At 39.4% G+C, this 144,179-nt stretch overlaps 1 protein-coding gene and 1 long non-coding RNA gene across 3 annotated transcripts in view; one reads left to right on the top strand and one right to left on the bottom strand.

Moving 5' to 3' along the window:
- Positions 1-44,980, top strand: part of DKK2 (dickkopf WNT signaling pathway inhibitor 2) — a 53,516-nt gene extending 8,536 nt beyond the window's left edge. Inside the window, exons 2-5 of the mRNA XM_069012102.1 lie at positions 6,697-6,905; positions 41,028-41,178; positions 41,849-41,998; positions 42,474-44,980. Coding sequence (XP_068868203.1) covers positions 6,697-6,905; positions 41,028-41,178; positions 41,849-41,998; positions 42,474-42,724 — 761 coding nt within the window. The 3' untranslated portion in view covers positions 42,725-44,980. The remainder of the gene's footprint in view (positions 1-6,696; positions 6,906-41,027; positions 41,179-41,848; positions 41,999-42,473) is intronic.
- A 5,080-nt stretch (positions 44,981-50,060) lies between these two features.
- Positions 50,061-125,730, bottom strand: LOC138108998 (uncharacterized). 2 transcript variants are annotated; one of them, XR_011150193.1, is made up of 5 exons: positions 118,440-118,847; positions 73,367-73,415; positions 72,034-72,126; positions 52,374-52,587; positions 50,061-50,511 (listed from the first exon to the last, which is right to left on the bottom strand). It is a non-coding gene; the product is annotated as an uncharacterized lncRNA (long non-coding RNA). The 2 variants fall into 2 exon arrangements; XR_011150194.1 differs by lacking the exons at positions 73,367-73,415; positions 118,440-118,847 and adding an exon at positions 125,550-125,730.
- Between the last annotated feature and the right edge of the window lie 18,449 nt (positions 125,731-144,179).

The following is a 144,179-nucleotide window of genomic DNA, read 5'->3' as shown; positions in this document are numbered from 1 at the left end:
TCGTGACTCAGCCGGGTCAGGCGGCAATTACACCAGTGGCTGTGCTTGCTGACAGTTTTGGGGCGAGGGGAACCTTTGGAGAGGAAGAGGTGAGCTGGGACTGCTTGATGTGGCCAGGCACGACGTCAGCGGGGGGATGCTCTGCAGCCGGCACCAAGCCCCTGCCAGGAGCGTTGTGGTGGCAGCGCAGAGCGCTGGCTGGCCTGCCCTGCATGCTGGGAGTGCCACCGCTGCCAGCACCTCCCTGCGCCACCCCTGCAGGGCACCGGCAGCGTGTCCCACCACAGAGTCGTAGGGGATGAAGGCGGAGGAGGAGTTTTACTTGTCTGGCAGTCTGTCCCAGCACCTGCAGCAGGGTCTCCACGGCACTCTTGGGTCACACCGTCAAGAGGGAAGGAGAAGGAGGAGCAGGGGGACAGTTCCTGGGGCAGGAGTCCCACCTGTGGGCTTCAGTGCAACAAGGCATGAGCGCTAAGGAGGGGTTTGCTGATGGTAATATAGAAATATTACCTGTGGAGGAGGGATTTGTGGAGGCCACGGGCTGCATTACCAGGATTCCTGGATACCTGTGTCAGGCCCCAGCTTGTGCTCTGAGTGCTTTGCTGGGGCCACAGTCCAGGCACGAGACATTCGGTGTCAATGCTGGAGTGAGGGCATCCCCTTGTCCTTGGTCCCCATCCTACCACCAGTGTCTGCACACTCTTGCCCTTCTACTGCAAAGCCTTTCCTGTTGGGAGCGTTTGGTTGTGAAATAAATATAAAAATGGCAAAAAGAGGGCATCAGTGAACCCAAAAGTCATCCCCAGGGAGAGAGGGACGACAGAGGTGAAAGGAGGGGATCCTTAAATGTACTTTTTAAAAAAAAATATATTGTTGAGCTGATTGTAGCCTCAGCAAAAACTAAGTTATTGTTTGATGGTCCTGATTGAATTTTTTTATTTAGAAATTAAATAAAATGGCCCCAGGAGCAATGCTAAGAGAGATTTGGCCATATCCAAATTGTTAAAGTTTATGTGAGGGGCAATGGAAATTCAGTGCAGCTGGTAAACCCAAAAAATAATAACAAAAAACAATACACCTCTGTGTATTAGAATGCCTTTCATATGACAAGTATTCCTAAATGCTTTATATAGAATTAAAAACAGATTTAATTTGAAGAACAGGTAATTTTGTTTGTTTAAGGAAAAGAAAAACATAGGACATTAGACTGAACTAAAGCTGGTGTAAATCAAAAAGTGTTCAACTAAAGTCACGTGGCTTAAAATATAGATACTGTAAAATACACAGGATTGTAATGTGGCCCATAGTATTTTACATTTACAGTGTGTAATTTTGGCCCTTTGGAGTAGGTCAGGTAAAGGATCTCCTCACTACATCCTATTTCCCTTTTGTCTTTAAATTGAATATATTCATTTCTTGTGTTCCTTCATTTCTTGCTTTTGTCTCGACTTCTGCTAAATTCTGCCCTTTCCAATTATTTCCTCTTTTAAAACTTTCATAGTCAAAGGAGGGGGAAGCAAGAGGAAAAAAATTTACTTGTCTCTTCCATGTCTTTCCTGACACTCTTCCCCCCCCCCCGCCAAATCCTATTCTCCTCCCAAGAAAAATGAAAAAAGGCCTCCAATTAATTTAATGGAACTCCCTGGCAAAGAAAAATAAAGAGACAGTAGAAAAGGAATTAAAATATTGATATTTTTCAAGGAAAATACCCCAAATTTAAATAAATTTTATGCATTTTTTGTCAAGAATAAATTGTAGAACTGGAAAAATTCTATAAAACCTTTGTTCGTTTAAGGCCACTCAATTTTCTCATTAAATTTATAAACAAATTTAATTAAAAGAAACACCAAAGCATTTGTGAAATAGAAGAGTGTGTTTGAGCCATTTAAACCTCCGACATTTGCTCAGGGTATGAATACCTGGTTTAGAAATTAAGAGAATCTCTGTGGTGTGTCTTCTCTGCATTGGTGCAAATGAGACAAATGGAAAAAAACCCTATGTTTCTTACAGAAAGCGTGCTAATTTAGCTCCAAAGAGATACAAATGCACATTTCTGTATTGAAATAAATATGGCTTTTATCGTGAAAGGAGAACTGACCACTTGTGGCCCACTGATGTAGTTCTCAGTGTTTGCACTGGAGGTCTCACTAGCGTTTAATGAGCATGGCTCTCTCGGCTGTCAAGCTTCTGTGCCCGGGTTGTAACCAGCACAGCCCCTCCTTCTGCCTACTGGAATTCTTCAGGAAGAAATAGCAGTTAATGTGGAACATATCCTGAGTTGAGGGATAAGTCCCACCTCTGTAGGATCCCAGGAAAACTTGTGGTTATGTATGCAGTGTTGAGGAGCAGGTTCAGTCCCTGCAGGATGGTACTTGGTGAGAGATTTCTCATGACCTTCCCACATGTGATGTAGCACATTGACTGTGGTTTTTTTGGAGTAGTGCTGCTTCCATTATTCTCTATGGTTATCTGCAAAGTGTCCTTTTGGGCACAGTGTACTGTATTGCTCTGGGATGTTCGACTAAACACACACAAAGTATGTGGGCCTTAGCTTTTCCAGGACAGGCATACAAACTTAGTGGAGAGCTTAGAGGTAAACTGTGTTTCTGTGTGGTCTGTAGTGTGACAACCTCTGCTTAGTGCACTCCATGCACTTGGCCACAGTTTTTTGTGGCTGGTTCTCTGGTAGGGGAGCCCCATGGAGAAACAGGATGTGCATTTTAATATTTTAGAAGTTCTTGATGTTTCTCAAAACCTTGACTGTAATGTCACAGTCATAATGAAAAGCAGAGATGCTTCTTGATTTTTTTGCCTCCATACTGTCTATTTAAGTGGATATTGTGAAACAGACTCTCAGGTACATCAGGGTTTGCTGCAATGAGGACCATAGGAAATTTACATCTCTATTTGGAAGTCTGTATTTGACCAGTTTGAGGTAGAAAAGGCATGGGTTGAATGCTAGTTAAAAGTTGGGGACGGGGGGGAAATAAAACAAAAAACCTCCTATCAAACTACCTAATAGCTTGTTTCTCTACAAGTATACCTATGTATCATGCTTTTGTTAAAGGGAGAAAAATAAAAGCTCCTCCTCAACACAGATTTAGTGTCCTGCCCATCTACTTCTGCTTTCTGTGGTCTTGAGTATCCTGTTGGTGTGACAGCAGCTGCCCTGCAGTGAAGTGGGTTGTTGCTTCCTCTGGAGGGAAATGTCTCTCAAGGTAATAAAGCAAAACCTGTTTCCATTTCCCCAGAGATGCTGTGAAATATCTTCCCTTCAGAGCAATGACTCACAAGATAGGGCTTGCCCTGTTGGAAAGTTACCCATTTCTATTTCCACTATTTTAAAATTAATGCCTGGAAACTTAGTTGAATACAACTGACTGAAGAACTTCATACTTCACTGGATCTGGACTGATTGACAAAATGAGTTTGGGGTACCTCTTCTGAGATAGCTGAAAAGTTTTGATCGTTCCTCCCCAGTTTTCTTCAAATTTCTAGATGTTATGAATATACAGGATCTTTTTTATTTACATCTAAGGACTGGTAATGTGGCTTGCATTTTACATTTATTACCATAAGTAAAAATTCTAATAAGGTATTAATAGACATACATATAATTAATTTAGAGTCTTCTTACTATCTGATCCTTTAAGTGCTGTATGCCTCTTTTAGTACCACACATGTCCATTTATTTCAAGAAGAGCTGTATGATATTTGCATGAGGTCATTGTATTGTGTTTTTATTGTCATGAATTTTCTTTGCATGTCTCATCAAATTATTTTGTTCGCTTTGTCATCTTCCCTTATTCCAAGAAACTCTGGTGGATAATACTCTACCACTGACCTAAAAACTTGTGTTCCTTCCTGGGTAAGAGAAACACAGGTGAGATAACAACTTTCCATGACATTACCTATTAGAGGTTTTCCTGTGAGCATTGATAGCTGTTTGCTTTTGGGTTTAGCAGGGCTGAGGCACCATGAGGGCTGGGTGTCAAAAGCCAAGTCAAAAACAATCAAAAAACACTGGCTTAAATCTCTTTCCTGTGAAATTGCAAATTGCTTTCTGATTTTTTGGAAACATTTCCATAAAAATGTCTTCAAGCATTACCAAGGATGAAGTCAGAAAGGTAATTTTAGTTTATTTAAGGCTGCACAAAAATAGAAAAAAAAGGAAATGCTGTGAAGAAGGCAAACTTGAGGATTTTTTTTCATTCTTTGCTCTTTGCCAAGCTGAGTACAGAAAAAAAATTAAATTTTAATTCTGAACCTAAGTTTTTGAAATTGAGTGCAATAAAATTTCTTCCAGTTTCAAACCCAGTAAACATGAACTCATCTGAAGCCTGAGTCAGAACAAGTGCCATTCTCTTTAGCAAAGAGTTTAAAAGTCCATCTTGGGGCTGACATGTCATTTCCGTTGTTACTTAAGAAAAAAAATAGTAATGATCCCCTAAAGTAAGAGATCATTTGATAAGGAAGATAAAAAAACCAAAAACTGCCACAGGAGATGGGTTTAAATCCTCTCAAACAATTCTAAGGTTTGAGCTGTGGAAAAAGATACAAATGACTCCACTCTTCACAACATGCTCTGTTTGATATAATACAACCCATAACGTTATGACACATTGCTAGCAGTCACATAACACTAGCTAGACAACATTTGAAAAACCTTATCCAAGGTGGTGTGGTTCCTGGAGCATTCCTGCAGAGAGCTCCCAAGTCCTCAGGAGGGCTTCCGCTCACTGCGCGGGAGCAGCAACACGGGAGGCCAGAACAGTGCCTGGCTCCTTCCTGGTTTTTCTTGCCTTGGCAGCTGCCGTTTGCACGGCAATTGATTTAGAATAAATGACATTTCAAGTGCACATTTCTTCTTCCACCCCTTCTAGTGTGCAAGAGGGGTAGAGTAACAGGAAATGATTGATAGATTAGAGGAAGGACCCTTCAGAAGAGGGGAAAAGCATGAAAATTCTCTTCACTGTTCCCAGACAAAGTAATATTCATACAAGAGCACGTGGGACAGCAAGAACGCTGTTCCCCTCACCATCTTTTGTTCCCTCCACCCCACTTCACATGTCCAGGGGAAAGACAAGGGCTTGTAGCTTCTTCACTGCAGTAACCAAGAGCCTCATGGTGATGTTCTCTGCTTTGTTCTAGATCTTTTGCAGGGAAAAGTTAAGAGCTGTACAGTTCTGTTAATTTATGCTCTGTGTCCCTGTTTACCTTCCTTTTTCTGAAACGCACTGTTTTGGTGCTGCAGCAAAGGTGATGCCTTGGCTGGTGTGCGTGTAGTTCGTAGCACTTGGGGGTTTTGTGACAATCGGAGTGTGCTTATGCCAAAGAAAGAAGGCGGAGACAAAGTAAATGTCTTGCGTTGACGGTGTCTCTGTGGCACTGAAAAGGGTCAGGTGTGGGAGCAGTGCAGCACAGCCTTCTAGGCTGGACATGCCCTTAATTCGGGCAGCGGACTCCGCTGGCTCCGGCACCAGGTTTGGCAGGATTCACCTGCCGGCCCCATGCCCTCCCAGCTCTGCGGGAATGACAGGTTTTGCGCGTCCTGGCGTTTCGGGGAGCTGGAGCACCCCGACACACGTCCCAGTGTGGCAGCCCGGTGCCGGGGACGGGGCACGGCGGGGCTGAGCCCCCGAGCGGGGCTGGGCAAGGCAGGAGCCGCAGCCGGGAGCGGGGCACGCCCGGCCCGGGCTGACCCCGCCGGAGAGAGGGGGAACCCGCCAGGCGGGGGGGAAAGGGGGACGGAGGGGACGGAAGTCGCTGTGCGGCGTGTCCCGCCCGGGGATGGGGGGTGCACCCGCTGCTGTAATAATAAGGGGGCCAGCGGGAGACTGCGAGACCACCGAGTGCGAGGGGCAGCAGCGCAGGAAGCCCGAAAGGGGCTCTGCCTCCCCTGCCGGGTCCCGGCGCTCTCGCCGCGGGTGGGGCCGGTCCCGGGGCTCTCCCGCCGCCGGATGCCCAGAACCCCTCGCCCCGCACCGGCCGGGCTGCAGGAGGAGGAGGAGAGGAGGAGGAGGAGGAAGAGTAGGAGGAGACGGGGCGCTTTCACTCCTGCTGACTGCAGAGGCTGAGGCAAAAGACAGAAAAAGGAGGAGGGGAATAAAAAGTAAAGAGGGGGGAGAGAGAGTGAAAGAAAACTAAGCCCAGCTTTTGCCGGTGCTGCTTGGATTGGATCTGGTTTGAGTTTCCTCTCTGCTGGCTTGAGGAGCAAGAGAAGGAGGAGTGGGGGGAAGTAACTCTCTCACTCTTCCTCTGAAGCTTTAGTAAACGTGCTGGTGCCTGCGCTGGCGGGGAGCTGCCCGGGTGCAGTTTCCTCGCAGCTTATTGCTCTCAGTTTCTAAAGAACTGCCTGGACTTCTCGAGGACCTGGAGGAAAAAGACATCACAGACCTGACTGTTGCTCAGTGCCTATAGACTTGACACTTTTTTTTTTTCTTTTCCTAGGGGATTCTTTTTAAAAATTATTTTTCTCCCGTGTCTCTCAAAACAGCAGTGCCTTGAGTGGCTTTGAAATCCGTTGCTTCCGTAACAACTTCAGGAGATATTTTGAAAAACTTCCCCCCCACCCCCCGTTTTCATTGCCAAAAAAAAAAAAAAAAAAAAAAAGGAGAAAAAAAGATAATCCTTTTGGGGGAGGGGAGATGATCGTGCTGATGTGGAATAAGTGCTCCTGCTGTCTCCTCTTACTAGCCGCGGTCCTGATCGTGGAGAGCTCCCAGCTAGACAGCTCCAGCTCCAAGGTGAACTCCATCAAGTCCACCCTGATGGGGGAGGCTCCAACTCAGGCAACCAACAGATCTACAGGCATCCACCAGGGACTGATGCTTGCTAGCAGTAAGAAGGGCAAAATGCTAGAGCAGATGGGAAAACCTCCCAAGCACTATCACCGGCAAGGAGAGGTAGGACATCACTTCATTGCTCGAGTGTCTGTCCATCTGTGTGCTGTATGTAAATAATTGCTAGTCTTTCCCCCACATTGTTTCCAGAGCTTTAATGTGCTAAATTAATTAATTTACTTAATTGGGCTCGCCCAGGACAATATCATCTCATAACTGGTGTTAAGAACTGTGCAAGTGGGAGTTGGGAGGTTTAAACCATTCATTTTTCTCTAATGGTTAATAACTGATGGAAGAAAGAGCAATCTAAAAAACTATCATCTTCAGCATTTCTTTGTTTGACTCCTTCAAAAGGCTGCCAGAAGCAAAGGAAGAAATTTCTTGCTGACCCTCAAGACAATAAATGAGTTGAATTTGAATAGGTGAGGAAAATTTGAACGTGAATTAAAACTTCACAGCAGTGAAACAAACTTGGTTTTAGAAATCACACCTGGCTAGTTGGTCTTTGGTATCTTGATCCTTGGTGAGAATAAAAAAGCATGCTATGCCAGTGGTATAGTTTAAGGTATAGTCATTTGTTTCATAAGACAGAAAACAAATTCTAGGTTTCTTGTACACAATATGCTTGTCCACAATATAGTGGTTTTATTTGGTTATGAGAGTTTGAATGTAAAGAAGAGAGAAAAGGTTATAGAAAAAAAAAGGTTATGGGGAAAAAAAAAAAAGACCCTGACTTGCTTGTGCAGTCTTCTTTCCTCTCTATACTGCCTGGAAACATGAAAGTCGGGTAGAAAATAGTCTTCATTCAACTATCTTTGTGCTAAGGTATAAAGCAGCATTTTAAGCCATCAGTCCTGTGCTTCCCTCTCAAGTCTTAACTTGGATGGTATGAATGTTGCAGGCTGTGATGTTGAAGGAGGTAGACTTCTTCAGAAAATATAGATTTTATTGGGTCTTATTAGTATCTCTAAATGCAGCTGCTTTTCATAAGCAAGAGTGTAGCAGCAACAGAGCTGCCAACATTCAGCACTAAAAAGGCAAAATGCTCAATGCCTGAAGGGTCTGTACTTGCTTAAATTTTCCTTATAGCAGCAGAGAAGCTGAAAATTCAAGTAATCCACTGAACTTGCTAAAGTGTTTCACATTAGCTTCCTAATAATTGAATGTTATCATTTGGTTTTGTGTGCAGGCTTAATAACAGTAGAGGTAGTTTTATTTTTTTGCGTGTGAGAAATTTGTTTTTAAACTCCTCCAAGCTTTCTTTCCCTAGCCACTCAACTGTTTTATAATTTACCCAGAATTTGGTTGCCTCTCCTTACCTCTAAGCAAAGTTTAGCAAGAGATGCTGTAATGATGTTTCGTATTACTAAAGTACTGTGCTCTTTTCTAGTTCACATTGTACTAATTACTCTGTTGAATCACCTTGAGGAGATATATGTTATATGTTCTCCTTGGATTTTCTTTTGTTTTCAATGTGTTCACAAAATGTCAAAATACAGGTCCTATTTTCCCACTGAGTGTTACCAGTCTCATGAGTTTTGTGAGTCTGTGCTGCACAACCTTTGCCTTTTGGGGAGGTCTTGCCACCTTCCGCTGTGTACCGCATCCTCAGTGCTTCACTGTGTATTCAGTGCAATGTTGAGAGGAATTGATTGTAATTCACCCAGTTCCTGAAAAACAATTTGTGCCGCCCACTGGTTGTATTTGCAAGATTTGCCCCTAACTTGCCAGCCTGGATTGGGATTTTCTGGGCACTTTTCGTTACTGGCTTGAACTCACAAGGCACACTTCAAGTGAAAGGCAGCACTGTAAGTATCTGTAGTGGTAGAAGAGTCGTCATGCATGTTAAGATTTCATGTTTGTAGCATAAGCAAAGACCCCCAGAGAATTGGTGGCTGTGACTCCCAGGGAGCGAAACCTGACCTCCCATCAAGGGCTGTCAGCACTGAATTTACCCTCTCTCCCTGAGATTCTGTCCCCAGATCCTATGTGGCCTCACACAGATGTATGTGAAAATGACACAGATTTGCTCCCAATAATTCTAGATGCTACTTTTGGCCATCTGCCTGAAGCAACGCAGTTAACTCAGAATTGCAATAAAAAGAAGAAAAGAATGGAAAAAACAAGGAAAACAAAATGAAAGAGAGGAAAAGAGAGGAAAATAAAAGAGAGGAGAAAAAAGAGAAGAAAGGAAAAGAGAGGGAAGAGAGGAGAAGAAAAGAAAAGGAAAGAAAAGAGAGGGAAGAAAGAGAAGGAAAGAAAAGAAAATGAAAGAAAAGAGAAAAGAAAAGGAAAAGAAAAAAGAAAAGAAAAGAGAAAAGAGAAAATAAAAGAGAAAAAGGAGTATCTTTTGTGAAAATGTTTTCTCTTTGGTGATACTTCCAGCTGTAGGGCTGGTAAGCCGCTGCGTTTTTTAACAGTGGTGTCACGCATATCAACCAATTGACATGACATTTTCATAATCTTTTTTAAAGTACTTTCTTATTATGTTAGTGCTTGATTTGTTTAGATTATGGGACTTTGCACTGAGGTTTACCATGCCACTTGCGAAAGAGCAGGCCTATGCTTTTCTTTCTAAAACAATCTGTTGAATTAGTGGAATTTGTAATGTCTCAAAAGTAAGTGTCTTTTGAACCGTGGCAACATTAGATGGTGAGTTGAGTGTCTTGTTTACCACTAGGAAATAGTTTTAGTAAGGACCAAGGATGTGCAAGTTAAAGAAAAATTAATAGAATTTTGCTGTTGTGATGGCTCTGAGCTGTGCTTTCAGCTCTGCACATACACGTGGTGGAAATCACCAAAACTGATGAAAGGACCATCAGCCTACAACCTATTTGCTTTCCAATTATGTTAATTCTCAGGACTAGGAACAACTTGGAAGTGTTTAATCAGCAATAAATCAACTGATACAATAGTTCATGGCTTATCTGAAGTGTTGATGTTTTTCAGCTGGTAGTTACAGTGCTTCTGCCCAGAAAGGGAAGATCCAGCGCTCTCTTGTCAGGCAAAGTTCCAGTTCAAATTAATGAAAATACTCAGATGAGCAAAGCAAGCTGATCCAGCTTGCAGAGAGACTGGTGGGGCAAATGTGGACTTTAGTAAGACTTAACATTTTTATGTCTTTCTGAGGAATATTATTTATTTTCTGTTCTTATTCCCTTTACTGCCTTGGATCAGCAGAGAATGAGAAGCACTGATGTGCTAAATCAGTGAGATTTCATTCTCTTCACTGTTCTTTACTGTCACTCCTCCTTTTCCTTTTCTGTAAACTGTTAATGTTTCCCCAATTTCCCAGAGAATCAGAAAGTATCTACAGCATTTGCACAAGGGAAAAATATGCTCAGAAATAGTACTGTACAGTGCATGTTAATCTAGGTTACTTTGGGAGGGTCAGGATTATATACTGTCAACTATTTATTTTCTTTCAAAACTTGATTTAGAGAAATGCTTCTAGGGACATCAGTTCTGTGACCTCTCTGTGAGAGTGTTCTGGATATAGTCCCTCTCTAGATAAATATGATACAGTGAATAGGGTCATAATTGACAGCGAAGATAGATTAATTTTTCTGTGTGTTAGCTATAGCTTCCACTGTGTTTGGGCAAACTTTCCCATGTGAGGGCTTTAGCTCAACTTCAGAGATGCAACTGGAAAGGAAAAATAGAACATATTGTATGGTGATTGGAAAGCGTAGCCATTCCACAGATTCCCGGTTGATGACTTTGTAGCCTCTTTAATTCACTTCACCATCTTTCTTGCCTCTGGGTTGTAGTGCCCTCTCTCCTCTGAGACTTGTCCCCTCCATCAGTGCTGGGGTTTGCATGCCTTCACACTCAACCACCTTTAAAGATCTGGTGGGCTGTGACTTTATTTCCTGCTGTTTTCCTTCTTTAATCCATGGGTGCTATTATCTTCTCCCCTTCTCACCTCCTGGCCACAAGCTGTTTTTTCAGCTCATTCCCCAGCAAGATGTGTCTCTCATTCCCTTTGTCTCTTTGCTGGTCCATAGCTGTTTGGGTTTGTGCTTCCCATTGAGACAGTTCCTTCCCCATGCACATGCTGGGAGCAGTGGCAATGAGGGGAGGAACTGGGACATCCAGGAGAGGGAACTGGAACATCCATGGGGCTGACTAAGACATAATGATGTCTGGAAAAGGGAGAGAGAAGTGAAAATCTGGGACAAGTTTTAGTGCAGCAGAGACACAACAGACAGCTATCAGATAAGTATTCCAAACGCACTTGGTTTAATGTTAAAGACGTGTTTATTTTTTTTAAACTCTATTGCAGCTTGAACTAAGAAGTTTGAGACCACAGAAACCAAACCAAAGAGGCATTTATTCAAATGACTAATTTGATACTGATCTCATACCTATTAACACATGGACATACATGCGTTTCTTGGACAGGACATAGTTACCCACAAGGACTTGCTAGAAAATGTTTGGATGATGCTTTGTAGCGAGTAAAACAGCATGAGATGTAGTAATTGAATGCAGCGCCCTGACAATGCTACAATAAAATGTACCAAAGACACCAAAAATGTAACCACAATATCTTAAATAGCTGGCAACCAAGACAGTAAAAAATTATTTCTTCATGGGATTAAAAATAAATTAATTAAAATAACTAGAAATTACATCCAGCAATAGCTGCCTTTTGTTCTTTTTTTAAATTTTAAAAAAATACAGAATTGCTAAATCTGCAGAGGTCACCAGAGAACTAATTCTTTGCTGTAGCCGTTTGGTGTTAGAAATCTGGGTGACATACTGGTTTACTGGCAGCAGTCTTGCTAAATAACCTACTGGCTTCTCTCTTAATTGCAAAAAATGGGATGCAGAGTATTATCTCCTTCCTGGGTCATCCTTGGTGTCCCCTTCAAATTGTTATTATTAACTGACTTCATAATATAGAGCAAAAGCTCCTATAAAGTAGCTTTACTACAAGTATTTCCTATTAGCTTTGCAACAATGCCTAGAAAATTTCTAGAACTTCATATGCTGCTGGGTGTGCAAGTACTTGGAAAGAGTCAGTTTCTGTGTGGAAAGTCTGTCAGAGCTTAATGACACCACGGAAGATGATGAAGCATGATTAAATTTTCCCCTCAGAAAAGTAAGTCTGATTAACTCATTATGTTTGATTAACTGATGCTTTGCAGATGCAAATATAGCACAAGTTTAATTTTGATCTTAATTACCTCAACACCAGATGTATCTTGCAAGCACTTCGTATCTCATGGCTTGTCAGTAGAGCCTTTGGTCCTTTTACACTTGTACTTACAAATGCCTCACCCTGGAAATGTAGTTCAGGAGGAATTTAACTCTGCAAAGGAGGAGCACCATGAAGCTTCTGCTTCTGTTTGTTTTTCCAGCACTGCTTTCCTCTCCAGGTTTTGTACCTCTGCTAATTTTTTTAAGTATATCTAAACAAGTTTTGTACATATGTAAAAATGTTAATTTGGAGAACACCTTCAAAGCAGAGAGCTTTCCCTCCTGCATGTGCTCGCCAAAGTCCCTACCGAGTTCATGCTCCTGCCCGCGTGCACGCACTGGTTGTGGCCGGCAGGAATCAGGGTGGGGTGGAACACACTTGGAGCCAGCAGCCCCTGCTTGGCCCATCATTGCCACGGGGCTTGTCACCATGTCCTGTCCTGATGCTGTGGAGCTTTGTGTTGGTTTTGGCACTGCAGTCATGAAACATTTATGATGGGTTTGAGGAGCTGAAGTTTGCGTGACACCACAGACGTGGTGGAGAAAGCTAGAAGCCACCATTCTGCTTTTCCTGCATTGGTAAAACTCCAAGTGTATTAAGAATTTTATATTTACTCTTTTTTTTAAGTGAAATGACGATGATTCTTTTTAAACCTCTGTCTTTTACTGCTGTGTTCTGGCTGTGTTTCTGGTACTTTTAGGTTGAAACCTATAGGAAGCTTCTATGATCTTCATATCCATGGATATGAAAGGCAATACAAAAGCCAAGAAGATCAGAAGGTTTGTTTTCCTACTCTTTTAAAATTAAGTTTGCCTGCAAAAGTTTTTATTTTCATTAGAGACCATGAACCTTCATCTCTTCTCTATTCATCAAGTATAGGATGTGCAATGGCAGTGTGTGTCCCCAAACCATCACTTTTCTTTAGTGTAATTTTTTTTCCTTTTTTGATTGAAGGTCAGATTTATTCTAAAGGAAATTTTAGTGAACATCAAGCTATTTTCAAATTGTAATGAAATGTGAAAATAGATGGATTTATGATACTTCCAAGCTAATTGCAGAATCCTTTGCTCTAGAATGGGCTACAGAAATTAGTGTTAGAGAGAGAGAGAGAGACATGGCTTAAAAGGATACATATGTTCATACTAAAGGACAGCATAATACTAAATCACAGCAATCTTCAAATAAAATAATGAGGTTTGTTCATCTTAGTTACAGTTTTCTTGGGATCAGCCTTAAATCCATCTATGATTTATACATTTGTGTCCACACAAACAGAACTTGAGTTATGAAAATAAATGGATACAAACACACAATGGGAACATGGAGTTCACTCATTCAGCAGCTATGTTGTTCTTTCTAACGGAAAGAGCAGAGCAATGCTATGAAAAAAAAAATGCTTAAAAGTTGTTGGGTTTTCCCCCCTCAAAGCACATAAGCACACAGTTCAGCCCCTTGGGACTTTCCTAAAGCTAAGCTTTGATATGATTGAATTTTCATATGCATAGTAATGAATCTTTGAGACATGCATGTTGCACATGTGTAGTACAAATGGCACTGGTTTAGCATTTTTAGCAGTAAGCAAAGGCAGACTGCTCTGCACATGCTTGGGAATGAGGTGTTGCTTCACTCTGCAAGCCCTCTGCCTCATTCTCTGTGCATCATGTAAGTGTGAACCAGGCTGTGCATGCTTTTAAAAGCATATTTATCGGTCCAGTGAATGAGAGGACAGGGTTCAGTTCTACGTGTTTTGGCAGCTTGCCTTGAGTAAAGCAGTGACTTGCTGTCAGCATGATCTCCTCTCTGCAATCTGAAATTACTATATTGGAGATCTCTTAAAGGAACTGTGAACACAATACATTTATGTTGCAGCAGGAAACTTCTATTCTTGGAATCTCATTCTTAACTAGAATGACATTAGGGAAAGTAATGCATCTGGTGGGGGAAGATCTCCTTTATTTTTCCTTTTGCACAGAGCAAGGTAGCTTCCAGAATTGTTTGGTTGTTGGTTTGGTTTTTGTTTTTTTTGCTATATGTTCCAACACAAAATGGTGCACCTCTTCTTGACAGTCTGAAAAGATACTAAACTGGACATTCTGCTGTGGCCTGACTTGTCAGGGTTATATATACTGCAGGGTACTTGCCATATTTCCTTGTTTATTTTCTTTTGGCTTGAAAATGAGAGTGCAGAGCCCTCCCACCCAGTTTGTTGTGGACACATGATGCTGTTTTCTACCTTAAAAAATAAAAGTTTGTGCTTCTCTCTATCTTTTTGGGTTTTAGGTTGCCCACACAGAGACTGAGCTATGATTCTTTTACTCTCCCTTTGGTAGGACTACTGGGTGGGTCCTTTCTTTTTCAAACATCATCTCCCCATCATTCTTCAGGAGGGCAGGAAGGAGACAGGAGATAGCAAATGGTCATGTTTTACCAGACCTGCCATTCTTAAATTTCAGTTTATCATCCACTCAGGTAGCAATAATGGTGACTCACATAACCAACCACTGTGTGTGAGCTGAACACTATGGGGTTGCCCAGGGAGACTGAAAGTTGTTCCTTCAGACCTGTTCAGTTGCTGTTACTCCCAACAAAATTAAATTTCCATTTGTATATTATTCACAACCAATTCCTGTGGTAGGGGGGGAGAGTGGGTATAGGGCAGAAATGAAGAATGGAAATTTTGAGAACCAAGCAAGGACCATGAAAACAGAAGGTTGCCATCCTCTCTCCACACTTTCTCCATGTGGAGCCAAATGTTGATGGTGCCTTGTGTCATCTTACAGGTAGAGAGGAAAACTGCCTAGGCTTAAAATTCTGCTTTATAGTTTGGTGGTAGTACTAAACTGCTTAGCTGCAAAAAGTGTTTTTTTAATTGTTTGAATAAATACAGAGGTTTTAAAATGCTCTTTAGGAATGCTTGTAAACTTCTGTGCTTGGATTTGTCCCCATTGCTATCTTCCAGACATCCCACTCCTCGCCAGGAAAACGGCTTTTTAACAAGAAGAATCCTCTGGAAATTACTTTCTGAGGGGGTCCTGGCCACAGCAGCTGCAACAAATTGCCACTGAACTTCAGTCCCAATTGTTTTTTATTGCTAAAAGAATAAGTGACCAAGTGAATACTTGTATTATAGCTTCACGACAGTTTATTAAGTATCAAATTGTAGTGTGTGATGTTGTCTAACCAGAAGATTAAGGTTTTCTCTGTGGAGAAAATTTTCTCTCAGACTTTGTACCAATGCTTAAGCTGCAAGAGGGTGGGAAAGTCTTGCCAATCCCAAACTGTTCTGTGGTTAGGCTGGCTTAGGATTTTCCTCTGCTGGGGCTGGTCAGTGATGTCAGCACAAGCAGAGCTATAACAGCACGAGGCAGTCGAGAAGTCATGGCACTGCAATCCATTGCATGTTGATCCACCCCCTGCTGAGGAAACAAGTCCACGGGGGGCATTTCCTGAGCAAGAGGATTTTGAGTAGCAGCACAGCTTTGGCATAGCTCAGATTATGCTAACTGGGAAGCATTTTTGGCACAATTTTCCAAATAAGCAACACAGAGCCCAGGAACGTCAATAAAGGATGGAGCAAAACCTTGAGATGGTATAGGAGGTGTGCTTATGTCTTTGAGCAGGATTTGCCACCTGGAAAGGTGGTGCAGGTCTGCTTGCCTTCCTCTCAGCCTCTCTGCTCTAACTTTGAGGATCCTTCCTTCCCCAGACATGCTGGCCTCACTCTCACTGCTGTAGGTTTGGAACTTGAGTTTGGTTTTGGCCATTACATTTGCAAGGATGAAGCCTTTTCTTAAACACTATCCTCTTAAGTTATCAGTGAAGAATAGATAAGAGAATCTTTATTTCAGGCACACATGTGCACTGCAGGTGTGAAGGGAACTCTTAAACTGTTTATGAGTGCACAAAGCCCCATGAACAAAGAGGGCAGAAAAGAACGTTGTCATTTTAAGGAAAAATATGTTTTAAGGCCCTGTTAAAAAATAAAGCCAAAACAGAGCAGCAAATGGGCTGCAGATTGTCTGTAAGAGGGATTAGCACTCTGAAAATCGCTGATTTTTCTGAACAGGCTTGTGCCACAGGCCAAGTTAGCCAAGATGCCATTCAACAATGGAGGGGGTATCCACTGTCAGGCTCTTGTCTCAGAGAGTTACCCACAAAGTCCTCTTCCAATAGGAACACACAGGCGAGTAGGATAGCACTGCCTTAACTCTGTTTTAAAGGTTTTAGATGACTACAAGTCAATGCATACATTGTAAAAACAGGTGTGATAGTGGGGCGTGCATTCCAGATCTGGGGTGCCCTTGTCCCTTTTAAGTTTGGTGGGATTGAAGTCTATTTTACAGTTAAAGGATCAGAAGAGAAGGGCAAGGATGGCTGAAATGAGAGAAAACACTAGTTTCTTTAACAGCCATGTGATGATATCTTTATTTGTTTGGAACAGCTTTCAGGTACACTGAGGGTAACTTCCATAATGGTGGTGACAATACAGTACCCAAACAAAAGTGATGTAACTCACTCCCCTCCAGTACTGTTTTCCAGCAGATGCATCTGATAAACTTGGCCACAGACACAAGTTCATGCTGCCCAGAAATACTACACTTCAGCTCCTTGCTCTGCAAAACGTGCTACTTTATTGCCCTTCTTATCTAAGAGGTGCCACACAGTTCTGCACAGAAAGCCATCTCAGAGGTTTGGCCTTTTTTATAGATAGGATGAACCTGAAATGTATTTATGTTCCTAATTCCCTGAATGTTTCCAGTGGGAATTATATTTTTCATGCCTTTGGGTGGTGGGGTCATGGTCTTTTCCATTCACAAGAGAAATTCAGAGGAAATAGTCTGTCTGAGGCTCAGTGCAATGAATGTTCAGGGACAAGGACCACTCTTCTCTTTCATCACCTATATAAGGTAGTCCAAATTTGGTCATCAGAATAATTTGCTACAATTATTATTACAGAAAGGTTAAATCAGAGTAATTTATGCTGTTCCCTCAATGATGAAGTAATTATATAAAAGATCAGTGATAGATCTGATCTAATGTAGCAGACACAGTTACTCTCGCCCTTCTCTCTGGATTCCAGTCTTCATCCAGAGTAACTTTTTTCTTAAACCAGCATCTTTTCTTTTTTCTCTGTAAAACTGGACAAGGATGCAGAGATGTTGCAAGGAGAGCTGTAGAGCTTGTCTTTAATGAGCCTCTTCCTGACCCACCCTATGTAAAGCAGTTGACACATCATGTGTTGTGCAGCTGGGACGGCTACCCTGGCACACGTCTCTGATATATGAACGTATTGACTTTGGCCTTTTGGAAGCCCCGGTCCCATGCTGTTCTCCAGAGTCATGTTTAAGTCATTTCCCAGATACTGTGGATATAGGGGCGGTAGGAGCAAAAGCTGAAGTGGAATTCATGAGTTCAGATTTAGCTGATTCTGTGAAAACAGATTGCACAACGCAGACTGACAGTTTCTGGATTGGGTTTTCTCTCTTTCCTTGGTTTGACCTCCAGTGCTCCTTCTGTCAGCTGGTCAGTATTTGGTTCTGAAGTTGTAGAGTTTGTGTGTTTGTGTGTGTGAGTGGTTTTTTTGTTCGAGCTTTTTGGGGGGTAGTCTTTGTGCTTGTACACTTTGACCGTTTGTTAGTAAAATGGTCACTGCTTTAACTTTTGATCCCCTTCTGTCCTAAATGACCCTATTGTCAGGACATTAATTTAAAGAGTAGCTACTACAGGACATTTTGTGAACATTTGCTTCTTCTAAAGCTAATTTTAACAATGTTTCACCTGAATATTTTTCAGAACAAAAAAGTCTCTAAGGCTCTTCTGTCCTGACAACATGTGTAAGGCTGAGGCTTCCTTCTTCCTCCCAGCCTACCTCACAAAACCCTCTCTCAATACACAACCTTAATCATATCTGTAAGTACAATCTCAAAGTTCATCTTTCAAAACAGCATTTTTTTACCAGACTAATAAGACATCAAAATCAAATTACACCATTTTTTCTCTTCAAATATTTGTGCCAATGGAGGTATAGCTCAAGTACAAAAACTTCAAAGAATCTGAATTGCCAAGGGATAACCCATTTCGTAACTGATTAGAATAACTGATAATTGATCAAAAATAAGCAGGACTAAACTGCTACATTTCACTATACAGGGAGGCTATAAACAAAGCTTCACATAAACCTTTCAGGACTGATGCTGTTCAACTTATTGACAAATGTTCTGGAAAATGGGGAACTAATGAGGCACAGTAATTTTTACAAGATTTATTCACAATAGTAAGAACTTAAGTGGACCGCAAAGAGTTGCAGTAAGTGCCAGTATACTGACCACCTGAGAGATAAATCCCATGGGTAAAATTCCATTTCTAATAGTGTAAAGCAATATATATGGCATAATGTGATGGCATTTAAGCACGTACAGTGATAACTTGTAATTTAGAGTCAATTTAGCTATCTTTATTGTTGAAGCAACAGCAGAGAGACAAAAATTAAATACTAAAAAAATATGAAAAGATGATCCAAGTGGAATATCAGGAAGTGAAAAAACAAAACCAGGGTATTTTTAAACTGGTTCAGATTTCATGGTGCTGGATAACTGTTAAAAGATATAAAAGCAGTCAGGATTAAACGGAGAAGGAGGATGGCAGGGATCATGATAACAGCAGAACTGCTTAAACACAGGAGACACTAAATAAAATGCAAAGACCCAGTTTGGAAAAGGAATGCCCATGGGAGAACAGGACGGAGAGAGATAAAGTAATGAAGAGTCAAGAGAAGGTGAGTGGGGAGCAATCACTCAGTGTTTGCTGTAGAAGAGCCAAGACCAGACTGTGTGAAATTATCAGACAGCCAGGAACTACTTTTTCATGTTGTGGAGCTCATTGCCACATGATGCTGTAGGGGGCCATATGGAACTGCTCAAACGGAGAGGAGACAGACACAGAGATGAGAGATTGCACTGGTAGGTACTGAACTTTGAGCTTCAAATCTGTCTTAGTGACTGTTGGCTAGAGCTGGAAGAATGCATCTGGGAGAAGTCCTTCTGGACTTGCCTAGGATCTTATTCCTTTGAGTATTTGCATCTAGCCTGACCACTTTGCTCTGATACATTACAGCAACTTTTATTTACTTATGCAGTTAATAATTTTTATCAACATAAATATCAATAAAAATTTGTATTTTATCAGTATCATAAGTAGCCCAGCTTGTTACCTCATTTTATCAGGAAACTTAAGCATATCTGGTTCAATGTAAGCATTTGTGTTGCTTAATGTAGTTCTGTTAAGATGTGCATATACATATATTAGGCAAAAACTTCACTACTGAGCTGAACCTGATCCTTGGGTCTATGACAGTGGGCACTGATTTTCATATCGTCTCCAATGCCCATGGACATCAGTGCTAATACTCCCATGAATCCCAGTGTGGCTTTGTTATCCACATTTTTAGTCAAAATGTTAAATAGTCCAAAGAGATTGCTGCAGCAAATGGAAAACATGACTACCATGAAAAAAATGGAAAAAAGAAGAGGCAAAGAGGTTTAGAACAGATTTACAAGGAATGTAGCATACACAAGTCATGGGAGACTTTTCAAAGATTTTTGCTGCAATTTAGTCAGCTACAGAAGTAAATACTTTCCAAAAAGGGTAAGATTTTCAAGTCACTTTTTACTCAGAATGAAGACTTTTGGGTTTGGGGAGAACCTTTTTGCTTTTCTTTCTAATTTCCATAAGAATTTTACTAATGGGTATATTTTTCCCTTGCGAAATATCATTGTACACAGGGCTGAATATCTTCAAACTTTTCAAAAGTCAAGGTTTCCAAAGTTGTTACAGTTTTGATGGAAACTACTCTGAAGCTGGGGAAATACAGGGTTGGTTGGCTCTGTCTACAAATAGGTACAAAAAGCTGAGGACAAAGAGCAACTCAGGATTACAGTCAAACAACCCAGTAATCTCCTATTTTATCTTTGAAGTCAATTTGACCAGAGATTTTAGGAACCTAAATAGAAGTCACAGTGTTATAAGTGCTGGTATGTGTCTGTGTGTCTGTCTTTCCCTGCTTTCACCAGATCCTTCTCTGCATCAGGCAAAAGTTGGAGTTCACAAAATATTGTGTTCGCTCTGCTGTTTTGCCCTTGCAGCAGTCTCTGATTACCATCTCTGACTTAATGAGTATTGAGAGATTTAAAAAAAAAATTTAAAACCCTCCTTTGATCTCCTCTTCCACCTGCAAACTTCAAAACTGCTAAAAGTCGTGGTTAACACACGTTTAAATACTTTGGCATTCAGACTTCGATTCCAACCATCCAGGTCCAGTAAAAAACTTGGCAGAGCTGCTGCCTCTCCACTGTGCTTGAGAGCAAGATGTGACATCTTGTGACCAGTTGATTGATGTGAAGGCACTTGTCACATTTATGGCTAATGCAGTACATGATTCTTGGTAGAATCAACCGAGTCCAGTCTGCTCTGCTCCCTTCTCTAAAGCAGATGCGGAAAGGAGCTTGCTATCCTGAACTTGTCTGCTTGCTAAAATCTCTGATACCTTTTCTGCTGGTGGAAAAAATCCCAGCTAATGGTGTGTATTTGTTCATTCTGCTGTTTTTGTGCATATAGCATATTAGCTAGCTGAGCACAGTGTTTTTAATGGCTGTGTGAAACAGTATTTACAAGGGCCACAAATGCTTTGTTGGTTGGACTTCAAGCATAAGGTTTGGTTGGCTCAGTCATCAGTTATGCTAAATTTCTATGGCATTGATTCCAAAAGCCTGTCATTGTATGCCATCTGAATTTCCCCATCATGTAAAATGCTCCTCTTCGAAACAAATATATGATATTTTAAAGAACTCAAAACATTTGGAAGATTGTAACATAAATGACCAATCCAAACATTTACACAATGGGGAGTATTTTTAGAGAAGGGAAACACAGAAGAAATTAAATGTCATAAAGTTTAATAGGAAGTGCACAGGTTGAAGATGATCGTGCTTAAATCAATATGCCTTTAAACAGTATTTTCTAAACTTGCCTTGGAATATTTTTTTTTAAAGGTGCATACCTAACATATTTTCTACTTTTGGATCTACATTTTTTGACAAAATATTCTGCTTCCAAAACACCTGGTAGCATCAGAACTTAGAGAGTCCTTTTAGTGCTTAAGAGAAAACAGACAAAATTTTAATGGAAACTTCATAACTTCATTGAGACTGTTCCATTTTCACATTAAAATTCTTGGAATAAAAGCTGTTTTTTTCTTTTTAATTGTTCAATGTAATAAAAAGGTGTCATTTTCACAATTGGTACAGGTTCAAAGCAGAACAATACCCTAATATATTGCAGATAGGAAGAATATTTGTTTTGGGAACCTGCATTTGCTCTTGAATGAGCAGGTTACTGCTGTGTTCATTTTCTGTACTTCTCAGCTTTCATGCTCTCTCATCCATCTCTTTCTGATATTATATTAAACTCTTGAGTGTATAGAAATTTAGGTTCCCAGGACTCTGAATGAGACTAGAACTCAATGTGACAGACTTTTGAAACTGGGTCTGTAATTCCCAGTTCATTTAGATACTTAATGATCATTTAATCTTCTGTCTGTATTTCTACTTGCTCACTCACTTTTTACGCAGTAGAAGTCAGTCAATCTTCAGATCAGAAGCATATGGTACCCCTCCAGCAGAAAAACATTTTCCACCAACATTTTGAAGAGAAATCTAAATAAATAACCCCCAAGGCTGAAAGCAGCCTATTCACCAAACAGTAATTCCACAGGAAAAAGAAATGTTCAGCAAAGTGATCTTTCATTTGAAAATTGGATCCAGACTCTACGAACCGAGAAGGGTGAGCAACTGTGTCATATGCAGTCCAATGCAGTTTGTCTGCAAAGGGTGCTGCCATGGGGTACTAATGTTCTGCTTATGGGGAAGTGCAATCTGGGCAAAAGTTAAACAATTTGTTTGTCAGCAAACTGTTGAAATCATGGTGCCATGAACGTTATGCCTCATGAATTATAAACAGTTAATGCATATGGACCATCCACCAGCTAGTTCAGAATGATGCAATTCAGGACAGATTCATCTTTCAACACTTTGTTTTGAAAAGGTAGATTTCTGTTATTTGAAGAAAGATGGTAAAACCATTATGTCTGGAAAGAAACAAAAATAGTTTTTTAGAAAGGTCAGGCACACAGTTCCATGTTTATATTTTGGTCTAATATTGTAGTTTCTTGGTAAATTAATCATTGCTGCCTTTTTTTTCACAAGGATAAGAATTCACTTCTTCCATGGAGCTAAGTTTAGTAGTAGTAGTATCTTACTGAGGATGGAGGGAGGAAAAGTAGTGTAAGGACTTAATGGCCAGTTGTCCTGTCAAAATGCAGTGTTATAACTCTGCTGCCTCTTCAAGCAGCCATGTGTATTTCAAATCCAAGGGTTCTTTTCTGAAAAGAAAAACCACCATAAGCTATTAAAAATTTGAAAATCTCATTTTTCCTGAGTTGCACTGATTTTTTCCACCTGCACAAGTGCTCTGAATTGAAAGAAAATTTCAGCAGTAAAATAGCTGTAAGTTTGTGATATTTGTGTAAGAGCTACATCCATTATGATTGTGCTCCAGTCTCAGGTGAATTTGTGCTTAAAAAATCCCTCAGAAGGGGATTCTAAGGTGGCAACTAAAGCATTTCTACCTTTAAAACACTTTCAGAATTTTAGCCAAGGACGTAATTTTGGGGTGGTATAGTAAAGAGCATGTCTATTGTTCCCCTACTGTAATACCACATCCTAATTTGATATTTTTAAAATTATATATGACTTATATATCTGTACATATGTGCATATATATACTAAGACCATTTATGATATGTGGATAAGCAGGAAGTTTATAATTTATTTTCTGTTTTGTTTTTTTTTTTACCAATACTCTTGTTGTTAGAACTGCTTTTGCAATCTCTAGTATCAGGAATAGGGAAAACATCATAAAAGAAGTTCAAGAAGTTTTCGTAAATACCCAAACCCTTCAGTTCTTGTTAGGGGGAAAAAAATACCCTTAAAGAAATTAGGTCTCTTGAAAACTAAATTATTTATGATTTTAAATTTAATTATTCAGTTTTATTCACTGCTCAAAGAATAGCAAATTTCCTTTTCTAAATAGTTTTGAAGGTAAGGTTGGAGTTTGGAATTAAAGTAAAATTATTATAAAAGAGGTTGCTTTAAAAATGGCATAATGTGCTTTAATGTGTATTGTTTTCCAAAGTTTAAATTTAGTCAGTTCACAAACAGGATGAGAATTACGCTATCTCTTGGAGATTAAACCTTTCCTGGGATCAGGCTGTGCACTTTTTCTGATTCACTCATTACTAATAATAATAATAATAATAATAATAATAATAATAATAATAATAATAATAATAATAATAATAATAATAATTTTGTGATTGCCTTTTGGTCAAGAACTTTGCTGTTGATGCACATGCTAGAGGAGATTACAATTATTTATCTGGATTAAGTTTAATAGGTGTGATAAATGAGGGGAAGCGTTTACTGTGTTAAGAAAATGTAGAAAACAGCTAATTTTAGATGAATCTGATGGCACCATTTAACATATTCCTTACTTCAGCAACCTGATTTTGGGTGGAAAGACTAGTTAAGGCATTTGTAGCACAAAACTAATGTTTCTTTGATTAAAGAAGCATTGTTGAAGCATAAACTAATCTCAACTTGAAGGGACTGCTTTGACTCAGGTCCCCCCCCCCAAAAATAACCACAGTAATAATAAATGTAACATTGATCTCATATAGTTGTAAAAGAAATCTGAATGGTTAAGTACAATCTGACTAATTGGTACTGCTTGTCATGTTCCTGTGGAAATTAGTGGGAAATTACCAATTTCTACCAATAGCAAAGCTGGCCTTGCAAATAACTTTATATATTTTTACTTCCTATCACTTCAAACTACAGTGGCACAAAACAAACCTGCATTAATTCTTTCCTCTTATAAGTGTGCATCTTGGCATATCTGACATCTAGAAGTAGTTAGGAATTCCAGCCAGCCTTCTGTGTCTGTTCTTGTAAAATTGTATGTCAGTTGAGACTGCCTTACAAATGTATGTTGTCTTTGTCTTACTCCTCAGCTTCAGTCACAATTTAAAACATGGCTATAATGCTTGTTTGCTTGTATAGAAAGATCTGTTAGCTGGCGTTTCTGTCTCGTGTTTATCATGAAAACTCACTGGAAAACTCAGTTGGTTACATAGAATTATTTCTAAACCACTTCCTACTTGGTAAGGTAAGGATGGGATTGATAAAACAAAGAAATGTTCATTTGATGTGTGGTTTTGTGACTCACTGGGTAAAACTGTTTATGCTGTGTGACTCCAGTAAGTTTTCAAACAACATCAAGGAGATATTTATTGGCACCGCTGTTTTTGTGGCACTGAGAGAAGAATAAATAAGTGTAAAGGAACAGCTGTTTGAAGTTCTTCTAGGAGAATTTCAATCCCATATTGTCCAACAATGTGAATGAGTCTGCATTTGAATGCTAAACCAGAAAGGTTTATAGTGCATATGGTACCTATTTGAATTTTTTAAACGTCTAATTTCTGCTGTGGAAATGAAGGCCAGCTTGAGTTATTTATTGTGGGATGCAGAAGGAAATCACGACCCTTTGCAGGGACATGTTAGAATCCCTGCACCATTCAGCCAGTTTTCTCCTGTCACACCTACTTAAATTTTCAAAGAGAAGCTTTAACGTATTGAGTGTGCTCTGGATCTTACTAGTTCCGAGCACTTATGACAGCTTTCAGAGATTGCTGGTGGCTCCCAGTAGATTGTAATTCTAGAAACAGGAGCCTGATACTAAGCATCACCACCTGTTCTCCATTATTTTCCTTCAGAAGAAAACAATGCAAGTATAAGATTACATACTAATGGAACCCATTTTCACTAAATAGGTACATTTGGTCACATGTTATTTGGTGGCCCATAAAAGAAAAGGAGGAAAATAGTAAGCTGTTTTCAAAAGGGAGAAGCAAATAAAACTTAAATTACGAGTTTCCTAACCAGGATAGCTAAACTGAATTCTTCCACAGCAGGTATACCAATATGCAATATGTAAGTACATACAGATTGCTTGTTGGAATGGCTGTGTTTTCAATTTGATTTGTTGACATATCCTAAAAAGCTTTGGACTTCATTCATCTCTTTGTAAATCCACTATAGAACTAGATTTGAACCTTTTTGGCATTTGCACTGAATTCCTATTGCTACTTTGCTTAAAACAATGCAGGTCTCATCTCTAACCAAGGTTTCCCTACTGCCCCTCAGTAGAAAAAAATGTAAGCAGATATAGCATGGTTATAATGATACTTGCAAATTATGTAGTATTTGTTATATTCTGTTATCATCTTCCATGGCCATACACCAGCATGGTCCCATGTTATATCTCTGCTATATGCTCCTGAGACATATATTTAGATAAGTGAAGGAATGTTTAAAACAAACTCATCACTGCTTTTATTACAGGTGTTAGCATGTGCATGTAGGCGGTACATTTTTCAAGCATGGAAGCATGTGTATGTCTCCCTCCCTTGGAATCCTGAGCACACCAGCATTCACATAGAACCTGTGGTGGCCTGGCCTGCTCAGGGTACTCACCAGCCCTGGACTGAGGTGCAGACCAGCCTCTAAATTGTACCTATATATCTACTTCTTGGCACTTCTTGTTGCTGTTTCTCCTTTTGCTAATACCTTATTCCCAAGACCATTTTTAAAAAAGCAGCTCTTTTTTTTTTAAAGAAGTTTTTTCCTGCTTGTGACACTTGGTGATTCTTCTCCAAGAGTCCATGTCAGACTGTTGGTAGCCTTTAAGTAGTTCTGCTTCTTGTAAACTCTTCAGTAAAAAGTGGTGGGTTTTTTGAGATGACATGCTTTTTGAGGCATTTTAGTTCCTGATTTTTCAAAACAAGGTTCAGCAGTTAACTGAATGGCAGCAAATGAAGGGTGACTTTACCCACTTCTTGCACCTTTGGAGAGGTGAGGTGTTATTAGCAGTGTTTCTTTGCCGTGATCATGCCTGGGAGACAAACCCCTCAGTCAGTAACACCATCAGAATGAATGGGGTCATGTGTGTAGGACGCTTTATAGCTACTTGAAGTCATTTTCTGGAGTCGGTTTGGTGGCTGTATGAGGCAACCTAAATGGAAGGACTGTCTCAGCTCTAATTACCAATGGAGAAAGACTTAGGATCAAGCCTTTGATCTGGTTGATTCTCTCAGATGTGTTTACCCTGTAGTATTGGACTGGAGTCTTAACTGAAACGGAGGTTTTGCTCAGAGGAAGCAGAAGTAGATTTATGGAGTGCTCTACGGCTGCTTTTTCTGAATGAAGTACTGGTCTAATGTCATATTTTCATGGACTTGATTTGTCTGCAAATCAGATTATTTAAGCTTTGTAAGAGTTTCATTTCAGATGTACAAAATGGGTTTTGGTGGACATTGTCAGACCATGACATTACTCAGTACACAGATGAGTGGATGTGGTGTTTCAGAAAAAACGACAGACATGGTCTTGGCTTTTCTGTGCTCAAAACAAAGCATTTCTATGCCTCTTTTCAAAAGTTTGTCCAAGTTGTTCTAAGTAACTGGAAGTGAGTGCTTCCAACTAACACAAAATCTACATTTCATAATTTTTCTCCTGGCATGTATTGATGACTTGCTCTTCAAATCTTTTCTCATGAGCTAAGTCTGTAATGAGTAAATCTATTGTGAAGCTTAGTAAAACCATGGGATCACTGTGAGGACTACTCACGTTAGGGAGAGATTGCAAGATCATGGCTTTTTAGCCTTTAGATTTACCAAATAACTTTAAACCTTCATTCTTATTTTGGCTGGGAAAGCCCCTTTGTTGGCCAGACACAAAATTTTCATTTTTTACATCAGGTTTTTTTCTCACAGAGCAGATAACAGCAGTTATGGATTCAACATCTAAAAGGTCTCTGGCAGGATGGGAGCCTGCACCCAGCCTGGTGAGCGCTGTACAAATAGCTTTGCTGTTACTCATGTAGCTTGCTAATAAAAACAGTGATCTGGGAGACTCATGGACAGAGTTCTGCCTAATGGAGTCTCATTTAAGCTGCGGTTTGCTGCTTTTCTTTTGAACTTCTCAAAAGTCTTTCTTGAGTTACACTTGATAGGAATGATAAGGATACTACTGCAAGTTCCTCAGCAAATCTGTAACACACAGGGCGTTTTTCCATTTAGATGTGTGTGTATTTACATGAAAGTTGAGTCTAAGATGGAGTCTCATTTCCAGACCAGATGTACTTTGACTTGAAGACCTAAGATCATAAACTTTGATTTTTGGTGTATTGTAAACAACTGTGGCTTAGCCATCAGTAAAAAACATCTGACACTGAAAAGAAACGAGGAAAGAAGGTCAGCAAATGTTTGTATAAATAGCTGAAAGTGGTGCTGGGGAGGATCCAGGCATTTGTATTTTGCTCTTAGCATGCACTCTGTACTGGCCATCACTCTACAAATGGCTGGGTCTTAGTGGTGTGACAGATTGTTTCACTGCTGCTAGTGCTGATATTTGTCAGTGCCTTCCATCTCCCTTCACTGTTTTATAATGAAGACTTAAAACTACAGCAGAGAAATAGGTCAGTGATTGCAAAGGTGTGTGTGTAGATCTTTGTCCTCTGTTTAAAGAAAAATGGGCTAACTGCACTAAGATGTGCTTCTTCCTTTATTTTGCCCGGTCTCATGATTAAGCATGGTAAGTCTTGTTAATACAAGATAAGGAAAAATAAGAAAATATTTGGAAAGGGATGTTTTGGAGCAGAATGGTTATGTTCTCTCAGAATGTGTTAGAAAAATATCAAAATAGCAATGTAGTTGTATTTTATGTTCAAGAAATATTATGACTTGTACATAGGCCTAACTGATGGACAGTACACTTAGGACATGTTTTACTGAGGGATTTCTCAGTATCTGTGCTTATGCTCTTTCACACAGTCAGTCTGTAGGCTTCAGCATGATTGCATGAATCTAACTGAGGAAAATATATTTTTGAATTGATTAAACCTGGCTAAATATACTTACATTAGATAATATCTATGTAAGTACACTATGTGCTATCTAAAGCTTGAGCTAAGTATTGAGTAATTCATACACCCTATTGTTGCAGCTGAAGATAGCCTGACACCCTCAAACCAAGAATTTTGACTGATCATTTATTTATAGCGATGTAAACGTATGTTTTTCCTTTATGACATAGTTTACCTCTCTAAAATATGTTATCTCCTGGGTTTTAACCCTTTAAGATAAGCAATGTCTTGCCTTCGGGCCAAGTCCTGAAAGGGACGTGTTTAAGGGAGGTTCTGTTGATTAAAATGATAACAGTGCACCAAAACAACCAGTTCTGGGTTTTCAGGCAGCAAGGAGCAGCAAGACTGTGCCCCAGGGCCTCAGTTTAGAGAGCTCCTCCTAGTAGCCAAAGTGCTGATTGCTCCTATCTCATATGAACCTTTGAATTGGTTTCAATGAAAATCCACCAGATTTAGAAAACACTCTAACTTTTAAAGACTGATACTTAGTTACTTTATGATTTTCCTACTTGGGAAAAACTTCTTAGGACAATGGGAATTGTGCCTGTTTTGAGAATGAGTGGTCTGTGGGAAAGTGGTCATTTTCTGTTTGGATTTTCTCCCTGTGTTTTCTCACAAAACATGCAAACACTCAGGTGAATTTAGTCACTTGGGTATGCAAAGAGCTGCCCAGTGGGTTTTGCAGCTCTTTCAGCAGAGCAGGTGTGTAACCACCACTGATGTAAGAGTTGGTTCAGTGCAGGTGGAGAGAGATCCTCAAGGCCAAGTGCTCATCAGAGCTAAAGACATGGCCCAAAGGGCACCTTGCCAAGCAAATGTGTTGTCTAGTTGTTTTAATTCCAATATATTCAGAGCAGTCCTGTCTCCTGGAGAATTAGAGGAACAGGAAACTGAAAGGGAATTGCTTGACTTGGGAAATACCCTTCTCATGACTAAGGAAAACCACCCAGTGTTCATTACTGTTCTGTGATGAAGTACTTTTAATTCATGTCAGTGTAGTCTGCTTTTCTGCCTCCTTGACATGTAATAGGAAAATAATCTGTTGCCCAAGAGATGAATCATGCTTTGTGTACAGTAAACTATTACAAATGTTCTTATATTATCAGAAGCATAAACATGTAAATAACGTCAAGAATCTGACTAACTTCACTACTGCTAGTAAACTACGCAAGACTTAGCTACAAATATTTTTATCTGTCTAATTAAAATTCTTTTTTTTTTTCCTCTGGAGTGTCATGTAAAGTATAGGAAAACAATAAATCCTATCTCCATATCTTCTAGGAAACACTCTAGCAGGAAACCTTCCTTTGTGATAATCACATAGCCATGGTCAATATTTGGTTTCAGCATGAAGTTTAGGGAGAACTCTGAACATAGCCATGCTCTAAAAGATTTTTGCCAGTTGTTAAATAGACTAAGTTTGTCTGTAAAATCTGCTTTTCAAAATCAAGATGTTTCTGTAAAGTATGCTTCCATGGCTATCACTCAAAAGTAGGACACTTTTTTTCCTACTTGGCTGGTAAATGTGGCCATCTTGATTTGTGTCTCTTTATAAAGGAGATAATTGTTACAGTCACTATCACTTATATTTAGCATGTCTGAAAGGAAGGGTACAAATTCAGAAAAAAAGAAATAATCATGCAGTTAAATTAATTATTTCTGTACTGTGCACTTCTTATGTGGCCTTGGCACAAGCCATTTAAACCCCCACTACCTTGGGCCCATCTGCTTGAAAGAAAGAAGAAAGAAAATAGAAAAGGCAGACAAAACCAATGAAGTAAAACACTTAAATCTTCTCTGCCCTTGTTGGTTTTGCTATGTAGGCTATCTAGCAGGTAAAGAACTGATCATGTAGAATTTTAAGGAAGCACAGGACCTAGACACTGCCTCTGGGCAAGGTTACAATGCCATCAAGAGGAATTCATATATAGGATGACTTTGTGTTTGCACTCCAGGGCACTTAAATGTCAAAAATGCCTGCTAACGAAGCGCACAGTACCCTGGGAAATGCAGCTCATGCAGAATAGAAGTTGTCAAGAAGGTGGTGCAATATTACCATGGTTGCTGCTTCTTTGCCTTTCCTAACAAGAATCAGATATACACTGAAGTTTTCACTACAATAAAGATGCAAGAACTAAAAAGTAGTATCAGGTTGCTGCATCTGGCTTAGCTTTAGAAGTGGAAGTGTAGTAATGGTAATGGGATAAACGAAAGGGCCACCCACTATAAAGTGTGGGTGACCAGTATAAGGAAAAAGCACCCCTCCCCCCTTTAATGCATATTTATTCCAAAGGCTGTTACAAAGAAGTTGTTCTCAGTCTGATGTAGTGCCAAACATAGGGGATTAAACTTTTTAATGACTTTTTGTTGACCAACATCCAAGACATCTAGGAACAAAGCAGAGATTCTGTAACTCCACATAAAGAATATTATTTTCAGACAAGAAGAGAGTGCATGAAAACATAAGTTCAGAAAATAGGGTAAAAGGTAGCAGGGAAGATGATAAATACAAGTCTCAGTGGCAGAATCATTTATTTTGAGGGCAGAGAACAGATTTATAGCTAATTCCATGTTAAATGCCAGAATTCTAGGTAATTGCATGCTGACAACGACTAGAATAGGACAGTGTCCATTTTGGCTTGATTCAGAAATTGTGTAGGATTCTTCTTCTTTCTTTCTTTCCCCTCTCTTTTTTCTTCCATTTCTATCAGATTAAGTCGGGATTTTTTCCTACAAATTAGGTGTTTTCTGAACTCCTACCATTCTGTCTCTCTTGTGTCATGGTCCCTAGCACTGAAGGAAGTCTTGCTTGAAAATGCAAAGGGGCCCATACGATCGAGAAGAGGGTGTAGTCAGAGTACAGCGTCTGGAATGAAAGATGGTCCCCCAATGACTATTCCAGACTGATACCAAGAGCAGTCTCCACTAACTCAGGGACTGCAGACATAAATGTAGTCTGAAGCCACCCTGTTCTTGCCTCTTGGACTACATGTGCTCATTCTCTCTTCTGAGAATTGGGGGTCTGGGTTTGTTTGAATTAATAGTGAAGTCATTACACTATGTAAATATGTTAGTCTTCATCTGGTTTTACTCACAAGTTATTCTTGCCTTGCTGTGCTGTTCCTGTTTTCTTGTTTGTGCAAAATTAACCAGGAGCATTTTAAAAGGGGGAAAAGGGTGAATAGTGTTGAAACCTTGATTGCTATGTTATTTACCACAGGCTGAAGTTTGGTAGGCAGTTCCAACTTAATCATATAATAAGAGTACAATAGCATTTTTAATGAAGCTTTTAGGGATCCTTTCTCTTTCTCATCTTTGGCCCTCTTTGAGTAAACTGTGATAATTTGCCTTAATAGCCTAGTAGTGCAATTTTTCATTTTGCTCTTGCTGAGGAGTCAGCTGAGCAGCAATATGAGTCTAAGCACTTCAGGGAGGTTGCCTGTGCCCTCAGGGGGCTGTGACCAAGCATTTTCCCAGGACAGCTGATTATTTGCAGGTAGTCCCATTGCATAAGCACTGCTGGCTCCTCATCCAAGCACAACTGCTCCTAGAATGAGTCAGAATGAGGAGCTGCACTCTCATATTGCAATTCTTCCTGTTGCTATGAAAATGAAAGCCGCAAGCTGCATTATTGACTTGTCCTGTTTCTCAGTCTCACTCATGCAGACCAATTGTAAAAACTGAAGAAATATTAACTTTTTTGGTTTTTTTTATTTTTCCTTAAAACTCGTGGACTTCTGTGGCAATGCCTCTGAATCATCTGTGGTACCAGAGACTGGAAAGTGGGAGGTGGTGCATGTCCCCCAAAGTTGTTTGTTTGTTCTGACATTAAAGCTGGACTGATGGATTTTTGATGTCTGATTTCATTCTCTGCAGATGCTTTGGTGTTCTCAGTTCCCCTCGCAGTGGAGCAGTCACAGCCATCACATTGCAGAGGGGCTCACGTAGAACAGGAAAAGAGGGAAGGTGTTTGGAATATCAGATGACAATGGTGGTTTCTGATGCATAGAGAAAGAATTGGGGATTGAAAGAGGCATATGAGCCAGGTGTTCTCACATAAATGACCATAAGGGAAGGAGACAATAATACTGACATTTGGTAATGATGTTAGGTTGTGGTCAGCAGTCTTCTGCTGAGGTGGAGACTGCAGTTCATCCTTCTCAGACATATGGCATCTGGCTGTCTCTCCAGCTGCCACAAAATCATGTTTGCAGGGCTGTCCTTTTAAATATGAGAACCAGAGAAAGTGCATTTTGAAAAATGGTGTCTTAAATGCTTTGTATTCTGCAATGCAAAGTGTATTCTGTAAGGAATACCAAAAAGTCATTTCCAGGGTGAGGATTGCAGATGCTGAACAAATGTTTATAACCTGAAAACACTCTCCAGGCAGTGTAGCAAAGAAGAGTTTCTGCACTGACTTCAGTAAGACAGGTTTTCCCCCTCGTTTTTCTAGATTTTGTGAATGTTTGAAAGCAAAGGCAGTTTACTCACTTAGCAGGAATACTGGAGAAGGTAAAGCTGTCATCTCATTTTTCTTGCTTTGTATATATGCTTGCAGAGATGGCTCCAAATTAAAGCTCCACCTTGAAAGTGTGCCATGATTTGTGGATGTTCAGACCCAGGTGTTAAACTGTAACTTGCTGCCAGTTCCCAGCAGTGTTATTCTACACCCAACCACATCATCTGTTTATTTCCCTTTCGTTTAGTGCCATAGGGTCTGCTAGCTGTTTTTATCTGGGTAGTATTCTTAGTATTCCAACTGCTCATCCATCACAGTAAACATATTTATCAAAAAGCTAGAAGAGTCTCATGCTGAAATGGATGATAAATAGCCAGTTAGAGACAAAACTAAAAAGCAAAACCATCAGAAAAGGGGTGGGGAAAAGGCAGAGATAAAAGAACAAGAACAGTCTGTTGGAAAGACTGGACATAGAACAAAGGACATGTTAACAAACCTTCATTTTTTGAGCAGCCTTTGGTGGTGCATTTGAAAATGACGTAAAATCAAGACCTGGAGGTTTCCTGTCACACTGATTTAGTACTACACTGTTGACTTCAAAGATTACCTAACATTGTTTTGATGCTCTGTTGTGATGCTGCTGCTGGTAGTTCACCAGACAATATGAATCATACACATTGTGAGACAGAGTCTGTAACATTTGGGGTCAAACTGACTGTTCCCCAAATTTTTGTACCTTCTTTAGCCATGTCTTCTGTAAGGTCCCAGTTCTACAGAGCAGGAAGGTGCCTTCAAAATCAAGTAGAATAGATGGCTCACTATTTAGCTGATGCATTTGTAGTCTTTCAGATTACCTTCCTCCATATGTCCTTCTGAAGCCAAGGCCCACTTTAAACAGACACTACGCCCTCTCAGTAGGACACAAAATGTAGGTAGTTCTGTAACAGGTGTAGAATAATAGGTTGGAATGATCTAGATAGTCTAGACCTAAAATGCTTGTTGAAATCCATGATGTGGGCTGGGAGATCCATAGGGTGACAGTGTGAGTGAGATCTCATTCCGGAAAAATCTTTGGAGGTTTTTTTTTCTGTCTGCACTGGGAGAGTCACCGCTCACACTGACTAGTGCTGTGTGAAATAGGGCAACACAGCTCCCCTGTTCATTTGGAGGTGTTTGACTCTCTGTCCACCAGATGCAGCTACACACTCCCCCTAAGCACAGCTCCCTGCAGAACTGTCTAGGGCTTGCAGAACAGGATGTTGTTTTCCATGGCATTATTGTTTGGACAAGGAAAACTTACGAGCAGGCCCCTGTGAGTCCTGCCTGTTGGTTCAGAGGGACCTCAGTGAGGTTTGTTTTCTGGTTGTTAAGATCGGAGTTTTCTTTGGCTCTAGCAAATCATGAGATCTGAACTACTGCATGCTGTAGAAATGTTCTTCCCCTGGTGGTCTAGCAGTGGATTGAGAATTCCTTTGAAACATGAATATTTATTGTTTAATAATGCAGGCTTCTGGGACCATTATCCACACAGTTTGAAGGAATGATCTTTGGAAGCTGCAGTACATGTATCCATGATGTAGCACTCTGTGAATCAGACCTCATGTTAGAGCAGTGTTGTGTTAAATTGAAGAGTTAAAAATAAATTATCTCTAGAAGAAAGTGCCTATGATTATTCTAGAGGCTGAAGATGGTGCTTTTCTCTTTAGGTCCGGCAGAGAAATGGGTCAGAGATATATTATTTTAACGAGAAGGAGGTTTGGTGAGAAAAATTGAATCATTAAACTTGCTATGGCAACTGAAAGAAGTAAATCTGTTTCATTGCAACTACTGTAAGTTTTTCTTTCAGGAACGGTCTGTGCCGCAGCAGTCACTGAGAATTGAGTTTCTGGTTTCTCAGTCTGAGACAGGATCCATGTCTGGAGCTGTCTGAGAGCACAGCATGATTTCCTCTGTGGGATAAATTAACCATGGCTTTGTGCTTGCACACTGTGAGATCCCTCACTATCATCTATGCCTATGTTGAGCTAAGAATAGAAAAAAGCAACATCAGCAGTGCTGTGGGAAAACTACATCACTCCAGATGGCTTCTGATAAACTCTTTTCTTGTTTGGGATTAATAATAAAATAGTAGTAAATAATGGTAATTTCTCATCCACATCTTAACCTACACATCTGCTTAGCAGCTAGGAGAAAGTTAGGCTGAAGTCTGTCAGAGATGGATTTTTCTGGATACACCTGAGAAGCCATCAGTAAGTAGTTTAATTGCCTTGCAGGGAAAAAAAAGACAACCCACAAGGAGCAGGGAGTTTGCTTTGTTTGTTGGTTACTAAAAAGATTTGAATTCCCCTCTTATCCCCTCCATTCTGCTTTATCACATTCATGTGGTTGTGAATAAAGAGCTCTTATTTCCATTGTTACTAAGGTTTGTATCCTGTGAGATCATGTTAGGATTTCTCTCAGACTTCATAGAGAGGATCTTCACTCTGTGTCCAAAGAGGCGAGTGGGACAAATCCCACATGTGATGTATTCATTTAGCTCTATAGGCCACATGTTGCATACAACTGTCCCATCAATGCTGGTCTGTTAAAAGCCAAAACAAATCTGAGATCCCAACTCAGAATCAGGCCCAACTGGGGAGCCAAACAATGACTTGCATTCTTTGTAGTTAGTCTTGACAGCAGGCTATTTGGTTAAAGCATATGTTTGCATTTCCTAATTTATTGGCATGCTTTTAATTTGGACTACTAATTCTTCAGAGAAAGAGAAAAGAAAAAGAAAACATGGCACCCCTGTGGCTATTTCATATGTTTGCTCCATGGGGATCAAGTCCTTGCTCTGAAAGATAGTTCTGTCCTGTCCAAAGAAGGATGGGAAGGAGAGACTCTCACCATGATTGAGCCAGTTAGTTGCTTCATTGTGCCTGATGGCTTTGGAATATTAAGCAATATACCCAAGATTAAAGGGCAAACAAGCTCTTTTGTTCATCTCTCAAGTGGAGGTTGGAAACTGTCCTCTTGCCTATAGTTCAGGACAGTTTTGATCATCTAGCCAGCATACTGGCTGCAGAGAGGTCAGCTTCCATGTCCTTCACAGTCATTATTTTAAAATTTACAGAAATATGATTAATTGAAATAGAGAAAATAACCTTTTTTCCTTAAGTAACAAGTGAGTAATAGAGTGAGTTGCAGTACCAATTCATTTGTGGTAAGCTGTCTCACAGGCACTGTGTGAATATAAAAGATTGTGTAGATGTGATGTAGAAGAGATTTTGGCAGCAGCAGAAGACATGTCTGCAGTATGTGGTAGCATAGCCTAGTGGCACAGGTACTTGCACAGGATATGAATAAATATGGATAGTATGTACAAGACCAAGTGAGAGCCTAAATTTGTTTTCTAACATACAGGTACCTAGGAAGCAAGGCCATTCCTGGGATAATGTACGTGTCCATTTCCTTGAGTCTCTTGTCTCACCTTTGCAGTATAGCTACTGCCTCTTGGCCAAGTGAGAGAGGATGACAAAGGGCTGACCTGGTAGCTCTGGAGAGCTCTCACTTTCTGGCTGTACAACTGGTCGAGGCTTTTCTCCTCTTCTTCAGTCCCCACTATCATCAGGGGATGATTGTGTGGACCAAATCTGGCAGAGTGTCCAGTACAGTAAGTGCAGTGATAGTGTCATTTTTGTGATGCATGAGACTTCATCTGTCTTACTAAGTGCTGCTTGGCATCTGCAGTGAAAGGCTAATGGACAACCTCCATGCTGTTTCTTCTGCTGGGAGTGGTAGTAGCCGTGGTTTTCTGCCAGGACTGACTCTGCACTTGGACTTTATGATGTGTTTAAAAAAAAAAGTTAACTGCTTCTGGGGAATCACTACTGCTATCTGTTCCATCAGAACACATATTTAAGCACAGCTCCTCTCAGCATTGAAGGTGGGTGTGAAGCCAGCGGTGTCTAGGACTGCTTGTGCTGGATAAGTGATGACACAGCCTAGGTAAAAATGCCAGTGGCTCTTCCTGCCTTCACTGACATAGTTAGCTAGTATGACGTGGAGTACTTCAGCATGAAAACAAATGAGACCTCATAATACGAACAAATGAGAGCCTGGTGACCAAGACCTGGCTGGGAATATTGTCTTCAACTATTTGCTGGAAGCCATGCTGCAATTCAAGACCTCATCTCCCAAAGCTCAGTGAAGTATATTTGCCATCAGTCTCCCCACCCTTCAGCACATTACAGCATCTGTCTTACTCTTCCCCTGGAGTGTTTCTCCATTACTTTTTATAGTGCCAGACAGAAAGACTCAAACTATTTGACTTCTTAGCACAACAGTCTCACCACTTAGTATTGCTACAGCTTGCAGTGAAACTCTGTGGTGCCTATAAAATATGTGTGATAGCAAATGACTCCAGAAAAATATCAATAAAATGTCATTGCACTGAGAAGAGGGGCTAAGAGGTCCTCTGTCAAAAGGGAAGACGAAGGTAAACACAAACCTCACTGCTCCATGGTTCTCCAATCATGGGAACGACATTACCCACTTAGTCACAAAATCTAGACAGTCAGTTCCTTACTCAGCCTTCCTGGGAAGTCAATAAAAAAAGGAAGATCTTCAGTAGTCTGGAAGGACTTGTTCAACTATAAAAATCCCCAACTTTTCTCCTCTATTGTCTGCATAATTTCCCTTGAGTGCTTCTATCATGCACTCATGGAATTTTGAATATAAATTCAGGAAGGGAAGGAATATTCTCTCTCTTCAGGAGAAAAGTTTTCTGTGTTGATTTCTGTGTTGATTTCTGTGTTGTTGTGACCTTACTGGTAAAGGTTAGTCTTGGTGGACTGATACAGGTGACATTTTGGCACAGCACAAGCAACACCCATTTCAATATCTAGCCTGAATCCTCCAACATTGCAAAAATCCCTTTGCTGTAAATTTTTGGACAAGCAATCAACAGTGTCTTTTATACAAGGATACAAAAATAATTGGAATGGCTGAGGAAAAAACACGTCAGTAAACAATGCTCCTAATCAGACAACACATTCTGAAAATGTGACTCATGATCACAGGCAAATCTAGTTTATGTCATGCTATGGGTGACTTGATTGCCTGTAACTGGGATAAAAAAATAAGATTGTTTAAATGCAGCTTCAGGGAGTGCTACATATTTTATCTCAGTTTCATCTGGTTTCCCATGATATCAAAGCTGTGTTTAGTGGATAGAGATTTACAACCAGAAAATGATATGTATAGCTGAAGAATGTGAAGGGATGATGTGCCTTATAGAATTAGTTATCATTGCTGGGGAAGTAGAGCTGGTTTACAGCTTGCTTCTTCCCTCTGCATCTGGGACTGATCTGTGTCTTTGTGTCGTATATAGGAAATGTTCTCCACAATTCTCTGAACGTAAAGACTCTGTACCAGGCACTGTGGTGTAGGAGATTTTGAAAACCTTGACTTATGCATAGACAATAGTTAACATACACATTTTTACAAGTGTGTTTTCTTTACCCTGTATTTTAAGAAAGAAATATGCCTAGATTGACTCAGCGGACAACAAAATTATGGATGCATTTCCCTCCTGCTAGCAAAGGCTATGTACACAATATATCATTTTATTTTTCTCTTTTAATAATGAATGCTACTCAGCAATAGAAATTACTTTCCTGAGAGCAAGAATTATTCCAATGAATGTCTAGTGACTAGGAAACAGACACAAGGCTATATAGGCATTTTTGTTTCAAGGTCCCTGTGATTGATAGCCAGGCTATAAATGCGTGGTGGTTTTGGCAGATCAAAACAGTTGATGGCATCAGGCATTTGCAAGATGGTTTTATATATGACTGGTTCAATGGACTTGCTAGGTTTTCTCTGAGCTACATGTAACAATTATTTTTTATGTGCTGCATTCATTTGCCTCAGGTAGGTCAGTTTTGGCTTATTGTAATTCAAAAGTATCATTTTTATTTAGGAATGGACTCTAGATTAGGAAGAGAGGCTGGGTTGTGTTGATTTCCCTAGCAGTTTTTGAAGCTGTCTTTTATTACTTTTACCATTCTCAAGGACAGAGCTTAGAACTGACAATTAGATGCATATCTTGAAATATCTTTTCCACATCACTCAGCTTAAAAGCCAAAAGTAAAGCAATCACTAGATAGGGTATGTGAGAGCATTCATTAGCACCATTCAGGATCAGGGAACTCTTTTTTTTTGAAAAGCTATTTGAGGAACCAAAATAAAACTGCAAGTAGGCTTCTTGCTGACAAGTTGCAGGTGTATACCACATGCCCATACTGGAAAAAAGATGCGGTTATGAAGGTCTTGATGACAGACAAGGGTCTAAAATGCCTTCATCTCCAGGTTTTAGCCAGTCCATCTGTTTTTTATTTGCATTTTCTCCAGCTAGCAGAGTTAATATTATCTAAACCCAGTATAACCATGCACAAGTCTATATAAAATCACTTTTTTTTTGCATTGTAAGATCCTTAGGTTAGTAAGGTATCATTTAAATCAGGGATGTCTTACTTTTATGGTTACTGTATAATAAATTTTAAGTCAGTTTTATTTATTTATTTGTGGAAAAATGAGGGAAAGGAGTGATGAGATTGAGGGAAAAGCACTTTAGCTCTGCTTTGCAAGAATAAGTAGAATCTGCTTATACCTTAAGAGTACCAAAAAGGTGAGTGTTTGCATTTTTCTGTTATTAGTACTCCTAGCTTACAAGATCTGGCCTTCTTTGATGTTCATCCTCTTGAGGAGGTGTTCGTTCTTAAGGCTAAAAGACTTCCACATCCTTCAGATTACTCCAAACAGCTGCACCCTGGAAAAATTCTCAAAGACCCATATTCAGAGGGCAGAAGTAATGAGACAAGAGCACTTGGGAAATATCCAGCCAGCACTTCTGGTGCCGTGAAGCAAATTTTGACAAAGAAATCAACTCATGAAGTAACATGAAAAATGGCATAGTTTCCCCTCCGACTACTGACATTAGAGAAATTTGTTTGGTTTATTAGAAGACCTCTTGTTTCTTATGTGATTCTCAACAGAATGGCATGAAGATAGATAAACAAGAGTTTCTCCATATAAAGGAACAATTTTCAAAGTGAATTGTCAAAGGCCTTGCAGTTTTTCTTTTCTGAGAGCAATATAGTTGTCTTGATTTAAAATATGATTACAGAAAAGTAATCATTCTACACTGCAATGATGATGTTGGTCTTTTTGTTTGGGGTGAACAATTAATTGCAAAATCATTTTGAAAAGCAGTAGTTTTATTTTTTGAAATACTGGAGAAAATTAATTGAGGAAGTGTACACATAATTTTCCAGGAAGTGTACAGAATTTATTGTCATCTATTTTATCTAAACAAATTCTTCAAGTACAATTTTGAGGAATGGGAAATAAAAATCTGTAATTGATTTAGTAGGCAGTAAAATTAGATTCAGAAAGATAGCAGAGTTGTAGCTGTGTGGGAGTCAGCAGAAAGCATCCTGGAATGTGGCAGTATGTGTTATTATGTCTCCTTCAAGCAGCTTGTCTTTTCCTTTTGTAGGAACAAACTTTATCGGAGAATGCAGTGCTTTTGCATCCTTTTTTAAAAAGGCTGTTTTCCTGTGAGTTAATGCTGGTTCTGATGAATATAGAAGAATTGTATACCCATGTATCTGCTTGCAGGGAATTATATGTGCAAGATATTTTGTGCTCTATAATATATTCCATGCTGCATACCATAGGGTGTAGTTTAGCAGGTGGCAAGTTTAAGGAGTATTCTAAGACAAAAAGTGAACTAAAGGTTATCAAAGTGAAATGGTGACCAGTGATACTTGTTCACATCCAAGGAGTCCCACTGGTGTGGGCCAGGGACGAGTGGTGCAGTTGCAAAGACATTTGAATGAGTGCAATGCAGATAGTCACTGTGATGACACTGAGCTCATTATCAACCAGTGTGTTTGACAACTGTCAAAGGAAAAATGTCTCCTCAGAGTTTCAAATGAAATGTTACCTATTGGAGGGTGTGTTTCAGTATTTTTACGGCTTTCATGACCCTGTTGATTCTTCATTGTGGAGTTTTAAGCTCTTGTCTATGAATCCGATCCCTGAATCCACAAAAATATGAGATCTCTTGTGCCCACATACATTTGAGATAAGGAAAGATTAAATTATGAGTGAGCAGGCTGTCTGTCTTATTCTTTAAGCAATGGCCAGCAGTTGTGTGAGCTTAAAAATTGCTCTAATGGCTGCAGTGGAGCATCCTTAGATGCATCTCCTAGCCCCATGAATTGTTACCTCAGCTATCATTTTATTTTGGAGGCTTTGGTGATAATTTGTTTTCTTGGTTTTTGTTTGCTTGTTTTGCTGGTTTTTTTTTTAATGGGCTGCATCCATTCCTTGTACAAAAGAGTGCCTCACTGTAAACCTTTCTGTGCCCCACCAGGCCTATCCTTGTACTAACGACAAGGAATGCGAGGTTGGGCGGTACTGCCACAGCCCTCACCAAGCCACGTCTGCGTGCATGATGTGCCGGAGAAAGAAGAAGCGCTGCCACCGGGATGGGATGTGCTGTCCCGGGAACCGCTGCAACAACGGTATGGCTGCCAGCTCTGGGCTTTTCTGCAGAAAATCAGCCTTTTGACATCATCTATTTCTCTGTGTGTGCCCAGCAACAGTGTTTTTTCCTGGGTGATGGTACTTCTATTTCTAAATCAAGAAAATTGAATCGTCTACTTCATGCCAATCTGCCTAATTTTCTTGAATAGTATTTCTGTGTTTAGGGCTCAGGTACTACCAGTCTTTTTTTATATTTTGTGGTGGGAAAACACAAAAATGCTGCTGCTGCGGCCTAAAATTACAGCTCTATATTCAATGTGGTTTGATTCACTGGAAGACTGCATAGAAGTCATATTTTAAGGAAGCAAAGTAGACTTCATGAATCCTGAATCTACTCTGGCTGGGGAGGGTTATAACTATACTGTTTGCATTCCCATACTTTCCTCTGGAGGCTGGAGAGACATGTCTGTAAGGAGGTCTCCAGGGGCTCAGACCAGAAAGCCAGAGTGATAGAGAGAGCGTCTGACAGTGAGTGAAGCAGAGCTGTTGTGAAGCTAAGTGCCAGGAACCAGAAGTGAACGTGTGATTGGAGCTGAGCATCACTGAGGCCAAACCCCAGTGCTTTCATCATCCTGACCTGGTCAGTGCGTGTCTCTCAGCTGCTTTTCCTCTTATGCAGATCTTTGAGTGGCTGTCTTTTCCTTGCAGGTATTTGCATTCCAGTAACTGAAAGCATCCTTACTCCTCACATCCCTGCTCTAGAAGGGCCACGCAACAAGAAGAATGGTCACTATGCAAGCAAGGATTTGGGATGGCACAACCTGGGGAGGCCCCGATCCAAGCTGTCACACATAAAAGGTAAGATCACACTTGGACTGGACTGCTCTGTTCCTTCGTGTCATGAATCATGTTATTGCTGTTCAGATACAGTGGTGGAAACCAGAAATAGGCAGTAATTTCACAGGGAGTGAATGTCTATTGTGAGAGTTCACAGCATGACTCAGAAAGTGATGTAATGTCAACCGACATTCCTGTGATTGAAACAGCATCTGCTTTCTTCTCTGTATCAGATGTGGACTGACAATCATGTTATCAGTTGTGCAAGGCTGAAGACATCCTCCTCTTGTAATAGCCATGTAATGGAACACTTGTAATTGTGCTTACAATCCTGTAGCAGAATTTCTCCTTACTAAGTCTTGTGTTTACATCCTTCAAATAGCCACAGGTGGAAATATCACCTCTCCTTTTTCTGAGTTTCATTTGCATAAGTCTGCACTGAATCTGTACTTTCATGTTTTCCCATGAGATAAAATAATTTGGTTGCTCTTTTTAGGACATGAAGGCGATCCCTGCCTACGGTCATCAGACTGTATTGAGGGACACTGCTGTGCTCGCCATTTCTGGACCAAAATTTGCAAGCCTGTGTTGCACCAGGGGGAGGTGTGCACCAAACAGCGCAAGAAAGGGTCCCATGGACTGGAGATTTTCCAACGATGTGACTGTGCCAAGGGTTTGTCTTGCAAAGTATGGAAAGATGCAACCTCCTCTTCTAAATCAAGACTTCATGTGTGCCAGAAAATCTGAACGAGGATTGGGAAGATAGTAAAAGTGACTGTGGCTTTGTGTGTTTAATGCATTATGGCATGGTGGAAAAAGGGGACTGCAAATGAAAGTGGAATGGCTAAAGTAACAATTAGAGTAGGAGTAGAAGTCACACCAAATGCATTTCTTTTTGAGCTGGTGGTAAACACAAGTGTAGCTGGGGTTCACCTACCGCCCAGTTCTCCTGTAAATAATTCTACAGTTTGTGGGAAATGCTAGTATGCAAGCAAGTAGAGTGGAAATGAATGTCACCTTACCTTGCTGTGTTGTCCCATGATGTTTCAGGGGTTCAGTGTTAGGGCTACAGTGGGTCTCCAGCGTGGTAAGGATTTGCCACAGAAATTGTATACATTGTACTCCTATAGGAAGCAGTGCATACCAGGAAGATTCATCTGTCAACACCTTATTGGCCACATTGCAGGTGTAAGAAATGAAATAAAGTTACTGTGAATGTCCACATGCCCTTGTTATTCAGGGCTGACACTTCAGCAAAGAAAGCACTCCTGCAGGACAAGAGTGCTATGTTTTGCAGGCCCTTATGAAGAAAGTGAAAACTGGCCATCTCAAAATTTCAAAAGAGCAGCAGTTTATCTAAGAGGAGGCATTTAAAGAGGTTTTGTTTCCTATACATGGGTAAATTGAAATGCTTTATGTAGTTCAATGTCATAGTAAGGCCCTTAATCACTTGTATTTGCCTCAGTTTACTGCTAATATACATTGGGTAGAACAGATGAAGCAAGTATGTGTGCATGCTGAATCCAGAATTATATACAGGCAGTTCCTCATTAGTCCTAAATATACTCTCCTTGCCTAAGCATTCTTGCATTATAGACATTTCCAAAAGAAATGGCAGAGTGTTGAAGTGCTTAATATGAAAAGCTTTGAAGTTGCTTCTCTGTTGCTGTAATAATAGAGGATATAGACATTTGTTGAGGTGTTTCGAGCATACTGCTACAAGCTCAAATTTTTACATTTTATGGCACTCTGCAGCAGTATAATGGATTTGTTCTCAAGACAGCAAAGAAAAAGGAGTTGGATCTTGTGAGCACCTCATCTCCTGCAGAAGAGGATGTAAGAAGATGGTATGATCACAAATGACTTGTTAAACATCATGTGATGTCACAGCATACCAGCCTCCAGCACATATTCAGCCTGAAATTGAAGTCCTCTCACTCTGGAGTGTTCTGCCAGCAATGATGGAAATACACAGACTGTGGAAACAGCTGCCAACCCTGCATTGTTTGTGTCCTGGTTAAAAAAAGGACAACCTCTGTCCCCTGACTTGTCTTCCAGGTCTTTTCAAACTTCTAAAATTTTACTTATTTGCAAATATTCTTTTGTATAAACTTTGGTAAAGAGACTGATATTACTTTAAAGAAGTCTGATTCTATAACTGACCTACTGCTAAGTTGTAATTACCCATTTATAATTACCCATTTTCATGTTCTGTAATACAAGAGACTTTTCTGTTTATTCCATTCTGAGCAACATGGGCAGACCAGTATGTAGTTTAACTCTGAAGACCATGTCACCATTGCCTGACACCTTTTTCCACCAATGGGATGCTTTAAAGCTTTAGCTTAGCTACACCACTTGCCTCAGCCTTCCTGATTAGAACACAGACCTCAGCTACATTGCCCTTAACGTTTTGCAATAGTCTGAAGAGAAGAGATAGAGTATTTCACACACCTCTTTCCCTACTGGAGTTAGTTTTTATTGACCTAGAGGGACTGCTCAGAGACAGGAGCTTCTGTTTTGTAATAGCCTGAGTCAGAGTTCTATCTTGGAGTCCTATCATCACAACTCTGCTTACTCCAGTGTTTGGATTCCAAAGTCACTGGAACAGGAATAAGGCTCAGAAATTTCAAGATACTAAAAAAGTCCAGCAACCAATTTTGCAAGTTTTATTTACACTGACACAGCACATGCTCAGCAGAGGAACTCAAGTGGTCTCATTGTCACTACATATAAAAGAAATTGATACCCAGCATGAGGAGGGGGGTTGGAGAAATGGGGTCTCAGCAATTTTTAGCTCTTCTTATCATTGGCCTACCCGCCATTTTGCTCTTGCAAAACACAGTTATTTGGGATAATTTATTTACAGGAAATGTTTAATGAGATGTATTTTCTTATAGAGATATTTCTTACACAAAGCTTTGTAGCAAAATATATTTGCAGCCTGTTGACTTTAATGTAGAAAAATGTATAATAAGATTAAATATATTAAATTTCCTTTCACATTTCTCCCCAAATATTTTATCCATATTCTTTTCCTTACCACCTGCTGCTTAAGAAGAATAGTTTTTTTTTCCAGAAAGCCATGCAAATCAATTGAAAAAAAATTGTGTATCTTAGCTATGCAAGTAAATACATCTGATTCTACTTGCATCTCTTTGTAGGCTGACTTTTGGTAAAAAAACATGAAAGTCATCTTAAAATCCCCATACATCATTCTAAAAGCTGCTTTAATTGACAACTACCTGTATGCTTCTCTTGGGTTGGTTTACACCTAAACACTCAATAATACATTTTGAAAATAATGCACTTGATTATGTAATGTAAGATCAGCCAGGTTAAATAGGAAAGGTGTCCAGACACATTTCCTGGGCAGTGATACATACTAGAGGGACATACCAGATGGATAAAGGTGATATTCAAATTACACAGCATTTTGTGAGAGGCTACAGCATGCAAATACACTCCTGCAAAATCTATAACTAGCAGTTCTGAAATGGCAAGTTACAGCATTCAGCTCTAATAACATGAAACAATCCATGTGACACAACTGAGAATACTGTTAATAAAACCAGCCAAGTTTTGATCCCAGGAAAACTCCTGCAGAGCACAATAAATATTGCAAAATTATGGCTGTGGTTATTGAGCAATGGTCTTGATATCCCTGTTACTTGTTTCTGGTAACCCTTTGCTCCAACAGATGTATATTTGGAGGACGGAATGGTCTCCAAGTCACACGAGTGATGGTATAAAATGAAAAGGTTTAGCTACTGTCATTTGCAATATTTGGTCGGTGGGCCTTTGAAAATTCTGACACTTTTAACATCAACATAATAAAGTTGTGAGCTTTTTGAGAGCCCAGTGACTTCAGCAGAGACTGCCAAAGCCTTCAGAGATTTAATCTGGGAACAGAAACAATAGGCACAGGCAGTTCCTTGAACACCACAAATACTGAGCCACATAGCTGAACCGAGTAGCATGCAAGCAGTTTCGTAAGACTGAACTTTGGTTGTTTAGAAGCCAGTCAGTCAATGTTTTGTGGAAATATACATCAGTTTGAGAATAAAAGAACAGCTAAATCTGGGGATAATTGCTCTCACTCACTGTGTCACTCATCACGGGAATTAAGAATGACTTTGGTTCAGTAACATTTCAGAAATCTGCTGTCATGACACAAGTACACAAGATGTTATTGCTGAACAATTCAAATAATTTTCCTATTAGCCTAGAATAGCCTCAGCAGTGCTTTGGAAATACTTATTAACTTTCCTAAAACTAATGGATTTTTACTCTATAACAGCTTATATTTGATTTACAGTATAAATGTGGGTGTATATCTATTACTGTATTATTTGCTTTGTCTCATGCTGTTTGCCACCTATAGTATTTATGATTTTAAACATTTTTTAATGAAAACAATTAAAATAGATTTATCTGCTTACTTCTATAACAACACTTTCAGCAACATACATCCAGCACCTGACACCTAAGCCAGAATTCACCAGAATTTAAGCCATCTTTTGCATATTCTGACTTTCCAGCTCATTGTCTTAGCAACAGCAAAAAAAAGCCCTCACCAAACACCATAAAATATCTTAGACAGAGGCTGAGAAGAGGCATTCCTAAACTATTCCTTGTCACCAGCCTTCTCTGCTTTCACTTTAGAGCTCTGCATCATCACCTCCACTAGCAAAAGTAAGATCTATCAAAGAAAATTTATGTTTTTCACCCCTTCCAGTTTCCTTTCCTTCTAGGAAAGCCATTTAAGAAAGAGATCCTGAAGGCCAAAACCAGCGGAAACTCACATAAAAGAGGCTCTAAGATCAGGCTTTTAGGAGTTTTGAGATCTATCCTCTAATTTTCAAATACTTAATTATGTAACATTGAGACCACATTTACAAAAAATAAAGAAACCTCGTTCTTTGGATTGTCAGTCGTGTTCTGAAAATAGCTGCCCACAGTGGGGGAGAAAAAACAAACTCTTCCTCCTCATCCAGGCAACCTTACCTGTAGTCCCTGACAAAGGGAAAGCAGTTGTTTTGGATTTCTTTTGCTCTGGGCACAGTGCACACAAAGGCATCATTAATTTTGTTTTTAAATCACACTAATAATAAAGTTTTGGTTTCTTACCTTGCTCACCAGTCTGATGTATGGTCTCTCTCCTTTGCTGCATGAGACAGGAGCAAAGAAACAGAGTTAGCTTCTGTGCTCCCTCATGTAAATCCTAATATTTCACTGAGATAAACAGAGACTTTCAGCTCAAGTGCCTTATCAGCAATACAGTTTTTCAGATGCTCACCACTACCAAAGAGTGTTTACAGTACAACACAGACCCTGTAACCATTCATACCATTTTTTTAGGTTAAACTTTACATGGCTTCTATCAGTTACTGAAAAGCCCCAGATGTCTGCTGCAGCCCCCCCCTACTGTTCTGCCAGCTTTACACAGCCCTGCTTGTGGCAGCAACGCAGGAGGTAAGGGGAAAGCACAGAAAAAGCTGGAGGTGGCAAGGCTGGGAGCCAGCCCAAAGCTTGAAACAGTGGGTACAGGGCACAAGCTGCCTCAAAATGTAGTTAAAAGCTATTGCAAACACCGTGACCATTAATGGTATCCCACACAGTAATTAAGAGCAGGGGAAGGGCAAAAGCACTCTGTTTGTTCCTGAGCCACGACCCCACGATACTGGCCCAAAGAGGGGAGGCATGTTTTAGTGACTCAGGTCCCTCAAAAGCTGAAGTGTTGAGCCTATTTCCCCTGGAAGTAGTGTGCCTCTCACCTTGGTCCTCTGTGTATCCAAATCCTGGTTATTCCAGAGGTTTTGGATTCAGGTGTATTCTTTGGATAACATTGCTATAGCTCAGAGCCTGCCCGTGCCTAGGGATCCCACTGAAAGTCTGTGCAGAAGGAAGCAAGAGGCAAAAGCAGGAGATGGCTGCTCTTTACAGAACTCCAGCTGGTCCTGGAGCTGTTATTTTGACCACCACTGATGGGACTGACCCTGATGGATATATAGCACTGGATAGAGCTCGTTGCAAATTTGTTTATTCTGGCAGCTCCCTGGTTTTTTTTGGAATTGCTTATTGTTATAGCATGAGTGTCAATTACTTATTTACAAATGTCTGGTACCAATAAACTCTGCTTTTTACAGTACCGGCTTGCAGCTTGATTTAGAAGTGGTTTGCTGCCTGCCAACTTCCTGCAGCAGAGGAAATAATCTTTTAGAGGAAACTAAGATTTTAATAAGCACAGGGGTGGGTTTTATTTAATTTTTTTTTCTTTCTTTTTTAGGAAAAAAATATTTAGAAAAAGAGAAGAAAATACCATTAACACACAAAGACTTCTTGACACAAATTGTTGTTTAGGGACCTTGGCAAAGCTTGTACTGTAATTCTCCACTGCTGTTATCAAAGTTGGCCGAAGAGTAGTTAACAAATCAGAAATGTATACCAGTGTGGTTGCTATGGTATGGTTGTTCCCACTTTCTTTTCCTCATAAGCTATTTATTTCTGAGAGTAACTTATTCAGCAATATTCACTCCAACTTGCAAACTTTTTTTTATATCAAGTATTAAGAATTTAATAATTCAGTACAATTTTAATTCTAGGGCTCACAAGTATTGTTTCTTTCCTTAGTGACAGTAATTTTCAATGGAGCCATTGAAGTATATAGATAGATTGAAAGTAATGAATGATACAGTTCTGGAAGAAATTTGCCAGGAATTTTGGAATGCAGCACACTAATGAATCCAATGACCACCAAAAGCTTTAGAACAATCCACCTTGAAGTTATTGGGGCAATGTCTTTTTCTCAATATCTGAGAAGAGGGTGAAAACTGCCCTTGCCAATGCAGCACACTGCTAGCTGGTAATATTATAAGTTTGGAGACCTATTGGATTAAGTTATAAAAACTTTTTAATTACTTGAAAGCTAGTGCTCTTTATCCTGGAGTTTCCTTCCAACCTGTGTGGAGATCAATGATTATGGAGGGAACAGTCTGCAGGTTGTAGATGGTCTCCAATAGAAATTCATCAGGATAGCTGTAAATAACTCTGAAGCAAGAGGCTTTCCCTCTGCTACCACACCTTCCAGTGAGAACTCAAAATGTGTCAAAACCTATGAATTCATCAGATTAATTTTCATTTCTTCGCATCTCTGGATTTTTAGTTTTGGCAGACTCAGATGTAAGAATGCCAAAATACAGTTCTCATACTCTCTTCAGCCTGACAACAATTAGAATCTCACAATAGTAAGTGCCATTGCAGAACTGGTTTCCATGAAATTTGCAACTCAAAACATAAGTCCAAAATGTCCAGAAGTTTTGAAGCAGAATACAGAATTCCTTATGTTTGTTCAAGTACCAGCTCTGAAACATGTTGAAATTCCCATGTTGAAAGCTCTAGTAGAAATGTATCCTAATATGATTGCAATTGGATGTCATATTGTGCAATGCACAAAGTACATACTCAAAAAGCAGAAAAACTCAAATGAAGAAATTTTCTTTCCAAAGTTTGATGCTGAAAACTAAGAGTCATCCAGGACAGAGTGCAATCATTTAGCACTCAGCTTATATTGTACAGGGACTATATTAATGATCCAAACTATAAATAGGGAAGTGTGTTAGTACAACTCACCTGAATGCTGGAGCGACACTGAGACTGCAATATTGTCATCACAGCAGGCATTGCACTGCTGTACACCTTTCAGCATTTACAGCAACAGGATTTCACCATGTGAAAATTACTTATTGAATACTTGGTTGTAAACAGGCAATTCCCATCATGGTGCCATAAACCTGTCCATACAATTTGTGCATTGACAGTCATTACCATTAGTGACAGTCTCTCTAATTAGGCAAATGGGAAGACACTTGTATGAAGAAATGTTGCTTTGCATGCATTCATTTTAACCAAAGAGGGAATTGCTTTTGTGTCTTACCTATAAAAAGGGTCAACTTCCCTAGTGTTGCCTTTCCCATCTGGACAAAGAGGTTCATTTGTACATGACCAAACACAGCTCCTCAGTTGTGTTATCAGAGTAATTTTACATGTCGTAGAAAAAACACAGGAAATTAGTTTTCATCTATGAGTTCAAATCTAGTTTTATTTTTTGATTATTGATTCACATATCTGAATTTTTTAAAAATATAAACTCTAATAATTTCCAGACTGTTTCAGGGTTATTTCACCTCTAACCCAATTTCAGAATGTAAATCAAAGTAATGGCATGGAATGTAGAAGAAAGCAGAACTGAATGATCATTTCTAATTTCTACTGCGCACTAAAAAAATCAAGTAGACAAACTGTCAGGGAAATGTGAGATGAAGCCTGCAACAGCTTGAAATAATTCCTGTTTATTTCAGTACATTCTAGGTGTTTCCTTAAATACATCTCTGATATACAAATACTTTGAGTATATAGAGACTGATTTAGCAACGATCCAATAGGCAGAAAGTCCTACAGAAGCCAGTTGCAGCAGCTGAGGTGCAGCACTTCGGCAATGTTTTCAAGTGTCCTTGTGTCACAGGTCACCTTGCCTGAAAAATAAAAGCAAACCCAGCAAAAACAATGCAGAACTGAAAAGACTTCAGAGATCAGTGTAACAACATTACAGGAACAGAAAACAGTTGCAGGAAAAGATTCATGGAGGGGAATAAGGAGGTTTGGTTCAAGGGTTGAGGGTTTATTGACTGTCTTAGAAAGAAAATTACTATGAAGATGATGATGGAGTGCTGTAAAGTAATGAGAGGTTGAGAGAAGGTAACCTGATGCAATAATTAAAAATTCTTCATGTTAGAAAGAAGCAGTAGGTCATCAGAATACTCCTGTGCATAATGAGCTACTGTATTTTACCTACTTAGCCCATTTAAACAGTCAAAACCACTGTCCTAAAGCACAGCTCACACATGGTATCAAATAATATATCCCTCAAAGTCATTTCACTTTGAAATCACTGAGATAGAAGGTGGCTTGTTTCATATTTAAATACATTTGTTTTTACTGTCTGGATGAAGAAGGCACCTCTAGCCACTCATATTTCAATGAGGCTTTTACATCTAGGAAAATGGGTGAGACTGTTTGAGACATGCACAGAAACTGCTAAGCTGATCAACAGCTCAAATCAGCTTCACTGACACTTAAATTAGTAACTGTGGGGACACTCAAACGCCATAGTTTAAAGCTCATCAGAACTAGAGCTGGTGGCAAAATCTATGGAAAAAATTTCATTTGCTTTTTTACTGCTTCCATTTGAGGATAGAAAGCAGGTTTTTTTATCAGGGATTTTTATTTTTGGACAGCTCTAGATAAAAATTCCTTTTGAGTACTCTGTCCAGCTCTGGGGCCTCAACATTAGAAGCACATGGACCTGTTGGAGCAAGTCCAGAGGAGGCCATGAAGATGCTCAGAGAGTTGGGACACCTCTTCTCTGCAGACAGGCTGGGAGAGCTGGAATTGTTTAGCCTGAAAAAGAGAAGGCTCTGGGGAGACCTTACAGCAACTTCCAGTACCTAAAGGGGCCTACAAGAAAGCTGGAGTGGGGTTTTTCTCGGCATGTAGTGATAGGACAAGGGAGAATGGCTTTGAACTGAAAGAGGGCAGGTTTAGTTTAGATATTAGGAAGAAAGTCCTTATTATGAGGGTGCTGAGGCACTGGAACAGGTTGCCCAGAGAAGCTGTGGATGTGCCATTCCTGGAGGTGTTCAAGACCAGGTTGGAGGGAGCTTTGAGCAACCTGGATTCATGGAAGTATCCCTGCCTGTGGCAGGGGATTTGGAACAAGATTATCTTTAAAGTCCTTTCCAAGCCAAAGAATTCTTTTATTTAAACTTAACCAAGTGTTCAATATTGGTTTTGCATTTTTTTTTGCAAAAAAAAACCCAAAACAACCCAACACTACAACATTGACACTTAGCAAATTTCCTTAGGTGATAGCAAGAAATTTAGACGCCATCCTTCCCTGTGTAAGCCACAGGAGTGGTTTCCAGTTCTTAGCAGGGAAATATTGGCAATGAGAAATGGATTATAGCTTCCTTTCTGTGTGATATAAGGATTGGAAAACACATTTTCTCTAGAAAAAGTAGCTTTGATTATTCCTGGGAACTTTACTGAAAAAGTTTACTAGAAAACTTTTGTATTATGTATTAACATAACAATAACAACAATAACAACAACAACAATAATAATAACAATAACAATAATTTGTTTCTAGTTTCCTAGAAAAGTTTACTACATTTTAAAATCTGTTATTTTTAAGGCTTAAAAAATGTATAGGACTTAATAAGGGATTTAGTCAAAGAGAAGACCTGGGACAGGATTCCTTTAAGCAAATTTTAACTGTCTGAAGGTTAAGAGGCATGGCAAGATTACATAGACAAGAGACACTGAAAAAATAATTCACCTGCCCCATGTCAGAGAGGCTGCTCCTGTAGATGACTGTCTGCTGCTTGCCTGTTTCTCCACCGAGTAGAGGGAGAGCTTCAACACTGAGTTCATACCAGACCTGTAGCTTTCAGATGAGTAAGTGTCTTGGGGTGACTTTATGATGTGTATCCCCTATCGCTCCTCCATGCCCAGAAATTAATTTTGTGCCTTTCTGTGCCTTTAAACTGAGCCTGAGAGCGGGGAGAGGAAAAAAAACGAGTGAACTTTTCAAAGCAGTTGTTCAAGGACACAGATAATACACTCTGCTTCTGCAGCAGCAAGAGTGAAGGAAGCACCCTGCTTGCTTTTCAGCCAGCTTTCGGCTCCTTTTCTCGGGAGGGAGACAGAGAGTTGTACTTTGTTTTTCTGGGACTTCGGTTTTTCCCTTCTTCTCTTCTGGACTGTTTCAACATCAGAATGCATCGGGAGAATTTTCCACTGAGGCCCCAGAGGTGGGTCCACGACCTAGTTCCGAGGAGAAGGAGAGAGACCACACTTACAGAAGGACTCTAAAATCTTCCCAGGTTTCTCTCCACAGTGAGAGGTTTTATTATTTAGTATTATTATCCTTTTCTTGTGTGTTTATTAAATAAATAGTTTTTATCTCTTTCACTTTCCTCCAAGGATAATGTCTTTTTCCCCCAAACCTGGTGAGGGAGGGGTGGTTGTAACCTGCCTTCTATCAGAGGGTATTTTCCTCCAAATTCATCCAAACTTGCTGACTTCGGCGGGGGAAAACATGCAGACAGTCAATGTGATTGATAAAGCAAGCTTCGTTTATTGGCAATACAGAGGCACTTATATAGTGTGAAAGTACATGCTTATCAGTTCTTTAATTAGTTTAAACTTAAGAAAGCACATTCTTACTTCTACATAATTGGGTTAGATAACAGGCTACATTTGGCAAGCTTCTATTATTTATGTTTTGACTTGAGAGATCAAAGATCTTCCTCCCTTCTCATGGTCAGTACATCTTATCAGCACAGGACTGTACCTCCTTAAAACTCCCTTTTGGTTCTCAGGCCTGTTTCTCACACAGGCATTTTCTCATGGAGGCACTTTCTTGTGCAGGCTTTTGCTTGTACATTTCTGTTATTGATTTGTACCCTTTATCAATGATCCATGTCCCTGATCCTCTAACCATTCTCCAACACAAACTGGCACAGTAAGGAACAGAGGCTATGAGTTGTACCCTTGGTGCACAGTAGGGAGAGGTTTAAGCAGTGTATGCACAGCAGGAAGAGTGGGTCAAGTACTGCCTAAGATCAATATTTGAAGATCTATCACTATCTATACTTTAACCTTCCCATATCTCATGCTGGCATGGTGCAGTTTCTGCACCCACCTAATGAACATTTTATAAACTGCCTCTCATTGCATCTGGTTCTTGTTCTGTTTCTTCAAACCTCTAACAGAGTACAGTGCTGCCTTGACCCTTGAGGGACATCTATCATGCCTTCCTGAGCATCCCTCCCTCCTTCTGGCTCTAGTAGCCTGCCTGATGATGCCCCTCTCATTAACTAATCATTACGTTTTCAGCCAGAGTTTTGAGTCTCATTAACCCTTTGTTTCTGGAAGAGATTCCCTGTAGACAACCAGGACACCCACAAGCATCTTTGACAGCAGCTGAACCACTGGCATGGCCCTGTTGTTTTGTTTTACATATTCCCCCACCAGTCTGCAGCCACCTCTCTGAAGTCTAAACCCTTTGGTGCTGGGACTGAATTTTTCTTCTGTATTTGTACAGCACTTAGCACAAGAGCATCCAAATTCACAGCTAAAGGTCTATTATAATTCCTATTTTTACTATCATGTATGATTGGAAACACAAATTTCAGATGGGATTATTCTGTTAACAATTCCTAAAGTCAAATGAATACACAGCATTGTCCTGCCTCACACTACAACAGTTTTCAAGTTGTGGTCTATGAAACCCCCATGTTCAGAGACCTTAAACTGGGAAGTATGCCTGTTATCAGTAAGCTGGAAAAAAATTAGGAGTTTTCAAATCAAAAAAGGCTAGAACAGTACTGTTTAAAAAAAAAAAGAAAAGGAAAGGAAAACCTCCTGCTCTGCATAAAGTGAGCCTGCTACAGGCTCTTGGAAGCTGTTCCACCTCTTCAGTGAGAATGTGAATCAAGTTGGGGGTATCCTGGAAGACACACTGCAAACACAAGCCAGCTGACAGCAGTTCCTCAGTGTCTTCTCCCAGGGAGGTAGAACGGCTGGTTCTGCATCTGAACATTTCCATCCACAACAAAAATACTTCAATGTATCTTGCTATCACACTTGGTATCATGCTAACTACAGAAACTCTTACTATCTGCTGTTCCCATCCCATGAAAAACATGACTTCACTATACTGGGATTACAAACTACTCCTAAAACAATGTGGTAATTTAAATTCCATTTCCCATATGGACAAGGCAAACAAGCTGTAGATGGACCTTCCAGCTATTCTTTCTTTTTAATAACTGATGCATGATGGTCATATGCTAAACTCATTCGTCAATCTTGGTTTTTTATCTTTTGCCTGGAAAATACAGCAACTTAACCCTGGATGGAAGGGAGACTTCAGGGCTGTGAATTAAAAACAGCCTGCTTGGAGAAGTGAGGATAGGTGCTGGCTTTGGCCAGCTAAGCAGGTGGAGGAATTGACTGAGAGAAGGAAGGGTCCAGACAGAGCCACTAATTAGGAGGGTGATAAGAACAGGGCACTTTGTGGAGCCAATTTCAAACCCCGTAACCTTTCACCAGAAGCACCCTGGTCCAAGTCCAGCCCTGACCAAGGGACTCCACCTTGTCCTGATGATGTGCTGATAAAAGGCTCTGCACACCCAGTGCTCGGTGGTCTTGGACCTATTCCCAGAGAAGTCAAGTTCTCAGCTTTGGTCCAACTGGCAGTCTCAGTTTTGCTATAACGAGACCCAAGGTGGCAATAAGCTGGAGAGGTGCATTCCTTCTTCCCTCCTGACAAGCGCCTCTCAAAGGAGCTGCTCGCATGCTGGGTACGGCCGTGTGAGCTGAGCCATCAGCTCGAGCCACGCCGGGCTGAGAAGGGTGACACAATCCAGCCATCACAGAGCACATGAGGAGGGGTCTCCTCAGGAAAGGAAGAGGCCATGTGCACCTGCAGTTTTATAAAAAAAAAGCCTTAAGGACCACTATATATATATATATTCTCTATAATTCAAAAAAAAGTTCAACCTCTTTTAAATATTTTCAAACACTGACATCATGTTTCTAAGAAAAAAAAGTATAGCTCTACTTGTATTAGTTTTGTCCCTCAGAGAGCTTTTTGTTGTATTTCAAACACATCTGAGCTAGGAAAACAAAGCATGAATTTAAAAAATCTGTATTTAGAGACACAAATCGGGAAATAATATTTTGGAAATGGTTTTGATTGGTGAAAGGAAAGACAGCCACTCTAACACAATATGTAAAAATGGTTTTTAAATATACTAGACAATAAACAGGGTGAAGAAAGATATTTACACTACTTAGCTGTTCTAAAGGAAGGCATGCTCTTAGCCAGAGTTTAAAAATACAGATCCAACTGTCTAATATATGCATTTTGAGCTTAATAAAAAAGGCTTAAGTTTTTAAATTATTTTAATCTTATATAACAAATTTCAAGGGCTAGATTTCTACTGTGTTTTTTCCTGTATATGCAGTAAGTTGAAGTAATCTTCTGTCTTTGAATGAAATCACATTTAAAATGGTTATAAGGATTTAATTGAATGTACAATTCTAGAAAAACAAACAAAAAAAAATTTCCAGTATTTGTTTCTACAAGGTAAGTGTTCTACAAGGCAGAGACAAAACACTTAATTTAGGGATATGTATTCGTAAGTCCTAAGATACCAGTCATGAAATGGGGGACATTTTTGATTTGTCATTTGTCTAAGATATCTGATGATGTTGAATTAAGTGCAACTTTCAGAAACATTAACCACTTAGTAATTCTGCTGGCTTTTAAGTTGAATTTTTCAATAATTTTCATTAAATATTTTTTTTTTATGACTGCTGTAATGGTTACATTGCTCTTGCAACCCTTGCACCTGTCATATCATTAGCAGACATACCTTCAGAATTACAACTTAAATTTAAATCCTATTGATAAACTTCTAATAACCTGGATATAAAATAGTCTGCTTAATTTTGTTACACTTATAAACCCTGTATACCATGCCACCCTTCTTACTCAAGTGCAAGACACACTCTGCATGCTTAAAAGCCTTTCTGACTCAGGTTGGGAGAGCAGCTTCTCAAGGGCTCAGTCTAGAGGCAAGGTGGGAGTCCTGGTGCCCCACCTGTGCCCCACCTGTTCCCCACTCCACAGTCACTGTGCCAGGGGCTTGGACACCCCCTGTCAAGGGCAATGTGTTCCCCACAGATGGGACCTCCTCTGACTCAAGCCACAGAAGCTTTGCAAGAGAAAACTGTGTGGAGTCAACAACCAGGCACTGCCACCAGCAGAGAAGCCGTAGAAAAAGCTAAAGCAGGAACTGAAAATATTCTCTCTACTCTGACTCGACTCAAGCTGTCCTTGATAACAGATGCTTGATCCAAGCTTGCTCCAATCTCTGCAGTGCTCCCCAGCCACCCTTATCTTCTCTTTCCCTATTGTTTACTACAAATTTCCCCTTTTCCTAGTCTTTCTAATCCCTAAACAACATTCTTCTGCCAAAAAGTGAGAATTAACATGCCATTTATCATCACAACATTAATAGCTGTGCATTACCACTCTCCCTTCCCATTTTGTCTATTCCTATACTACTCTTCAAGGCAGGAAGATTGCCTCTTACCCTACCCTTTGTATAGTGTCCAGCAAACTGTGCCTGGCTTTGGTTGGTTCCTCATAAGTAATGCAATCAGGAAAACCTCTGCATGAAGAAAAGCAAGGAAACTTCCTCACCTGGATTTTTGACAGTGATATTTTCTCAAACTGTACTCTGGCAGAAAGTACCATGGTCTCACTAAGTAAAAAATTACATTTTTTAGTCATTTGACTTAAATGGGAGAGTTGTCTCTACTCACAGCACAGGCTATAATTCTTCACTCATGGCCCAATAAAATGCTTCGGTTTCTGAAGTTTACCACCTTTTCTCTTTGAATTTCTCTTTGCTACTCTGATACTTTGTTTCCTGAAAACCTAAAAATTAAAACACAACCCAGACTTCATTTGTCCTGAACTCCTGCATGTTGTTTTTCTTGAATGTTTTTAAACAGAATAATTACACCAAGACCCAGATAATCTATGTAACATAATGAGAAATCAGACAGTATGACAAGAGTGCAGCATTCAGGAAACCTGTGAAACTTGTTTCAACAAAGCTATAAAATAAACTGCCAGCAGTGTTTGCCAGGTTTTCTAATGTTCTTACCCATCAGCTTTCTCAACAGGCACTTACGGCTCTTCGGAGCTTCCTTGTGCTCCCACCATCATTCCTGTGCACGGTCCTGCGCAGCGGTGACTGAGACACCCCTGTGGGCACGTCTCAGTGCAGATCCATTGCTCAGCCACTCTGCTTTCCCTAAGCCATGACTGAAATGTGCAGCAGAGATCATCTGACTCCTCAGCCTTCTGCCTTCTTGGCTTGCCCTTCCCTGAACCATCTCTCTTACCCTCCTATGGACACTGTCCCTTTGTTATTACCTGCAATAGCCACAAGCCCTGTGGGTTTTATGCTCTTGGCCAGGCTTCAAGTTCCAACACTTCCCTTGCTTCTCACCCTCTACACACTAATCAGGGGTTCCCTAGTGGGGTCTGGGATGTAGATGCCTGTTTAACTTCTGTCCTCAGCATTTCAAAACCATTAGTCAGGGCCTGGACTGTGGCCATCAGAATACGAGTACTGTAAGGTAAACAGTAACTCCCATATTTTCCTCACCCCCTGCATCTGGAAGACAAATAATGAGTCCCAAAGTGTATTGTTTATTCTCATCCCATATTAATTTTAGTTATAATGGTCAGCTAATAGCCATTTCCTGGATATTAGGTGGAGCACAACAAGGTACCAGAAAGCAAGGAGATGGATACCCCGAGATGGGAGGATGGCTGACTTGCACCTTCTCACATTTCACCATATTCTGAACTTTATCTCCAATTAGCAATCCTAGTCATTGTCAGTCTAATGAGTTACCTGTGACAGTCTGTACTACCTGCAAAACAAATGCTCGATCCAGACCAACCTGTGGTCAGAGCAAGCTTCTCTGAGTTAAACCCCATGAAATCCCCAGGTGATCATGCCTCTAGCTGCATTGCTATAAATAACATCCACGCTGTGAAGTAGCCCAACTGTTAAAGTCATCTGCAAGCATCGTGCCTTCAGCTCCTCACTGTTAATTCGTTCAGGCTCCCCTCTTCTTCATTTTAGGTAATGTCAGGTTGCTTCTCCCTTGGGTGAGATAATACTTTGCTTACTAATTCCCAGCTTGTGGGAAGGACAGAAGACAATGGGAGCTTTTAGAAGACAGAGACAGAGAAAACTTGAAGACAATCTGCAGTTCTCCTGTCAGTCTCAGGCTTGAGACAATTGGGGTCTATTGGTTTGCTTAAATTTTCTTTTGGCAACAGCCCTTTCCTAAAATGTTCTTCATATTTCTCTGATCATTTACCATATCACTTCACTTCTACATGTGCAAGTCACAATGTTTTTCTTCATTTTCACTTGTCCCTTTGATTACCAGTATTAACTGTTCAGCTTTTTAAATGTGCTCACATTTGTACTATATAAATTGCATAAAACATACTATATTTTAATAAACTATGTTAAAATATAGACTATTCAAATTACGTAATTCTTAATAAATATCCAAAACAAAGTTTTATGGTCTCTTGTACTCACATCTGTTCACCTAACAGACTCACCCACTGTCTTTATCATAGTAATAAACCCTAGTCCTCAACAAGTGCCAGTGAGACTTACGTGCATGCAAATTAATTGGTTTTCATCAATATAATACCTAATCAAGTCCTGCTACACATTAATGGTGGTCTTCATCACAAAAAAAAAAAAAAAAAAAAAATCAGTGAACATGTGAAAATGGAAACAGATGTTTTCCTAACTACCATAATCAAGAAGACCAATTTACAGAGTAGAAATAATTATTTGTGTGATCAACAATGATGTAACAGATCGTGTATCTTCTGCTGTATGTTATAAACAAATGCCTCATTTTTTGCCTTAGGTTAAAGGATAAGACTCGTACCCAAATGGGTTGGGGAAAGAGCGGTGAAGGAATTGTACAAAAGCATTCTTTTTTTTAGTTTTATGCTTAGGTTGTTTACAATACTGCAGTCTTTGCCATTTACTGGTAAAGGAAAAAAAAGAAAGAAAAACGTTATAAAGGATGAAATGGTATTTTTGACACAATCTATTGCTATTAAAAGGGTTATAAATCGTAAAAGCCCTGGATCTTGATTTGTGCCCATACAACATGCAAAAAATTGGCTTTGAATGCAATGGAAATCAATCTTTTCTTGGAATAATATTTCTTTATATTCTATGTGTTCATTTGAATCATGATTTGATACTTGAGGGTATCAAATTTTTATGGAAAAATCAAAGAAACAAAAATTAATAGCAGCAGATAACTGTAACTATAGCTAATATTTCAACAAGAGGGAAGATAAAGATTTATGCCTCAAGACTCTACAGTCTAAACTACGGTCACCTCTCACTCACTAGATAAAACATGCAATCTCTTCCTGTTCCCAAAGAAGTAGGAACATAAGACCACAGACAAAAACAGTTTCACTGGGAAAGGTTTGCACAGAAAAAAGTTGTTCCAAAGAGAGGGTGGAATGACACAAAGAGAGATCCTCGGTGCTTGACAAATGGAAAGTGGGATGGTGTAGTAAAGATGTTAAGCTATGGCAGAGAGAAAATAATAAAATCAGAAAGAAGTTACTGGCAGTCATCAGGGAGGAGTGAGTAAGTGCTCTCTCTGGGGATGTGCACCCCAAGCCCCTAGAAGTTAACAGGAGATTAAATCCATCTTTGTGTAACTGAAGTATAGACTGAAGTCAAATAATTTTGCCCTTGGCTTCAGCGCTGTCAGGATTTCCACTTACTTCAATGCATCATAAGCATAAGAATACGTTTAGCCTTGGTGCTAAACTGCTGAGTCCACACGAGGAAATGTCATCCAGAATCAAACCTGATACTAAGCTACACTGATTTATGACATGTGTAGATCCACAGGTTTCAGAAACAAACCTTCAGCTCAGAAATAGCGAGGAATGTGTAATTCCTGTAAAGCATCTAAATCAAGCACTTACACGAGGAAGCCGGGCTCCTGACAGCACTGGGGGGAGGCTAAGTCCTTAATTGAGGTGGTCTGAATCATCACCTGGCAGATCCCCTCCACTCTGCAGGAAGCACCAGCATTGAGGCTTGGCAGCCCCTCTGCCATGTCCTTGGAATGCCCTTTGTCCAGATACGGACGTAGCAGAGCATTGCACAGATCCTCAGGTTTTACTGAATGCTTTACTTTTCCTCTGAAGATTACTTTCTCACTCTCACACCATAAAGTTTAAACATATTAATGAAGAAACCTCCATAAGTTAATATGAACAGAATTGCAGTCAGCTCTCAATTATACAGTTCGAGTGTTACATAGATTGTGCACGGAGCACAGAGCAGCTCTGGCACGAGCGTTTCACTGGATTTGCTTCCCTAAGGAGCAGATTCACTCTCTCTCTCTACTCCCCACAAACGGATGTAGTAATGAAATAAACTATCCCAGGCCAGAAAATGCAGATGTGCTGCTCTGCGTGCTATTGACACCCAGCGCCGCGTCCAGTGAGAATGAAGCCAGAAATGTCCACCACACCCAAGCCATCTCTGAAGAATCAGACACGTATGCCCTTCCTCCACCAGATAAAAAAAACTAAGAATCACAGGTTTTATTAACTGCTTCCCCTTTTTTTTTTTCTTTCTTCTCTGAACGAAGACCCCACTGAACATTGTTTCTAACAAAAAACTTCTTCTCAGAGATACTTTACATTTTTTCCAAGAAACACACTTGGGCTACTGCATGGTCCATCTTCTGTTTTGCACACTGCTCATCTTAGAGTAAAGCAAAAAACAATAACAATTGTGGGGAAAAGAATGTTAGGACAATAATAGGGGAAGAAGTGATTTTCAAAGAGTAAAAGAAACAATTTCTCAAAGTACAAGTCTTGCTGCTCCTCTTTGCTCCCTCTCCCTCCCTACCTGCTTCTATCTCATGCACAAATACTGTACTTTGGATAAGTTACAAAGTTTTGCACAGAATAAAGAGCAGTTATTCTTACTGACAGTACTATATGAAGCCAGTAACTAGGAGTAACTGGGGCCATGTCTTATGGGAAAAAGGTCAGCAGAATTCCAAGGTATTTTTTCTGTCAGCACTAAGCAATCTGTAGGGAGTCAAAATTTATCATTATACTGGACTCATGCTTGAACCTATCAACTTTTTCTTCCAGGAACTTTGGTCCATATATAAATATAGACTAAATATATTCTTACATGCTGAAATGCTTGGCTTTTGTTTTTGCCACAGGCATTCAAATATAGTTATAAAACAATGAACATGAGGAAGTATATATGGACAAATCAGAAAGAGTACATAAGACATAAATCTATGGTCTAAGGAAAGAATTTTCTTTTTTAACCATGTGTAACAGATTATGAACCTGATTTTACTGAGAAATTGTATTTACACGTTTGACATTTGCATGCAGTATTATAAAATTAACCTAAGTTTCTTTATAAAATAAATATAATCTTTTAACCGTATGATTCAATGAAAACAGATTTTATGGAGACAGATGGGATAAAAAATAATCAAAATTCAGTGTATAATTGCACGTGGTCAAAAGCCTACAAATTACATACAAGGCTTCACTGCTAATAAAATAATGTTACAATAATGCTAGCCTGTGCTCCCCTCCCCACAGAGGAGCAGCAGAAAAGACAAATCCGAACTTTCACCAAAACACCCAGAACACCACCTCAACAACCCTGTGCTGGGCTAGAGTTAATTTTCTTCACAGTGACTGGTATGGGGCTGCGTTTTGGATTTGTGCTGAACACAGCACAACATAAAGATGTTTTTGTCATTGCTGAGCAGGGCTTACTCAGAGCCAAGGCCTTTTTGTACTGCCACGCTGGCAAGGGGACTGGGGGTGCATGGGAGGCTGGGAGGAGATACAGCCAGGACACATGACCCAGACTGACCAAAGGGATATTTCAGACCACGGGACATCATGCTCAGAATATTACATGGGCGGAAGAAATAGAAAGGGAGGGGCCTTTGGAATGATGGCGTTTGTCTTCCCAAGTAATCGCTGCAAGGGATGGGGCCCTGCTCTCCTGGAGGTGGCTGAACACCTGCCTGCCCATGGGAAGCACTGAATTAATTCCTTATTTTGCTTTGCTTGTGTGTGTGGCTTTTGATTTCCCTATGAAACTGTCTTTATCTCAGCCCACAAGTTTATGACCTTTTACCCTTCCAATTCTCTCCTGATCCCACTGGTGGGGGGTGAGTGAGCGGCTGTGTGGGGCTTGGCTGCTGGCTGGGGTTAAACCACAACAAACCCATACATTCCCATGGCATAAGGTAACCAGCTCCCCTGTGTACAACTTCCCCTCAAATTTACTCCCTAATTCCATTTTCCCCCAAAATGATAAAACTTCAGCCCAGAGAAGAGGAGACTGAGGGGAGACCTAATTTTGGTTTTTAATGTCCTCACAAGGGGAGACAGGCATTGATATCCTCACTATTGTGACCAGTGATAGAACATGAGGGAATGGCCTGAAGCTGAGTCAAGGGAGGTTTAGTTTGGATATCTGGAAAAGTTCTTCACCCAGAGGGTGGATGGGCACTGGAAGAGGCTCCCCAGGGAAGAGGTCACAGCACTGAGCCTGTCTGAGTTCAAGAAGTTTGGACAATGCTCTCAAGCACAAGGTGTGACTCCTGGGGTGTCCTGTGCAGGGCCAGGAGTTGGACTTGATGATCTTCATGGGTGACTTCCAGCTCAGCATATTCTGTGTTTCTATGACTGAGTGAAAACATGGAAACTCACAGATAGCTAATACATCCTCTTCCATTTTAAAACCAAGTCAATAGCCACAAACTTTCTCAAGTTCTCAAACACTCGTTCTAAGCCACGGGCCAGTCATGTACTTTTAGTTCGGCATCAGTCCAGAAAAGCACTTAGGCTTGCACTTAACTTTAAGCACATGAGCAGTCCCGTGGATTTCAGTGGGACTTCTCAGAGGTTTGATGTTAAGCAAGGGCAAAAGTGACTTACCTGGACCAGTGCCATAACCTGGAAAGCCCATATTGCTGAGACAATAATTTCATGCATGAAGAGCTTCTCCCATTTTATGGGAATGGATACTTAAAGATAATGCTAATAATCACAAGAACCTCTTCTATTTCAGGTACAGGAGGGAATGGAAGATTTTGTTGGACAGAAGAGAAAACAAGCATCTATCCAAACTGGTACAACGACCACTACCAGGTGTTGTGTCTGTGTTTCCTAGGACAACGAAAATAATATTATTGTGTTTCCACAGCAACACAAATGTATATGCCATGATGCAAAATACATTCACAGTATGCAAAGGAAAAAAATGTCTTATATATAGTAACATAACAGATGAAAGATCCCTATCCAGCTCAAGTACAGTTTTTCCTCCCAGTAACCTGCATAAAATAAAATTAATCTAGAATTTACATTTTTCTGTTCCTGTGCTGTGCACTGACACAGATCTACTTCGCATCCACGAAGCAACCCACATTTTTTTTCAGTTTTGAGCCCACTAGGTGCTTTACAATTTATAGTTAATCGTGGGCATCAGCCAGAAACTGCCTTCTTCCTCTGTTTCCAGGTGTAGATTGGAAATGCTTTTCTGACCCATTCATTATATTTTATTTGATAAATGTGGAACACTATAGAATGGACAAATAAATAGCACTATGGGCAAAAAATGAAGCTTAAAACTGTAGGCATGGTGATGATTGCCTGGGTCTTGGCTGCCAGACTCAGCCCCAGAGAATTCAGTACTGCTCAGGTACAGACCAGCACTGTGATTCACACACAAGAAACCAGCAAGGTGCAAGGAGTGCAGCACCCACCAGGTATGCCACGCTTCCTCCCTACACCAGAATCAACCCCCCGTGGGGGGCAATAGACTCCAGGTTGGAGTTGTTGGTCTCATTAGCACAACCTTGCAGGGAAGATTTACCTGCACAAAGGCTATGCAATGCATATGCAGTAACTCCTAAACACATCAGGTACACAGAGGTTGCTGTTCATATCCCATGTGCCACAGGCACCAACATTTCAGGATGACTCTGACAGACGTACAAAATCATTATCCATCACCTATGAAAAACCACAACCAGAACTGTCACTCAATCCTTAGCAGAAGGTGCCAGTAAATGAAAGGTATGGAGATGGAAGAAGTGATTTTCTCTACAAAACGATCTTTCTGATGGTGCACCATGACTCACTGTTACCCTAAAATCTGTGAAGAAAAAGAGAAATTGTTTTCAGTACTACCCACTGATGAACCTGTGCACCCCTAGGATTTTATCAAGTGTGAATGGCATATAACAGAACCGAATTTATTTCTGCTTTCAAAAAGTCATAGCCAGCATCTTCTAGAGTCAATTCCTCATAGCTCTGTTCCTGATTTTACTACGAAATGTCAGCCTCAGGTTACAGCAAAACTGAAACAGAACTGTGGGACAACGTAAAAAAGGTTGGCTGGCTGAACTATTTGTGATATATAATTATTTCATTTTTGATGAGAAAAGAGTGATCAGGGTCACAGATACAAGTACTTACAAGTGCAAACTATTATCCTAAGCACTCGAGGATTTAGCTAGGGAAAAATACATTTACTGGAATGAACACTGACAAGTAAAATATTTAATCCCTAAAGTTTTATTTCCCCCTAACATAAAATAATATTACTTTGAATGGTCCATAAATAACATTAATGGAGAGATTTTGAATGGTAAATCTCTAATGATATACGAGAGAGGACTTAAATAGGTTTAACTGGGCTCTTTCTCAAACTTGGCAACTGTGTTACAAATGGTTTTAGTTTTTTTAAGCAGCATTATAATCTGTTATCTGTTTGGATCAAATCCTAAAAAAGCTTTTTGTTCCAAATTTGCAAACACCACCAATGCAGAAGCAACTAGAGGAAAAGCATTTTAAGTGCCCTACCAAGTTCAGGGAAAACATCACTTTAGTTCTCTATGGTGTGATGGGAGCTCTCTACAGATGCCAATGAGTGGTTGTGCAAAGTCTCAGTTGTGCTTCAACATAGTGTATGTAAAGGGAGGCTTTGTAGCAAAGTTCTGTAGCAACAGAGCTGCTACCTGAGCCCCCAGCCAGAGCTCAATTGGGTTAAATGCTGCTTTTTAAAAATAAGTGTTCCAAGACACCGTTACTCGAAAATAGTGTGAGATAGTTATTGGTTATTGATCTCATTTTTTTAAGTTAAATAAGAGAAGCAGAGAGATGGAGAAGAGTTTGTCCAAATTAGCATAGGAATGCTTTCCTTCCCTCCCTCTGAGGCCCTTGTAGTCCTCAACTCTGTGCCTCAAGCAAAACTAGTAACACCGGGACATAAACCACAGGTCAAAATTTAAGGTCATGTGAATTGACAATATTCCCCCCACATGATAATTTTAAGCAAAATAAAAATTCCATCAATGGTGAGTCATCAACAGAGGTTCAGTCTAAGATCAGAAACAGGACTAAAACTGTAGCTGGAGTAGGAAACAGCCCAAAGCACTGTCTTAGGAAGTGTGCAATGAATTTATGTGAAAAAGACTTCAGCCGCACATGGCCACAGAAAAATTGTGCATTAGTCTGTAACCCTCTCTGGTTCACATGCTGAACAATTTTGAATGCAATAAAATAAGAGTTAAATTTACTGAACTGATGATATATGAATGCCACAGCCTACCCCTCTGAAAATATAAAACTGTATCTAAGGCAATTTAAACAACTCTGAAAAAGCTTGTTGCATATAAATAACAAATCTAAATCCCTCTAACTAGCAACCATTTAAGTATATACAAGAAGAGAATTGCTCAAGAGTAAATTATAAAGGAAAATTTATTTTTTATTTGTATTTTGTTTTGTTATGTGTCACAAAAAATATTAAAATTATTTTGTTTTGTATATAGCATGCATTATCTTGGTTAAAATGCCATATAGCTGATTTTACTAAGCCAACACTAAGATACCTTAATTTCAGCATTAGTAAGAAGCACTATTAAAAAATTCAATGCGATTTCTACTCTGCTGTAAAATTTCTGATCTACCTAAAGGTTACACTTTACAATGTTTCTACACTGTGAATACAAATTATGAAAAAATATCCACATGCAGAAATTCCTTCTCTCCCCCTTCCTATAATTTACACTTTCAGGGTAACTTTCTTTATCTTTATCAGCTTTTGTACCTAAATATTTTTTTCCAAAAGGCTTCATCATTATGACTCCCCAAATTGTGCATTAATCGCCTCCAGATCACATTTTCAGTGAGATATGGAAATAAAAGGATTTTTGACTACTTAAAATTACAGTCAATTGAAGTATGTGGTTTTAGTGCAAATAAGCATGAGTATTACATTAAGCAAAAATTATGCCTTTCAAAATTCAAGGAAAGAGGTACATCTTTAGAATTTAAATTTGCACAATCAGGAATTCTATATAAATAAAAACTCCTGGCCAAGGTATTCTGTAACAACAATAATAGTCAGCTCAAATGAGACCAACTTGTACTTTTACTTTCTCTACCTCAGTTAGTAGTATTTATTCCTTTTTTGTTTCTGTGTAATTAATCATCCAGGTAAACTAAACTCTCTCATCAATGAAATCAGCTCTAGAAAAGTCAAAATATTATTCAGTGGAACTTTTTCTCCATTTTTTTTTTTTTCAAAAATTAGGAATTCCTCTGAATAGACTTACCTGGGTACGTAGTCAGCAAGAAAAAAGAGCTCAAAGCCAGTGGCTCAACAGACTTTTTGCAAACAGGCGATCACTGCTGTTTATTTTTTTCACATCATGAAATGAAACTCTCAAGGCTTGTTTTTCTCTAATGGCCACATAGAATAGAGTACCTTCAGCATCATATTTTTTTCCTTATATTTAAGTGCAGTATGGAAGAAAAACAATACTGAGGCTGAATTGCATCTGTTAGTGATCATGTAAGTTCATATTCATATGTTATCTTCACTACACGAGGTTTCATCAGTTGCTGTGCTTCATATAATAAGGACAATAATTACTAAGAGAGTTTTAATACCCCGTCCAAAATCAAAAAGCCCTTTCAAAAGCCAAGTCAGATGTATTGGAAATAATGTGTGCTACAAATCTTTCATCAAAAAAACTTTTACATTAAGTTTTCTTACAACTTCTCGATCTACTTTTCACTCTTGTATTTTCTGTGCTTTCGCCAAAATTCCTCCATTGATCTTGCAGCATGTAATGATTGCTCTGCTTTTGGATAAGGAAAAAAAATCCGTATTTTTAGAAAATTTAGGTGTCTAAACCAAAGTGCAGGTGCATGTCCAATCACTCAAGTTAAAAACATATCTGCAAAGCCACTCAAGTGAAAGAGAGGGAGTTATGTATGGTAACATTGAATGGAGTATTTGAGAAGGAATTAAAGAGAATGAGACCGCATCTTTTAGGCAGGGTGTGAAGAGTGCAGACAGGAAAAGACAGAAGGCAGCACACTATGTGAAATGAAAGACTTGTAGAGCTACAGAAAAAAAAGTCACCTGCCATATTTCTCCTTCAACTGAGGAAACTCTGCATCCTGTATTTGTTTAAGGTCATCAGTTTTGCTTTAAAGGTCAATCTATTAAACAAATATTCTCTCCTACTTAGAAGAACTTGTATTTTTTACTAACTCAAAAGCAATGATTTTCTAAAATTCATGTGCCCTAATATACATGCTCGTGTTCTGACATTTTCATCTTCTGTCCCTTTGGTGGAAAATATGGATACTTTGTTCAGCTGTTCGAGGCAGTGACCTTAAAGCTAAGTACAATATGCTTATTTTTGTTACCATTTCAGTTGAGATATTTAAGCAGAAAGAAGCTATGAAAAAATAGCTATACCCAAATGCTACCATTCAAGCCTTTTTGAACCACACTAAGTTATTATCCCATAAGTCCCCTGAATTGTTTGCAAGACTCCTTGAAATAATAATTGATATGATTGAAGCAGTACCAAGCCCTTTACTAGAACAATTAGTGTCTTGGAGATAACTCTGAAAAAAATCCAAACAAAAACCAAAAACCAAACCAAACCTATTGTTTCATGTGTAATTTTTAATCAAATTTGTAAGACATTGCCATAATCCAGCTCTTAAGACCTCTCTTTATTGAAAGCTGCAATGAAGCAACTTTTCATGGAATAAAGAAAATTGTTCTGCCAGAGGAAAAATATAAAAATATAGCTTTCATTTTTATCCAGTTCAAAGTCACTGCTCAGTGTTTGCTGAAGGTTCGATTTTGCAACACCTTGAGCCTGATTCAGTTGGTGCCAAATTCCATGGAGCTGTACCTCTTCCTTCAGTTAACTATTGGATCATATCCCATCACAAGACAAACTATTCCCTGTGATTAACACTTGGGAAACACAGCACTCTCAGTGCCACAAAACATTTTTAGAAAGGATTGAAATGCTTTCAAGATGTAAGAAGTAAAATTAAAAAATGAAGTTTCAAAGAGGACAAAGTTACTTTTAATCAAATACATCATACAGATAAAACCTTTTTTTTTATGTATTTGTTTTGATTAATCAGAAATACTGATCTGTTATTCCAGAAGATTAAAGTTTCCTTACATCTAACTATGGCAATAAATCATCTGTATTTTTAACACATTTAAAAGTGTTGAGTTCCCTGTGCCTCGGTCACAGAAGTTCAGAATTTTCCTACATTTAAATTAAGATCTTTGTTGTTTCCAGATTCTTCAGGAATCTTTTCTCATCGGTCAGATTAAGATGTTTCTAGTTTGCCAGAATCATCATCTTTTTCTGTTTGTTTGTTTGAATGAGGACTCCTGTAGGAATTCTGTGAAATGTCAGCATAAAAAATACCTTTATTTCTGTCCTTTGACTGGACCAGGGCAGCTTGAAAATTCCTGAATTTAACCACAACTAGAACTTCTCATCCTGCAGGGATTCCGGCAGTTCCTGTATTCCTGCTTTCGCTTCATTTTTAAGCTGTTACAGATACCTTTTTATGAACTGATATATCTTCACAACTACTTTACAGGCATCTTGGGCTTCAGAATATTTTGTGGATCGTATCTTCATCTTTCACTCAAGCTCAGAAGTTTATCACATCTTGCATATCTCTTTGTTTAGTTTCCCAAATATATTTTTGGACTATTTAACAGGAAAAAAACACAAACACCACACCTCACAATGGCCAGAGTGTGACCTAATTCACACCATATAGATCATTGATAATGATACCAAAAACCCCCATATAAATTCAATTAGATAAAAATGGACTCTCTTCATATACTTTGATATAGTTACTCTATTTGTTTTTCTAAGGCTTGACTGTTAGCTGATGGTTCAAATCATACTTTGCTGCTGCCTTGTCTTTCAAGAAACCCTCCTTTACTTGCTTCCCCCCCCCCCCGCCCATTTTCATTCCTCTGTCAGCCTATGAAGAACACTATAATTAAACACTATAATTATTGATACCTTCTGAGTGTGCTGATGAAGCAAAGCCTGGAGCTCACACTGTATGGGAGAAGCAGGGCTGATAAGCCCAAATTGAGGAGCTACATTCAATGGAGGTGGTCTGCTCGACCTGCTGGTTTTTGATATTGGTCAAAATATCAAATATTACAGCATAAGTGATGTACTTTACTTCGAAGAAGAACTTTTTTTTCTCATGGCTCAGAACCAAAGACTTCACATCTCATCTGAAACAGTGATAAAAAAAGGGAAAAGAAAGAAGAAAGGAAAAAAGTAAAGAGGAAAAATGTGGAAGCCAGGAAAAGAAAGAAGGAAAGAGGAAATCAAAAAGAATTGAGAAAAGGAAAAAAAAAACCAAAAGAAAAATGGAAAGAAAGGAAAAAAGGGAAACAAAAGAAAACAAAGTTGGGGGGTGGGGGGAAGAAAAGAGGAGAGGTTTACAGCATGCAGATCTGTTTCCTAGTCTGAAGCAGTTCTGGGTTTGGACTGAGTCACAGATGCTCCAGGAGTATTTCTCTCCCTGTTTAATCACCATACCTCAGATAACCACTTGCATTCAAGGGAATGAATTTCCCTTTGCAAAGCTATAAGAATCTTTCAAATTACACCAACAGGATCCTGGTCAGTACCTTTATGAGGATAACTACGAGAATTGCTAAAAACATCCTAAATTCTATCTCTAAATGAAAATACTCTAAATTAAGGAACATTTGCTGCCTTGCAAAAGACTTGCTCAAACTTGTGTAAATCAGCACAGTCCTTGGCTCACACAATTTTAATAAGACCCATGTGTACTAAACCAGATTATATGACACATGTTAAGGTTCATGTTTGATATAAAATTAAGTATATGGATGATTTATGGAAAAGAGTTCACCTCCCTTTCCCCCACGTGAGGTTTAAAGACTAATCTTCAACCAGATCTTCCAACACTTTTTGCATTTAGGCCTTTCCCACTTGAAACCTTGAATGTTGTTTTTATTATCACAAGAGACCGATACCCAGCCTAGCATCTGTTATTATTCCCGTACCTTCTCTCCCTGGGAGAATGCTTGAACCTAGCATATATCACTGTGATTACTGGATGCTGCTAAATTCCTAGAAAAAGAGCAGCATTGCTTTCCTTGTAGAAGGATTTGATTGCACTATTACTCTATGCACTAATGTGCTGCTTGGCTATAAAGGGAATTGCTGAGTAGTTTCTTTAAAAAAAATCCAACATACCAATAAAACAAGTTCTATAAAATAAATGAACACCCACCATTAGCTCTTACCCACAAGGATCAGCATGACAGATGTATTGATAATGACAGACATTTGGCTGGAATAACTTTGGGAGGCAAAAACGTGAGATAACACCTCTCTCTCTCCAGCAAGATGCTGTCCTTTAGCATCTGCTATCAAAAGCAGACAGGTGATGCTGTAGGTCATTCACCCCCTCTTGTCATTTCCACTGGCAGAGAAGCTTCACAGGTCACCAGGGATATTAAAAAAAATTATCTCCTCACACTGAAACACAAATCCACTGCTTCAGCAGATAACCCTTGAGCTGTCAGTTCTACTCTTTCCAGGCAATCAGTGCCATGCTTTGAAGTGCACTTAGTCATTGTGACCCTAAAAACTCATTTCCATTTGTTCTTTTTTTTGGTTGCAGCTGTAATCTAATTCCTGGTGCCTATATTTGGGGCTTCCTACTCACAGCCCTGGCCCCTTTCCCACCCACATACTTCTTATTTTTGCAATGTTTGCCCCAGTGCTTCTTTTTGAAAAAAGAAACATCTCTGTAGGTATTTAGTCAATGCTGCAATGAAATCTGATTTTGTTTTTATAACATATGCATATTTTTTTCCTACTGTTTACCATTTTTCTTCAGAAAGGAAACTAACCTGGTGAGGACCCTGATGCAAAAATTTCCTTCTTTAGAACATGGTGTAAGTAGGTACAGCCAGGTATGTTGCAAACTCCGATAGGCAATGACCCTATTCAGGGAAAAAAGTTTCAAAACTGTTAATACTTCTCAATATAAATACAGATGTGTTCATATATATAGATGATCTTGTGTGATTAATTTGAATCAATGCATAGACCTGGAATTAATTAACTGTGTGTTCCTTTTAACAGACCCTGTCCTCAGCAACGGATGGCAATCTCTAGTTCTACTTATAGTCTGAGTTATTACAGGCCAAAAAAGATGTTCCTGTCAGATTTACTGCCTGGATAGCCAGGCTGCACTGAAACCTTGGTATTTACACAGGATTTCAGTATATGCATATCATATCCCTCTTTTATAGATGACTCTTCCAAAATAATCTGACAGGGGTTAAGTTCCTTGCATGCTGAGACCACTTGCTGTCCTGTAGGCAAGTATACTTTTATTACTTTCCCTCTACTGTGTACATAGGATTTCTCTTGTCTTCTGCAAAGATTATATATTTGTAGGGTCACAGATTATCTTTTTGTGCTGCATTTTGCTGTACTTCACCAATGGGAATACACTGAATAACAAGGGTGAATAGACTAACCAAATTATTAATAAATAGAAAATTCAAATTACTTGACAAAAAACACATAAAAAACCTAGTGAAAATGCTGTGACAGCAAAAGACTTTTGTCTGTGTATATGTACATAAACTGCTTCTTTCCTCCGTGCACCTCAGAGATTTCTGTCCTCTGTTCAGTGTCTTTAAATTAATTGGTCAGAGACTGATTATTTAGAAATTGTTTACTCTGTAAGATATCAGTAGTGTTTCAACCTATGGGAATACTTAAGTGGAATCCTGAACCTTTAGGTTTATCTACTCTACAATGTCTATAAATTTGTTGGCTTAAGAAAAGTTAGGAACAGCCCAAGAATATTTTAGGAACATTTATTATGTGAGTTTTGCTCACGTATCTCCATTAAAAGCAGATGAACATTTAAATATCTTTTCTGGTCCTGACTTTCATTTGACAGCCAAAGCCATTTTAGAGCAATGCTCTGTTAGTGATCGAAATTTCATTCTATATGTTTTACTGATAAGACCTTAAACAGAAGATGACAGTGCATATAACAGGCAATATATCCAAGGAATTACAGATGACATTTTATCTGTTCACAGAATGCTGTGCACATTCCTTTAAGCTATCTTTGAGAATCTAGTCGTCATCATCTAAGTATTTTTCAAAATCTTGTTTTAATGAAACACATTTAGAAGCTTGTTTTAATGAAACACATTTTACCTTCTCATACACTGAAATGAAGTCAGGGTTCGCCGTACTGCATGCTCCCCTTTAAGGAATCAAAGGCACAAGACAGTTTCATCACAAAACCAGTAGAACCACCTGCAGTTCCAGTTGTCTGTCTCATCCCTCTTTCATTTCCTCTGCCTGACAGCAGGCCACTTGATATGCCCCCAGATGAAAAATAAACTGTTTTCATCCTTAGAGATCAAGACTTTATTTTGCCCTCACTCCTATGAACTGGACTTTCAAAGCCCAGTCAGCTAGCCAAAGTTTGCCTTTTGCCCTGATTCGCTTCTAGCAAATGAGATAGCTATAGGAGTTTAAAAATTTTAAAGCATATTCATAGCTATGATGAAGCCATCTATCTCCTTCTGTCACGCTTTAGGAATGGCATTCCCCAGCTTAGTGTTCCCATTGAAACACTCCAAAGCACGCGCTGCTCACTCACTCCCTCCTGCAGTGGGCTGGAGAGGAGAATTGGAGGCACAAAAGGTAAAGATGACAGGTTGAGAAAAGAGCAATTTACTGGAAACAGTGATGAAATAAGAAAGCGATCAGTAACAGCAGCAGTGTTAATAACAAAGTGTACAAGAGAGGGGAATGACGCACACGCGATTTTGCTCACCGCACGGAGCCCTACAACACCCGATTGCTCGCTTCCCACTGAGCGACTGGAAGGGCCCCCTTTCCCCCTCCCCAGAAAACGACACGAGGGGATATAGAATAACCTCCATGTCCTAACCGTGCCCCCTACTGGCTACTGAAAAAATTAACCCTGTTCTGGCCAGAACCAGGACACCTGAACCTGTCAGCCATAGAAGAGCTGCTGACCGCATCCCCTCCATGAAAGGTGTGATGGGGAGGAAGGCGTCTGTCCTTGTCATTTGGGGACCTCACACTTACGCTCTCAACCCGCACACAAATGCAAGGAAGAAAGCATGACAGCAGGCTCTAACTCTGCAAACGCTTTAGCACTTGTCTAACTAAGCAAAGGCAACTCAAGTTTTTGCAGGGCCTAGCGGGTTACAGTAAAAATGTGATCACAGTCTACCTACAAGCAGTGTGCAGAGGACCAAGCCTACCACAGTGTGAACAATATGCAGCCACTTAATTTCTCCCAGCTGATACCCAAAATACAGATAAGACTTGGAGGACACATTGTCTCTCCCTTTGTAGAGCCTGATTAATCTGAAATGAAGTAACAATAACATATTTGAAACTTTGTTGTTCCAGTAAAACTCCTTCCTGTTCAATTTGCAATTTATTACACTTGAAGATAAGAAAATTCCAAACAAAAGTAGCAAGAGGATTTAAAAGGTAAAAATAATGAAAATATTTCCAAAAAAGCCCAGTGTCAGACATAAATTTTTGTAAACACTCTTCTAAAAAGATTTTTACAAGCACTTTGTAAAATCCCCACTTCCATGACTTCTATACTAGAATTTCTACAATTAATAGATCTATTAAAAGACAAAACTTAATTTAAAAAATTAAAATTAAAAGAGATACAAGAATGACAAATAAGAATGTTACAGAATGCAGTAAGATACATTTTACATTGCTCAGACAAGACTTGAAAGAAGAGTACACAACAGCATAATCAATTTAATTGGAAACAAGGTCAGACACACATGCAGAATTTTACAGATCCCACCCTCTGCAGAAATTTCCCAGAAAATTATTTCCTTCCGAAGCAGAAAAACAGTCTTTGGTAAACTGTATACAGCATGTGTCAGTTTGGTACAGTTCTCTGGTATAATCTTTGTCTCCAGTCTCTAAATATAAAAGATGGATAGATCTAATTTATAAAGGTCACTCTATTCATTATACCCACACTTTAAAAGATGGAGCTATTAATTTTTACAGCAAGAATATTATGGTTCCATCCAACCTTCATTATAAAGTCTTCAGTTTCCCTTATTGCAGGTCCAGAAGACCTAATCAAACTCCAGGGAAGAAAGTTATCAAATGATTCCTGCAAAGAATTAAAAAAAAAAACCCCAAACATCCAAAAGCTCACTGCTGAACACACCAAATGAACTAAATAATGGGAAACACATTTACAATGTCCTTTAATGGTAAGCCTATCCAATTTGTGATTTAAGAGGTCAAACTATTGGTTATTTTTGCATTCCTGGTAATTTAAGAAGAAACAGGCTGGGAAATGTGTACTCGCAGGCCTTGTAAAACTGCCGTCCTTATTTTGAATAATAGACATCCATTGTAAAAAGCTTACTGCTGGAAAAGCCCCCCTCCATGTTTCCGCACTTTGACTGGAGAGCCCGCTGCCCATGAGGCTCACAAGGAAGATTGAGTGTTTAAAGAGACAAAAGAAATGGGCCACAAAAAGTCCTGCCACCCATGTGTCCGGAAAATATGAATTGCTCCAAGAGTTGGGACAACAAGAACTGCTGACACCAGATGGTAACGCTCCCTGCAAGAGCAGTGCACCACCATCTCGTGCTGGGAGTGAGGGTTTTTCTCAAGGGCCTGAGGCTAAGCCTAATAATTGGGCAAGCAAGAGGAAGGAAAGGATGAGATGGAAAGACATCTACAGCTCTCAGCTGGGGCAGTCCCAAAGACTTCCACCCTCATTGCACCAGCACAGCCCACCCACAGAAACCATCAGCCTGGGTTTACCTGGGCTTATGATTATTTTATAAGAATTGAGGGCTGTTACATTGATGTCAGAGGACTACTCCCTTCTATGTGAAGATAAAAAAGCAAATTGAAGAAAATTACAACACATCTGTAAAATAAATTAAAATTTTGAAGTGTATGAAAATTTTAAAGTGTATGAAAGAAAATATTTCTTTCCCTACTCAAGGTGGACTACAAAAATAACTCAGACAAAAGACAAGCCTACATGCTACATTCTAAAAAGGTAGTTTAGGTAGACTGAAAAAGTCTTGCACAAATCACTGAGCAGTTCTTAAGGAATGGAAGTTGATGGGGGAAATCAAGGAGCAATTAGTAGATTTTACTTACCTTTCCACTCTCAGCTTAGTGCTGATTTTATATATCATTGTCAACAAGCATTTAATAATTTCACAATTTGGTTACACAGCACTTCTGCTCAATGATTAGTGCTAGCTGGAACATTTCTAATTAAATTTCATTCAGTCACAGTCAAATTGGGCTTTGCTCATTTGAGGTTTTATATTCCAGCATGAGTAAAATATAATAGGCTGGTGATTAGGACACTAGCTTGAGGTGTGGAACAGCGAATTTCAGTTTCATTCACTGCCTGTGTCGATCCAGCTCCAGAAGAAATAATCTGCCTGAAGTTAGCCAGAAGCAGCAGCAGAGAATGGAGCTATGTTCACTGTGTATCTACACAGCTATACATTTTGGTCAGTCTTATTCGTCAAAAAATCAAGCCAGGATTCTGTGTCCGTCTTTAAGTCATTTTCAGGCCAAGTATCAGGACCATTTTTCTGAGATTCCAAAGGAAAGGAGACTTAATATATTTTCTTCCACCCAGCACTGACCTGGCTGTGTCAAGCATCAGTGGGAAATAAACTGAGGTTACATCAATTATATCCAATTGCAAGGACAGTGAGCAGGAAGCCGAGAAACCCACTCTTAATCTTCAGCAGTAAGCAGGGCTCAGTGTCAATGTATCAGCTGCTCCAGGACAGGCAGAAAGAGAATATTCCATGCCTGCTCAGTGGAGAGCTGGCCATCATTTTGTGCTCCCTTGTACACCAGATCTTTTCCACTTCCTCTGACCCCACAGAAATTTACAGTCAAAGCCAGAACTTTAGGTATGATAGCCTTCTGCAAGCTGTGTCTGCAGAAATTAAATTAACAGCAATGTATCCTTTGCCTCAAAGGACTGTGCTGAGTCTTCGTTAGTCAAGTTTGTAGAAGGTTAGAGATCACTGGATGGGAGTTCTGCACAAGTGCAAGGCGTTACAACATTACACACTGCAAAACTTTGTAGAGCTACAATTTTTGTGGTAGCCTGGGGATTGTCATGGTCAGAATCAACTATGTCACTCTGCAGTTTTGGTTACTAAGTAAAATAAATAGATTAAGCTATTTGGTTTTAGAAAGGTACATATGTTTTGCTAGGTCATTTTGTTCACCCTTTACTTGCTGTCTCTCTTTCTTCCACTGTCCTCACTCAGGATCAGAGCCTTTCAGGATGGAAGAGACTTTGGGAGGTCATCCACCCAACCCATCCTGACACACAGAGCAGGCCCAGCTCACACTGCATTGCCCACGGCTTCCTCGAACTTGGTCTCGTCCAAGAACAGAAACCACATGGCATCTCTGATCCAATGCTTGGCTGTCATAGTAAAAACTCATTTTTCTGTGTCACATAGAAGCCAGGCCTCTCTCAATTTATGCCCTCTGTCTCTCCTCCTTTTGTCCTGCACCTCCTTAAGGCAGCTGGTGGCATTTCCTCATGGCTTCCCTGTAGGCAGTGGCTGCCATGGGGTCCTCTGGGCTGCCTCTCTTCCAGGCTGAACAAACCCAGGTCCCTTTGCTGCCACTCTCAGGGCTCCTGCCTCACTGCCCCGGCCATCCTGGTGGCCCTCAGCTGAACTTGCTCTAGTCCATTAACACCTTTCTGTCCTGAAGCCCAAACCAGGACACGGTACTCCAGATGTGGTCTAATGAGTACTAAGTAAAGTTTTCTCATCTCAAAAGCAATGTAACATTTCCAGCATCTATGGTCCCTAGATTGAAAGGGAAAATTGCGAAGATTAGCTGCAAAAATTCCCACTGAAACAATTTAAAATACTTCAGCCTTTTAATGAACTTAGCCCTGGAGAACTGTTTCAAACTCAATAGGCTGAATTTCTGAAGATAAATTGTTGGAGTTAACAATTTATATGCACCATGACAGCAATGCCACGAGTGGCAGAACCACTTTGGCAGTGCACTTTTAACCATCTTTGCCAAGGTTACCAGTTAGAATTGCCTCTGCCTCTCCTGATCCTTGAACAGCATTAATCAGTCACCATTTCTCATATCCTGTCTGATTTATGGTTTTCCTCCAGGGCAAAGACTTCAACAACTGAGTTTGGGTTTGGACCTACAATCTGACATATGTTAAACATTACCAAATTTTCAGGTGTTGTGGGGTATAGGAACTGTGCAAATAATTACTTTTTTGGATCCATGAATGAAGTTATTTTTAATAAGACTTTGTTTGATTTCTCAGCATTTTGGACTATTTGCTTTCATTACACTTGTAATCCATTTCTGGCAACTGCACTCACCTTCCTATATATGACAGGAAAGCTATGAATGGCTTGATCATACAGAATGATTTATAAATCTGTTAATTAGTACCATGGATCACTTATTTTGATCCTAAGGCTTAGCTGAGCTGTATATTGGCACAGGGAACAAAGGGAACAAACATATCTGAAAATAGTAGTTATGTTATTTATTTAGCTTTAATATAAGCTGAAATGAAACCCTTGTCTCCTTCCTTGTCTCAATTTTTGGACTAATCAGGATGGGGCACAGTTGAGAATTGGAAGAAAATGCTTGTACCTAACTGTGATTGATTTCAAATGATCTTAGGTACCTTTTAAGGTTCAACCTGAGCCTTCTTTCTCAATACCTCAGAGAATCTTTTTCATTACATAGACCCATTTATAAAAGTAATTTAAAATGGCAAGGATAGAAAGGATTTGCAAAAACATGTTGTCACACTGATACCTCTACACAGCAGCCCCTTTCCCTAGCTGAATTACAAAAGCACATTAAAATTTCCTGCCATTTAAAAATAATCATTAGGAGGAATTAAGACAACATTCCTTCTATCCAGAGACTTTGTCTTCTCCCTGACTTGTCTGGGCTTCAGTACAGCAGTTCATCTTCTCTGCCAGACTGCTGGGGTGTCAGCAGAGAAAGTGTTCGCTAGTTCTGCTTTCATTATTTATGTCCAATATCTTCTCAAAAGATCACCCTCCTCAGGAGCTTGGTTGGCAGCTGAATCAATCATTTTAGTCAGAGCTAAGTGTGTCCTACCTTAATGCATCCTTGAAAACGCTCAGTTTTGAAAATCTTGAATTAAATTTTAGAAGAACTGAATTAATTTTCCCAAGTTTTTTTTTTTTTTTTTTTTTTCTTGAGCAGAGAGGGTGAAAGGCAAAAAATGAGGAAAAGGTTGGCATCTCCAATGCAAAAGTTTAGCAAAGAATCAACCTCTTTTGAAAGGGTCTTCAAAGAGGAGCACTTGGCAATGTTTTGGAGAGCAGCTTATTTCCTCTACCTATGCAAAATGAAGTAGAGACTCAGGAAACTGGCTACTTAGCCTATTTTCATGGTTGGTTGATTGTTTTTCTTCAGATTCTGCATATTTCCTTCTCCTGAATCCTCAATACCTGTAGTATTTGAAGAAATCAATTTTTCTTTGACACGCTAAATTTCATATGTGGGTGATACTGAAATGTAAGTTTAAAAAACCGTTTTCTCCTGTGGTTAGTGTCTTGTGAGCAGAAGCTGGCTGTGGACAGCCTATTTGAAAGGCAGGCACATCTATTTACTTCTCTAACATCACTCTAGGAATGTCAAGAGAAGGATTATTTTGTACCACTCAAAACTACGTAATTTATTTCCTAAATGCTGGGAACTAGTGATGAATTTTGATCATCAAAAAGCAATTTGGCATGCCACATAGTGTGTTCAATTGCTTTATTAGGGACACACCTGGAAAGCACATTTTCCTGTTAAGATTTAACAAAAAAAAAAAAAAAAAAAGTGTGATACATAGGGTAATGTTTTATTTAACAGGAGCTTCATAGGCTGTATAATTTTTAAAATTTCAATTACATTTTCTAGAGCTACATGAAGGGAAAGTGTATTGAGAACTCTTTGTATTATCCTCCAAATAAAACAAATTTATTTAACAGCATTACAAGTTTTTTTTGAAGCTGTGAGTGGTAGCAAAGGGCTACAAACCTTCAAGAACCGGTTATCTAATCTGGCACTTGTACGAAGAGAGATTAGACCATCAAGCCAAAGAATGTGTCAATCACGATACTGGAAATATAGCAAGTTTACTTTTTAATCCACTGCACATGGAACCTCTTTACAGTGTGTTTCATATCACTGCTTCTCATCCCAATTATCAAAAATCTTTTATTTCCCTATTCACTGTAAGCATGAACAATATAAGCACAACTGCAGGTGGTTGCCAAAGAAGTTACTTCATTGTGGATATCAGTTCATAGTCTCAAAATTAATATTTTCTTTGGCTTGCCTTTGGCTTTTTTAAAATTTTTCTTCTCTGAGCATTTAAGACAGAGTAGCACAGAGTCACCTCAAGATAGCATGCAATGCTGGTCTTAAACCACAGTAGAAAAATGAAAACCCTATCAATGATAATTAGGTTTGCCTTGTAAAGCGCTTTCAGGTTTGTTTTTTTGGGGGGGGTTTTGCCCCCTCCTCTCGTCTTCGTCCTGATTCAATTCTTTGAGCTCTTATGGTACAGCTGGGTGTTAGCTTCAGCTATTTTAAGAAGCTAAAGCTAAAGAAAACTCCTTGACTGACAATTGTGAAGTGATTTTAAGGTGAGTAGATTTCATTTGTTTGCTTATATGGTGTGGGAAAATGATAAACATAGTGGGAGTACAACATAACACATTCTTCTGGGTCTCTCTAACTGGAAAGCATCCTGATTTTTTGCTTTCATTTGTGAATTCCATAGTCCATTGGACAGTCACAGTTTTCAGAAATAATTAGCAACATCGACATACTTCTATAATAATTTTGTGGCTTCTGAAAATACATTGATTTTATTATTTCTAAAACACTTGGACCACCAATTTAGGAACTTTGGATGCTCCAGCCGCCTCTTAAACCACCAATGTAGCACTAAAACTAACAAATTCCTTTTCACCCAAAATTTCCTTTAAATAGGTCTAGTCATTGGATACTACTGATATAAATGTCCTCAGAGCAGATGAAACATTGGGTGAAACCACAGCCAGAGCTGGAAAGAAGCAGGTGTAGCTACCCACAGTTTATGTCAGACACCCAAATAATTTGGATAAGGTCTTTTGGTCATACTGCTGCTGTGTGCTGACCCAAAGAAAACATCTCTTCTGGGTCATCACCAGAAATACTGTATTTAGTCATTAACCCTTTGCTTATTAGGTGGCATTTCCTGATAAGGAAGTGTTAATGTCTCTCACATTAACACATACAGTGAGCACCCATGAGTGATGGGCAAGGAGAGGGTTAAAATTAGTTTCTTTCTGCATATGGTTCCTGTCTCAGCTGTGAGATCAGTTATAGGTCCCCGGCCAAAGATAACAGCTAAAATATAACAGATGCCGGTGCTTCCACAGCTGAGGTGAAGTATTTCCTTTCATCCTCACTGATAATGTCCCAATTCTCCATTCACTGCAAACGTCAAGGGCACGAGCAGGTTATTACAACGTGGAATGAATGGACTGTTTAAATTGAGCCCATGCCTGCTCAGGGTGTGAAGTTTCTCCAGTCCCAAGAGATTAAAACCCTGTGGGGAAGGAAGGAATGCAGTCGCAAAGACAATGGCTGGATGTTGAAAGCTGGGTCCCTTCTAACAGGGTACTGCTGGGGAAGAGGGTGTTGGCTGTCATCATCCAGGTTTTCCTGGCAAAGCCATGGGTGCAGGGCTACTGTGCAAATTCTTACTGGGACTGTCACTGGTCAGTCTGGGCCTGTTGCTTCCTCAGCTCAAACCAAAAGTTTTGGAGTAAGCATTTACCTTGCATGGACATAAACAGTGCATGAGGAATTAAACCAGCTTCTCCAAATGCACACTTTCCTGAATATTGTCAACATTTTATACCACTACCTAGCAGTCATTCGCACTGAGCGTTTTGGCAGCCATTTGAATACATCTTAACCTGTAGGGTTGTGGGGTTTTTTGTGTTTTAAACACAACCACAAAATGTTGACGCATCTGAAACCTAGTCTGGACGTAACATTTTCCAATGGGAGTTAATGACTTTAGGGATGTATTAGTCCAGCAGGTAATTAGACTGGCAATCAAGTTGCTCTTCACCAGTATAGCTGAAATAACTTTATAAGATACAGTGCTGGCACTAGCGGCAAATGCTTGTTCTTGTACAAAAAAACCCCCAGTATGTATGCATAAATGTATTAATGCATCTGGGGAGGTGGGATACAGATAGCTACACAAATTTGGAGAGCGACATTTTTGCTGCTTTCCTGCACAGATGTTTATATAAGGCCAGTGAGTTCTTCTTCCTTTCCCCTCCTGTGAAAGGAACCAAATAAAAACTGGTAATATTGCTACACCATTACAGGAAGGGGGAAGGAGGGGAAGAAAAAAATTGCAAGATGATCCACAGTAAATTAGGATGGAATTGGTATGTACATTTCTGTAGGAACAATATCCTGGGAATATGTGGTTTCCAGTTATGCTCATGAATACAGCTCCAGAGTGCAATCATAGAAAACTGCAATGCCAGGAATCAAGATGACAGGAGAACACAGAGGTAAATCAAAAAATCCAGTGAAAATTACTTAAAGAGAAAAGGGACACTACAAAGAAACAAATAGAAACAAAGAGGTTGTGGTGTCTATTTTCCTTGTGTCAATCAAAGGACGTATTCAGAAGAAATACACAAATTGTAAAACCTAGATTTCAGCTCAAAGTGTCTTCCACTCCAAAATCACCTTTCCAAAAAGCCACAGAGATGCAATGGCAGTGTGTAAAATTCTGGATTTCTCAAGACCATCTGGCCATAGGTTTTGTATGCATCTCAAGTTCTGTTTTTGTAAAGCATGCATCTTGATTGCTAACCCAAACTAACAGAAAAATTGTACATCCAGATGAACCAAACAAAATAATAAGACCACAAAGAGTCACTTTAAATACGAAAGAACAAATAAGGAAATTCACTAAAATTAAGAAAATATTATATCAAATGTAATCTCCTGCTGGCAGGAGAGGGCTGTATGAGCTATAGCTCAAGGTGGATACTCATTGTCCTCATGCTTTCGTTAGGATTACCTGTGCAGCTGCCTACTTTGGTAACTGACACACAAAAACTAACATTGTCAGCAGAGAAATATTCATTCGGCCTTAAAACTCTTGCTGACAGAAGTATATTTTTCCAAATAATAGACACATTTCTGCAAAAACTATCATCTTTTCCTGGGAAAATACTGACAGGCCACTAGAAAGCATATCAAATTAAAATCTAGAAGTAAAACTGTACTGGTAAAATATTATCATTTGTTCATCTATATGTAACTGTACCCTGTGGAAGTTGCCAGCCGCACTCCTATCCGGGCTGCTCTGCATTCTCACAGCAAATCTGTTCTTCTCACCAAGAAGACAAGCTGGGATTTGTTGTAAATACTGTAGTATGAGCAAGAAACCCATTCCATAAAGAAGGAGAGCATGAGATAGCCAAAGTACATTTGTCCACTTGGAACTGGGCATTATGTCAGAAAAGCCTATTAGTCAAAATACAAAATATCGTCAGCTTTGGTATAGTATTTTCTCTTTTGGAAATAAAATGTCAAACTTCATTTTTTGGACAGTTTGAATTACTTTTTATGGTGCTAGTTTGACAGTGTTGGAGGCCATGGTATGTGAGCTGAAGAAAATTTTTATTCAGAAGAGTAAAATTTCACCTTTTTTTCAGGAAAAGATTACCTTTTAAGTTACTCATTAGAAATCAATCCATGGCGCAGGAAATCTGCCTGAAAACTTAGAATTTCTTAAAAGCATATCAAAATAAAAGGGGAAGAACAGGAAAGAAATACAGCAAATATTAATGCCAAAGGCTAAATAAAATATCAAAAGCAAATAAGGTCAGAAAGAGGTGGATTTTTCCTTCAATATTTAAGCCAGCATCTCAAAAAGAAGTTGCATTTCTAAAGACGTACTTTAAAAGAAAATCTCTATTTGAACAGCTGTGCTGAGGTTTACCTGAATCTGTAGGGGGAACGAAGCTCTAAAATACAAAGTTGAGTTGCTTTTTTTTAAGAATTGTAGCTAAAATCACCGATAACATAAAATTCAACATTTTTTTTTTAATCCCTTATTGGAGCAAGGCAAAATAGCACCCTTGCAGCTGTAACAATGCTGTTATATATGAGACCATGCAATCTCTTATGTGCCATATATAGTTACGGTGCTGCTGCAGGATATTTTGTTGAGTATCCAGATATCAGAAAGGGAACAGTAATAGGTAATTGATCAGTGACAATGGCATAGCATTTTTCTTTCTAACATACTGAGGAGAGCTGAGGAAGTTAGACACCTGCAAATCCAGAGTTGGCACCTGCAGCAGTGGGCATTTCAGAGTGGAAGGAAGTCTGGACCATCTTCTCAGCCACCCTGAAGAAGTATTGGCTACTGATCAAACACTTGCCCAACAGTTGCATGAGATTATTGAATTTCATTACATCCTTGCAAACACAAACCGCAGCAATACCCAACGTTTATCAGTGGCAATCACTGACAGGCAAAATGCAGTGACTTAAGCACAAAGCATCCATTCCATGTTCCCATTGACATGTCCACTTTTCCCTATGAGTGCCAGATTGTTAGCATTTGGATCTCACAGTTCCATTAGGCTCACTGAACAGATTCAAAAGTGTTCCTTGCTACCTTATGAAAATATCAAGTAAAATCATCTCTTTTCAAAACCTGGGAGAGCAACTGTAGGTCTTCTAAATTTATTTTTGATAGAAGTCTGTTATGGCAGACAGAGATGAACTGTTTTCCCCCTCCTTTTTTATGCAACATGTGTTAAAGGTATTATTTCATAAAATATATGTTTATTATGCAGTTATCTCAGCCTGAAGGCTTATGGCTTTCCAGCATGTATAAAACAGTACATAACTATAATCCATAGAGACTCTGGGTTTATTTAAGTCTCTTGACTCTCAGCAAAAATACCAAAATAGCATAAGTAAATAGGAGGCTGTCTGACTGTAATAATCTTAAAAATAAACAAACACGTCTCGTAAGTAAGCACCGATCAGCAATATTGTCTAGTTTAAGTTCCAACGCTTACTGTCCCCATCCAGAAACTGGTAAGAGTTATTCACATACTTGTAAACTTACTAGTTTCAAGCATGCTTTCCAAATAAATCATGTAACCATATAAAGATATTTTAATAGCCAGATGTACTTGGGTTCCTCAATCATCTGAGGTAGGAAGAAACATCTGGCAAGGAACCTGTCCAGAGAAGTACAGTTTGCCTCCCCATAACAAACACACATACACATATGCACAAGAAGATACCTTCCAGCCTCAAATATGCAGGTCTACCTCTAAACATTACATCTGCTCATGTTTAATGATTCTCTGTGGTTCAATATTTAACTATTTTAGCATTTAGTCATATGGACAAGTGCATGTGCTTTTGTATTCAGCAAACTACCACTAGGAATAAATAATAAAGAATAATATTCTTGACTGATTGTATCTCAACCAAACACTCAGTCAAGGAACCAAAACAAATGTCAGCTTTGGAATCTCACGAGGTGGATGTAGGGGGAACCTACGGCAAAAGCCAAATAGGTTTTCACACTTAACATTTGTACAAGGAGTTTCCATGCTCCCTTTGCTGAAGCTGATGCACACACAGAGTTAAGGGCTGTTTTTGCAAGAATAAATCTATTGCATCCAGTTATAGTTCTCTGGGCAAACCATTACTGTTTTCCCATGAAACTGAGAATGTAACAAAAAAATAACGAAGTTTTCAGAAAATCTGTCAGTCTTTTGAAAAGGGGTTTGGCAGCTTGAAAAACACTCTATCACTTCATCATGGGTGAAAAAAAAAAAGAGAGATAATCACTGATATCTATTTTATCTGAACTAATTTTCACCAATATAGCAAATGATTCCATTCTTCTTCAGAAAATCATTGTTGGGTCTTGAACATTAGCAGTATCACAATGGCATTAACAAGCAAAAACATTGTTGTGTTTGGGACTAACAATTGTTTCTAGTCACAGAGGTGACTTCAGTTTGTGGGTTTATTGCTGTAGGAGCTAATTTACCTGGTGGTCATTTATTTACAGGAATTTTTATTTTGTTTATTTGAAGTGTGATAGGATTTTTCTGTTTTTTTTTTTTTTGTTGTTGAAGAAAGGATCAATATACTTGCAATATTTCCTCTATTTGCATTACATTACACTGACACAACTCTTCAGACCCTTATAAAAAAAACGCTTGTTTTTCAAAGAATATGCAATATGATATTTGGTTTACTGCTAAGCTGATAATTGCAGGCAACTACTAAGAATCCCAGACACACAGTGGAAATTAGTTCTTTTAATTTTTCAGTTGAAGTTTTCTCTGTTACTGAGACTTAACACACTGATATTCATGCTCTGTTAAAAGGCTGAAAGCAAAGACTGTGCCCCTTAATAAACAATAAAGCAGTAAATTGTGTGGTATGATGACTAGACCAGGTGATTCAAAAGATGCAATGCAAATCTTAATTTTAGAAAGAGTATCAGAGAAGCTAAACCATGAGATTGGAGCCAAGTGATTTTTAGTAGTTATTTTATAGTTCAAGTAATAGTAATAAAGATTTTTTCTTACTGCACAGTAAACTAAGGGAAGCTCTTCTAAACATTTTGCATATTTTTCCCCCACTCAACTAATAGTTACTATCATATTGCCAGTGGGTATCCAAATTTAAAAAGCTCCATGAAAATCAACTCGAGGAGATAACCAATGTTAGTAAGGGTAAAATTTCAACAATGTAATATAAACAGATTACATGAATGTTTAGGCAATAGCAACAACAAAAATGCAAACTATTCTACTTGAGCACAGTTCTTATCTAAAAATCAGAAAGAACTTTCCCAAATCAGTTAAGTATAATCTCACAGATGGTAGTACAGTCCCTTTAGCTCCTCAGCCAAGCTTATAAATGTGTTTCAGACAGCTAGCATACTTCATCATATCTGATAAGGTGATTCTTTTCCTAGATGAAAAAAAGCACAGAAAATGAAATCCACTGGATTTCACTGAAGAATTTGATATATTGCCATATGGGAAGTTATTAATTCAGCTGCTAAAATTGGAGATTAGCACCAGGACTATAAAAGAGATAGTAGACATGGGGAAGTACTGAAATTATGAGGCTAAAAAGAGGTTACCAGTGTAATCCCTCAACAGTTCAGTCTTGGAGATGACTATTTTCATTTAGTGACATTTTCATAATCAGGAGTAATTTGGTAGTGAGTCTGCCAGTCACATAAGTGCAGTGGAAGGCTGGAATATCCCATGGGAAAAAACACCAGTGATCTTAGGGATAGATGTGATACCAAAAGAATTAAAAGTTAAAAATAAAATAAAATAAAATAAAAATCAGAAAACCAGAACAGGATTAATGGATTTCTCTTAGACAGCTCTACCAATGGAAATGGCAGAGGACAGAATGGTCTGGCTACATTTTCCAAAGACAGGGAGACTCTCACATGTTTATGTCATCTAACCCCAGATATACCTTGAGGATTTTCCAGCAGGGACAAATACTTGTGTTTGGGTAGAAGACACTAGCAAGGCCTCTTTTGGAAGACTATGTACACTTATGGTCAGCCAAGCTCGTAAAAAATTTATTTAAACCAGAACTGAGCTACCAAAACAAATAAGAGCGTTAGGATGTCGAAAAACAGGGCAGCTTATTCGGCCTCTTAAAAAAAAAAAAAAAAAAAGGGTTTAATGAGACTTCAGTTTCCCTCTGCAAGCAGTTAGAGTGATTAACACTAGCAGGGGAGAAAAGCTTTCCAGGATCCTCTTGCCATAGGCAAATATAAGTGAAAACATTCCTTGCCCAGTGTACATTCCTCTCACTCCATGTGAACACCTCTCCTCCAGTTCCAGCAGGCTGGGGCTGTGTTGGCACACCCAGCCAAAACAGCTGGATGGGTGCAGTGAGGGCCTCATCTATCCATGTCACCTGCAGCCTGCTGATTGCAGAGAAATGCTTTTCAAAGAAATTCAGGGAAAAGGCACACATTCAGAGATCCTCTGCAGAGAAGGCTCCTGAAGAAGCCAGTGCCTTGTACCTCGTGTTTACCTGTGTCTTTGTATTTATGGAGGCAGCAGTGTGCCGTGGACAGGGGCGTCTTTTACTAGATCAGGCTGCTCATAATCCCATCCAACCTGATCTTGAACACTTCCAGGGATGTGGCATTCACAGTTTCTCGGGACAACCTGTTCCAATATCTCACCATCCTTACCATAAAAGAAAATTGACTAAATAGTCATAGTACAGGTGAAAACTGGAAATATCCTGCTGAGAAGAAAATTGTGCATCTTCAGGAAGCCTGCTGGGATCTCATCATGTTCTGTCAGTCCTTTCCATATCCAGATAGCATGGCTAGGGACAAACCCACAGTTCAGCCCTACTTCCATCACTTTTCTGTCATTCCGTATCTTTGGCTCAGGGAAGGTTTTCCTGTCAAGTCCTAAGGAAATGTAAGCTTTTCTCCCCTTTTTTTGACCATTACATTCCACCTTCTTTCATTTCTTTTCAAGGTCACTGTGTTTTAGTCTTACTATACTTGTCTAGCCCAGATATGTGGAATTTGGTTTTGCAGTCCTGTATCATACAATACTCTGCTTGGTAGAGAGTTCAGATGCCCAAAGAGATGAAGAAGCAGTTCAATAATATATTTTATTTCTATATTGCATCTAACCAAACTGTTATTTTTTTCCTTATTTTAAAAGACAGAACCATGACTACAAAAAATTATTTTTTGAGACTTTGCCCAAATGAACACATACATGGTTTCAGTATAAGCACTGGCAGTATAAGCAGTCATGAGAACAAAGATTTAGTGAGTCAATGGGCACTAATTTCTAAATTAAGTTATTGGGGAATTTGAGGGATGCCATTGCAGAATGATGGAAATACATGGCTAAGTAATGCATACTTTGAAGTCACCAATATGTTCATGCATTTTCCTGGTTATCTAAAATAAAGTGTGTTTTAAGCCAGATAATATGTATAAATGAACTTTAAAATAAAATTCCTCCAGATTGCAGTTCCACAGAGATTGAAAATTTTTAAATACTAGAACTAAACTTGAATTACAATTGGATCTCTGACTAATAAGGTATTCTAGGTCAGGTGCTTAAAAATCTAAATACCACCTACAGGGCAGCAAATACTGAGTGGTAGTACTTACACGAAACTGAAAAGCACTGTAATGAAAATCTATTCATCTTTTGTACCACCTGCTCAGAACTAAGTTCAGGTTTTAGATCTAACTGCTGAAGAATACCATGCTTACATTACTATAACACACTACAGCCTGAAAGATGAGAACAAACACCAACATGGTCATTTCACCCAAAAAAAAAATACCCCAAATCCCACAATATAATGGTTTTTAAAATGTTGGGTTAGATTTCCTACTATATTAATTCACCACACCTAATCTAGGGAGCACTTTGGGAGCACACAAGACAGCCATGAACCTCTCAGCTCACCTGGCTATAGCAATGCAAAGAGCTAGTTTCACAGCCCTGGGCAGTTGCAAGTCAACCATACCATGGTAAAGAATCCAGCCTGACAGCCACTCCTACATCATGATGATGCCATGCTTAGGTGTGATTTATTCCTATACCAAGAGAAGAAGATTTGCAGCTCCATTTTACATAGCCATGCAATAAGGAAGATCACCAAAGAATATATTTAGTCATAGGCTAATTAAGATGGAAGAAATGATTGTATAATCATACTCAGCTCACCCAATGGTTCTGTGGAGCATCTGGGTGCCATTAGGATGGCTTCTTTTAGTCTGATCATATTGCCAGCCAAGTGGTTTCCCCATAACTTGAATTAATATAGCTCTTTTGCCAGTTAATTGTTAAAATCCAGAATCAGAGTATCAAAACATGGTAATTGGTCTACTTTTTTGCTCATTACACAAGCCTACTATTGACAAAAACATAAAAGTAAATGATGACGAAGTATCATGCCTTTATTATTTTCATTACCACTGGGCCCTGAAGCCCCACCACTAGAGAGGACCCCACTGTGCAAGGCATTCTACAAACAGAATAAAAATGTCTCTGGACAGAGAACAGAGCTCTGCAGGAAACCAGAGAGGGCAGTTAAACAATAATAATTTACATTGGGATGAAGCAGACCCAAAGAGCAAGGCAAGCTAAAGAATGAAGAGTCTCTAGAAGGGGAGATGCTCTACTGAGAGGAGGAGAGGTGGTGTAGAAGAAGACTAAGGGGAACCCAGAAGTGGCACTTAGAAACATTTCTAGTTTTGTCTATTGGTCCTGATTACTCTGCAGTTACTAGTTTTGCTCTAGTGCTGTTTCTCTTAGATGAGGCAGAGAGAGTTCCTTGTATTTTGGGGTGAGCAGCCCTGCTCTGTGAGGAGGACTGTAATGGCCTCTTCCGATGCACGTACCTTCCAGTAGGACATAGTAACCAGTGTGACTAATGCCAATCATATGCAATTCATTCCCTCTCTCATCCTGCTGCCAGGGGAACAAGTGAGTGCTCAGGGAATGTTTTGTGTTAGCAGCATTTGGGTTTTCCCACCCTTGCACACACTGCAGAAGACAAAGCCAGCTGAAGAAATCCATTTTTCCTTTGCAGCAGAAATGCAAAGGCTTAAGAATATTTTATGTTTTTTATGTTACTGTGAAAGTATATTTGAAGTTCATGCCCTAACATGGCATACAAGTGGCTAAAAATTCTGGGTTTGAAAATGGCTTGTTTTTTAAATTGGAAGTCACTAGATTATCTCACCCTCTATCATTCTGAGAGACCCAGACCTACAGGGACATAACTGTGGCAGACACAAATCAAACAAAACAGTGAGAAAACAATATTTTCTGTGTGTGCATGTGTACAAATGATCTAAGAAGACAAAAAAGATCTGAATGCTGTTTCTCATGGAGCCAGAAAAGGAAAGGTGTCATAGAAATGAAACCAGGGCTACAAGCAGACCCTTGAAGCCGGCAGAAGCACTGCTGATTGCTTTCAGCAGATGAATAAACCTGGTGCATCAGTAGGCCAATGCCTGCACTCTCAACAACCCTTGCAGCAGTACAGAGCACACAGTAATGGCCCAGAAGTCCTTTCTGTTTGCCTGTAGTAAGTGCCTCCCCTCTCAATTCCATGATGACTACTTATGCAGAGGGAAAAATGACATCTGGGCATAAAGGCACAGCAGGCAGCCACGGGCTGTGGTGTTTCTCAGTGCTTCAGTAGGTGGGGATACTTGCTCAGGTTACATTTCTTTCACAGTGCAAATGAAAGTTTCACTTTCTCTCTCCTAAATCCACTTAATGGGTTCCTAGCTGCCACATTGCTCCAGCTCTGATGAGCAAGGCAAGACACATATGAAGAGAGGTACCAGAGACACTTTTATTAAACCAGTTGATGCAGCTGAATACCTTATCTTAGCCATTCTTTCATTTCCTGTTGTTTCCCTCTCACAGCCTGTTTTGATTTAAAGCTGTTCATTCAGGCAGGAGTGCTTCACGTAGGTAACACAAAGTTTATAAGACACAAAACGTGTGTGCGCGTGCATGCACATGCACACTTGCCTGGTATTCCCACACCATCCATATCTGTAGTCTAGACAAAGCTACAAGAGCCAGAAGTGGGGAACAGGAAAGGGAAATAAAAGGTGAGGATTGCATCAGTGTCACCAGAGCCTAAACTGGGAAAAAAACAACGTGAAATCTTGCATGTTTCGTAGTGAGCTGGGATCTGACCTTCCCTCAACCCTGGTCCACATAGACCCAAAAGGTATTAAATCACCTCTGTGGCAGGAGTGCAGTAATCAAGTGCCTCAATCCCATAAGAATTAAGTTGATGCACTAATTTGCCTTTGAGCTGCAGAAGGACATACTTTCAACTACAGGGTCTGAGCAGCAGCTGATGCTGTGCCACAAACAACTGTGACGAATCTACACAAGACAGGGTGCTAGCAGGAGTAAAAAGGCTTCCAGAGAATGTTTTAAAATCCTCAAAATCAATTGTCCTCCAGTTTCTCTGCTCCTTAGAAAGGGGACAAAGCAGCAAACCACACAGGGGTTGCGATGGAGGGCATAGTTTTAGGGCATACTCATGAAATTCTTTGAGTATAACCTTGGTTATGGAGAATGAGGTTTAAAAAAAAAATCACTTATTTTCTATTTATTTCTTTGATTTACCCTGCTGGAAAAATAAAATAGGCAGTACAGTTTCCTAAACCACAGGACTTCACCACAGACCATCTCATCTTTCTGCTGGTATCCAAACACAATACGCATGGGATATACCCCTTCATCTCTTTGGGTGGTAAATTGTTACTCAGTCCACAGAAAATAAAAGGAACAGATGCACAAAACAAAACCATGGTCCTCGGTTTTGCAGGTTGCAAGAGGCAGTCCCATCCCCTCAGCAGCACTGCTAACCCTATGGAGCAAATCCTTGCCATGAGGGTGTTGGTGTGAATGACTGACAACTGCACTGCGGTAAATACACATTAACACTTCTGGGTTGAGAGCAGCCAGGTTGACAAGAGCTCCATGGTAACAGATGAGTCAGCTTTGAATGGATCCTAATTGATGCCAGCAGCGTGGCTGGACATTTTGCATCAATGTGCTGGCCACCTGCTCCCAGGGCAGCAGAAATGCCCAGCGAGGCATGGGCTGTACATCTTGAGAGGGGAATATTTTTCAGTTGCTAAGTCAGTTCATGGGCTGAATGACTTGAACTAAATGCAGCCATCAGATGTCAGACACCTTTTAGCAGAATACAAACCAGAATATATACCAGAGTATAAATGCTGCTGCTATTACAGAACACATAATCTATTATGTATAGACTTAAGCATGGGAGAGAAGGCTTTCTTGAAACCAATTTAAAATCAAAGCAACTCATAGCTAAAATCTAACCATTATTCTGAATTTCTTGGTTGCTTTGTTTTTAAACAGAACTTTAGGAACTGTAGTAACTTCAGCTTTTTGGCTGTTGATCATTTAGTGGCAGAAGGATTTGGACTAAATTTGACACGGTGCCTTACTGTCTTGTTCAGCCATTTGTAGGGAGAATGCTATTGGTGATAATTTAGACATGTTCCAGATGTGACAGAAATGTTCACTCATTTTTAAGATTCTTGTGTTATGCCAAATACACACAAATAGAATTCATACCAGAGGGTGCATAATTTATCATTTTCCAGACCAAGAGGCAAGAAAAATGAAAGGCATCCAGCATGGATACCACCATATATATTGCTAAGATAAAACATAGTTAGTCATTTATGAGACCTCCCCCAGTGCCATAAAAAGATGAATGTAGTCTTAATGCTTCTACCTACTGCAAGATTTCTTTTTTATTCCTATGAATTCAATTACTATTTATACTGTAAGTGTTCGGTTACAGTATTGTCTTTTAAATTGCATTGTCTCTTTGATTGTATTACTAATTTGAAATTTGAGGTCTCTTGTTCATCAGCACTTGTGTGTTCAAACAACTAGTGTCATGTGTACAGAAAGAGTAACATTATGAGCAAATAAAAATACAATAGCAAACATTTATCCTCAATTAGACAATCCTATTTCACAAAAGATCCAATAATCATACTAAAGAAAGCTGTACAAAAAAAGATTCCTATTTTCATTAACTGAAACATTTACAAAAATATTACAACTATTAATTTCTTCGTTCACCTCACTCCCTGTGCTGAATGAAATGCAGTACTTAAAAATTTCGCTACGGAAGTTTTACAGAGCTTGGCAAATTTCTTCACATACAAATGAAATTTGATATAGATTTCAGTGATGCAGTTTCTACAAACAAAATTGTAGGTTGCTCTCCATAATTCTTTCCTCTACATCTCACCAGAATGTTTTTACATTCATCAGTCACCCACAAACAAAAAGCTTCAGATTTGGAATATATTTGAGATGATGATAATTTGAAATAGCTAAGGAAGACAAACCCAAAGAAAATCAATTTCAGAACTTTTCACTTACTGTACACAGATTTTCCCAAAATATTGTATTCAAAACTTAACTGAAAAATAAGTGATAGAGTGGGTAGGAGAAGGAACAGAAGGAGAAGGCCACAGATTTTGACCTAAGGGCAGGGAGTGGAGTTAGAGCTTTAACTTATTTTACTTAAGGCTGGTAAGTTTAATTAACCAGGTATGGTTTGAATACACAGGGAATTCATTAGACTAAAGACATAGTTTCATACAGATGGTCATTTTGTGTGTTAAGAGTGAAAGACTCCCTCATGTGCTGAGCTTAAGACCACATGAAATCCCATGTCAAGTCTGTTTTGCCATGATGGTAATTGGTGAGTGACCTCTCCCTGTCCTTAGCTCATGAACCTTTCATTGTATTTTCTCTCCCCTGTCCAGTTGAGGAGGGAAGAGATAGAATAGCTTTGGTGGGCACCTGGCACCCAGCCAGGGTTAACTCATCACAGGGGTTCAACAAAAACTTTAGAAAGAAACAATTTACAAGGGCATGTAGTGGCAGGACAAAGGTGAATGGCTTTAAACTGAAAGAAAAGAGGTTTAGATTAGTGAATAGGAAAAAAGTCTTTACTTTGAGGGTGGTAAGGCACAGGAGCATGTTGCCCAGAGAAGCTGTGGATGCCCCATCTCTGGCTGGAAGTGTTCAAGGCCAGGTTTGATGGGGCTTTGAGCAGCCCAGTCAAGTGAAACAAACGTACCCATAGCCATGGCAGGGGCATTAGAACTAGATGATCTTTCAAGTCCTTTCCAACCCAAACCATGATTCTCTAATACTAATACCATTGTCAAGGGATTTATCACAAAGTTGCTTATTGTGATAAGGAGCAGAAATTCTCATTACATGAACTTGATTAAATACATTACTTCAGCATCTATTTTTTCAATATGGTGAGAAGCAGTGAAAGGTGCAGAAGGCAAGGCTGGAACAACATGCAAAACATGCTTTTCTGGATACCCAAGGTGCTATAGGAAGGGTACCCATGAAATCCCTAAAACAGTTGACAGCCTTCACCCTACCCGCCTCTACAGACATCCAGCATACCATAAGGAAAACATGCCATGGGGAAAGGTCTCCAGAAAACCAATTCAACATGTTGGCAGCCAGTGGGTTCACAGTTCCAAACTGTATTACACCTAAGTTTGGGGGAGTCTCCAGATCTTCATCTGCTGGCCCCCAAAGAGCTGAAGTTGCCCTTCACAAGAAGGTGATGGTTGCCCACTTGTTTTAGTGGAGACATCTACATCCCAGATATTCTGATGCTGTTCTAAGGTAGCTCACCCAGGCAGACATTCCTTATCTCTTCCCTGCCTTCATAGAACTTTTTCAGATGAAAATCTGAGATAATTCTCCCTTCTCCTTTCCACCTGATACCAACAGGAGATAGCTACTTGTGTTTCTGTCGCTATCCTTCCCAGTTTCTAAAGTATTTTTTGTCTCTTTCTACAGCTTACTAGGCCTAGTCCACACTTCAAATTCGTATTCTACTTGAAGTCTTATTAAATGTAAATCTGACAAAGAAATCTCAAATTATGGGTGCCTTTAAATTCAAGGCCTTGTTTTAGAATTGCTTAGTTTCACTAAACTGTAAAAATTCAGTCTGAAATTATTCATAATTTAAAAAAATAATTAAAGCCCCGATTGACAATTGCACAGATGTAATCTGAGTGGCAGTACTTACGCCAGCACAAAACCAACACGCATCCTATCAGAATCCCCTTGCAGAGACTGTAGTCTCTGCTCATTTTCCCCCACTACAGACACACTGAACTTATTGTTTTAATAATTAGCATTAAAAAGCCTGAACGTTAAAAAAAAAACACAATAAGCACACAAGTAACACGATCCACATAAAAGACAAAAAGCATTTGTTCTTTCATTAGATTGACTTTTTCTTAGATGCACTTAAAATACCACATCATAAAATGTATGTGAGGAGACCGTTTATTGCACAAACAATTAAAGAGTTTTCTCTTTCTTTATTTATTTGTGTAGGACTAGCTACCCCACAAACCACTTGGCCAAACAACCTGTTGGAGTACTTCCAGGATGCATTGAGACATCCACCAAAATATCAAAGGCTGTAATTACACTTTCATCGTATATTCCAACTCATCCAAGAATAGTAAAGAAACATTAAAGACGACAATCTCATCTGAAGCTAATTACTGACAACTAGCTCAATATTGCCTATAGAACTCATCATCTTTGATTTTATTCATTAAAGAGCAGTCTCATCAGTTCCCATGTTTCTCAAAGTATTTCTTGAAAGGGTTATAATTTAGTGGCGATGAATTCCAGGTCCTGCATTTCTGAAATGTTTATAACTACACTGTCTTAATAGGTTCTTCATAGTTGGTCCAAGTTTGATCAAAACTGTAATGATGCAATGACTGGTTGAGGGAGAGGAAAAAAAAAATAAAGAAAGACTACTAAGTTAATAAAAAATTTGGTGGGATTTTGTCCCAGAAAATAAAATAATGCTAATATAAAAAAAAATCCAATCAAATATATTTTATGATTTCTTCTCCCATTGAAATTCTCAGCATATTTAATAACTTAAAGTTTGCTCCCAAAACACTGGTTGTTGAAAACGAAAAGTACTGTTGCTCACATCTTAGATAGGGAGGTGAGGCACTTTGGAAAACTGCAGCAGAACAGGAACTTTTAGCCTGGTCTCCAAACTATCAGATTGGTCTTCAAAATACTGAAAATCCTTTCCTATTGCTGCTCTCAAACAGCAGCTTCAATAACTGCAGGCTAACCACATTCTGGCTGAAGCTGTGCTGGAAACCAGATTGCTTAAACCAGTGGAAACATTGCTGGAGACATTTCCCTAACCAACATGGTCAGCTAATATTCAGATTTTGCTCCTCAAGAGAGATGATGGACAAGCTACTTGAAGGAGAAGTTTTGCTATAAATATTAATCAAATTTCCCATGAAATCAGTATTTTGTTCAAAATACAATAAAATGAAAAAAAAGTTCAATAATACTACAGTGCTTTTAAAAGCCTCACTTTTCCCTTGGTGATTCCTTTGGCTGAAGTATTTCACTTACACAAAGTACACTTTTTGGTCTAATTAGTGGAACAGGACTCGGGGGGACCTCTCTCATCCCCCAGGTGGGAGGAGATCTCAGCAGACCACAGACCTGCTATTGTCTTCTACAGAAAACACAAGGAGAAGGCACTCCAAGAAGCACTGGGTGGCAGCAAGGCATGCTGAAGACAGTCTTGAAAAACTGCTGAAACTGGCTGTTCTTTACTATTTGGTCTATATCCTGCTAAACCTCAGTCCTGTAACTGAGACATACCAAACACTGTGTTTTCTAAAATTCTTTAATACCAGAAAATCTTCTGCACTGAGATGACCCTCACATCCTTACACTCTCACATCTGAAGATACACGCAAGCAAACTGAGGCCAGTACCGCGTTTGTTTCCTCACGCCATGCTCACCCCTCACATGTCGAACCAGCTACACACTTCTTCCTCAGTAATCCCCCAACACCACGGCTTCTGTCACGTTTCAGCTCTCCGTTGTAGGCCAGTAAAATGCACAGTAAATACAGTGCTGTCATTGGTTGTAACCGGGTGTTATCCTTGGTTTTGCACTACGCCATGGTGGAGGTCTCAGTAGGTGTCAGTTGGGCCTGTCTGGAGCTGTGCTTGAGCTTTTTTAGTTGTAAGTGCAATTATCTAACAACTCTTAAGTGACTTTGGCTTTACCTTTAGCCCTCAGCTTGGTTTTGCTTAACTGCGTGGCATGAGGCTCACTTCCAGGTAGTAATTGGCAATAACAAGTACTGCTTGGAATTCTAAACCAAAAAGCAATGTGGGGGGCATAGGACAGAAGCTTAGCCTTGTTGGTATGGACTCAGGATAACCCTGGAGGTACCAGGGCTATAAGCTACTGGCAACCAATGGTCAGTGACCAGCGAGGAGAGGGATGAGTCCTCGGGAGCTGGGTGAAACTAGCCAGGGGTAACCAAGAGAGCAAAGAACAAGTGTCAAACATATGTCAAAAACACCATATAGAGTAAATTCAAATGCAATGTGGAACTACAAACCAGTCAAGAATGAGACAGGTGCAGACCATGCAAAAATGCCTGCAAGCTGATCCTAAAGTTAGTGGGAAAGATTTCTCCCAAGGATGTATTCGTAATACTCAGGATGCAGACAACTCACCAGAAACTTCCCCTTATGCCAAGATTGAACATATTGACCTCCAGACCCAGAGTACCAATGGAAATTTTAAGTTAAGCAAAAGAGATACGTAGAACTTACATGATTCTATACATACTAGAAAAATGTGTGTATGCCTCATTTTATCTGCATTTGCTTTGAAGTGTGTCACTATTATTGTAACTGGAAAAGTAAGAACCCTTTGACTGTACAATTAAGATTTTAATTATACTAATGAAAATTCATGTCTTTGAATAGAGGGTGAGTTCTTTTTGCCTATTATAAGATCTTGAATGTGACAAATTTGTGGGAATTCAAGGAACCTGCTGTGTAACTGGGATGCAACAATTTTCTAACAGTAACATGCTCACTGGTTCATCAAATTCAGGGTATTTCTTCCTTGAGGAGGGAGCAAGAATGCTTTGGGAGAATCAGAGCATTTAATAGACATCAGTACGAAGAACAGGAGTAAAATCATTGACATCAACTTTTTTTCAGCCTTACAGCCTCAGAAATGTTTCAAAAGTGGTGGATTTCAGATCGATACAGAGCACCAACTCACACAGCGCTCCAACCCCGGGCAGATGACACATATCACAGAGCACCAGTAACATATGGTGCTCATCAAATATACTGCTGCCTGCTCATATTGGGAGAGGTTTATGGTTATGCTCTACACGGAGTTATCTTGTCTTAAGGTATCACACAGATGGATCACAGCTATAAGATCTGCACCTAAGAAAAACCACTGGCCTCCTGGCCAGCTTCAGCTGTAATCAATACCAAAAAATAATGCTGTTTCCAACTCACTGAGCTACAGCAGAAAGGGCTCCATGAATTCCTCAAGGCTACACATCCATATAAATGTCACACCCTGAAAGGGAGAGGTCAGCCACATCTCCCCACCCATGCCTTTTTTGCATCACCTTTACTTTGCTTGGGGCTGAGGCTTTCCATCCTCCAAGTCTCCTTCAAGCAGGGTGGGCAGTCATCCCACACAGCACCTCTGAAGTTGTTTCAGCAAGAGAATCTGGCCAGGCCTAGCACCTCAAAACTGAGACCCTGCTCAGTAAGTCAAAGAAGGTTTGCCAGGATTTTAAACCACACATCAGGTGCTGCCAATTAAAAAGTCTCAAAATAGTGGAATTCATGCCATTATATGAATAATAGTAATATAATGTTTAATTTAAGAATAAAAACCTGATTTAATAAGTAATTTTGTTGAATAAATGGAAAACACAGATCAACAGCAGAAACTGATATCTAACATGACTTTTAGGTATGACTTTGGAGTAGGAGGTCTAAACTTTGGAGGGGGTTTTTAGAATAAGACTTTATTAACTGAGAATCAAATTCTCTAGAAATTGCTCATTTTTCTTTTACCTTTTGTTTTACTGTTGGACTAAGTCATAGCAAATTTTGCCAAGAAAGGGTAAGATTCTGTATAATATAGCTGCTCTAGGGATAGTAGAGGTTATATAAATCCTCCCAAAGGAAGGGATTTGTATTTTTTTGTGGAACTATAAACATAAAGCAAATGGAATCGCTTAAGAGTTGCTATTTGCCCTGTTGGTTCTTGTTCATCTTGTAAACTAAATGCAATAAAAGAACAAAGACTGCTTTCCATTTTTAAGGATTGTTTCTCCATCAGAGCTGCTCAGAAACAGTTTATTTTCCAGTTGGTGAATTCAGGTTGAGGAGGTTTCTGTCTCTCCTTCCTACACTTGGCACAGCTACTCCATTTTTGAAAAATACAGTATCATGTCAATGCCTTACACTTTACTTTGGTGCAAGGTACTTTGCCTGCTGAGGAAAATAAACAATATGTTTTAGAAAATTTCTAAAGGAAAATTTGAAAATATTCATATACTCATATAAACCATATATAAACCATATATACTCATATACATATACTATATGGAAGCTCTTAAGGAAATATTTTAAGATAGTGAATATGGTGAAGAGATTCAACAACTCATTCCTAATTTACTTGAGCCAGCAATTATTTTCTAAAGGAAACAAAAAAGCTACATGACAAATAATTTAGTAGGAGCTGCTAAGTGCTTACTACCAGAAAAAGAAAGTTATTTATTTATGTACTGGTTTGTTGAACAGGATGGTATTTTAGATAGTGATTAGGGTCCTCTGCAATTAGACTGTGAATATTTCAGACCATTGTAAAAATTTACAAAGCCTCCATCTACATTTTCTTCTTCTGTGTGTATGGACAAAGCAAAAGTGAAACTGAGTTAATGAAAAGAAATTTATAGTACTTCATTAGTAACCCATGTCAACTCAGAGAAAAAGGGCAGATGTTAATCATGCAGTTCACTCTCCTGGGTTCTCCTGGCTTGTTTTTACTGAGTAAATGTATTGATGGAAATGGAGAGTCTTGAGAGAAAGGAGCAAAATGTGCAAGAGTTATCCATCATGAAGGACTGGGAGGAAAACAAAAATTTTTGCTGCTTACGAGAATTCTACAGAAAACATATTTTCCTCCCTACAGGTTGAAACACGCAGACACACACACTCCCTGTTCCTGAGACGTACACATCAGAGTGAATTTAAAGGAAAATACCCCAAAATTCGCCCTCATTGGAATACACTATTTGGTCTCCTTAGGCTATTTTGAAAAAATACTGGTGATAGTACTGAGCAAAATTATGTCTGTTGAATGTAGTTTCCTACAAAAGCACTCAGGAAGACTTCTGGCCCTTGCGAGTTCTGCTTTATCCCTTTTTACCCCTTTATTGGGCTCACACATCAATTCACATAACATCATGTACACAGTTAAGCCATCTAAACTGTGTATGCCAAGTGAGAAGTAGGGAGATGTTCACAAGGCACACTGCTGGACACAGTATATTCATATGTTTTTTAAAGCTGAAATGTCACACACCTTTCCTAGACATACCTTGAGGAAGGAAAATAATTTTTGATTCAATTAGCTGCAGAAATATCTTGCAACCTCTTTGCAGCAATTTCTTAGGACCTTTCATAAATCAGAACAGTGTTGTTTAGCAGCCAATGAAAACATCTTTCAGAAGACAAAGAAATTATTCCATACTCACATGCAAAGATGATTAAAATCAAATTCAGACATTAATAATTGATCCCAGGTGTCCCTCTATTCTTTGACCCATAGTTGTCAGTTGTCACTGATGTAGTTAGATGGTTAGAAAACTTTTTCTTTTTTTCCATGGTGATTTGGCAAGGTTCTAAAAGCTTTTAAGAGTCGAATCTAGGAATTCATGCAATAAATATCATTATTGTAGAAGCCACAACAATTAAAAGCTTTTTCCAAGAATCTTAAATCATCTTAATCTGGAGCATTAGAGACCATAAAAATAGCAACTGTTTGGGGATAACTTTGTCTGCACTTTTTCTTTGGAAGTTTTGAAACAGATGTTGGAGGTGGGTTGCAAATTCAGCAGTATATTTTGATCATTCGTGTATTAGGCAGATGTGCAAACACTCAAGAAGATATGCTTTTTTTTCTTTCCACAAAATGCAGGCAGTTTAACAGCTGAAAAACAGTAATGACCAATTTCATCAGCTAAGAAGCACTATGCATGCTCCATAACAGACTTTCTTAATTCTTGGGCCTATTGCATTTTTAACAATTTCTCTTCATCTTTTAAAAACAGATCAACCTGATATACACAGAGGCTACTAATACCTACAGTTTAAATTTCAAAAGGCAGTCCCCATCACCGTACATGGAAAGGAGGAGAGTGGGAAATTCTGTAAGGAGGCTCTGCTTTTGAGTCAGCAGTGAGTGAGCACTGCTCTCAGTTCGACATTTTGGGTTAATAAAGAGTTATAAACTGGTCACTAAAGCAGCTACTGGACATTGAATGAAAAATGCACAAATTAGCAGTCAATTAAGAATTGTCAGAGTCTTTCTTTTATTATTCACACTTAGATGAAGATTGTTGACATCTAAACACCCATATTAGCATTTATTCTGTTATGCAAACATTCTCATGGAAATAATGTGCTTGCACTCTATATGTCAGGCAGGAACAAGACATACAAATATTGTTTTAAATACTTATTTACTAAGCCAAAACAAAAGTTTACCAAAACAGAAAACTGGTTACTGTCAAAGGTCGTGATCTAGTAAGATCTGTTTAAATCTGCTCTGGTCTAGTTTAATCTGTTTAAAAGGTATTTGCTCATAAGATGTTAAACTTCTACCCTTTGTTCTGCTATTCAAGGAGGCGGTGCAGCTGTAGATAATAACTTTGAGGCAATGTATTTAAACAGTGTCTGCCCATACACCCTGAGCAGGACAATTATGTTTGGTTTTGGATTTGAATTCTCTTCTCAAAGACTACGTTCTGCCACTATGAATCCATTCTTGGCAGAGTTTTTTTCAGGGCTCCACAGTAGAAGGAAGTGCACCCAAGGCAAGTGTAAGAAATGATGGCCTGTTGTTTTGAAGATCTGTAGCCTTGCTGTAATCACAAGCCTGAAGTAAATATACAAGTCAAACGTATGCAAATAGCTTATCTCTTATTTGCTGAGGAGCATTTATCATCATCTGTTTAATTAGCTGGAGAGCTTTTCCCAGCAGGTCTCAACTAAAGAACAAATGTTTAGAACTGAGAAGTTCCCTTCAACTCTCCCAAATCCCTGGCTTTTTTTTCCTTCTGTAACTTTAACCCTAATACACAAATCTACAAAATTTGAAAACTGAAAAAATAAAAGAAAAATTGTGGAGATCACCATGATTTTGTCAAAATTCAATCAACCTGCTTTTCACTTATGTCTCCTATCCCACCTTTCACCTGTTTGTCTCTTCAGAGAATAGAATGAATGCCTTCCTCCTAATTTTAAGAAAAGCTAAGTGAAATTCACCACACTGACAGGCCATGAGGCATCACCACCAGGATGCCACCATGCTCAGATATAAAGACTTTTGTTACAAGAAAGACAGCTAACCCAGAAAAGAGACTGGGTCCCCATGGTGACCCTTGTGGTGACGTGGGGCTCAGGTTCATTTCGTAGTGCATCATCTATCCGGAGCATCCCCTGAATCTGCAACTTAAAAATAAGAGTTTGTACAAATGAGCCTTAAAATGCTCATTTCCCTTTATAAGGAGCTCTTGCAGTCTCTCCTGACACACACATACAGAAAAAAAAAGCATGGATGTACAAAATGTCTTCCAGGGAGAGGAAAATGACAGTTCTCAGCACACAGTGGCACTGTAGTAAGCCTTACCATCACACTATGTTTTCTCTTGTTACATTGCCAGCTGAGGCAATGCGTAGTCTTTCCTGATTTTCCTAGAATTCTTCACAGGAAACCAGCAACTCACCATGTCTGACAAAAGCAGGCTGGGCCCAGGCAAAAGAGAAGACTAATAATATTCTTAATTAAAAGCCAAAGGCCAAAGAACCAATGCTTATAAGCCACAAAAAATAAAGCGTCATAGTTACGTCAAGTGTACTTGATATGCTTAGTTAATCTAAAGACAAAAAGAGAAGTTTTGTTGACAGGTGAACTTTTGACATTTCCTTTTGCCCCAATGGCCACACACTCACAAAAGCACTCCAAAAAACAGCAGCAGAAAAAGGCTTCATGTAGGAAGCATTCTGTCACATCAGAGGCCACTGTGGCTTATTTAGAAGAGGGGCATCTATGTCTTTGCAGAAAAACTGGTTGCTCTTGCAGTAAAGGAATAAACTCAAGGTTACATGTGAATTTAAACTCACTGCCTCCTAACAGCACAGTAAGGACTGTGTTGGCAACTCCCAGGCTCTTTTGCTTTTCCATATCCAGCTGGAACTTCATACAAAGAGGCCGATTTCCATGATGTAATTAAAATCTTGCTGGAAATGAGATTTTTCACATACTTCATCAAGCTTAAAAGCAGAGACTTTCAAACAGACTGCATCTTTTTTAACTCTTGGATGACATGCAGTCTGTTTGTCTACCAGCTCTCATCATTATCCGTGCAGGAATTCTTTACAATTACCATTACATCAAATTAAATTAAATCCACAATCTCTCTGCTATGATCAAAATAGGTGCAGATGTTGAGATTGTATAAGGCATGGTCTGCAAAAAATGGGATGGGGGCTGAAGCAAAATCATAACATCACTATCCAATAAATCAGGTTATTAGTAACAAAGAGGTTACCTGCTCTCAAGATACTATAATTTCCATCTAATTTCACATACACTTGATTATCTTACAAAAGAAAATATCCTAGGTCTCAAAAAACATTTATCACCCCTTTTTGCCTTTGGAAAAAGTCACCCAAACAAATATTTCTTTTCAAAAATCATATTCTTCTGAGTAATGTCATCTGAGATCCTTCCTTAGCCTTTATAGCCCTCTCTGCTGTTATCTATGAGACTCTCATCACGCTTTTCAGTAACTGAGGACAGTATTTCTCCAGAAGCACCACTAGAGTTCATGTTAAGCATTTATGGATGATTTTTATTTTTCAGTACAGAAGAGGCCTGCACTGCGGTATGGAAGTATTTAGCATGCACACAAGAGTTAGGTAAGACTATTTCACCCTTTTTTTCTTTTTAGTGCCTAATTGTTTTCAAATTCCTGACAGAGTAAATTAGACAGAAAGAAAATCAAGAAAAAAAATTGTACTGGCATTTGGTATTCTGAAGGCCCTGTTCTTAATTTCCTCCATTCTTTCATGTAATAATAGCTTTGGTTAAGCCTCCGGATACATGGTAAATTGGACTGAGTTTGAGTCCTTTCTCTTAATAGCTTTTCTTGTAAAAAGGTCCAATGTGAATACAGTAGGTCACAGTTATCCACAAGTTTTTTGGAGGGGGGAAGTCACAGAGTAAAAATTGATTAAAAGTTTGCAAGATTCATAACTTTAGAGAAAAGAAAAGGTTCATTCAGGTCTCTGCTCGTCTCCCCTGTGATGCGCAATGATGATTCAAACCTACCAAGGTGTGCACATGGAGCAAAGCAGTGCTGGTTCTCCTGTCCTCTGACTCATTATATTTGGAAGATAATTAGCACTTGAACAGCCATGATTAGGTAGGTGACAGATTACTCTGCATGCTTTTTTAGAACCTGGGGTGGCATTGCAGGACAGGCTAAGAATGAGGAACAGCTTCCCACAACCAGCAAGGAGACCACGTAGACAGTAATGTAACTTCTAACCACACTCAAATGCTGAGAATTCAGTCTGAAAGCTGACTTCTCAGTTGATGACGGGAGTGCAATTTTATTGCATTTCTAAATAAGTCTCTAAGCGTTTCTAATTTTTATGGGAATATAGACAAGCATACCAAATTTAAAAAAATAAACATATATATTATATACACATCTACAGTAAGTCACAAGAGAACCACAATTCTCACAGGCTCGGGAGCTGTCCCTGCAGGGGACACATCAAAATCTTGCACTGACATAATATGTGTTATTTCTCCCACTTTTAGCCTCTATTTTCCTCCCGTAATTACTATTTTCTTACCCACTCCTCTCCTGACTGCCTTAGTAACTCTTTACCTATCTCCTTTACTTTGTCTATAAACGTGGATGCAGTTTTGGTCCATCAAATCACTTGAGTTTTCTTAGTAGCACTGCACCTGCAGATTTGCAGTCTCCTACAGTCTGCTGCTGCTAGAAGTTATCCTCCCACTGGTCAGTCTGTAGGAGAATTCTCCAGCTACTTCCAGTCAACATGAGACAGATTACCAAAGACATACAATTTGAACTAATTAACCTAGCCTAGATCCTTTTTGCTTAACCAGGTGTGGGGTCATCCACGTGACCAACTTAGCTGGCAGCTGTGAAAAAGTGAAAACCTCTGGGAGGAAGGATGTGATGAGCAGCCAGTAACCATCGTACTTCCTCTTCCAGCTGCATCCACAGCTCTCCCTCTAAAAAACAGTCCTGATCCTCCTTGCAAAGGGGCATGCTTTCCTCTGCAGACTAAGGGAACACGTAGTCATTACTAGCAGGCTGAAACCTGAGAAGAGCAACTCTAGTATAGCTCTTCCTTATGCTGTCCCAACTACTCTTACCAGTCTCTGAGGACCTCCTCTGGCTACAGCTTGGCATTTGTAAGCCATCTGTTTTCTCCTCTATTTGTGTACCATCAACACCATTAGATTGCTCCTCTTAATGCTGTGTCCTACCCAAGTTTCCATAACTTTACTCTGATACTCTTCCTCACTGGGTACTCTGGCCCTGTTCCAGCTAAGCAGCGTTGAGTAAATGAGGTAATTTGGGTGTCTTCATACAACAATGTGTAGTCACTCCCTGGGACAACCTCCTTATTCAATTACACTGAGAATAATTTGAAACAAAACTGTACTGAAGGTTCTTGTAAAATACCAGCTGCTCCAAGGTCCATAATTTAGGCATCCCTGAAGCATTACCATGCCTATGTTGGCTGAAATATCTTCTGCAAATAGGCTCCCAGCAGTTTTCTTCTGTACACTTGCCACACTCTACTGTATGCTTAAGTGCCCTAGTACTGAAATACAGCACACTTGAAAACAGTCATGCCAATTTTTTAATTAAAAGCCCCTTTTTGTTACTTCCAATTAGGTAGGAGAGCAAAAATCTCGTTTTCCCATTTATAGAAACTCCTATTTTTGCCTCTATTTTTACAAGAAATACAGAAACATTGCAAAGTGTGCCCCAAATGTGTCATCATCCAATAAAATTCCACATGTGCAAAAACCAGCCCTAAAATTCTGTACTGAATTCTGTACTGACAAAGTTATAGCCAGCTGGAGGAAACAAAAGGTAGTGAGGTACAAGTTAAGAATACTATTACTAGCTATTGAAGGAGAGTCCAGGGTATATTTCAGAAGTTCAAAAATTAAATCTCCTGGCCAATATAATAATGGAATTCCCAAATGCATCCAAATGAGTTTTTGCTTCATCTTGAGGTAGCCCTGTGACTGTGCCTCTTCATGTCCTCTACAACACTTTCAAAAACATGAACTTTTTGTTCTGAAAACCAGAAGAGGAAAGACCTGGAATACATCTATGCAACATGAAAGCTGGGAGGAGACCCAAGCAGGGTGAGCTGCACAGGAAAAGAACACAGTCTTTGATGGGTTTTGAACCAGCACAGGTGTGGTGGCAAGAATTCCTAGTAGGATTTATGCATTTGTAGCAAGAAAGACCTTGAGGAACCAAATTTAATTGTCAAATAGTCTAGAGGAAGATTCTATTCCTCAAAACACATAATTACATAACCATGTATGATTTACAGATGGTGAAAAAGTACAGCACCTGTCACAGATTTTGCTAAGCCAAAGCCTAAATATGGTTATCCTTTCTAACATGTTTCTGACTAATCTTTTTTAATTCTAGGTCCACTGCCAAATGTGAGGACTAACCCTTTCACCAGAAAGATAGACTGAAGTCTTTACCACATTATCATCAGACAGATGTTTACCAGCTGAGGAGAAATCCAGTGCCCTAGAGGGTATTATTCCTGCTGACAGAAAAAGCAGGTAAGGTGTGCTAAAAAATGTGCTCTGAAGTCAAGTGAACATTGTAGTGCCTTAAAGATAAACACTGGTACCAACATGAATTATTTCAGCTAGATGAACAAGATAAGAGTTAAATATTTTTCTCCAAGTTTTCTTCAATGTTCAAGGCAACATTGAGAGGTCTTCATAAGGTGCAAACTAGTAAGAATAAGAACATAGACAAAGCATACATTAGCAAGTGGTGCAGCATGGTAGAAACATATCGATAAAGAGAAGCAGCTGGCAGAGAAGATGAGATATCCTCCTCACTGTTGGACATTCAGGGATTTCTGGTCCCCAACAGTCTGGTCCTGTGAGCTGAATGCCCACTAGAAGGTTGGAATGTATTTTTTTGATTAGTTGCAGCCAAAGGAAATCCTGCTAACATGCTACCAGGCTGCCCCACAGAGCAGAGCAATGAGCTTTCAATGTGGTTGAGTGGATGATGTGTTTCAGAGCTCACTAACATACTAATGGAAATGTTAAACACAGAGGAGCATAAACCTAAGCCTTGTTTAGGGCTTGTAGCTCCAGGTCACGAGATTTCCAGCTTTCTTCTTCACTGATTGCTGGCCATCTTGGTAGGCTTATGGATTTGGGTGATAACTTCAGGAGCTCCCTTCACTCTGAAATCTAAGTCATTTTTATTGTATATCTAATTTTAGGACTTTATATCTGATACTATTTATTTACATGTTTTAAGCAATGTGAGAGTGTAGCTGAGGTGAAGACATGTGGCAAGAGTATTCCAGATGGTCAGAGCTGTAGGGGAAGGAAACTGGATTACACTGGTGTGTTACAGACCCGCTGGGAAGAAATTAAAATGAGTAAGTTAATGATAAATTATGAATGAAGTATGTGCCATGAATATTAACCACACACACTGTGTACTTTCTGAAACTGTCTGTCTCCAGAAGAATAGTTTTGTAGCCACAAGACAGCATTGGTTTATTTAGGGGACATGAGTACTCTGTAGGGATTAGGAATCTTACAGAACTAAAGAAATTGTCCGGTGTTGTGAAAAACAGAAAATTATTCCTAACTTATACAGCACACTAAATAACAAAGACATTAAAGTTTTATGGCACTCCTAGGGATGGATGGAAGCCCATTTCAATAGCAGATTTAATTCTCCCCAGTTATAAAACATCAAGATTTACATGAATCTGGGGAGGGGGGAAAGCCAGGGAGATACAGAAGAAGCATTGCATCCCAGTACAACATTAATTAATAAATAACAGAAGTGTCTTGAGACTCCAAAAATGTGGGTAGGAGTATTATTGTCAGTAAGAGATATTTTTGGAAAGGATACCTGTGTGACTTCAGAACAATGATTTTTTTAAGTGTTGGAATGAAACTTCCACATGTCAACCATAAAAATGAAAAATAAGTTGTCACTTTAAATTTTCTTTCCTAGGCAAGCACCTTATTTCAGACTGTATTGAGGAGCAGGGCTGTACGGAGTGGAGAATCCTCTTTTGGAACTTTTTGAGAATATACAATAGCAAGCTAAGGTACTTCTTTAGCCTATAGTTCCCCATGCCTTAATAAAGTTTACTCAATAGTATCAGATATGAAGACTCTGCTGGCACAAAAATCTGAAAACACAATGCTCCTGATAGCCTTTCTGAAGGCTCAAGTGTTTGTAGTCAGACACCTCCCAACACAAACATGTAACTTCCCAGATTTCCATTGTTCTGGCATGTGTACATGGTAAACAGGAGAACACAGCCTTGGAGGTCCTCACTGGCCAAGGAAGAGCAAAGAAGTCACCAGCAATATCTGCCAGTGCCTGGCTCAGGAATAGGTACATTATCTGCTTTTCCTCTTTGTTTTAGCAGCACCAAAGACAACACTGGTCAGAGCACAAGGTGTCCAGATTAACTGTTGTGAGCAAGTATAATGAGTCAGGCACGTAAGAACACAACCAAAACCACATGCTTTCTACTAGGAGCTGGGCTGAGCTGCTGATGGTGAGCATATGCAACAGGTAAGGAGTGTCTGAGATGCAACACAAGGCACAGACCTGGGAGTAGTGGCAGACAGACTCCAGCAGCTGGAGAAATCCATCACTTGCTACAGTGCTTAGACCTCAGTAAGGCAAGAATGAAGTTTAATATGTGCATTTTGGCTTTTATTTTTGGAAGACTAACTTGCCTTGCTCTGTATTACATCCTTATTTAAGACATCCAGAAAATTATGCTCCAGCTCTGTGCCTGAGAATGTCACACATAAAACCTACCATAAACCTCTACTCTGCTCTAAAAGTGCCAGCAATTTCACTTTTAAGGCATAAACTGAATGACATGTTTCCAGATACATGGAATATTACACAAGTTATACCATTGGCACAAAGGAAAAAAATACAAAGCATTAACATTTACTTTAAGAACGAAAAGCCTGAAGAAATCAGGATGTGTAGTTTACAAGGCTGTCAGTCATGCAAGTAAAGTCCATATAACAAAGGAATATATTGTCAGTAAACCTCATATGCAGTGTTAAAGAAGTAACTTCCTCCCTACTTCTCCTTAAAAGGAAAATCTTACCTAGGTACACAGAAGGACTCAAGCTAAGTGGACACAAGCCATGTATTTTATTCCACTTTGCAAACACCTGAAGTTTTTTGTTGAGTTGTTTGGGTTTTTCTTTTTCCCTTGTAATTTAGCTTTGGAAACAGCTAGGCTATTCTGGCATCGGTTTATTCAAAATGTCTGCTTCGGCATGGGAAGATAATAGCTTCTTTCTCCTACTGCCTCTGCTAAAAAGTCTTTTACAGGTATTTAATATCTGTAAAACTCTTTGAAGTTTGATGAAAACATTGCAGCCCTTTGAAGAAAGATCTCAAATTTAGAAATGAAATGGCACTAATAATAAGGAAATAATGTCAAAATTGCAAGATAGCATGCTGTGTATCTCTTGAATATTATTTTCCTCTGCATACACAGACAATTGGAAGGATGATTATAGAATTTCCTGCTGTAATAATCTAGCTAGCAGCAGCACTGATTATCCAGTAGCTTCAGTGGTCTTCAGTGCAGGGCTGTGATGACTTGGAAACTGGTGGTGTGGCAAACATGCTCTGATGGTTGGCAAGACTAGAGCCTGTTGCAACATCCTGAAGTCCCATCCTCATGGTCTTCAGCTTGCTGCAGAGGTGAGGAAGAGACCCATTGGAATACCATGTGATATACTTTGTGAGCATCTGCTGTGTAGAGCTATTGTTATACCAGGAAAAAAACAAACAAAAAAAACCAAACTAAAACAAGGCTAAAAGCAGAGAAGAAAAACAGATTACTTAGACTGGCAGTGTTTTAAAACCACTTGCTCCCTATCAGCCTGAAGCTGGAAAATGACAACCAGCACAAGTTCAGGCAGGTCTAAGGCAGCAGAGCGGGGGTGAGCAGAGGGGGGAGAGGGAGGCTTGGCTGTGCAGCAGCCCAAGCTCCCTGCGCCGAGTGTCTGGCTGGGGAACCTGCATCTGCAGCCTCCAGGGATGTAAGTAGCTCACAAGGCCACACACAGCTTTTGCTGGATAAAGCTTATGGTGAGCTGTGCTCACTGTCCTGTTTTCCAGGGACATCAGTGCTCAATAACTACTTAAATTTTCACCTGTTCACTTGTGACCTTTCAAAAGAAGTCCTAATGCCACGTAATGAGTATTGGGTAGCAGATACAGAGTGCATGTATCCTGGCAGGGATAAGCTAAGTGAGTTGAAACAAATGAGGTGTTGCAGTCTATGACACAGGAAAGCAGGCAAATGATTCATAGTCCAGTGAAAGATTATCCTCATCTGATATTTCCACACTTGTGTGAAATCCATCCCAGCTGCAATTTAATGTAACAGTTGTCTATTTGGAGTTCCTAACAACTCTGCCTCAACTACTTTTATAGCTGTTTGCATTGATTTTCCAGTAATCTTTTAAGAATTAATATAAAAATACCTTAGAATCCTAAAGGTTTTAAGCTGAAGTGTTCAAAATAGTTTGTTTTCCAAGTCTAGATACCAGAGAATGGTAGGAAAAGCCTCTAGCCTGCCAGACGATGAAGTAACCTGCAAAGTCATAGCAAAGAGAAACGTTGCTGAAGTGGCAATGAAGATCCCTCTCTGTAGCTTAAGAAAGCTGCCAATGGCAACAGTGCGAGCATCAATCAGACCAGGGAGAGGAGAAAAATGCCTTTCTTAAGTCTAATCACCAAACACCAGAGCTTTTGTAAAGATGGGCCATGTCTCATGTACGACTTGCTATTCAGTAGATAAATTCTTAAGCATCTTTTTATCTTCTCATTCCTGCAGTGACCAAAGGTTACAGGAAATTTTCTGTCCTATCTCTCTCCATTCATTTCTCCTGGTTTCAGTAAGCCTCTGCAAAAAGATCAGCAGCTCTTACTATAGCAAAACAAAATATTATCTCTAGTTCTATATTCTTATTACAGGGGAAAAGGTAAGAAAATTCACTGTAAAAATTCTTTACCAAAGGGGCTACTGTTGTGGTACACACAGAATAATCAGGGGAAAAACTTGTCACTAACGAGTCATCATTAGAGCTCTGAATTCTTGTAAGATCTATTATTCCTTGTCACCAGTTCTTCCATGCCCATCACCTTTGATAGAGCAAGAGGAGTTCATTATTTTCTAATATACAAGGTGGCTGGGAAGGAAAAAAAAAAGACAGAAAGGAGGAGATCCACAGGAGAGCGACAAGATCTGGTGATGTTCAGCTCATACAGAAAGTTTAGAAGGTCGGAGTTTATAGGGACAAATGGTCCCTCTCCTGCTCCTACAGAGAGAAATCAGCTGACTGCTCCGTCAGTTACCCAGGATGACAGATCAAATCTTCCTTCATTTCCTTCCTCTTTCCATTACACTTCGTGTAACTCCTGATATATTGCTATTGTACGTAATAACAGGTGTCCTACCTTACGGTAAACTTCCCAAGGAGAAGCCCAAGGAAAACATCTGACAAACCTGAAGACATAATATTTTTGGTACCGTTGGGGGGGAATCTTAGGGGAGCACACTTTCAAGCTGTGCCTCCCACCTCTCACTTGAGTGGAAAGACTCAAGGAGAAAAGTCTTAAAGACAAGCTTCTCCAGGGAGCTGGAATACTGCACCTGCAGTGAGTGCAGAGAGAATGCTTTATGTCAGTGAAGTTATTAAGACCTTTGCAAACATTCTCATAGCCACAGTTCTGGTAGGATTTTCTTTTTGTTTTTTTCTCTTGGTTGGTTTGCAGAGGTTTTCTCCTTATTTTCCTTCGTCCTTTATCTTTCAGATTGAGTGGGCAGTAAAATAATGATCTTGGTATTCACTGGATTTAAAGATAAACTATTAATAGATAATAGGGGGATGAGGCTTAGATTTAAAGATAAGGTATTAATAGATAATGGAGAGGAGGCTTGGACTAAATACCATACAGGAAGGGAGGCTCCTTTGAAAGGCATTCCATACTAATAATTTCTCTTACAGTTAAGGAAATGGTATGATCCTTTCAGTTAACCTCTGAATATAACCAGCAATCATCACTTCTATCTCCAGTTTCTTTGTCTGACCTTTCAGAAACCAAACAATCATAAGAACAGCGATGCTGCACCCTGTCAGAGCTGGGAGCAAGGAATAGTCCCTAGGGTCACTGCTACTCTATCTACATGCTATTTAGTAAACTTGTCTCTCTGGGGGGAACAAAGAACCCTACAATGTCACAACATTTTCATGAAAATTTTATAGCTTTTTGTTTTCTGAGGTTTTGCATTAACTCTCAACAAAATCAGGTGAAGAAAAGCAAGTAAACAGCTAAACAGCAAAATTATCCATTATTCATAGGTTCTGTGTTATGACTGGGTCAGTCTTCGGTTGTTACTTTCACAGTGCTTTTTTAAAACACCTTTTTCTGTGCTTCTGACTTCCTTTAAAAAATCCAAATTTTCTCTTCATTGTGGAAATCTACTTATTCTTAGTCAACAGGATACTCCATTTACCTCAGGTCCTTAAACCTTTCCACCCTCAAAGTCAAACAGAACTACCAGGTTTCCAGATCTAATTTCAGCAAACCAGGGGTTTGATATTTTCTGAACAGGGACTTTAACAGGTTGAACACAGCCGAGGAAAGGAAGTTCTATAGACCAATATTTCAGCTAATGCCTTCTTCATAAGGCATCCAGCCAAAACATTCATCTGCAGAACTTCCTTCCTAGTTATAGTGAGATTTACCCCTGAGTGTTTGTAGTGACAGATAGAGCTTTCAAGAGACCAACTCTCACTAACAGTCTCAAAGGCAAGCAACAAGAACTACCAACAATATATAATCCACACCACGAGCAGCTGTACCCAGTGTCTTTGCAAGTTTTCTTCATTTTGTCTGGCTGCTCATCTTTCTCAAGCACTTTTCAGGAACCAGCCACCTTTTCTGGGGAATTCTTCCTCTGCTGTTCCTTGTGAAGGTACAGGTGGCAATGATGACGTTGCTATTCACTTAGGATTTGGATAGTGAGTGTTCAGTGTTTTATCAAGCTTGAGGAAAATTTATTTAAGTGTACATTTCATCATTTTTTGGATGTTTATTCTGGGAATAATTACCACTCAAAAAAGTGTGTTTCTGACATTTATGTCAGTTATACAAAACTGACATTTATGATACAGTTTTCACTTTTCAAAAAAGGGCAGCACTTGAGCCTTACCTCACCAACGTAAGTTAAATAAATTGCTCCTAAAAGGTATCCTCTCGTTTTGGATGAAATGTTTGAATTTTAACAGTTAAACTTCAGCTTGAGTTTTGCACCAAGCTTACACTGAGTCTGTTCTACTGGTTCTGGTGGAATTATTCCACCTTTGAGCAAATATGATATCAGTATCAGAACAGGAAAAAATGCTTTTCTTGAGAAATGTGGACAAATATCTAGATATTTTTTCTTTTATATAATTAATGTCCATGTTAATAAACTAATTCCTTATATTAAAAGTTACTCCACCTAGATTAGACCACAGATGGTGTCTCTATCTTAAACAGAGTATGCACTTTGTAAGCAAAGCATGTAATACTGTGGGTAAGGCAGGATTACATTGGAGACACTGCTAATTTAAGTGTCAAATGTTTTTAAGAGTTGAAAGTGTTCACTCATAACTGTTATGAATTCAGCATATGTTATGAATTATGTGCATATAATCTAAAAAACAGATGAATTCTGCATAATGTCTTCTTTCAATTAAGACATTAATTGGCCAACATGTTAAAAAAAAAACAGGATTAGGATAGGTAAGGCTGCTTTCTGGTTTAAAAAGGAAAAAAATATTTTGAGGAATTAACCAAAGGGTTCCCTGGTAAAATTGGTAGCTTTAGTGGGAGAAGCAAGGGTATCTGTTGTTTGATGCTTCAAAGGCATTCATAAATTTACACTTGCATCACATTCTTGATAGCTTATAGTAGCTGAAAATTCAGATGAAAAGTCACAGTATTTCCTTCATGAAGGGGCTGGACAGCAACTGGATATTTTGTCTTAATACCTTTTACTAACTTGATAGGCTATCATTTTTTACTGTACTGTGTAGACTGTAAAGCAGTCAAAGCCCATAAAAAAGAGCAACAAATTTATAAAGCCTTCATTCTGCACCCATTTCTTACAAAAAGAAGCCAAGTAGCTAAAAAACCAGCTGTACCAATTTCAAATACTTTTAGTTCCCAAGCAAAACAGCAACACTACAACCAAACCCACCTCACGTACACAATAAACCCCACCAAGGCTATACCAGAGATCCCTTCAACCAACCCAAGCAGCTTCTCTGCAGCTGCCAGGGTTCAGCAAAGGCTGTTCAACAATGACATTTGCTGGCAAAAGAAAAACTGGGCAAGAAGAACTGAACAGTGGTGAGCTGTACTTTATGATTTGGATGCATATAAACTGAATTAAAAGTCTGGAACACCAAATAAAAAGGAGCTGTAAATAAAGGTCATAAATGTTTCACATCAAGATATATGCAAAGAAGCTGTAAAGCAATGCCACTGCACTCTATCCAAGCATATATTAAAGGAACTCCTAAGTTTTGTCACAGTGCATTCCAAGGTATTTAAACATAGCAAACAAACAAAAAATTATAGAACGTTCCGCCAATACAAGCATGTAGGATAAACACTTCTCATGTAGTGACCAAAAAAAAAAAAAAAAGTCACTCTTTATTCTTGAAAGCAGTTTGTTTATCTTTTCTGGCCATTTTCAAGTGTTTTCAAATTACTGGTTTCCCCCAAAAGTCAAAGTGTAAAAAGTCACAAAAAAGACTGACCCTTGTGTTATTGTTGACTCTATGGAAACCAGCAAATGATGACCTATTCACATAAAGACTTCATCTCTTACAACTTGGGACTCCACAAAGCACCTAAAACTATTACTTTCTGTGGTCTAAGTCTCCCCTGAATGCTCCTACTACTTCAACAACCTTTAGCAATGAAACATCTCAGAGTTGAGATTATGCTTTCTAGTCCTGCTAAATGCTTTATAAGAATTTGAACTTGAAAAGAGCCAAGTGCTCCTTCCTACTGAGGAGATCACAACGAAAATAAATTACCGGGGAGAAAGAAAATGTCACCAAAACAACACTTGGTCCAATAAGGTTGACACTTGCAATGTTTATAGGAGGGAAAACAAACAGAAATTAACTTCTCTGTAAGTCTAAAATAGGCAGTAAAACTTAAAACCAAAGCCAAGGTCTTCCAATTCTCATTCCACTATCCAAGCCACTTGGTCTCAGTTGCCTTAATTTGATGCCTCAGAGAGGTCAAAGTACGGACTGCCTCTCAAGTCAAACTATGCTGGAAAAGAACTGAAGCAAATGTCAACCTCAGCACAAAAAATGCAGCCAATTGATGAATGAACTGAGGGGTTTGGACCCGCTTGTAATTGAACAGACCAAAAATCTCTTTCAATGGTCTTTGAATGAAACCTTTAGGGAGAAATCCTGGTTCTGCTGGAGTGAGTGGGAGCTTTGAGTTCCTTAAGCAATGAAGCCAACAGTTAAGCAATGAAGCAAACAGTCCAGAGTTCACCGCAGAAAACATTCAGGGCTTCTCACCTCCAAGTTCAGCTTTCACATTTAAATTCTACTGAGGATAACTAGAGTAGTCTGCCAATTCCAATTCACAAAAAGGCAAGCAGAGCCAGCCAGACTCCTTCTGTGCAATCTACTGGAGGCAGCATCCCAAACTTTCTGTGTCTCACTTCACATCCTCTGAAGTAGCAGACCACCACATCTGACTCACAGGCGCAGCACAGGAATGACTCCAGTCACGTTAGTGTAGGTGCTCAGACTGCTATGGTAAGGACCACAAATAAACCCTATAAACAGAGAGGAGAAAAAACCTCCACATTTCTCTTGTTTACACAGGAGACGCTATCCTGCTCCCCAGGAAGCCAATGATAAAACACTCACTGACGTCAATGGGACCGCATTCAAGCCTCAATTTAGGTTAAAATTGAGAAGTGTTCAAGTAATAGTTTTTGCTTTCCCCTTTACCCTTCGTATAAAAGTGAACAACTCCATCCTCACTAAATCATTCGTGTATGTCAGCTTCCCGCCTCTCCCTGCATGGTGGGATCCAAGCAGCCAAGCTTTTTATAGAATCAAATAGACTTGTGTATGATTTTAATTTTATTTGGACCTAGAGAAGAGCAAGACTTGCCAGGGGTGGTTTCTGTCACTACAGGATTCATTCATTTTCTTCATTCCCATCATATTTGCAAAAGCGGTGGAAACACATTCAAACTAAGACTCCTGTGGGTGTGGCAGAAGATACAGTCCATAAATATTTGTGAGAGCTCCTAGAAGCCTTCCATAATTTTAAGAACTTTATTCAAAGGCTTTCAAAAAACACTAAGATATCCATAGATACAAGAAAAGATCTTGTCAGGTCCTCAAAAAACATAAAGGGACAAGGATACATAATGCCCCACTGATCTCAGAAGCAATTAGGTGCATAACCTCCTTGGTTAGAATTACCGAACTCTCTAAATCCTTCTCTCATGTGTTTGCATCAATACCTATTAATCACACAGAAAATGCATATCACGGATCTCTGTTCCCATTGACTTTTCCTGAAGCATAACTGGACTCTTAAAAGTTTATGTTGGTGGTGCCAAATGACCCAAAAGTGATGATCTGGAAAGAACTGATGCTGCTGAGATACTGAACACTGACATCAAAGTTGAGCACGAATGCTCACCTTCAACATTCCATTTCAGTTCAACAGTCACAGCTTCAAAAATTTTTTTCCCAAGGGCTTCAGTGCCATAGACATTCACCTAGAGATTTCCAACCACTCAGCAAGGTTCCACTAAGTTCCTTGCTGAGTATTTACTTTGATTTATGAATGTCTTCAAGAGACAAGAATTGAGGAAAAGCCTGAACATCTTGGAGAAAGTCAGAGAAATATTATAAAAATGCTTACATTTGTTTCAGAACGTGGCAGTTGCCGCTTGTTGACTGAGCAAAAGTCTCAAGGACTACAGTAACTGGAAAAAAATAATAAAGGAGCCATAGAGGGAACAAAGCAATTAGGAGAATATTGACCAAATATCCCTTCTTCTTTCTCACACATATGCACGTCAACAGTCAAAGAAAAAAGATGGGTTTTATGCAAGAAAGAAAATCGAGCCTCTCTAACCAGTTCTTTGAATCTTCATCTTTCTGCTTAGCATGACATGGCTCTTTCAGAAGTCACTTATTGAAAATTTCAGAATTGTTTCAGCTTAATATTGAGACCAACTTGCCTAAAATATATGACTTCCTGAATAGCTGCACATAGTTCTTTAACAGCCTTTTTGCCTCACAGAGATGTTACAGGGGTGGGCTCTTCCCCCTTGCCTTCCCAAATATTTTCTTTATTGTGATCTGAACTTCAGAGAAAGATCCAGGAGGGTAGCTGTGCATCAGTCAGGCCCCACGCTGGCTCTCCTCAGGGGTGGGGAGCAGGCACTCCAAAGCTATCCTGCATGGCAAGTGGGGTCTGTCTTAATTACTAACAGACTGACATAACAGGCACCAATCTGAAGATGATTAAGTCTCCCCTGACATCACTCCAAAAGACATTTACTCACCCTCCTCCAGCTTTCCCCTTCCTTTATAGGTGAAGAAAGGCCACAGCTAACATCACTGCTTCTGCAGTAAGGCGAAAATTTAGAGGGGAAAGTGATGGCTAACCACACAGCTCCATGGTATAAACTCTGTTAATGAACATAAAGCATTCCTAATGTACAGTTAATAGTTTCTGCCCCTGAAACTGCTAACATCTGCTGATTTATCATTTAGCTTATTTACCACCATTTCAAAGCCTTGTCTTCAAGAAAACAGGGCAGATGAGCACTTCGTCCGTTCTCTCAGATTAGTACTTACCTTTGGACACTTTTAGCTTATTGTCTATTAAAATAAAGTGTGCCATGCTTGCCAAGGTTTCCTGTACAGACACACTGCAGAGAGAGAGTGAGAGGGAAGCCTCCAAGCACTGCAGTCTTGGCAGACAGTACAGCTTTGTTCACCGTTCAGTGAAATCGATCCCTCTGATATGGGCAGACCATCAGTGAGATGTCTAGGAGAAGACACCTGTTCAGCAGAGAAAACCAGCAAAATCTGAACAGTGAAAATGCTTTGGCACACCGAATAAATTCTGCACAGTCACATCAAAGAATATTCTCAGGCAACCCAGAGGAAGTCAGCAGAAATTCCAGTAACTTAAAGAGTGGGAGACCACAATATAAGCTGTTGGCATTTACGGAAATTACAAACATAAATCAAATAAGAAAATAACACTTTAAAAAAGAATTTTATTTATTAATAAACCATACTCCCATAATCTAGACCATACACTGGCACAGGCAGAAACTCATCAATTTTCACCTTCTCATTCAGGACAATTTATGGTGTCAAATAAAAAACCCATGAAATTAAGGTGTCTAGTGAGTAGAGCATTTTCTTTAGAGAAATAAATACCAACAGATAAGTCTTAATGAAAATAGTTAAGCAGAAGGCAATGAAGAGAGGTTTGTCACATGTCCATAATGTTGTCAGAGAATTGTTGGTTCTCAAACTTTACTGAATATTTTCCAGCAATGTACTTAGCATGTGACCTCTCTGTGGCTCCACAGTTTCCCCAACTGTTTTCATAGCTCATAAAACGTTTAGGAAGTGTTTATAAAAACTGCTTGAGGAAACCGTGCCACAAAGAACTGGAGCTTCACGTCTCAGCAGTGCAGCTTTGATTTAGTTCTCTTCGACGGGATTTCATTTTGCAAATGCCCCACTAACATCTGCATGCAGATCCTCTTGGGATAGCACCGAGACAGAGTGCAGTTTTATGTATATTATTTGGCCAAGTTCCTCTAGCATGTGATGGTTGACTTGCCTCCCTCATGAAATCACACATGCAAATGTTCCCCATGCATACACTTACTGATGGCCACTTTCAGTGATCTGTGTTGGGAAGAAATATTATGTCATAAACACCATTGCAACATCTGCGACGGATCCTTTTGGAACCCGACACGGAGCGCTGAACCCAGAGAGCACTCTCACATCACAAGCCCATGACTGACGGTGCTCGACCTACTGCCCTGCAAGCTCACCCCGGCTTTTTCATGCATGCTCAAACAGCCTGTTTGGAAACACATGGCCAGAGAAGTGTCACAGACAAGCTCTCAGTATACAGCTCTCTAGAGAATGTTTGCAGAGTGAAACAATGAAACACGATCATGCAAGAACAATGGGGTTTAAAACCAACATTTTACTACGCTTAATTAACTAAAACCAACATTCAGAGCATTCTGGTGGAACACTAGTCTTCAGCCACAGACTCATGACTTCCTGTGTCTTGGATATTAATTAGCAATTATCAGTAGTCTGTGAATGTGCTCAGGACAAGGAGATTTGCCCCTACTCTTCATTGAATTCCTATGCTGTACCTTTCAAGTCAAATGTCACCAAGCATTCTACTAAATAAGGTAAGAAATCCTTCAGTCATAGCATATTTTTCTAAGTTAAGAAGAAATTTTTGCTGGTAAACAAGTAGTAGACACAGCTCCAGTAGACATATTTTAAATATAGCCATCATTAACCTCTTTTAAGTACTAAGGGAACATCACATGGCAAACTAATGGCCCTGACGACTTGTCTAAATAGTCACATACCCCACCAAGATCATCTTAAAAGAGTTAGTTAAGCAAAAAGCACTTCAATCCTATTCATGTACCTATCTCCATACACCTAAACTGGCTACTAAGACAGCTTGTGAAAAAAATATCAATACTATGCAATAAAATGCCACCAATCACTATGGCAAAGATTTTAGTCTCTTACTGGTAGAGATTAAACATCCTTGAGCAAGACAAGCCCTATTTGTAATAAAAATAAATTACGGCATAGACATAAAACTTTTAGCACATACTTTTGACAATAGAACTTTTTCCAGTTCAAGGCTGTTTTATGATACTAAAATACTGTTATTCAAACCCAGGAGTCACTTATGTGATTTCTGAGTGTCTAGTCAAGCATGCACATTCTCACCCCTGTTAATTAATAATCCACTCCTAAGCAGTAAATAAGAAGCAGTCATTACCCTTGAGGAAAAAGCAGGACGTATGTATCAGGTGTTAGACATAAAAACCAGCTTCCACTGTTTATTTGGCTCCCAGGCTTAGCCCAGGAATTCAAATGAAGCAGTCAGTGAAAAACAGCTACCCCGTTCCCAGCTCCAAGGACCACAGGGCTCTTTAGGAGTTGTTAGACAGCAGAGTACTGCATCTTTCTTTAGACTTCAGGTTACAATTAAGGTCAAGTCATTCAGATTTTGACTCCATCTAGACAGCTATGAGAGGGACAGGGGAAAAATGAGTGCCCCTTCTACACAGTCTTGACATCATTTCAGAGTAATGAGTAAACTGCACTTGTGACATTGAGAAGAAATTGCAGCATGCCCTGTGAATCTTTTTTTTAAAGTCAGTTCCATGAAAATTTTGTTATTGGCTACCTTTAATCAACAAAGACCTCTTGTAATGAACACACATACATTCACCACATTACACCACCTGCTTTACTTCATTTTTCTTTCCCACTAACCAAGAAAGCCTGCAATAATGCTCTCACTGCCCTCCACCCTAACAGGATGACCCAATCCAAACATTTCTTATTGTCTTGATGGTTAAACAGAGATAGAAAAGGCACAAGTGCTCAGATCTGAGAAATGAGATGAAATGAAAGAGGTCTGAATTGTGGCAAAGTGTGACCATTATTACTTACGGTAGTTTTTAACTTCCTCTGAACAATCAGCTACATAATATGCTACTGGTTGCTACAGTTTATATATCTGAGAACATCCCACAATTAACTTAACTTCACAGCTATGGCTTTTGTGCTTAAAAGAATGGCCAACATATCCAGTAACAGCTGCAACACTCAAAGTATAGGTTCTAAAAATCAGTTTTTGTGTGTGCTTTGCTGCTGCTAAGATTAATCATGATTGAGAAGACTCATTTTGCAAATGTAGAAGAAAACAAAAAATATCATTCAACAATGATGAAGGAAGGCTTCAGGATATTATCAAACCCCTGCTTATGAAAATCCCTGAGAGAATATAAGAGCTGGAAAATTAGTATGCAAAAATGTATATAGCTCTTGCTCTCCCTGTCTAAAATCCCTACTTCACAGCAACCCTGTCTCACAAGCCTTATTTCTTAATGGACAAAAACCAGGCAAGGATCACATCTGCCTTGTTCGATGTAAGAACTGGAAATTCTCAATAATTTCCAGTAGCTCTAAGCCTATGACACAATTGCTTTAGAGAAAAAGTCAATCTAAAAGTTTTTTGGGAAAAAAAAGACCAACAATCAACCAAAACGTAACCTGCGGGACATGACCTTCATTTAAATATCCCATGCCCTGGAAGTCTGTGCTCACCACCTGTCTTGAGAATGAATGTTTTTGCTACTTAGAAGTCGTGTAACCAGATCATAAATGAACACAATCTAATACTAGCACTAAAGAGGATACATCAAAGTCGCATTTCCCAATTCCTCATTCCTTAATTAACAAAAGATCTAGTGACATCACTACTTTTCTCCCCTACTATCCACCTCTGTGCTTGGCTGTCACAGAAGCAGACTGAATATTAACAATGTTAGCAATTAACATTGACATCACCATCACATCAATATTTATTTGTTTTACTAAGATCCATAAAGCTATGAATATATTAACATAAATATCACCTTCAAGGACCTTCCATTCAAACATATGTTTGCTTGAAGTAGTTTCCCTAGAAAATTGAAACTTACCTTTGTGCTTCCTCAAAATACACGTGGCTTTATCACACTGTAAGCCAACCTACAACTGCTGGAAATGATAAGACACAAGAGGTACACGATTTAAATTTACTGTACTCAAGAAGGGTAATTCCCTCTTTGCTCAGTTAAGCTGCAGCCCTTCAATCATCATTGACATGCAGGAATGAAGGAGGCAATCAGCAAGAAACATTATTAGACCTGGAGAGCAATTCACAAGAGGAACTGCTCTGGGAAAGCTCTTTGATGTAAGACACGACGCTTTATGGTTACAGTGAAATTTTTCTCCGCGCTGCTCGAAGCTCTTCACCGCGCTACAGATTGCTGATATTTAATTTTTTTTTCATATGGGAAAACTCAAGTCTATTCAAGAAATCCCTCTTCAGTTACCTTCACAACACATTTGCTTTATTACTGAGGAGTTAATGTTGCAGAGCTACACGTCTACAAAATTAATTCACTGTCTTTCTGTAGCTACGCTAATGGGCTGTAGCTGAAGAGTTTTCTTTTAGATGGAAAAGGGATTAAAGAATATTTCCTTAAAGCAAATCAAGTATTTCTATTATAAGTAAAAGCTTCTAAATTGATTGTTTTCTTCAGGGGGTTAAAGTAATAAAGTTAAATGAAGATGCAGGAATATACTTGGGCAGAAGCGACACTGCAGGGTACAACTCACTAATCGACATCTCTGCAAAGCCAGCAGGATGACCATGAACTCTGCTCCCAGGGGCACATTCAGTTCTGTAGTCCTTTCATTCCATCTCCACCAATGGGGGACTTGCATCACTTAACAACTCCTCCAGAGCACCTACCATTTCCTCCACAAAACTGAACAAAATTAGTTGCTTGTAATGTGCCAAATTCATGAGCTGTGATTGCAAGAAAGGTGTGTGGGGTCTTAACAAAGTCAAGATCATAACACCATCCCGTCACCTTAGCTAACAGAAGGAGTGATGTGCACTTGAGCAGAATTCAAAGAATTTTTATGGGTTTTTTTAAAATGTCATTTCAAAGTTATGACGCATTCTGTCATTACCTTGGGAATAGTCTTACAACTTCTATCCCATAAAAGTACGCCACTTCAACGGATGTAGAAGTCTCTAACTGGATGATGGCTGCCCACTGCTTAAAAGGCACCTTACTTGCTTGACACAGTTATCTTTCTGCCAGCCTTGGAGCACAGACAGCCTGGTCTCATGTGGTTTTACTTGTGCATTTGTTTCTCCCTTTATTGCAGATTCCACACCTGAATATGTAATCTTCAATGGTGGTGTGCGTGCTTGGCCAGAACTAAAAAATATTTTATGGTCCCGCCTTGCATTTCCCAACACATAGATGAATACAAAGGATTTACAGAGTACTTCTGACCTCCAGCCCCCAGCAGTATTTCAGCAAGGCAGCTTCTTTTGGAAGAAGTGGGGGAGAAGGGAAAGAGGGAATTCCCGCCTTTTTGTGATGGATCTAGGACCCCAATAATTTAAGGTAAGGTGATCAAATGACAGACAGAAGTGTCCCATGTCTAATACTCTTGAAAGACAAGATCATTTTATCTCAAACATTCTTTCTATGACTTCCCCAATTTTCATTGCTAAATACCAACATGAAAGAATATTTTAAAAATGATCATACTTGTTTCCTAGGCTCAAAGGTACATAAAGAACAAAACCCCATGACATCAGTGACACTAGATGTGCCCCACATATTATCAAATCTAATACACTATCTAGTTTTGCATTGTCTGTCTTCACCAGAACACATTTTGACTACATAATTATTAGTCTTATGGTATTATATTTATTTTAAAATTAACTATAAGACAAGTCTGGTTCCTGTTCATGTTTACAATAGTACCAAACCAGATCAAAACTAACTTCAGTAATTAGTTAGTAATCACACTAACAAAAGCAAAATGCCACTCATATATCCTCTTTCTACATTCCTCACAGCTACTAAAACATATGATCTTTTAGTTACATCATTGTATAATCAAAGAAACATGAAACCAATTACAGTATTTTAAACCCTAATAATGTATATTTCTTTTCTGAGGGACTATAGGACAAGACAACTCTCTGCTTACATTTATTTGTATCCCTGTCACTCTTGTGGCAAGCCTGAAAGCAAAGCTTCACAGCTTTTTATGACCTGACTACATTACACAAAGAAAGCTTAAGTCACCTTTTATAAGTGCTCTGCCTGTAGAGGAGAAATGCTGAGCAATACTGGCTTACCTTTGCTGGAGTAAAAGTCATTAACTCAAACCAAAAGCCAAAAAAAAAGCCAAGAGAAGTTACAAGAACTTTGAGAGAAGCTTCTCTCCAGTAGAAAAAGAAGTTTTCTGATAAGACCATGCCTTGTTCCAAATGACAGAACGGTGCTACACCCACAGTGATTTACAGCATGAGCTTTAGTGTGAATATGGACAAGAAATCCTAGTCCTGCAGTTACTAGCAAGTTTTCAAGCACATGAGTCCAGAGAGCAAACTTGTTCAGGTACAGCCACAAATTTGAGTGGTACACAAAAGCCAGTGCTTTGAACACCTGATCTCAGCATACTTGTGCATTCCAAACGTAGCAAGTTATTGCTCTCTCACTAATCACTAATATATCTGTATGTTTGCATTATGCCTGAGGGCACTTATGGGCCCACAGCAGCATTTAAATAAGATATTATATGTGTATTTTCTGACTTCTATTAAGAAATTTACCCCACAAGACACTCCCAGGAAATAGCTGAGGAGGGGGGTAAAGCTCCAAAATCCAAGTAAAACAAAACAACCCCACAAGTGCACCCGACCCTCCTGTTGTCAGTATAATATTAAGGTTATGATAGATTAGATCCCACTCATGATAAAACACCCAGGATAAAGCTGCACATTGATGACAATCTGGCCACCTTAGAGAGCTTTCTGTTAGAACAAAATCCCCTTCAAGAGTCAGAAGATATGGAAAGCTGATACAATGAAGCAGCTGCATTTATTTCCCACTAGAGTTTGGCCATTGTTCCAAATGGCCCAGTTCACTGTTTTCTAGGGTCAGACATATGATATGGCACCAATGTGCTCACTAGTGCTCCATGACTCCTGAATATTAGAGTCCTACTGACCCAAAGGTATCTGCAGATTACATTCATGAGACTCCTATTGGCTAGGGAGAATGGTTCTTCTTCATTAAGATGTGCTCACAGTGCCGCCGCTTCACTGACTCAAGCGCCTAATGTGCCTCATGAAAGAAGAGGAGTAAAGAAATACCAGGGATTTATGTATTAAAGGCTGATTAGGTTCTTCTTTTATTTGAGTAACTCTGAAAAAGAGACCCTATTAGAAGACATAAGAAACCATTTACTTTCAAAAAAGGGACAGTCCATCAAATGGTTAAAGACAAAATACTATGCAAAAAAAAGTGCCGTAGCATTGGTCAGTGCTGATATTCAGTTCCTGCTTATCACCTTATGACAACTGTCTTTGGAGTCAGAAACTGCTCATATTTTGTGTGAGCCAGTAGGGGGAAAACGCAAACCAGACATTTCTAAACTATTCTGGAAGACCATAGTTGTATCTTCACTTCTATCTCCACCCTGAGCTCCCTTGCAGCATGTTGAACACATGGCCACATCTGACAATTGACACATATCAAGCCTGTCAGCCTCCCCTGTGAGACAGTAGGTGAGCACCAACTGGATGTCCACAAACTGACCACAGCTTTCTCACCTAAACTTGCTAATTTCCATGTAGATGCAAGAATTGTCAGGGAAGCATGGAGGTGATACAGAGCTGATGTTTGGGGGTTTTTGTTCTGGGTTCCTCCTCCTCCTCCCAACAAAAACTTGGTGGTTGGAATATGAAATTAATTTGGGGTTTTAGCATAAAGACAGCCATCTTGCTTATTGACCAAAGTGCAGGATGTTTTCTTCATGTACTCAGAACCACTTGGTTGCAGTGACATGTATAGGAGTACATGGTAGTTAAGTATTTGTATTAATTAAATGGGACCTGTCTGATGAGGAACAGTGCTCTCATTGAGAAGAGATAGCAATGTTTCTAGATATACAATTTATTTACATGTTTTAAAGTCAGGACAGTCTGTAAGTCACATACTCATGCAGAAAATGTCATGTTTATTATTGAGCTCAACTCAGAGTACCTCCTACTCAAAAAAAATATTGAGTGAGGAAAAACCCACGTGGCACAGTTTCAAATTATTGAAGAGAGATCTGTGAATGTTAACAAAAATACTAAAACTCATTCTAGGAATCTAATAATTTGTCTGAGAAGACTGAAGTATTTTTAATTTGTTGAGGTTTACTGATTCCACTTTTTTTTTTTTTTTAAAAGCCCTCTAAATGCAAATGAAGTTATCTGAATTTCCTTAAGGAATTTCAACCATGTTGTTTCTTCCAGGATCACGTTGAGCATATGACACTTTGGAATAGCTTTTGCTTATTGAACACCAGCCATGAAGGTAAGCAATTTTTTAACCCTTGCTTTGCACAGACTACAAAACACAAAACCCAGCCCATGACTCCCATTGCTTTTCCACCCTGCTTACCTTTCCTCTAGTCCCCACCCTTCCTGAGAAATTTTGCTATATTATTTTATTCAGGAAAGAATCAAAGTAAAAACTAAGTGGGTAACTGGACAGTGTACTAGGTAAGATCTATTCACTTACACTGGTTTCAGGCCCACCCAAGGGTCTGAAGAGAAGGAAACCAGGTGGTCTAACCCTAAGTCCCGTGGCAGAGATATTCTATATTACCAAAGCAAAATAAGTGATCCCACAGAATCTGAAACGTATCTGTTGACTCTTTGCAAAGAAATGAAAGCTGAAATGAATGGAAATTAAATTATCTCGTTTCCCCAGAGGCAGTCATCTTCCCAGGTCAGAGGTATGAAAAGGAAATATGAGAGTTCCCATTTCATGGCTTGCACCATAGCTATGACTATACAGACAATATCTCCGATTTTTCTCTCCCACCCCACCATCATGACTTGGAGCTTCCAAATATTCCTTATAACAGAACTATTACAATACAGAGGAGGAAAAAATAATATATGCAGATTTAAACAAAGCATTACTTGGGGAAATGTGCTGAAGCTGAAAATTGTATGGTTTTGTATAAAGGAAGAGCATACTGCCACATAACCTCGCTGAAACATACGGCTTGCATTCATTCTAAAAAATGATAAATAAACATTAGGAAAATAATTATGAAATTTTTCAGAAATTGTTGGTGGGAATTGGAAAAGAAGAGACATGGAAAAAGAAAACAGACTGTCAGATTTTCAACTGCAAGCTAGCTGAGAATAGATACTTTCAAAAACAAGCTTATGTTTCCAAATATTTATAGTAGATGAAAAGCCTAAGGGCATTTAATAAAAAAAACCCCAAAAAACAACAAACCAGGAAGAAACACAGTTTCCTCATTAAGACCAGCATGAAAATTTCTAAGCTTTAATGAATTCACAAGTCCTGCCTAGGTCCCTTGCAGTGATTTAATCAGAATTCAAGCTTGGCATTAACAAAGATGAGTTCTACCACATGTGTAATCTGTAAACATACATATAAACCAACAAAAGTAACACACAAACATTTTAATGCTTGCAATATTTGAAGAAGTTGATTGTTTTTCTCCAACACTGTGACCAAATTACCTTCAAGATGATCAATAATTTGTCTTGAAATTTACTTTGTTTCTTAAGCAATCAGAAAAGGGCATGACATAAAACATTACCTCTTTAAGGTGTAGAGTTTTAGATCACTGAAATTGCAGATTTAAATATTTTGGCTTATGATAGGGCAGCTATGAATCCATCAATTAATATTGGGATTTTTTTCACACTAGCCCCAAAATAGGTACGCAATCAATGAAAAATACCTGCTGAACAGTTGTAACTAATGAATGATCAGTAATACAATCACTTCTGATTGTCTATACATGCCCTTCAACCAGCTTGCTCTGTAAAGAAGTGTTTTTATCCCAAAGATGTTTATGACTAAGTCATATGTGTTTTGCTGACTTGAACCAGGCAGATTATCCATATAAAATTGACACTAATAATAAGGCAGTGTAAATTGACTGAATTCCTCACCTTTTACAACATTTAAGAAACAACCCTATATTGAAGCCATTCAGCTCTATTGTATGTAGATGCAGGAGTGAGATCCATTTCCTTCCCTTTTTGCTGCTTAAGTCTTGCCACCAATGTCAAAAATGCAGCAGCCTCAGAGGTTTCTGTAGTAGCCCTCACTGTTTCTGCTCGGACTGCCACAGAGCAGGACCGGCACTCTGTCCTGCCTGCTCATGTATCTGTGTCTTTATTCAGGAGAGAAGTTTAGTTTATTCTCATCCAAGATAATTTCCACTGTGCTTGCTGAAACTCTGTTTCTACTTACTCCAACACTTGACCATATTGTTAAAAATACGTAAGCACATTTTTGCAGGAACTGAATATTGAAGTCTTCTAAGTCAACAGGAAAGCAAAAATATGGCTATGGCAAAATAAGCACTTTCCGGGGAAAAGACACACATTTTTCAAAGCTTCCTTCCCTGGACCATTTATGACATGGTTGTGATAGAAGCAGTCAAGTGGAATTTGATTTTACTTTTCCTTTCCCTAAGGAGTTTTGGGGTGAGAAGATAGACGTGCTGCCCATAACAGTGAGCTCAGCTGCAGGACAAGCTGCAGTAGGTTTGTGATCATGTATACAAGCAGAGCCTGAGTAACCACATCTGTCCTGTCTTTGGGGTCTTCTACAGAGAGGAGCTGATGACAGCTCAAGCAAATTCACTATGGACAAATCCCTTTGTGGCACACACTTCTGCTATTATAAAACTTACAATAACAAAAATGCTCTATCCAACAGCAGCATGCCAAGATACAATAAGTAAGTAAGCTGGCTCCTCCCTCTCCAAACAACCCCAAAACATGTCCAGCAAGTACCTAGATCCTCCACTGCTGAGCTGTATGGTCATCATGATAGCTGAGCTTATCCATCTTAGCCTGAATTTACTCTCTGGCATGGAATTGTTCATCCCGTGAGACTGGTTTTATGTTCAAAGCATTCTCAAAGCTTTGTTGCCTTTGTGGCACATTTTGTATCCATCAACATCAAGCCACAAAGCTCCATTTTTTCCTTGTTAATTATGCTTATGCTGCTCTGCTCTGGCTTTGTTCATTGCAGAGCTTTGATAAATGAGCTTTCTGCCCCCATCATTCTGAGGACACAGAGAGAATTCCCATCCAGTTCAAAATTAAATGATGAAAATAAGGAAATGGTTTGGTTTTTATATTAGAAATTGATGAAGTGTGCAAGGGAGGGAGGGTGGGGGAAAAAAAAAGGAAAAAAAAAAAGAAGGAAAAAACTCCAGAATTAACCAGACTTGACCAGCGGCTCTGACTTCCTGGAGCCACTCAGGTCATCCAGCTCTGGGTATGTCTCCAGTTACAAAACAACTTCTCACTTGATTTTTGCACCAATGGGCTGGGAACCTCAGCCTCAGCAAAAGCCTGATTTTACTGCTCTGCTTAAGGTTAGGCTTAAGATTAGGGTTAGGATTGAGAAAACCACAAAGCCCAGAGCTCCAGGGACACTGCAACTGCAAAAGACATGCCAAGGGGAGCAGGGAACTGCCCCAACATTGCTCCCTCCACACCATGCTCCTTGGCACCTCTCGTGTTCTGGGCACCTAGGCCTAGGAAAATGCTGATTTTACTGCTCAGTTAAGGGTTAGGCTTGAATAAACCACAGAGCCTAGAGCTCCACAGACACTGCAACTACCAAAGTCTTTGCAGTTTGAAAAATTGTAAAGCTCCTCTTATTTGGATAACTTTTCTTTTGAGTGCACCTTGTTTCCTCTGTTTAATAACTGCACAGGTGCTGCACGAAACTACTCAAGTGCCACAGGACCAGTAGGAGATCTCCTGGGTTTGTGACCAAGTGACCCCTTCACATTTAAAATTAGCTCTCTGCTCAGTTCTGTACTTCAAATATTCAAACATTACAGCTACTCTATATTAGCTCATTTCTACCTCTGTGGAGCTAAACTGAAAAAAGCCCCAAAGCTAAATTTTGCACAAAGAGTACAGTGCCCTCTCTTTCCAACACCCATGAATGAGTAAAACAGAAGGGGTTGGTGGATTAAGGATGAGGGAGGTAGAGAAAAAAAGCAAGCCCCAGTCCTAAAAGCACAAGCCCATGACTGCTCGGTTATTAACTAAGACAAGGTCTTTATAAGGGTGGCAGCACCTGTTTCTTACGGAGGAAGAAAACTGCATTCCGGACTGGATCTAACTAGCAAAATTACTGCGGCCTGCAGAGATTGATTTGATGATAGGAAAGCAAGAACACCATAAAGAAAAGTGATTTCAAACTGCTTTGCATAGCCAGGTAAGATTTCTGGCTTAAGCAGGTAGAACATAACAACAAAACATGTTCAAACAGCAGGAGTCACCTGCTCTTTGCCCAGGCCATGTTCAGAACTGGGAACATCATGAGCAGCAACAGCCACATCAGAGCGCAGTAGCACAATGCCATGGCTAAGAGGGAATGGGTTTCTTTCACTTATTATGTTAATTCCCTCTTTTTGTCTGTTTTCTGTCAAACAAAACATCCTTCACTTTTTGCTAATGCATTACAATGAAATGTACCTAGAGGGACATCCAGCTGTGTTTAAGTTCACTTAATTTCCTTGTTCTCAGGAAACTGTGAGTTTCAGGCGTGGTATAAACAAGGAAACAAACCAGACTTGATTCAGAACAAGAATCTTGGTGTTCCCATGAGCTCTCTCCTTTGTTCTTCTCTTGTTTCTCTCTCTGTATCTGATTTTTCCTAAGCTCCCACCAACAGGACTGCACAGTTTTTTGTTTTGCTAACTGCAAGTCACTGTTGCTCTGGGTGAAACAAATGAAATTTTCCCCTGTATTCTATGTTGCCAAGCACTCTTTCCTGCTGATTCAGACTTGGATATCCATTGTAAACAAGGCAGGAATACCTTGTATGAAATAGATATTTCAGAAATAAACATCAGTGCACAAATTCTGCATTGAAATAAATACTGTGCAATGTCCCAAAATTAAATGGGTTCACGTGTAGAGGCACAGCACTTAAAATATGATGCAATATGCTTTGAAATGACTGAGAGGAAGATGCAGATTTCTGGGACAATCAGAACTGCTGCAAATGTCACTCCTGCCTGACCAGGTCATACAGGCCCTTCCGTGAATGCACACCTTGGGCAGTGGGGCCTCACACAGGCCTTTTCCAACCTTTCCTTTGAATCAGTCACCAGTGAAGCAATTCAGTTTAAAGGTGGTACAGCCACTGTGTGCCCCTTAAGCACATGCATCAATGCCCTCTGCATACATGGACTTCTCTGACCTTATGTGTCCCACGTCTGACATGTGTTTCCTCTGTTCTCACAAAAAGCCCCTCTCGCTCTACATTTTAGTCATTTGCATGAGCCATCCGTTTGGGATACTCCCATTTCACATTCACTAGTCAGTTTTCTTAATCCAACAATTTCTCTTTCCATGTTGGCACCACTTGACTGTTCAGCCGCCATGAATGAGATTACTAAATATCTAACATTACAAAAAATTAATTTAATTAGATATGTCTATGAAAAACCGAAACAGACCAAGCTAATAAGTATGGCATCAGCTCAGCAATTACCCAGTTGTACAGCATATCACAGTTTTCTTCATTAGATTAGTAGATGTGCCTACTAGATGCCTATGCCAGCTTTGTGTACATGTACTTGCATGCACACAAAAAGGATCTTATTTACTCAGTCCTTAGTTCTCTCACTGGTCTGAAGGAAGCAGGGAAGTAAAGCTGAATAACCATGCCAAGTAGTTACCTGTCCTAATACAAAGGTCTTTGAATTCTTTATTTTTAGAGGCAGCGGATAACTCTGAATAAGTCTTATGCTTATTTTTTAGAGGTAAACAAATATATTGATTTTTCAAAGACTTAATTGGAGCTGCGGTCTTTCATTTGAATTTTGACTTCCTGATAATGGAGAAAACAGTCAACAGAACACTCAACAGTGCCTTAGTGAAATCATTCATACCACTGCAGAGTATAAAACCAGCTAACCCCTCAGTACACTAACCCCAGAAACATGGGAAGCCACATCAAAGTCTGGGTATTTCGGCGTCTTTCCCGATGCTTGTGTCTTCTTTTCATACACTTACCTCAGGAAAAGCCCCGAATTCACCCTATGCCTAAGAAAAGAGAGTGGAAAAAGTTGAAGGCAGGGTTGTTCCACAGTAAAAATAGAGCTTACGATGTGTGGTGACTTGTGTAACATGCTTTCTGTTTTACTGACATGCAAGCCAGGCACATCTGATATTCAGCTGGCTTTTTTTCACACAAGATAGTGGGATTATATCAAACACACTGTGGCACACCACAGCAGAAAGGGAGGTGTGCCACATGACTTTCATTTGACCAACATGAATAAACATGTCACTAAAAGCTTTCTTAGGAAACATAGTCTTCTTGAAATAAAAAACATATTTTGAAAGAGAGCCCACAACAGAAGTCATGGAATCTTTGGTCTTTGCGTAACATGGAAGGTTTTCTGGGATAACCATCATGGTGCAAGTCCTCAGGACTGCCTGTTTGCTGGCCTTCAAGTAAGAATGCACAAGGGTTTCACATATTCCATGTTTGGCAGCTGTAAAAGGTACCTTGAAACATCAGGGAAACTGAAGTCCAGATACAGTGACTAGCTATTAGCTTTTGTGCTGGCAGTGGCTCAGATTGTGCTCAATTTCCTCACAGGAGCCATCCAGCTGAGGTCAATGTGATGACTCACAGAGACCAGAGTGCACAGGACTTGGCACAAAGTGTCGCAGAAGTGCAGATGTGGAACTACTCTACAGCCAGAGGCAAACAGGATTCACAAGGCAAGGAAGGTTTTGAAGTTGTTTCTGCTGACCTGCTCACGCACTGAGACCCAACCAGACAACCACAACTCCCTCATGGTAGAGTTTATTGCCAGTGTGTTATTTGTGGTTTCAATAACCTCTATCTAAAGAACTCACCAGTTCAATGGGACCCACTGACATTTTTCTGAGCACCTACTGCAGGCTAGATCCAACTATTAGGCCTTGAAGAGAGAATGTAATTAAAGATTCACAGTTCCCAAAAGAACACCTTAACATATTAGCATTTCCCTACACCCACAGTACAGGAAAGCATTTTTCCCAAGACATTATGTGGAATTTCAGATGGTTTTGTTACTCAAGATTAGTCTTCCAATGCTATTCCTGATAAATCATCCCCATACCAGAAATGAGATCTTACAGGTTCTTTTAAGTTTTAATTATTTATTTATTTTAACAAGCCAAGTTGTGGAAACATTGAGCAGCTGTATTAGTTTTCAGTACACATTTTTTCAAATTCATCAGTTTATTCATTTTGAATAGACACTCTCAGATGTCTCAGCTTCCTCTGTAGTATGAAGGACCTAGATAACTCTGTGAAAATCGTCTGAACAACTGCAATTTTATGAATTTTCATTCCATTTGGAATATGTCACAGTCAACAAGTTGGAAACTCCACCAGTTTTGACTTGTGGAGTGTTTCTGTGATTTTTCTCTCTGAGGGCATATTTGACTCTCCCCGAAGAGATCAGGAGTTTCAACCTACAGTTCCAGATGGATCACTAGAGGCAAAGATCACCTGCAGTGTAGCTTACTACATCTGCTACTCCCATGATCATACTCTCTGCTTAAGTATTCTTTCCAGGTTCTTCCTTGATGGTGGTTTTTTTTCAGAACTTTCTTTCAAGGGGGGCTTCCAAACCACAGAAAGGGAAAACATTATAATCTAGAGCTGACTGTGAGTTGCACTATCTGTTCGGGAGAGAGAATAAGAGAAACACAAAGAGGAAAAAAAGAGAATGGGAGGGTGAGAATATGGCAGAGGCCTGACAGTCATTTCTACACCATCCAAAGTCTGGATATAAAATATAGAAGAACAGCCTGGGAGTAGACTGGGAAAGATGGAATATGGCATATTTTGTATGAAGGGAAAGTCTATCAACCAAAGAAAACTGGGCTGGAAATTAGATCAACCACATGTCTGACATATTCTGACTTAGCATAGAAGCCTTATTTTATTCCATTTGGGATTGTTAAATTTTAGGCATATAGGCATAATATTGTCCTTCCTTTAGCAAGGGTGTGATTATCAGCATCAAGATTAACAAAATAAAAATATTTTGGGAGATATTTTAGACTTTCCTTACAACTAGATAAATTCAGTGAAATTTATGGGCTTTTTTTTCTGCAGTATTTAAGTTCTAAACCATTTTGGGAAAGAGATTGGTTGCATTGCTGGCTTTGCACATATATCCTTGAGTTTATTAGTTTGGCCACTAGTTCTTTGCAGTCATAGTGGCAACATTAGCTGGCTTTTACCATTAAGTCACTGAAACTTCAATGTTCTACTCTAAACCAATAAATACTGGTTCACCTAGGTGGAAAAAAATAATTTTTTCAGCAATCTAAAATGTATATGCTGCTTCAGCAGAAACAAAACCAGGTTCCCAGCTTTTGTGCCTGGCTCTTCTAACAGGACAGTTCTTATTTTGTTCCCACACATGTAGCATCCACAATCAGCTCACACACAGCTCTCTTATACATACATGCACACAACATCATCTCACTGTCTTGTTCTTCTGCCTTAGAAATGAGAGGTGATACAGGTGAAGGCAGTCGTTTCTGGTGTACATCAAATCCTACTCATGCTCTCAGTGGACAGCCTTTATGTAGAAAAAAGCTGTTTGTCAGCTCAGGTGAAATGTCCCCAAGTTTTCTCATTAGCACCTGGCATTATCAGTAGTAATTTCTTCCCATGCCATCCTACAATGGTGCTGCCCTGCTGTCCTGTCCTTATCCCACTGGGACTGCATTCATATATGGCACAGCCCCCCTGATTGATTCAACGTACAGGAAGGGACTACTTTGTGTGCTAATTGAAGTTTAAAGGAGACAAGAATTCATGCATTAAACATGACTGGAAGCATTTCTAATTCACCACTTTAAATGTGGATCACAGGTTTCCCAGCTTATCTCAGCTTAACAATAGGTTCAGGTGCAGAAAATCAGATGGGGAAAATGCTTACAAGCATATTCTTGAAAAGAGGAGAATGAATAAAATATTCCCTGTCCACCAAAGAAACATCTATACTTGTACTCAGATTTTAAATGGATGTTAGCCTAAATTAATTTTAAATAGCAGAGTAAGGAAATAAATTTTTAAAAAATAGCAGAGTACTACTGCTGCCCACTCACAGAGAAATTAGGTGTCTCCACCAAGAAATAGCTGGCAGAAATTGCTTAAATCTTAAAAGCTTGCATTTGCACTACCTGGGTAACTCTGGGCAAACCTAAATAGCCCACTTGCTCTGGAATTTCAGAGGATTTCTCAGATGCACGTTGAATGAGTTCTGTACATGCTGAATTATTTGGAGCTTTGCATCAGTGGTTGTAGCCTGATTACAGGATAATAGAATAAAACACTAACACTAGCATCAGACATCTTGTTTGTTTGATGGTTCAGCTCTTTTCTGCAGCTGTAAAACAACTAAAGCACATCCTACTAGATTTGTTACAGGCCTCCCACCTGCTATGCGAAGTCTGAGGAAGAGCCTTGAGCTAATCCCAAAGAACACTCTCATAACCGAGCCCTGGGCAAAATTTACACTGATCCTTCACACTGCAATCAATCCTTGTTTAGTTTTGTAGTCTAAGTCTGACAGCATCTGCCTTCTGTCAGCTACAGAAAGCCATATGTGACACTGGGCACTGGAAAGCAGACAAGTTTTGTGTTTTCATAGGTTACACCATGTACTTCAGGACATCACAACTGAAGAGACAGGTTTGCTTAATGTTAATCAGGGGCAGGATTGCATTCTATTACACCAGAAGTTTAGAGACTTGATTTAAGCCAGTCACTACGAAACTGTCTCTTAACAACTGACTCAACTCCTACAGGAACAGTGTCTCTATTCTAGTGCTAATGACAGCAAAGCATATTTTGAACATACACGAGAGTCCACCAAAGTGACTCAGACTCTTCTGTTTTAGGCTTTTCTGGGAACCTCGGCTTTCCTCAGTCTTTCCCCAATTTGTGACAGAAGGAGAGAGCAAACATTTCTGTCACAATGGCAGGATTATTAGCCATTCAATCATACCTGCCAAGCTGGGAAAGAATTCATAAAGAAACAAAGCATTCTGGAAGGCCTGCGGGACCAAAGTCTGCACAGTGACCATATTAACAGCATGAGTGGTCTTGTGTCAGCTCTTGGGTGATCCTGCTTAGCATTTGTTCTTCCCTTCATTTCTCTAGGAAAGTGGGGGTTTGGTAAGACACCTTGTCAGCTTTGCAAGCTAGTTCAAAAGTAGGGTTGGGAGAGAATTTCCAGTCAAGTTCAGTGTGATCAGATCAACTCTGCTTCTTGACATCATTACCTCACACAGACAATTCTCCCACCACCATGCAGCTTTAGCTCCAATACCTGGCCAACAATATATGGGCATAGTACCTCCTTACGTGATGTTGCCCTTTCTAGTACAGCCATACTTGTAGCACTTTTTTTTTCTGATCCAAAACATGACTGTGTTTGCATGTTTTTATCTGCATATAAAAAGGCACTATTGCTTCTTGCGCTAACTGCTCTAGCAGCTGGGAAAGGATTTTTTAGCTTGTTTTGTGCTTCTTTTTTCTTCCAGGCATGTCCATTCTCTAAGACAATTTACAAGAACAATCCCTTGTAAATGTTGGCTCTCATATTTATTGTGCTGTCCTAATTGTCACATTCTTTGCAGTATTTCAGGGACCCTGTATACCTTGCCTAGCAGCTACATGCTGTTGCTGACATCAGCATAACTTCCTTGGTGGGAAATGATGCTATTTAGAAATATAAAGCAACAATAATAAATTCAAGGAAAAAAATGCAAAAATGCTCCATGACCTCCCAGACAAACTGCTGTAATGGTCTGAAAACTGCAGATGTTTTTCCACTAAGTTTTTACAATGTTTGTTTTGAAATGATTCTTTTTTAAATCATGTTGTTTTCCTGTTATAATTTCTGCAAAGCAGATGTGACATCTTGGGCTTAAGGGCTTTAAGCTGGTTTTAATGGCTCAGTCTTTCTGCTATTCATGCAGCACAGAAAGTTCTCCTGCAGTGGAATGGGATTCACTGTGTAAAGAACAAAGAATCACCTGGGAGGAAAGGGGTTGTCTTCACTGTCAGTGATGGGACTAGGCCATTGGATTTAGGGAAAGGGTCCATCTACTGCCTAGTCCCATATGGCTAGTTCTTAGAAACTGGAAGAACACAATGGGCCATATCAACTGGCCTAACAAATCTCTATTTCGAGCAGCCTAAGGTCACTTCTATGCGCACACACTGGTGCTACAACAAAATTGGGCCTGAGAACAGCAGGAACATGGATTGCGTCCTTGGAAGGATTTACAAGATAATTCTTTTTTCTAAAATTAAAAAAATCTGCAGGACAGTTAGGAACTGGACCAAATAGATTACCCTCTTATATAACCAATTTACAGTCAAAGCAGAACTAAAGCTTTTTGCCATTGTATGTCCTCAGGACAACTACAAGAAAAGCTATGAATGTCCAGCTGGTGAGAGTGATCAGCAATAATAAATGCCTTGTCTGCCTGCCAGTTAAGCTGCAAATGGTTTCAATGAAGTGCAGAACAAACTTTTGTAGGTTTTTTCCAGTCTATGGTCTTAGGTTTCACCAAAGTCTACAAAACATGCACTTTTATATCCACAAAACCAGGTGGTTCTTATGCAGTACTACAGGAAAAATAAAGAGGTTTTTCTCTCTTCTGCATAGCTCTGCTGCCCTCCTCATCCTCAAGGCCCTCTTACAGACTCCCACCTTTCAGAATAGTTATCCCTGGGCAGGGAGTTCTACTTGTGGCCTTTTGTGATGAGGATGGGTGTTGTTCTAGAGTTAGCCAGAGAGGTTGTGGTTAGCACCTAACAGGAAAATTAACAACACTTACCCACACCTTCCTGCCATCTCCCTACTCATCCATGGCCCTTCAGATTGCACAATAGCACCCTGTAAACCCACCCACAATGACATCCTTATGCATATCAACAGCACTCAACGGAATTTTTGACTTGCTTGAGTGCTGGAAAATCCCTCATTCACCTACATTCAAGTGAGGAAACTTCTCTGTTTTCTCAGGAACTGGGATCCCTGAACAAGTAATGACCAAATATTTTCTGCTGGTTCTCAGTCATGTCAGACCTTTGTGGAAAGTTAACTTCCATACTTAATGACTCCCTGCAAGTTCTACACATCCACTGAAAATTTATGTATTCAAATTACTGTGCTACTAGAAGATGGACAGAAAGAACAAGGTAAATATTTCAAAGCTCAGGAGTGTGCTGTGATATCTTTTAGGTGAAAGGCAACAGCCATTTAGTGCCAGTCAGATATTCACTCATAGGGTGAAATACACTTAAAAAACACTCATTAATCATTCCCAGCATGCTGTGAATCTTGAAACAGATGTTCATTGCTGGACAGATCATGTGGTTCAAGTGTCCCTCAAACAGTCATCTACCTTGGCCTCTCAAGAGGCAGCATGTTGTTTTATAGCATTACCTCAGAGAACTTGGGAAAGTGCAGTGAACTTTAACACACATTAAACACAGCTCCAAAGACAAAGCAACATACCTTATGGAAGCAAAACAAAAGCCAAATAATGATGGATATCTTAGGCCCTCAGGTACTCGTCATTAGTAGCATCTTCCCACATCTGAGATAGTCAATCGTGCAGAAACATTAAAAATTAGGATTTCAGAGCTGCCTGGATGATTTAGATATCCATTAATTTTCAAATGTACTTGACAAGTCAAATACTGCCCATAAATTTCCAGTGATGGTTTAAGGGCTGTATAGATAAGACTGAAAGAAAATTATATTCATAAGTAGACAGTAGGAACTGAAATAAGAAGCTGAGGGTGGCAGGCAATAAACCCAGAATGACTGCTTATTTGATTTCTCCATATAAAACGAGCTAGACTTTTTCTCTTTTTACACAAGCTGAAAAGGAAGCTGCACTGTGGAACAGTGAGACCATGCCTTTATCAAATCCACTGTTCAACAAAATACTCTTATTGGTGTTACTCTAACTTGAATCTTTGTGTCAGTATTTTATTTCTTTTGCACCTTGAATCAGAGACAAGACAGCAAGCAGTGTAGTCCCACAAGGCATAAATAAGGCAGCTCTATAATCAAACTGAGCCCTCCACCTCCCTAAAGATTGTTCTTTCCAAGCTGTTCAAATATTGAATAACTCCAGAATATAATTACCCCTTGTATTCGATCATGTGCCAAAGTTAAACTAACCAAGCATTGTAATATAATATAGTTCCTTGAACCAGCTAAACTTGCACATTGTTTATCCCTCTGCCACATGTGAAAGGACCACCCAAACAGAATATCAGGTAAAGGTTATTTTCCGTGCTCAGTGAAAAGGAAGGTGCTAGAGAAGAGGCTATAGATGACAGAGTAGTAAGGTGATTTAGTGACACACAAAAGAGTTGGAAGATTTCTGCTTTTTTCCTGATTATAGCCACTGACATCTGTAAGAAAAGCAGCCACATAACTTGCTTGGCCTTGACTCAGTACTTTCTTTGTAAATTGGAGACAACCCCATTGAAATGTATCTGTTGCCTAAAGGTTTTTTTGAGCCAGACAAGAAATGCAACGTTTTATTAAAATAAAACTAGATTTTAATTTCAGAAAACGGTGAGAGTTTTTTCCTCAGTGTTAAAGATAACAAAAGTAGACCATACTGCTTTCAAACAATCACAGAAAATTAATTTGTCTAAAATGTAATATTATAATTAAGTTAAAGGTCAAAAAGAAAAACATTCCATTTACTAAATCTGATGCTAGTAAATATTCTCCTACTTTACATGAATTAATAAAGTTTCAAATGAAGAGATGCTATCTGAACCTGGGACTATAACCAGCTACTAAAGATTTTTTCCTTTCCAGATAAACCTCGAACTCTGAGACATGTAAAAGTAAGAAAACACTAAACAATCTGTTGAGACCAAAAAAGTTACATTCATAGATACCTTTTTTGAGAGTGGTTTAAAGACCATGTGGGGAACAGCTGATGAATTTAACAGGATATTTTCTTAATGCGGGTCATATTAAGGACTTGGGTTCTTTAAAAAAAAAAATTTCAGTGCCCACAAAGCTTAGAATATGATATTTCCTGTCTGTTTCAGTTCAGATCAGTATCAGAACTCAATTTTCCTGCATTTTCTTCTCTGAAGTCCTTCCACTGCTGTTGTCTGGAACATAAGGTAAGACAAAGTGTGAAATGGGTTTTCCATATGCAGTGAAAAAGTCATCACCACTATTCAGTTTAAACAAGGAGAGAGACATTATCATTTACTGTTGATAGACAAGGGTGAGCCAGAATCTCCCAGTTTCTGATTCTAGTGCTATATAGCACCATCTTCAGACAGGTCACTCACACAATCATCCTCAAAAGATGTCCAAGTACCAAATTTTAGTGGATTTAAGGGCTCATATCCCAATCCAGAGAAGCACTGAATAGTATAATGTGCCTTTCTAGTCCAGGACTTCAACATATGTGCTTTCCTTTCAGTCTGTAAAACTTGGACAGAAAACTGTAAGAAAAGGGCAAAAGAAATTCCTACAAGATTGGGAACAGGATTTCCCAAAATCTCATTTAAGTGTCTTAAGCGAGATGCCTAAATACCTTCTGTGCAACTCCAGCCTTAGTTTCTTTTTAAGCTTAGAGAGACAGAACTTCAAATGTGGCTCTGACATACCATTAGCTTCTTTCCTGGCCATTCACACCATAGCACTGAAATACACAATTATGAAGCTTTCTAAAGATATTTCAACTATTAGGAAGAGAACAGAGAACCAAATGGTAAAAGAAAATTACATGAACCAGCAGCAAAAGGGACTTCTAGAAGAAGGAGGTGGTGGAGTCTCAACTCGGTTCAAGAACCATAGAACATCTGGGACTTGCACATGTCAGAACTTGACCATGTCAGCAGATCATGCATTTGAAAAGTTGTAAACTTGTGTGACAGAACTGAGGGAGAAGGGAGGAGAATTCATGTATCATTGTGTATAAACAAACGGTTTCAACACGCTGGTACTACCAGGTAAGCCTCAGAAAGATCCTACAAATTCTTATGATTTCAACCTTCTAGAGACAAGAGTAAGATAAAAAATAAGACCCATTTGTCAGAACAAGCCTCAACCCATCTGCAGGCCTGAGCACATCCAGATTGGAGAAGACATTTTACCTCAGGCAGGAGCCATACCACTAGGACAGCTGATGAGGGGATACTGGCCTGTGTTAAAGAAGGGGAAGGATTATCCTACACTTTGCAGACTTTTAAGCTGCTAAAAGCACTTTATAAATTCCTCTGGCACCAGAAGCTACATAAGGAAAACATAAGTTGCTCTATATGAGTGTAAGAGTTTTTAAAGCTTTCAAGGAAAGCTCAAACTCAGTACTTATAGTACATTTCCAATAAAAGGAGAGATAAAAAGAGGAAGAGAGATTTTTGTGTGCAACAGCCCATACAACAAACCACATTTCAGTCCAGCTGTACCCTCTGAAAGGACTTGCTACACTTACACAGGCTGTTTTTCAAATGCCATGCAACCCAGTTCCAGGCGATGGGATTGTCACTACAATTTTGCATCAGTGCACTAAAGCAAATGCCAAAAACCAAAATTAAAAACCAACTGAAAAGAAAAAGGCTCACACCTATCTTTGCCTGCTTTGTTGTACTCAACTGAAGTATTTTTGAACCTACTCAATTTTTAAACCCACTTTCTATACAGCCCCCTCTCAGTTCACTGCACAATCCTGAAAATGCCATCAGAGCTGACAAATGCGTTTCTGAAGCGAATGAGTTTGTGAGAAAAACACGACAAAAAATCCTCAAAAAACACGAATAAAAACTTTACTAGTTTTTTTGGGGTTTCTGCAGAACAGTTCTAATCTGACATTTTGTTTGCCTGCATTTTGTCATACAAAAAAAGCCTCAGCTGCTCTCACTGGCTGCATGTAATAAAGAGAGGCTGCATTTTGGTCTGTTTAGCCAGAGTTACACCAAGATGCTTTAAGCCACTGTAGAATTTAATATCAATGTGCCTCTTGGAAACACAATAACACCATAATTAGGGCTGGCAAATCACTTGCTACTCATTAGCTAAGAGAAACAGAAGCAAATTTAAATTGTATTTAAATTGACTGTGTGTTGTGTATTGAAGGTAAGCCAGCTATTCTCACCAGTGGGAGACAAAGTCTACAGACATAAATAAATATCCATAAAGATGTTTATTTATGAACAAATGCATGGACTTCAAAACAAAGATACCTCAGAGAACATTGCTGACAGGCACTACATATCCTTCTAATTCTGAAATAAATGCTAAATGCTGTGGCCACATGCTATTTTTAATTCTTAAAATACAACATTGACCACAATTAATACATGTGTGTACAGATGTGAATAAAGCTTAAAATTCAAGAAGAAAAGGAAAAAAATTAAGCAGAAAGAAGATGGGTATCCATAAGAGTGAGGCCCCAAAATATTCTTGATCAAGAATTGAAGGTGACCTGAGACAATATGGCTCTTCAAAACAATGGGAAGTGTGTATAAACAGCAGTAACAAAGTAGCAGTGTTACTAACACATCAGTTCAATTGTTTTGATATAAACATATTCTTCTTAAATAGTTATTTGATTTCTACTTGGAAAATATCTCTTTGTGGTACATAATGAGCT

The sequence above is a fragment of the Aphelocoma coerulescens genome, chromosome 4, assembly GCF_041296385.1.
Source record: "Aphelocoma coerulescens isolate FSJ_1873_10779 chromosome 4, UR_Acoe_1.0, whole genome shotgun sequence".
Taxonomy (NCBI): Eukaryota; Metazoa; Chordata; class Aves; order Passeriformes; family Corvidae; genus Aphelocoma; species Aphelocoma coerulescens.
This window is presented reverse-complemented; position numbering and strand designations above follow the sequence as displayed.